At 45.0% G+C, this 144,179-nt stretch overlaps 1 protein-coding gene across 1 annotated transcript; it reads left to right on the top strand.

The window, feature by feature from the left end:
* The first annotated feature begins 23,492 nt into the window (after positions 1-23,492).
* Positions 23,493-113,280, top strand: PTGDR (prostaglandin D2 receptor). The gene is made up of 2 exons (XM_077466800.1): positions 23,493-24,438; positions 112,685-113,280. Exons 1-2 carry the CDS (start codon positions 23,515-23,517, stop codon positions 112,904-112,906), a joined length of 1,146 nt encoding a protein of 381 aa, XP_077322926.1. The 5' UTR covers positions 23,493-23,514; the 3' UTR covers positions 112,907-113,280.
* The last annotated feature ends 30,899 nt before the right edge of the window (positions 113,281-144,179 follow it).

The raw sequence follows: 144,179 nt of genomic DNA on the forward strand, positions 1-144,179 counted from the left end.
TCCTTTAAATTTTGACGTTAGGGTTATCACGCCACCTTCAGGAGACAACTAGGCAGAACATGTAAAAACAGCAAGACTGCACAGCACTGTCCTATTGGCTATAACCCCTCACCCTGCTTCTTGCAGCTCAGTTTATAACAACTAGGAAGGGTGGGTAATGTATCCGTCAATGAACTTCAGAGAAAAGGATTTTATGGTGAGTACAAAAATCCCATTTTCCCTTTCGTTCATTGACGGACACAGCTCCTTTAAATCTTGACCGTAGGAACGTCCCCAAGCAGTGTCAAAAAAACAAGGGGTGGAAACAGCAAGATATAACTTCCCCCCACAACAAGAGGAACTCCTCAAACAGAGAAGTTGCCACCTTAACCACTTAAGCCCCGGACCATTTGGCTAGTGAAAGACCAGAGGACTTTTTACAATTTGGCACTGCGCTGCTTTAACTGGTAATTGCGCGGTCATGCAATGTTGTACCCAAACTAAATTTGCGTCCTTTTCTTCCCACAAATAGAGCTCTCTTTTAAAGCTATTTGATTGCCTCTGCGTTTTTTATTTTTTACGATATAAACGGGAAAAAAATGAAAATTTTGAATTTTTTTTTCTACTTTTTGTTATAAGAAAAATTGAATAAACTCAATTTTAGTCATACATTTAGGCCAAAATGTATTCAGCCACATGTCTTTAGTAAAAAAAAAAAAAAAGTCAATAAGTGTATATTTATTGGTTTGAGAAAAAGTTATAGTGTCTACAAACTAGAGTACATTTTCTGGAATTTACACAGCTTTTAGTTTATGATTGCGCCTCCCACTCACTATTTTAACTACCCCCTTCTCAATAGAATATGCTTAATAATACATATATTCACTAAATAATCACTGTGCCCCCATATTATCCAAAATATATACACAAGACATTAATTTATAATTGCAAAAAATATAGCGTCCTTATTGTGCCATATTTTAATTTGATTGCTCCAATTGTGCCGTCTTAATCACCGATTATCTTCTAATCAAAAGTCCACATGTGTCAACTAAAATAACCAAAACTGTGCCACCGTCACCAAGCCGAATGGCCACTCACCAGATGTGCCCAATCAGTAAGCCTTCGGTTCATTCAACGGATACCCAATCCACAACGCATTCCTCCCGTTAGCAATTCTTCAACGTCCATATATTCATACAAAATTAAATGGAACCAATATAGTGTAAAACCGTTTTAACTTTAATGGAAAAATCAATAAAAAAAACGTATTGCACTCACATTTCAATGTGTCTATCGGCCGACACCAAACCTTTCCAGCAATGAGAAAACCGTTCTAAAATCGGGCAAGCCACTGATGTTCCACAGGTGGTGATAGTCTCCCTCCACTGGGCCGACCTGTTCCTGGCTTGTATTCAAGGACCGTATGTCTCCCACAACTCCTACGCGTTTCGCATTTGAGCGTCGTCAGGAAGCTGTGGGAGCCCTCCCCAAACCCCCCTTTTTATAATGCCCCCAATTACCTGTTACTGTGCCACTGGAAGTGACGCTGCCGCCAACTTGATCCCAGAAGTGCATACCCGACCTTTCCCTATTTACAAACTGGCCCCTTCCTTATAATCAATAATACCTCTACCTTTAAGTCATTGTTTTTACTTAGGCCAGTAATGACATAACAATGAATTAAAAACAATGACTTAAAGGTAGAGGTATTATTGATTATAAGGAAGGGGCCAGTTTGTAAATAGGGAAAGGTCGGGTATGCACTTCCGGGATCAAGATGGCGGCAGCGTCACTTCCGGTGGCACAGTAACAGGTAATTGGGGGCATTATAAAAACGCACCAATCACTGCCTTCAGGATTTCTAAATTTTAGATTTCACGCCTCACTACCTATCACAGTTTTGAAGGCCATAAAAGGCCAAGATGGCACAAACCCCCCAAAATTACCCCATTTTGGAAAGTAGACACCCCAAGCTATTTGCTGAGAGGCATGGTGAGTATTTTGCAGCTCTTATTTGTTTTTGAAAATGAAGAAAGAAAAGAAAAAAAATTTTTTTTCTTTTTTCAAATTTCAAAACTTTGTGACAAAAAGCAACGTCTGCACAATACTCACCATACCTATCAGCAAATAGCTTGGGGTGTCTACTTTCCAAAATTGGGTCATTTGGGGGGGGGGGGGTTTGAACTGTCCTGGCATTTTATGCACAATAGGTAGAAGCTTATGTCACACATCACCCACTCTTCTAAGCCCTCTTTGACAGTTTTTTTTTTTTGCAAGAAAATTACTTTGAACCCCCAAACATTATATATTTTTTTTTTAAAGCAAAGGGCCTACAGATTAAAATGGTGGGTGTTTCATTTTTTTTTCACACAGTATTTGCACAACGATTTTTCAAAAGCATTTTTTTGGGGGAAAAAACACACTTTTTTTTTTTTTTAATTTTAATGCACTAAAACACACTATATTGCCCAAATGTTTGATGAAAATAAATGAAATAAACAAGATGATCTTAGGCTGGAGTACATGGATACCAAACACGACATGCTTCAAAATTGCGCAGAAATGTGCGACAAACTAGATACATTTTTAAAAGTCTTTCAAAGCATTTACAGGTTACCACTTTAGATTTACGGAAAGATCTTAAGGTGCTAAAATGAATGCCCTCGATCTGACCTTCGCAGTGATACCTCACATTCACGGTGCAATTGCTGTTTACATATGATGCCGACCGACGCTTTGCCTTTGCGCGAGAGCAGGGGGGGAGGGGGTGCTTTTTATTTATATTTTCCACCTGTTTACTCGGCAGCCGCTGTAATACGCAGTCCCACCTCCTGGACCGGCTCCTATGATAGACGTCACAGCATTGGACCAGTGTTCTGTCTATCATAGGAGCTGGTCCAGGAGGTAGGACTTTGTATTATAATGGCCACAGAGTAAAGAGGAGATCCTCACTCTGTGCAATCAGGCATCTTTAATCTCTTTGCACTGATCAGGCCACATTGATGGGCAATGGTGAGGCTGCAGATGGGCACTGATCAGGCTGCATTGATGGGCAATGATGAGGCTAAAGATGGGCACTGATCAGGCTGCATTGATGGGCAATGGTGAGGCTGCAGATGGGCACTGTTCAGGCTGCATTGATGGGCAATGGTGAGGCTGCATTGATGGGCACTTGCCCTTATTTTGCTTCAAAGTTCTTTATTTACAATTTTTTCCCTGAAAATTCCCTCTTAAAATTAAGGTGTGTGCTATATGCCTGTGCGTGTTATATGCCAATAAATACGGTAATTTAACCACTTCCAAATCGGGCCTATTGGCACTCCTCTCCTACATGTAAAAATCAGAACCCCCAAACATTATATATTTTTTTAGCAGACACCCTAGGGAATAAAGTGGCAATTCTTGCAATTTTTTTGTCTCGCATGGTATCTGCACAACAATTTTTCAAACGCTTTTTTTTTTTCAAGATTTAAAAAATAAAACAGTAAAGTTAGCCCAATGTATAATGTGAAAGATGAGGTTATGCCGACTAAATAGATACCCAACATGTCACACTTTAAAATTGTGCACACTCATGCAATCACGACAAACTTTGGTACTTAAAAATCTCCATAGGCGACGCTTAAATCTTTTATTTTTTTTGCAGGTTACATGTTTAGTGTTACAGAGGAGCGCTATCGCAAGCGGCGATACCGCACATGTGTGGTTTGAACAGCGTTTACATGCATGGGTGGAACTTTTGTGTGCGTTCACTTCTGAGCGCGAGCTACCGTGGACAGGGGCGTTTTAAATTATATATATATATATATATATATATATATATATATATATATATATATATATATTTTTTTTTTTACACTTTCTTTTACATTTTTTTTTTTAATCACTTTTATTCCTATTACAAGGAATGTAAACATTGTAATAGGAATCGTTTGTGACAGGTCCTCTTTATGGAGAGATGTGGGGTCAGTAAGACCTTCCAGGCTGGAAAGTATGGGATCGGGAAAAAAATCCATGATCTCATGCTTACACGCCGCGGTCGCGGCTTTGATTTAACATCCACGGACCGGACGTGACGTCATAATGTCACGCCCGGGCCTCCAACAGTCATAGAGATGGCTGGTGACCATCTGTTCACCAGAAATCTCTATGGTCGTCATCCGGTGGCAGACGATTCTTTCTCCAGGTCCCTGATGGCACGGGAGAGCCCGGAGAAGCACCGGATGGCAGCGGGAGGGGGAATGTCCCCCTGAGTTTAAGCAGGCTTGATGCCTGCTTAAACTCAGTCCTTTAAATAAGATCTCTTCTGTGGGACGACAAGTCCCAGCGACACTGTGCTTAGAGTCTGTGAAAAAGTACTTTAATAACTATGGGCGACAGCCCTCTCACCCAATCCGGCCTGAATGAATGAATGAATGAATGAAATACTTATATAGCGCACAATGCGAACTGAATCGCCTCTAGGCCTGAAGAGTAAGCTGAAGAGCCAGCCGGCGCCGTCACACCGCTCCACTCTCCAAGATGAACTGGGACCCTCTGATGGCTCCGACCGGTGCCTCTGAATCCTTCCCGATCTGATCGCACAGTCTTTCCAGCACACAGGTGTAAAGCAGAGTCGCTGGCTGTTCCGCTCCGCAGTTGGTGTAGGCCGTACTCTCTGGAGACCTCCCCACAGGTCCTTGTAGGTAGGCCACGCATCCAGAAGAGACAGAAAATAGCCACGGGTGTCCTTTTATAGCCTACTCAGCATGCAGTGCAGTACTGAGTGTTCCTGGGTAGGTAGGTCATTGTAAAGTATAAACAAAAAGTCACTTCCTGTAATATTTCTCCATGTTCATGAAAAGAAAATAATTGAAGTCCATTTCCAATATAGGCCACTAGATGGTGCCAAATACCAACTTATAACACTATAATAGTTTAACACTGCATAACACTAGCAGGCAAAAAAAAAACAGCGCTACACACAAGTGATGTTTTTTTTCTCTCTCTAGCAATACATACCAAACTGAGCATGTGCAGCCTGTCCCCTGGCTCTGTATTATCAGGAAATATTTTGGGACAATGGAAGGAGGTGGGGATCAGAGAAGACAGGATCAAACAGTCTTTTTATAGAATGCAGAGGATCAACCCCCTTAGGTTTCACAGTGAGTATAACAAGCATGCTTTACTGCATATGCAGATTGATTTTACTGTTGTGGCTTTAGTAGCACTTTAATCAGGGCTGTCTTTAATATTGAATGGACCCTGGGCAAACATTTTCTTGGGACCCCCTGAATCCACTTATCAACTATTTGCGGGCAGCATGGGCTGAAGGAACAGCTGCTTTGAGCCCCACAACAATGTTTGGGCCTGGGGCAGCTGCCCCTTTTTCCCTGCTTTAAAGGTGGCCCTGACTTTAATGCATAGAATACATTAAGATAAGAAAAAAAACCTTCTGCCTTTACAACCACTTTAACTAATATCAGGCTTTAATTGTTGTTTTAATATTTTTCAATCTGCATTGAAAAAGCGCCTGGCGATCCTGCCATGGAGGTTCTTGTTCAGGCAGAATGACAACGTTCAAGAGGAACTGCGGCAATCTGCTCACATAATTTGTAATAAAAACATCTTTTGCTATTCTGAGGCTTCCCTCCAATCACTTTGCATATTATTTTATATATACTGTGATTCTGTACTTGCCAACTATGCTTCGAAAATCTCCCTCCACTTAGTCTGTGGGCAGCTGAAGCTGCTGCCTGTTCACTTCCTGGATTTAAAGACACACAGAGGCACACCTCCATCGATGCAGCCCTGCAGCTCTCATTGGCCCTCTTATGACTCACAACCCCTCCCTTCCTGGCAAACTCTCAGAAGAGCGAGAGAGAGAGAGGTGTATGTTGTCATAAGCCTAGGCTTTTTACCAGACAAGAAACAGGAAGTGGGCTGTATAAGGTATTTACTGGCAGAAAAAAAAAATGTTTTACCATCCAAAGTTAAAACGACAACGAGGGCAGAAGATTTAATAGAAGGAAAGTTGAAAAAAATTACTGAAGGTTCGCTACATTTGTATTGTCACCCTGCCATGAACGCCCCTAAGTTGAGACTACAAATGACTGCGCCATCACATTGCACAGGAATGGTCAACCATTGTTAATGTGAAAAGTCAGTCCAGCCAATCCTAGTGCATGTAGACATGAAGTGGTTGAAAAAGGGCTGTGCGAGATCAGCAGCACTGGGGTGGAGTGCTTAATCAAATAATCTATGTAAATGAAAGATCTGCAATCACACGTGAGTGTATTTTATTAAGGAAAATCAAGCTATTAAATGCTCTAATTCTTGGTGACCAGCTAAATATCATCTGTCAGTGTTCTGACTCATAACTTTTTTTGAGGCTGTGTTAGCCCTTTATATTCTGTATTTTTGCTTATCCCAATATTGTTTAAAATGAATTAACACTACAATTTATCGCTAGGTCCTTGTTCGCCCCCCCTGCAGCAATAGACGCGGTACTGGGCCAGGGGTGTGCATTTTGGGGTCCCCTTTCTGCATTCTTGTGCCCTTTGTGGCTTGGGGGTACGTATTTGTGGCGCATTTTCGGATATAACGGGGGGGGGGGGGGGTTATGATCATGCCGTGCATTCTGAATCAATATTAAAATTACATAAATATTATTTTATTCACTGTTAAATTGCACATAGTTACATAGTTAGTAAGGTTGAATAAAGACACCAGTCCATCCAGTTCAACCTGAGTGTCTACAATTGTCCCTATCCCTGTACATTGCACACTCACATCGGTCCCTACCCTCAAGGAACCCACAATCCAAGGTACCCATTCATATACTAGGGCCAACTTTGGACAGAAGCCAATTAACCTACCTGCATGTCTTTGGAGTGTGGGAGGAAACCGAAGTACCTGGAGGAAACCCACGCAGGCACAGGGAGAACATGCAAACTCCAGGCAGGTAGTGTCGTGGTTGGGATTCGAACCAGCGAACCTTTTTACTGCTAGGCGAGAGTGCTAACCACTACACCACTGTGCCACCCTTAAAACAATGTCTTATGTTGTTTCTGCGTTGTCTATTTCTAGTACATGCAGATATAATTTCCCCTGAAGAAGCCAATGGTTTGGCGAAACATGTAGGACCTGAATTCCTGAATCATGGGCTTGTATACAATCTGGGCTTGTGTTTTCTCCTTTGCTCGCTAATTTAAACCTATCTGAAATGTACCCGTTTGTATTAGTCTATGTCAATGTTTGAATGTTTTTTTTTTTTAGTCCTTTTGTATTATGCATTCATAATAAAGTATATTGTTCAAGTTTTTATAGAATTGTGTTGATGTACTCCTTGGCACCGTCATAATCCCCTCCCTCATTTTTATCCCTGTTTATATAAAATGCTCTAATTTGTAGTGACCACCTAAATATCATCTGTCAGTGTTCTGACTCATAACTGAGCTCGCTGTTTTAGAAAGATTAAATATTATCTTAAGGTTTGTCCACAATGTCACGTCTCTTCCTGTTAAATGTGTGTTGGTGGCAAAGTACTGTTCATATGAAATTAAGCTCACTTACCTCTCCCTTTTGCTCGGAGTTGGAAGGACTTCTGTTTTTTTATCAGAATTCCAAGAACAGCCTAACGAATTAAAGGGAAATATAGATGATTATCTAGGACCATGATACACATTTTTTAATTTCAAAGCAAAAAAAAATAAAAAGCATCGTCATGTTAGCGACCCGATCTCTTCTTTAGAGAAAATACTGGGGGGAATGCAACTTGGATAAAAAAAAAAAAAAAAAAAAAAGAAAGCTTACCCTTCTGGTAGAAGGAAAGAAAATCAGCACAATGAGCAAAAATCAGCACAATGAGCCAATCGGGTGAGTTGCAGTGCAATGAGTACAAACTCACACTACAAGCTTGAAACAGACACTGATAGAAGTCACAAGACTGCTATCTACTAGGGATGAGCTGAAAACCCCCCGTTCGGTTCGCACCAGAACCTTCGAACGGACTGAAAATTCGTACAAACTTTAGAACCCTATTAAGGTCTATGGGACTTGAACGTTCGAAATCAAAAGTGCTAATTTTAAAGGCTAATATGCAAGCTATGCAACAGACAACACCAGCAATGAGGGGTATCTTCAGGTGTATACTGTGCTGGAGGCACACAACACCCACTTTAACTTCTGCAGATGCCTGTATTAGAGAACACCAGCAATAAAGGGTAGATACAGGTGTATACTGTGCTGTGCTGGAGGCACACAACACCCACTAACTCCTGCAGATGCCTGTATTAGAGAACACCAGCAATAAAGGGTAGATACAGGTGTATACTGTGCTGTGCTGGAGGCACACATTACCCGCTAACTCCTGCAGATGCAGAACACCAGCAATAAAGGGTAGATGCAGGTGTATACTGCGCTGGAGGCACACAACACCCATTAACTCCTGCAGATGCCTGTATTAGAGAGCAACAGCAATAAAGGGTAGATACAGGTGTATACTGTGCTGGAGGCACGCAACACCCACTAACTCCTGCAGATGCCTGTATTAGAGAGCAACAGCAATAAAGGGTAGATACAGGTGTATACTGCACTGGAGGCACACAACACCCACTAACTCCTGCAGATGCCTGAGAAAAGAACACACTGTCCCTGCCTATCTTGCTCTTTCCCTGCACGCCAACACACTACACAAGGCCACCACACTGGCGGCCTTATATAGTGTGGGGTGTGTACTAAACCCCCTGAGCTATAATTGGCCACAGACATCCTGTAAAAAAAGACTCTATTCAATAAATATTGTTTGTCTGAACCTCATTCTGTTCTATATTGTAATTATCATTTGACTGTTTTAAGGAGGGAGGATTATATTGGGAGCACTGAAGTGTCAGGTGTGACTGTGTGGCAATGGCAAATGGTTTACGTAGCTCGCGGCATCACAGGTCAGGTAGAGGGCCCCTTAGCAGAATTTTGCTTAGGGCCCCAGGGAGGTCAGGATCGACACTGCCTGCGATCCCAAAGGAATTCCTTTAATTTGTAAGGATTTCCTCTCTCTACCTCTTTTGGCTATGGGACAGGAAGTGTAGCGGCCCCATTGGCTTTGAGTAAATAACGAGGAGGAGAGCTTCTGACGGGTGCAGTATTTTTATTCTTTTGTCGCAAAGATGTGCATTAAAGGTTGATCACAGAGGTTAATCTTTTGACTCCTTAAACACTATAAGCACCATTTGTACCATAAGCACCATGAAAACTTGCTCCGCTTGCCAAGGGGTGCAAACTTTAAACTTTAGAAAATTTCCATAAACTGTATCCTTCCCACAAGGTGCTGCTGCCTGCCTGGATGCTGAATTAAATGAAAGCCCCTTAAAAAACTAGAGGAAGCAGGAAGTGTCTGGTGATTAAAACATTCCCCAGGGGAACAAAAGTAAGGCAATAAAGGTTCCACCTGTCATTCAGTGCTGAACAAAGAGTGACAAGCGGACAGTTACAGGAAGCGAAAGGGAAAGCTCTGAAATGGGACATAGATGGAGAAAAAAAAAATTGGACAGGGGTTATAACACTCCCATACTCTATCCAAAATAAAAATAAAAAGCTTTGCCTATAGTTCTACTTTACGCTGGGTTCCCACCGTAAGAAAACCGGAGGAAACATTCTGTACGAGTAATAATCAGTCGATTATCTGTTTGTTAGGCTAGCGCTTTTCAACAGCCGATTCCGACTGTTTGGAGGACAAAAAAAAAAAAGGTGCAAGCTAGAAAATTTTTATCGTATATGAACACAACGTCCTATTTTGACTCAATTCGTACAGTAATCGTATGGAAATAATCAAATAGAAAAAAAAACGCACATGATCAGAAGCAAAGACCCGGAATAAGGTGTCAACGCACATAGAAATTGTACACAAGAAAAAACGTTTGCCTTTGTCGTTCGAGAATTTTCATATTCGTTAATACCATTGTTGGCTACATCACGATACACACATTCGTGGAAAAAAGAAGAAAAAACTGTAAAGTTGGTTGCTGGTATATTTTGGGAAATAAAATTACTCTGTAAAAGAATAAATAAAATAAAAATAAACAGGAAAAGATGGATGGGAAAATGATGCTAACCGCAAAATTAAATTTCATGGGCAGAAAGTTTTTATGTAAATGAATGCAGTGACGACCGAGAATGTTGTTTACATGCACGTAAGCACATAATAATGTGCTGAACAGTAGGTTGATTTCAGCTCTTTCGGGAGAATTTACCCCCTTCATGACCAGGCCATTTTTGTGCAGTTCAGCACTGCGCTAGTAATTTCACATTCATGCAACGCTGTACTCAGTGTTAATTTTGACATCAAATTTTTGATTTAGTTTTAGTTATAGTCTTTCCACTAAAGACTAAACTGCCATTTTTGTTTTAGTCGTATTTTAGTAATCGGAGTGGTTTTAGTTTTAGTCGTATCTTAGTCATCTAAAATCCCCAGTACATTTTAGTTGACTAAAATCGAATGGGTTTAGTTAAATTTGAATTGCATTATTTTTTTATAACTGAGAAACATTATATACTCCTGGAGTAAAAGTCTAATAACATGTTTACTATTTATGGTATTAAGATTTGAACCTTCTAAAACATACCAGGCTAGATGCCCTCAACATGGGGCAAGGGGACTCCCGGATCCTGCCTCCATGTGAATGAGTATTCGGTACATAGCACCCCTTCGCCTAAAAAAGTGAATAAAGACATATAACACGTTTTTGACAAGTCATGGCTCCCGCCGCACCACTAAACCCGAAAAAAGAAAAAAAAAAAACCTCCATGCCTCGTTGAACGCTCCCGCCGACTGCCTGGTCTGCCGCCTGACATTTCTTAAATAGCTAAGGAGCGGAGTCACCCGGTGACATTAGCAGGTGACCCTGCCCCTTGTGACATCACCAACTGCGGGATGCTGGGTTGGTAGCATCATAAGGGAGCAGTGCCATCAGGTGACGTTGCTAGGTTGCCCCCGCACCTTAGCTATTTAAGAAATGTCAGACGGCTGAGCAGGTAAATGGGCGGGAGCCTTCGGTGGGAGTGGAGGTTTTTTTGGGTCGGTGGTGCGGCAGGCATCTTGATTGACGATTAATCTACACCAGGGGATATTGTTTTTTTTATTTTTAATAAAGGAATCGTCAAACACTGTGTTTTTATTTCTATTTGAAACTTAATTTATGAATGAGTAGGGGTACAATGTACCCCATGCTCATTCACATGGGGGCGCCAGGATCTGAGGGCCCCCTTGTTACAGGGGGCTTCCAGATTCTGATAAGCCCCCTGCCCATGGAAACCCACAACTACCACCCAGGGTTGTGGGGTAGAGGCCTTGTCCCGATCAACACAGGAACAGGGTGCTTTGGGGTTGGGGGGCACAAAGCACACACCCCCCCATGTTGAGGGCATGTAGCCTGGTATGGCTCAGGAGGGGGTGCTCACTCACCCCCCCTTCCTTTCCTGACCTGCCAGGCTGTATGCTCGGATAAGGGTAGGGTATGGATTTTGTGAGGGGCCCTATCCTGTTTTTTTTTTTTAATCTCCCCTGCTCCAAAGCACCCACATGTTGAGGGCATGTGGCCTGTGGCCTGGTATGGTTCTTTCCTGACCTACATGTTCGGATAAGGACTCCACGCCATGTTTTTAAAATATTTTGGTGTGAGGTTCCCCTAAAAATCCATACCAGACCTTAACAGTCTGCACATCTCCTCTCACAGAAATGTTGCTAAACCTCGGACGTTCGGTCACCCAGAAAAGAACAACATAGCAAGTTAGCAACATAGCAAGTTGTTAGACTTGGAATCAAATCCGATTTCTGCACTTGCAATTTGATGCTATTTATACTCTCTGAAGACCGTTTCTTAAGTACACATCTTGACTTCCTTGTATATTTAGATCACATTGATTGTATATTGTGAATTATGTTTATGCAATAGTAATATTTCCAAATCTTACATTCTTGAGAGGGTGTGCCAATGTATACCTGATCTAAAGTAGCACTGTTCTTTTTGCGATATGAGACTGGTATTGATGTCAGCAGTTCTGTCTTTGTCAAATTAGACATTTGCTTTGTGTGCAGTTTCCATCTATAACAAATTGTATCCTCTTAACACTCAACCAATAACATGGATTACAGAACTCCAGCAACAACTTTTTTTTTGTTTTAAATACAGTAAATAAGGATTAAAAGATCTGTCAGGCTTTTACTGTTCTTTTCTTTGTCAGGGGCAGGACAGGAAGGAGGCAGAAGGGGGCATGTGCTCTGGGCGCTGTGGTGATATGTAGAGAGGGAATGCGCTGGGCGCCTCAGCCGCCCCCTTCTAATTACACCTCACTGACAGGGGTGCCTTTTTTTGGCCGAAGGCAGTGGTACTCCATACTGCCACCTCAAGCCCTGGCCCTTTGCCCATCGCTGTCACTTGTACACACATAAGCCAGCTTTCTCTGCCACTTTCTGTTTTTGCAAGCGACAGCCCGCTTCTCTAAGCAGAATGCTCCCTGTCCTACAGCATGACAGCAGAGACCCTTCTGGCCTGAGGAGTTGGTGGAAGAGCTCTGGGGGGGGGGATTTGTAGTGAGGCACTGAAGTGGTTCTGGGGTATGAGCTCTGTACTAGATTTGGGGGGGGGGGGGGGGGAATGGGGGAAGAGCCTTGTAATGCAGGGGTGGGGGGGGGGGGGGAGTGTTGTAGAGAAAGAGCTTTTAGGTTGCAGTAATCCCTGTAGGAGATCTGATGGATAGGTGGGAATCTTCGTCAAGCCATGGGTTGTGTAGGCTCTGATCAGGAGATTGAAGCACCCCACCAAAAGTTTAGAATACCAGTATTAGGTTTATTCAAAGAGGAAGTCCACTTGGAAGTCCAGGGGCCTGAGATCACCCCCTTCACCAGATTTCATTCTGATCTACAACATCGGCTTCTGTAGTCCAGGGCAGCAAACAAATTTGCAAAGGTATGAGATACTGTGCATTACTGGAGCCCTGATGGAGGGTGATGTCAGGCCCTCGAAACTTGTTGACTGCTATACCCAATTCATACTTAGCCCTTGTACACACGATCAGAGATTCCGACGGAATGTGTCCGATCGGAGCGTTTTGTCGGATATTCCGACTGTGTGTGGTCTGCATTGGACTGTTTCCTGTCGGAATATCCGTCGGACCAAATTTTCCAACTTGGCGGAAATATTTTCCGACAAAATGCTCCGATCGGACATACTCCGATCATGTGTAGAGAATTCCGATCGGACCAAGTGCCACGCATGCTCAGATCAAATTCCTACATCAAAGCTATTGGCTACTAGCCTGAACATAGTCCCATCGTAACGAAATAACGTCATCACGTTCCGAACGATCGGATTTTCCGACAACTTTGTCCGACCGTGTGTATGCAACAGTTTCGGACAAGATCCGTCGGACAAAATCCGACGGATTTGGTTGTCGGAATCTCCGACCGTGTGTACAAGGGCTTAGAATAAACTTCCTTCTGGATTCTAACCTTTTGGCGTGACGCATAGCAGAAGCTGTGTCCAAAAAAGATAATTGGAGGCAGTGGCGGCTGGAGCTCAATAATTCAGGGGGAGTGGCCAACGCCACCCCCCCCCCCCGGTGGGAGATGGATATTAACGCAGGGAACACCCCTGCCACCGCCTCCCTGTCCAGACTCCGATCTCCCCTCCTCCTCCCTCCCCTGACCAAACCGGGGGGAGTGCTGGATGGTAAACCATCCCTGGAGTGGCGGCTGGTGGGTCCGTCTGTCTTCCCCCGTTTCTCACCTGGCCGTGTGCCTCCTCCCTCTTCCTCCTCCGGCTTGACCAATAAGATCTCTTCTCCTGTTGGCCAATTGGGAAACGGGTCTCACGGCCTGCTTCCCAATCTAGATACAGGTCTGGCACCCTGTATCTAGATCAGGGAGCCAGATGCATGGATGGGGGGGGGGGGGGGGGCGTGCGAGAAAGGACTGCTCACCATTAGGCTCCCTGCAGCTGATCTTTTCCCCATTAGGGTATATGCACATTGATGTACAGTATATAGGCATAAAATATGCCTAGTGTAAAAAAAAAAAACTGTTTTCCCACTACTTGGGAGCCACAGGTGTGCTGTACCATCTGTCATAGAACAGAATGCATTTGCACACCTGTATTTAAATTCTGATGCTTCATTGTATTAGCTACACATAACCTACACATGTGTGCATGTAGTATTTTCCTGGACGTGACGCTCCTTGTACAGGTAAACCTTTGTACAATGAAACATCAGCATTTACCTGGGTACAGGTGCATATAGCCATTCACTTCTATGAAAAGTTGTATGCCCAACCTGCCGCTCTCCAGCCACTGGAAAAGATTTTTACTCTGGGCATATTTTATATCTATATACAGCTTTGTGCATGAGGTCCTATGGGCTTACAACACGCAATCTGCACAATCCCTCTGTGTGGAAGCGGCCATCTTGTTGGAGGCAGAGCTTTCGCTTCCTCTTGCTCCTCTGATGGCTGGTGGGATAATACATTATGCCACGTACACACGATCGGATTTTTTGACAGCAAAGGTTCGACGGAACGAGTCCGTCGGACAATTCGATCTTGCGTGGGCTCCATCGGACCTTTGCTTGCCAAAAATCTGGCGGACTTTAGAAATAGAACATGTTTTAAATTTTTCCACCGGAACTCCGCCGGACCCAGTTCCTACCGAGAAATACTCTCGTGTGTATGCTAGTCCGACGGACAATAACAGACGCAAGGGCAACTATTGGCTACTGGCTATGAACTTCCTTATTCTAGTCACGTTTGAATCCATCGGACTTTGGTGTGATTGTGTGTGGCCAAGTCTGTTCATTCGGAAAGTCCGTCAGAACTCCACCGAAAGTCCGTCGGACCTAGTCCCTGGAAAAGTCAGGTCGTGTGTACGCGGCATTAGAAGAGGAGAGGCATAGGAAGCACTGATTCAAGAATATGCAAGAAGATCCTTGCACTGCAGGTATTCAGGTGTACAGCTTCCTTTCCAGCAAGAAAAAAACAGTGATGAGCGCAGCAGTGACACCCCCAAACCTCGCCAAAAAGGGTGAGACTGGCACAGGAAATACTTAAGAATTCATTTTAGGCAAAAGTCAAATCTTTTCAGGGTACTGCTTAGGCACAATTTACATTTCTAGGTAATCCAACCACTATAGAAAATCTGCACTTTTTTAGGTAAGGTCCACTTTAAAATTCAAACATGGGGCTATAAGTGATAAGAATCTTTGGTCAACTTTATTAAGAATATCTTAAGCTGGCCATACACCTAAAGATTATCTGCAGATTTTCTATGGTTAGATGGAAAAAGTGCAACAGATTTCTCCATGTTCGCTAAACTGTCTGGATGGATTAATCTCCTACTTTTTCCATTTAACCATAGAAAATCTGCAGATAATCTATAGGTGTATGGTCAGCTTAAAGCGGTTCTCAACCCTAAAGTGGAAGTTCCGGTCATGTGATCCCCCCCCCCTCCGGTGCCACAATCGGCACCTTTCGTGGGGGAAGGGGGGTGCAGTTACCTGGATAATCCAGGTATCTGCACCCACTTCCGGGACAGACCCCCGCAGACCGCTGCAGATGCCCCGCCCCCCCCCCCGTTGTGTTCTGGGAAACACACAGTTCCCAGGACACAGCGGGGACCAGCAGAGACACGCAGCGCGACTCGCGCATGCGCAGTAGGGAACCGGGCAGTGAAGCCGCAATGCTTCATTTCCCTTTTCACTGACAGAGGACGGCGGCCGGGGCAACAGAGGGACGAGCGATCGCTCGTCATCTGCCGCCGACATCGCTGGACCCTGGGACAGGTAAGTGTCAATTTATTAAAAGTCAGCAGCTGCAATATTTGTAGCTACTGGCTTTTAATATTTTAAGGTGCAAAACTGCTTTAATAAAGTTGACCAAAAATTCTTATCACTTATAGCCCCATGTTTGAAGTTTAAAGTGGACCTTACCTAAAAAAAAAGTGCAGATTTTCTATTGTAGTTGGATTACCTAGAAAAGTAAATTGTGCCTAAGCAGTGTATGGCCATAGGTGTATGGCCAGCTTTATTTTAATGTAGAAATAAAAGATGGATTTATTTAATAATTATCTAGGGTTTGCCAATTCTGGCTTGATGAACACTCCTGCTGTGGAGAAGGTAGTCGAGGTAGGCCAATATTTGGATATCGGCTATAAACAAGGGAAAATTGGGGGCCGATATCTGGCCCCCAACCGAAACAAATATAAAAACTGCCTCTATTGCCTCTAACAACCACCTTTTATGGAAGATCGATTTGCTTCTTATGTACTTGAGTGTTTGCTGAAACCTTTAATCTGCCCATTTCAGATGTGGATGCCTGAAATTGAGGAGCGAAGGAGAGGAAAACAGAAGAACAAATCAGGGGCTAGACGGAACGCTGTGACTAGTTGGCATCAGTATCAAAAAATGTAAGTACATTAGCTCTTGATAAAGATATACTGTATCTCTGAGACACTGGCATTGATTTCTGGGAGGTGCTCCCTTAGCTTAACTTTCTCAAACTCTGTAGGCTGCGTACAAAGATTCATTGGCTGCAGGCACTAAATCCTCATATTGGTTTGCCACTATTAACCATATGAGGTTTAAGTTTCAACATAACACAAGTTCACTTTAAAGTGGTTGTAAACCTCAGACATGGAATATGAACAAAGTATTTCCCTCTATAGTGTGTACTTGCCTCAGTTTAGAGCATTTCTGTTTGCTGCTTCATTCCTCTGCTATCACAATGAATAACTTCTGACAAGTTTTCCTGACACCAAGAGAAAAAAAGGTGACAGGAGAGGGAGCTTCAGCTGATTGACAGCATCAGATCTGTTCCTGTGTGAAGGGGGGGGGGGGGAGGGTTTCTTCCCTCCAATCAGCCCTAATGCCACGTTCGCACGATCGTCATTTTGGTCGGAAAAAGCTCTGATGGTTTTTCAGACGGAATTCCGTTCAAGCTGTCTTGCATACACACAGTCACGCAAAAGTTCTCTGAACTTTCGACCGTCAAGAACGCGGTCGCTTACAACACTACGACGAGATGAGAAAATGAAGTTCAATGCTTCCGAGCATGCGTCGAATTGTTTCTGTGCATGCGTAGGAATTTTTACGTGTCGGAATTTGTACAGACGATCGTAATTTCCGATCGTAACTTTTTCCAATCGCAAACTTGAGAACCTGCTCTCATGCCACGTACACACGATCGGAATTTTGGTCGGTAAAAGCTCTGGTTGTTTTTCTGACGGAATTCCGCTCCAGCTGTCCTGTATACACACGGGTCACACAAAAGTTCTCTGAACTTTCGACCGTCGAGAACGCGGTGACGTACAACACTACGACGAGCCGAGAAAATTAAGTTCAAGGCTTTCGAGCATGCGTCGAATTGTTTCTGAGCATGCGTAGGAATTTTGCGCGTCGGAATTTGTACAGACGATCGGAAATTTCCGATCTGGACTTTTTCCGGCCGAAAAAACTGAGAACATCCCAATCTTTTGCTGGCCGAAATTCCGCCAGCAAAAGTCCGATGGAGCATACACATGATCGCATTTTCCAACCAAAAGCTTTCATCAGAGTTTTGCTGTCGGAATTTCCAGATCGTGTGCACGGGGCATTAATCATTTGCTGGCCGAAATTCCGCCAGCAAAAGTCTGACGGAGCATACACACGATCGCATTTTCCGACCAAAAGCTCTCATCGGAATTTTGCTGGCGGAATTTTCGATCGTGTGTATGGGGCATTAGAGCTCTCCTCACCGAGCTCTGCAGTGTGTAACTTTAGCTCTCCACCCTCTTTTTTTAGACCTCTCAGACAAGCTTTAGATTACTGTATTTTGAACAGATGTAGAGAAGAGTAAACCGCAGATAAACAAGTACAACCTATGTAGGAGGAATTGTTTAATCCCCATGTATCACCAGAGGCCGGTCACTGCACTGGGTATATGTTAGCCCTTGTACACACGGTCGGAGATTCCGATGGAATGTGTCCGATCGGACCGTTTTGTCGGATATTCCGACTGTGTGTGGTCTACATCGGATTGTTTCCGTCGGAGTATCCGACGGACCAACTTTTCCAACTTGTTGGTAAAATTTTCAGACAAAATGCTCCGATCGGACATACTCCGATCATGTGTAGAGAATTCCGATCGGACAAAGTGCCACGCATGCTCAGATCAAATTCCTAGACCAAAGCTATTGGCTACTAGCCTGAACGTAGTCCCGTTGTAACGAAATAACGTCATCACGTCAGATTTTCCGTTATCTTTGTCCGACCGTGTGTATGGAAACAGTTTCGGACAAAATCCGATGGACAAAATCCGACGGATTTGGTTGTCGGAATCTCCGAACGTGTGTTCAAGGGCTAAGGGTTTGTACAACCACTTTAAGCAAAAGATTTCCATCCCATGGGCTTACTTCCTGAAAACATATTGACCAGTTGTGGAACTAATCCTACATCATACATTAAGGATAATAAACTGGAATATAAGCAGTTCAATAGGTCAAAAAAACACCCAATATATCCAAATATTTGTCAGGGTATCGTATGCCATCTGCCGAGTACTCATGCCAAACAACAAGATAATCCCATATTAAAGATATCCAGGAAGATCTCACTTAGCAGAACCCAACAGCTTAAAAATTTACCCACAGGGAAATGTCCGTTTTGAATGAATGGCTTAATTTACTCATACGTATCGGTCACTGTATGGTCATCTTATTCCATGTGTTGAGTACTTGTTTTGAAGACCATCCTACATTAGAGGAGTACAGGAAGATCTAATGCTGCGTACACATGATCGGAATTTCGGCCAGCAAAAGACCGATAAGAGCTTTTCATCGGAAAATGTGACCGTGTGTACGCTCCATTCGAATTTAGCTGGCCGAATTCCCACTAGCAAAAATTTGAGAGCATGTTCTCAATTTTCCTGATGGAAAAACTTTCCATCGGAAATTCCGATCGCGTGTATGCAATTCTGACGCGCAAAAACTCCCGCATGCTCAGATTCAACTAAGAGATGAAAGCTATTGGCTACTGGGTATTGAACTTCCTTTTTTCTAGTCCCGTCGTACATGTTGTACGTCACCGCGTTCTTGGCGGTCGGAATTTGGTGTGGCCGTGTGTAGGCAAGACAGTTTGAGCGGAATTCCGACCGGAAAACCATCAGAGCTTTTTCCGACGAGAATTCCGATCGTGTGTACGCAACATAACAGTTTGCAAAGTCCATTCACACGCATATTTCAATTTTGGGTGGACTGACTGACCAACCCACATATCTCAGTGTGAGTGCAAAATCTGGTACAGCTCTGCAAAGAAACCAATCAGCTTCCAGTTATTTTGTCAAAGCTTAAATGAACAAGCTGAAGTTAGAAGCTGAGTGGCTACAGCTACACAAGATTTTACACTCACCAGTTTTATTAACCCAAGGTGTTACTACTATTGCCCCTAAGGCCCCTTTCACACTGGGGCGGTTTTCAGGCATTACAGCGCTAAAAATAGCGCCTGTGTAGCGCCTGAAAAAACCGGCCCCTTCCACTCCAGTGTGAAAGCCGGAGGGTTTTCACACTGGAGCGGTGCGCTGGCAGGACGGTGAAAAAAGTCCTGCTAGCCGCATCTTTGGAGCGGTGAAGGAGCGGTGTATTCACCGCTCCTACCCATTGAAATCAATGGGACAGCGCGGCAATACCGCCGGCAAAGCGCTGCTGCAGCGGCGCTTTGCGGGCGGTTTTAACCCTTTTTCGGCCGCTAGCGGGAGTTAAAACCCCCCCGCTACCGCCCGCAGACCGCCGCTAAAACGACGGTAAAGCGCCGCTATTCGCTGCACCGCCCCAGTGTGAAAGGGGCCTAAGGGATGTAAGAGTCTGGGGTTTAAAGCCTAATTGAACCTTCGGTTTAACAAAGCTAAATATATTCTGGGTGTATCAAAACAATAGGTGTGCAAAGTCTTAAAGTGATTGTGAAGTCTCATTTTTTTAAAATAAAAAATAAACATATTATACGTACTTGCTACATGCAGTGGATTTTCCCAGAGCAGCCCCCGGATCCTCCTCTTCTTGGGTCCCCTGCCATCTCTCCTGGCTCCTCCCTCCTGTTGAGTGTCCCCCACAGTCAGCAGCTTGCTATGGGGGCACCCAAGCCAAGTCATGGCTCCATGTGTCCATTCAGACACGGAGCCGCGGCCCACCCCCGCACTTTCTCTCCTGATTGGCTGACTGACTGATTGTCAGCAGCAGGAGCCAATGCCGCCACGCTGCTGTCTCAGTCAATGAGGTGGGGAATCCCGGGCAGCCAAGACAATCCTACAACATCGCTGTATCTAGATGGAGCTCAGGTAAGTATTGGGGGGGGGGGGGGGTGCTGCACAAAGAAGGCTTTTTATCTTAATGCATAGAATGTATTAAGATAAAAAAAAACGTCTGCATTTACAACCACTTTAAGTCTGGTACACGCCAGCAGTTTTTTTTCATTAAACCCAGCGAGCAGAATGAAAAAAAACCCCAAAAAACAAAGAACTTGGGAGGAGCCGCTGTAATAACTATGACATTAGTACAGCAATCTCCCCCACTGAGCTATTGTGTTCTGATAGGGGGATGGCCCCTCTGCCAGAACTCACCAGTCTGCACTCTCAGCCATTGGGCGAGAGTGCTGATTGGATACCGATCGACTGACCTTTTTCGGTCATGCCCCTTTGACAGAAGATGGACGTTCGGCTGGTCAACTGGTTTCTATTGAACCAGCCGATACCGCCCGATGTTCAGCCTGTGTGTACGGGGCTTTATAGTTTGTTTTCTTACTAAAGCAGCCACAACCTGAGTAGAAAAGTCTGTCCCCTTCCAGCAGCTGCAGGGTGAAACTCTTGCTCTCTGTATGGAGACCCTCTGCTGAGTCAGTTAGAGCTCTCCAATCAGCAGGGAGCATGACTCTTGCTGATTGAAGTACTTTAGCTCTGACTCAGTAGGGGCATGTCAGACCTCTACAGAGAGATCACTTATTCCCCAAAGAGAGAAAGGATCATTTTTTTGCAGCATGCTGGCAGGGGACTGGAATGTATTTACCTGACTTTTAACCTCTTAACGCCCATGCTATAGCCAAAAGATGGCTACAGCACGGGCCTAAATTGCCGGGTGTCCATGCACGTCCTCCTATGCATGAGCTGCCTGTGCGCCCCCTGCAAGACTCGGCTGATCACAGATCAGAGTAAGGAGCCAATCCCAACTCCTTACAGTGTGATCAGGTGTCAGCCAATGACAGCTGATCACATGATATAAACAGAGCCGGTAATCGGCTACCACCGGCTACTGTCAGAGGGAGATCCATTCCAAACAGCTGGAGCCACTGCCGCCTCATCTGTGCCCACCAGTACCACCTGCCAGTGCCCACTAGTGCCACCTACCAGGGAAAATCAGTGCCACCTACCACTTACCAGTGCCACCTATCAATGCCCACCAGTGCTGCCAATCAGTGCCCATCAGTGCTGCCTAGCACTGTCACCTACCAGTGCTTATCAGTGCCACCAATCAGTGCCCCCCTATCAGTGCTATCCATCAATGCCACCTATTAGTGCTGCCTTATCAGTGCTACCTGATCAGTTCCCATTGTCATGGCTATGCAATAGAGTTCGTCTGCTTACCTGTCTGCATGTGTTCATTTCTAGAGTCCATCCGACCCTCACCTGACTGCTTTTATAACCCATCCTCTGGCATGGCTCCACCCTAGCTCCTATCAGACAACTCTATATTAACCTGTGCACTGCTAGCCTATCCTGCTGATCAACCTTTGTGTGTTAGCTTCCTGTTTCCTGCCGTGTGCTCTGCTACTGTTTTCCGTTACTGACTTTGGCGTGTCTTGACTATCCCTGTTTGCCTGCGATCCTGACCTTTTGGCGTGTACCCGACTATTCTTGTCTGCTTGTGGCCCCGACCTTGGCTTTGTCCCTCACCATCCCTATCCTCCTGTTGCCTACTGTGGGTGTGAGCTGGGGGACCCTGGGGGTCGCGACCTGGAGCCAGTTGCAGCTAAGTCCATCCTCACCACTCGAGGCTCTGGTGAACACCTGCTGGCTCTTAGACTCTGCGCTCCAGGGAATCTTTTGCTCTAACCCCAGTGGGATCTGTCCCCCGTCTGCAGCAGTCAGCCCTAGGGTTCACAACCTTGCGGTGCACCCCTAAACCCTACGGTGTGCATCTGTCACCTGGGCTCTAGATGACCTTACACCCATCAGTACAGCCTATCAGTGCCCATCAGTGCAGCCTCATCAGCGCACATCAATGAAGGAGAAAAATTACCTGTTTGCAAAACTTTATAACAAACTATGTCTTTTTTTGTTTGATTAGCAAAAAATAAAATCCCCAGTAGTGGTTAAATGCCACCAAAAGAAAGCTAGATTTGTGTGAAAAAAATAAGAATTAAATTTGGGTATAGTGGAGCATGACCGCGCAATTGTCATTCAAAGATCGACAGCGCTGAAAGCTGAAAAATGGCCTGGGCAGGAAGGGGGGTTTAAGTAGGCAAAAGGTTAAATTGCGACTTGCATAGACTTTGGTTAAATGAAGTTGCAATCAAGTCGTCAGTGCAAGTCACACTGATGTGCGGCTTTGAAATTGTGCCGAAGTAGTGCGATTTCAAAGCCGTACCAGTGTGAACTGGGACTTAAACGAAAGGCTCAATTGGGCTATAAAGGGGTTGTAAACCTTTGTGTTTGCACTAGGATGCATTAAGGTGAAAAAAATATCTGTCAGTGACCAGCCACCCAGAACCCCCCCCCCCCCATTTTGCTTACCTGAACCCTCGAACTTGACCCGGCGGGGGGACACGCTGTCTCTCTGCCCAGTGGGTTCTTGGCTCTTGATTGGATAGATTGATAGCAGCACAGCCATTGGCTCCTGCTGCTGTCAATCAAATCCAATGACGCGAGCGCCGGGGGGGGGGGGCAGGGCCTCTATGGATGCAGAATGGTGGACGCGGGAGCGTGCCCACAAGGTAACCCCCACCCCGGGCAAGTGCTTCTCCCAGGGGGGTTATCTGATGTGAGGAGGAGCCGTGAGAGCCGCCGGGGGACCCCAGAAGGGCAGGTTTGGGGCCACTCTGTGCAAAACTAGCTGCACACTGCAAGTATAACATGTTTGTTATTTAATTTAATTTTTTTTTTAAATGTACCTTTTACAATCACTTTAAATTTAGTCCTGTCTATCACATAACATAAATACCATTTTCCGAGAGTAAATCCTAATTCATACTGTGGGAAGAATATGTTTTTAATGCCTCCCAGCTGTACTGCCTTAATAGAAAAATAACATTTTATCTCACGCATTCTCCTTCCTTGAGAACAACAATCAAATCCTCTAACTGTGGCTTCTACAATATTACAGTTTTCAGAATGACCAACAAAACTCGTCTTGTTCAATTTACAACACTTCCCCTTTGTCAACTTCACTTTTTTTTTGGCTTTGATCCAGCCTGCCAGCAGAATAGGATACGCCTCGTTTAAGCTTATTTATTTTACATGTCGATATATTTTCTCCACCTCCTTTAGACATGCTAGAGCCATTCAGTCACTTCAAGAGCAAAACGTTTCAGACAGATGAGCTGTCCACTACTCGCAGACATTTTCTGCTGCCTCCTTTTGGCTGCAGGACAGATTTAAGCACGGTGATGAATTTTCACATGGATTTCTATCCTTGTTCCAACAGCCTAGCTATCCAAGGTAGCTACTCCGTTTTACCAGGCATCCTTCTGTTTTCTGCTGGAGTCATAGGGAATGTCCTTGCCATTTTTATCCTATGGCAACACAAGCTACGGGCAAATAAGAAAACCTCTGTTTTTTACATTTTGGTCACTGGTTTGACCATAACCAACCTGATGGGAAAATGCTTGGTCAGCCCAATGGTTCTTGCCGCCTACTCCAAAAATCAGACTTTGGTGGAGATGGTTGGAAACAGAAACCTCTGTGACGTTTTCAGCTTCCTCATGATATTCTTTGGCTTGGCACCAATGCTCATTCTTTTGGCAATGGGTCTAGACTGTTGGATTGCCCTTGCTTACCCATTCTTCTACCACAGCTACATCACCAAACGTGTTGGCCTGTTGGTTCCGGTCATTGTCTACATCTTCAGTGCTGGGTTCTGCTCTTTGCCCTTTGTGGGCTTTGGCAAATTTGAGCAGTATTGTCCTGGAACTTGGTGCTTCATTCAGATGTCTGTGGAGGGGCGGAAGCCTGAGGTCCTGGCTTATTCCGTGCTCTATGGGACCATTATGGGAATTTTTGTTTTGGCCATCATCGCCTGTAATGTGGCAATAATGAGACGCCTTTATCAAATGTACCAGATTCAAAGCCAGAGGAATGTCAAATCTGGAGCGAAAGGAGAATTTGTTAAGCAAGCAGGGATGGAAGAGATGGATCATCTTATCCTCTTGGCAGTCATGACCGTTCTCTTTACCGTGTGCTCACTTCCTTTAACTGTATGTATTGCCAAAATAATTGGGTTACATAATGTGCGCTACTGTTTAATCACAAGAAGTGGCATAAATCAACTCTGTACTTTGTAACAGGGAAGATCAGCTTTTTATTTATGGCTGTTTAGAAAATGCACGCACAAATTTTCTTCTAACAATGATTCCAATTATACACTTAACACTTTTCATACAATAATAGCTATTATAATAATGCAAGGAAGGTTACAATGCTCTTTTTATGAAAGGAAACAGGTCTTGTAAGCGAAGCAAAAAAAAAAAACGACATTACCTAAAAGGTGCCCGCCAGGACCCATCATATCTCATGTATAGGTTTGTGTGCACCTGAGGAGCCCCCTAATCCTGGGAGCAATGCCCATGTAGGATTCAACTTCTTCTATGACTTGGAGCCCTGCCATGCCCCTACAACTTAACTACTGTACCTCAGTGGCCCATAACTGTGTTCTTATTAGACCTCAAGGTAGTTGGGGACATAGAAAAGCGCTAAGTCAAAGCTGAAGTCAAGGGCTGTAGACCTGGAATTTGTGTGCAATGGGAGTACGGAGAAAGCACAGCTTGATTTGAAGGTGCATGTTTATCATGCATACCCTTCTTTGCATTCATACATCATTCACAGGACAAGTTCGCTTTAAAAAATGTCAGTCCGGTTAATGTGTATGTCTAGACAGTTTTGGATACAATTTGGATAACAATTGGAAGGATTAGAGCCCCCAATTGGGTTTTTACTTTTATTCCAAGCTCTATTCAGAGATTACCCTTCATTTTTTTTTGTCACGGGATCACTTCATTAGCCATAATTTAGGAAAAATGTTCAACTGCAGTATGGTTAGTCTGTTGAAACCACTGTCATTGAGACAGTTGGGAGACAGTTAAGATGATATACAAAAGGAGTTGAGAACCTTCCACAATAAATTGAGTAAACATTCACTTCAATTACCTAATCATGTTCAGATAAAATAAGTAAACATGAATTTGTTTTTCATATTTACTAAAGGCAAATGGACTGCGCACTTTGCAGGAAGTGCAGTTGCTCCAGAGCTCAGTAAATGAAGTGAAGCTTAAAGTGTTACTAAACCCACAACAGTAAAATCAGTCCGTATATGCAGTAAAGCACGCTTGTTATACTCACTGTGGAACCTAAGGGGTTAATCCTCCGCATTGTGTAAAAAAGCTGTTTGAGCCTGTCTTCTCTGAGTCTCCCCTTCTTCGCCCTTGTACACACGGTCGGAGAATCTGTCGGAATGAGTCTTATCGGGCCGTGTCGTCAGATAATCCGACTGTGTGTGGTATGCATCGGACTGATTCCGTCCGAATCTCCGTCTGACCCAATTTTCCAACATGTTGGAAATATTTCCCGACCAACTGGGCCGGACGGACCTAATCCGATCATGTGTAGAGCATTTTCATCGGACCAAGTGCCACGCATGCTCAGATCAAATTCCTACATCAAAGCTATTGGCTACTAGCCTGAACGTAGTCCTATCGTAATGAAATTACGTCATCACGTTCTGAAAGATTGGATTTTTCGCCAACTTGGCCCGACCGTGTGTATGCAACAGTTTCGGACACAATCCGTCGGACTAAATCCGACGGGCAAAATCCGACGGATTTGGTTGGCAAAATCTCCGACCGTGTGTACGTGGGCTTCCACTGTCCCAATCCATCTCCTGATAAGACAGAGCTTTTGGAGGCATTCTGCACATGCTCAGTTTGGTGTGTATTGCTAGAGAGTTTTTCTTTGTTTTTTTTTCTTGGAAGGGTGCATGTGATCAGCACTGTCTGGACAGAGGGTCAGGGGTCTTGCAGCCTCATAGGACAGTCAAAGTAGAATGAAAACTCCTTCTATAAGCTTTAACCAGATACAGCAGGTCTAACTGCTAATGGGAAAAAGTATTTAGCAGTTTATATTTACCAAATTAATTGCATTTGCATGTTCTGTGTACAGTGGGAGACCAGATATAGCGAATGCAGGGCGCTGGGTTTAGTTACACTTTAACTGTGCAAATACAATACAATCCCATGCAATGAAAGTTTAAAAAAAAAAAAAAAACAGCATTTGCACATGATTGGACGAAGGAGTTTTCGCCTCTGGAGCAACTGAACTTGCAAAGTGCACAGTCTATTTGTCTTTAGTAAATCAACCCCAACACAACACTTCAGCTACATCATACTAATTTGTAGAGCACAATAGAAAAGATCCAAACATGTTTCCAAGTGCAGGTTTTTTTTCCCAATGTCTGGCCTCATCAGAGGTGCCTTTCTTGAATGGTATCGCACAGAAACAAACTCAAACAAATATCTGTACATGCACCGGTCAGAGAAAAAACTTGCAGACACATTAGATATTATAGTAATTTTAAAAATATGGTTAACAATTTTTCAAAATGACAGTGTGGTGGGTTTTTACTGGCTCTTTTAGAGTTAAAATTGGCCACAGCTACAGGATCATATCAACATATCCGACCAAATGTTTATCAGCATCCAGACGGCTGTTCCGTTCATTGACATCGCCTGCAGTGCACTGTGCATGATAAATAGTTAATAAGTTGTTCTCTTCTCTTCGTCGAACGAAGCTCATAATGTGAAATGGGTATTCCTGGGTAAAATTTTGTAGGTGGAATTATAGTAGCTTGAAGGCTTTAGGCTTTCACAGAACTTGTGACACACATGATTTTTATATACTGTTTAGTGAAGAGCTTCTTTAGAGAGTACATGTACCGTTTTGGAACCCAATATTCTCCAAAGGTAGACAAAAAATGTGTGTGTGTGTGTGTGTGTGTGTATATATATATATATTTACATAGTTAGTAAGGTTGAATAAAGACACCAGTCCATCCAGTTCAAACTGAGTGTCTACAATTGTCCCTATCCCTGTACATTGCACACACACATCGGTCCCTACCCTCAAGGAGACCACAATCCAAGGTCCCCATTTTTTATATACTAGGGACAATTTTTTTTTGTACAGAAGCCAATGAACCTACCTGCATGTCTTTGGAGTGTCGGAGGAAACCGGAGTACCCGGAGGAAACCCACACAGGCACAAGGAGAACATGCAAACTCCAGGCAGGTAGCGTCATGGTTGGGATTCAAACCAGTGACCCTTCTTACTGCTAGGTGAGAGTGATAGCCACTACACCACTGTGCCGCTATATATAGTCAAAGGTATTAGGACACCTGCCTTTACACACACATGAACTTTAATGGCATACAAGTCTTAATCCGTAGGGTTCAATATTGAGTTGGCCTGTCTTTTGCAGCTATAACAGCTTTAACTCTTCTGGGAAGGTCAACAAGGTTTAGGAGTGTCTGTGGGAACATTTGACCATTCTTCCAGAAGCGCATTTGTGAAGTCTGGCACCGATGTTGGACAAGGTGGTCTGGTTCCCGGTCTCGGCTTTAATTCATCCCAAAGATGTTCTATTGGGTTGAGATCAGGCCAGTCAAGTTCCACTAAGAAATTCCTTGAAAAAGTCCATCATGGTCTTCTTGAGCTGTTCACACAGTAAACTGGACTGATATGGAATAAAGTCTAAGGACCAAAGTCAATGTCAGAAGAAACAGTGATGGATGTATAACTGTAACAAGACCACATGGGATAGCGTGTCCTCCACCCAAGGGAAGGGGTAGGCACTTTAACCAGAGACTGTGGACCCACATGCCAGTGGCAGCGAGTCCACTAAGCTTAGGAAGAAGTTGGAGCTCTGGAAAAGGTCAGCATAAATCCGGAGACTGTGGACCCACGTGCAAGCGGCAACGAGTCAACCAAGCTGGGAAGGAAGCCGGATCTCTGGACCGGGTCACTGAAAATCCTGGTATAGTGTACACGGAGATCTCATCCACCAGATAATTCATAAAAAAGGATCAGACAGAGAAAAAACACCTCCACATGATGTAGATCAAAAATGGATCGATTTATTTAAAACAACAGTACTAACATCATGATGATGTGTACAACTAAAATAATGTGATCACAAAAATTGAAACCACAATGTATGGAGCTGGCTAGCAAACCGTGTGCAAGTGTAAGAATTAATGTTGGTTTGAAGCCAAGGGGTGGTCACAAAAAATATAGATTACCGTAAATAAGACATTCCCCAAAAATAAGCCCTAGTGTATTTCTTGTAGCCAAAATTAATATAACACCAGGTCTTATTTTTCGGGGAAACATGGTATGTATACAGTATAACAAATGTTGCTTGAGCTATGGTCAGTTCAATCTCTTTCCATGGGACCTTGATGTCTCTCAGGTCTGTTTTAGAAGGTGGACCGCCTGGTTGTTGGTGGTCTTCCTCGTTTCCACTGGCATCCAGCACATTGGCGTCCGAAAGGGGGGGACTCTCAGGACCGATCCTAACATACGCAAAACAGCCAGCGGTCAACCGCTGCCGAATTACTTCTTTTTTTTCTGTTGGAGGAAGGCGGCCTGCCCCCAACTAGCTGACTCACGCTGTTGCATTCTGGGAGTTGTAATCAGTAGGTGATCAGACGTCCCTAGTTGCCAAGGACACTGTCCCTGGGCCAAATCTGTAGGGGGGGGGGCCCTGGGCCGACCCTACCATGTGTCCCCCTGAGCCCATTGGGCTGCCCCGAAGAGGAAGGGAAGAGGCGAGCACCACTGGTTTACACAGAGCGGGGATCTTCCTCTTACCCGGCAGCCGCTGTCATATGGAATCCCGCTTTCTGAACCGGCAGCTCTTTTCTCTCTAATCAACATGCACTGAACAGGCTGCATTGATGAGCACTGGTGAGGCTGCATTGATGGCCACTTACCAGACTGCATTGATGGACACAGATCAGGCTGCATTGATGGGCACTAATCAGGCTGCATTGATGGGCACTGGTGAGGCTGCATTGATGGGCACTGATCAGGCTGCATTACACAGAGCGGGGATCTCCCACTTACCCGGCGGCCGATGTCATATGGAGTCCCGCCTCCTGGACCGGCGGCTCTTCTCTCTCTAATCACCATGCACTGAACAGGCTGCATTGATGGGCACTGTTGAGGATGCACTGATGGGCACTGATGAGGCTGAGCTGATGGGCACTGGTGAGGCTGCATTGATGGCCACCGATCAAGGTGCACTGATGGACACTGGTGAGGCTGCATTTTTGTTAAACCTCCTTGCTATTACCATTAAATTATTACCAAATTGTATCATATTGGTCTTCGTTCATTAGCATCAATATCCGTTAAATCCAGGTGGGCATGAATAGTGAGCTGATTTGGTGGATCAATGGGCCACTTGACTGGACTTGCACCCCAGACCTAAGACTGCCAGCCCACCGCTGCCTGGTGGGTGCACTGCGCCCAGGTACCACAAGCTGCCGCAAAGGGGGAACGCTGAAGCTGTGGCAGTCACTTACTGTTACATTCAGAAGCAGCGGTGCCGCCCTGACTCCCTAGACTTTCTTATTGCACCGTGCACCGACCTCTCTGCTGCACTGCTTGCTAGACTCGCCTGCCGCCTGGTGCCTAGCATCCAGTGACGTCACATCATGATGCCGAGGCGAGGTATTCAGAGCGGAGAAGGAACTTCTCCCTCCTTCGCGCCTGGTCAATTTTGGCTCCTTCTATGTTCTCCAGGCAGCGCGGCTCAGCGCCTGAGGGAAGGAAGGGAGCAGTGCACCCGCACCTGCCTGGAGGTGAGGCAGCCTGTGTCCATGTTCTGGAGCTCATCTAACAGCACTACTCGTATAATTGTGGTCAAGGTGTTAAATTAATTATTTCATGACATAGATATGCGGGAGATACTCCTAACCTTCTAGAAATGCTCTTTACCTGGCTGTAATACTGACCCATGGTTCTGAATGCTTTCTAAGCCAGAGCCTGTAAGCACATCAGAAAAGTTTAAGGAAAGTTAAAAATTCTTATCTGCATACCTCCTACGGGTTACTGAATATAAATATTGGAACAACAGAGCCATGGTGCTGGCACTTTCAGAAAGAAAAGTCAGTAGTGGGAACCTCTGTATTTTTACAGGGTTACCGCTGAAAATCATATACATACAGCGTCAAAACATTGTTTAAAAAAAACAATATGTTCCATTTATTTACTTTTAAAGTGATACTAAAGTATGGTTAAAATTATATATTATAATCAAGTAGGTATTCTTAGCTCAAAATAGTACCTTCTATTACTCTAAACTTATATATTTTTTTTTTTTTTTGCTGCTGTGATCAGATTTTCTGCTAGATGGTGGCTGCATTCATTCTCCATGGCACCACTGTAAGTAAGAATATAGCCACCCTCTTCCTCAAGGAGGACATTACAAAGAAGTAGAAAAACACAGCAGGAAACCATTTAATAAAAAAACTGATTGAAAGGATATTAAAGCGGTTGTATACCCACTGAATTTTTTATTTATTTTTTGCTCACCTGCAAAGCAAAAGGCATAATGAGCTAGTATGCACCGCATACTAGCTCATTATGAAATACTTACCTTAGAATGAGGCTCCCGACATTTGTCCCGATCCACGCTGAGGGAGCTGACATGTTCCCTCTGCGTTTCTTCCGGGTATCGCGGCTCCGGCGCTGTGAGTGGCCAGAGCCGCGATATCGTCACTCACACGCATGCATACGGGATATTTCTCTCCAGCAGGGTCTGGCGTCTGCCGGGCTTCCAGCCTGGAATCCCCTGTGCGCATGCGCCGCTGCAGTCAGCGGCGTATTGCGAGGGGAATATCTCCTAAACCATACAGGTTTAGGAGATATATTGTTTTACCTACAGGTAAGCCTTATTATAGGCTTTCCCAGGGCCGTTTTTAAGGCAGGGAAAAAGGGGCAGCTGCCCTGGGCCCTGTCATTGTTGTGGGGCCCAAAGCAGCTGCTTCATACTTGCCAACTATCCTGGTATAAATTCCCTCGCCCTTTGAGGTTTTAGTCCTGTGCTGTGTCCCAGATGACTCACATGGAGACCCCGTGTTTACATGTAAATTACCGGCATTCATATGTAAATAGAGGCGGCTGGCAACATGGATATGTAAATCATGCCCCCCTGAGGTCATATCCACAGTAATCTCTAGCAACCAATCAACAAGCAGAATTCATGTGCTGTAACCTCTAGCAACTAACCAGTGAGCTGTAATGTGTTCTGTAACCTCTAGCAACCAGTCAGTGAGCGGTAATGATACACTGAAACCTCTGGCAACCAATCACAATAGCTGCCTGATCTGATTCAGTAAATCAGAGTAGATTTTCGAGTCTAGATGCTATTTATTGTATGTCTCAGAGCAGGTGGAGAGCAAAACTGCATGGGGAGGGGGGCCCCCAAGAAAAGTTTTGCCCAGGGTCCAATCAATACTAAAGATGGCCCTGGGCTTTCCTGTAGGTAAAAGTCCAAAATTTGACTATACAACCACTTTAAATGGTAGATGTGTATAGATTATTTTAGAAGCATAAAGGATATTATTAAAGAGGTCATAAACCTCCGGGAAAAAAAAAAAACCCAACAACCTGCAAGACAAAGGCATAATAATAATAATGATGAGCATGCATTGCATACTAGCTCATTATGGAACACTTACCTTAGAACGACGCCCTGCAGTGCCGCCTGCACTCCGCTCTCACGGCTGACATCTTTCACCGGAGTTACTTCCGGGATTGGCACTGTGATTGGCTGGAGCTGCGATGACGTCATCTTCTGCACATGCGTGCAGTTGCTGCCAGTCACAGCACGGATACTGAAGAAACGCCACAAGCAAGCCGTTTCTTGAGTATTCATTGCATACTAGCTCATTATGGAACACTTACCTTAGAACGATGACCTGCAGTGCCGCCCGCACACCGCTCTCATGGCTGACATCTTTCACCGGAGTTACTTCCGGGTTCGCGGGCCCCGGCGCTGTGATTGGCTGGAGCTGCAATGACTTATCTCCTGCACATGCATGCAGGTGCTGCAAGTCACAGCGCGGGTACTGAAGAAACGCCACAAGCAAGCTGTTTCTTCAGTGAGCATGTGACGGTGACTTGGCAGCAGCTCATATAGTGAATATCTCTTAAAGGGTGCAAGTTTAGGAGATATTTACAGTACTTATAGATAAGCCCTATTATAGGCTTACCTGTAGGTACAAGTGGTGTAACAGAGTTTACAACCACTTTAAGTGTCACTTTAACAACTGAGAAAAAGTCAAATAACATATGTGGCAAGTTACCAGCACATTAGGCCCCCATGGGGTGTCTAGCCCTGGTGGGTGGCACTTTAGTGCACCTGTGTACTATGTAGATAGAGATGTACAGTGCCTTGAAAAATTATTCATACCCCACATTTTGTCATGTGACAACCAACAACATAAATTTATTTTATTGGGATTTTATGTGATGGATCAACACAAAGTGACACATAATTGTGAAGTGGAAGGAAAAATGATAAATGGTTTTCCATATTTTTTTTTACAAATACATATCTAAAAAGTGAATATCTACTTCCCTATTGAGTAGGTGGGAAGTTGACATTCTGGCTTAATTGATTTAGGAGTCCCAGAGCAAGAACAAGTATGCAGATTGGCTAAATTAATAGAACGCATGATGTTCTTATCTGTGTACTTGTTCCAGACAGTGTTGCCAACCTCCTGCAGAATTTTTTTTTTTTACTGACAAAACATGGAAAATTTACTGGCAGAGAACATTTTTTGCTGACAACCTGAAAAATGACAGAACTCCCATTAAAAACGAAGGCAATTGATATTTTAAACACAATATGAAAACACTGACAATACCCGTATCAAGTAATTTGCCTGGTTTACACTTAAAAAGTCAACACGGCATGACAAATTATCAGCCCCTGAGACTAATGCCGCGTACACACGAGTGGACCTTTCGACAGCAAAGGTCCGACGAAATGAATCCGAAGGACAATTCGATCTTGTGTGGGCTCCATCGGACCTTTACTGTCAAAAAATCTGACGGACTTTAGAAATAGAACATTTTCAAATTCAATTTTTTTTCGCAGGAACTCCACCGGACCCAGTTCCTATGGAGAAATCCGCTCGTGTGTATGCTAGTCCGGACAAAAACTGACGCTAGGGCAGCTACTGGCTATGAACTTCCTTATTCTAGTCCAGTCGTACGTCATCACGTTCAAGTCCGTCGGACTTTGGTGTGATTGTGTGTGGCCAAATCCGTTCATTCGGAAAGCCCGTTGGGAAGACCGTCGGACCTAGTCTCTCGAAAAGTCCACTCGTGCGTATGCGGCATTAGACATTTGGAAAAATCACAGAGTTTTACAAACTGTCTGCAAATTTTATGATGGTTGGCAACCGTGGTTCCAGATCAGTGAGCATATCCAGCGCGCACTGAGCGCGCCGCGGTCAACGGCAATATGCCATGAGTGGCGGCTCCCATGTGCATGCGCGGGAGTGACGTCATCGCGGCTTTGCCGAATGACAGCGGCGGAGCGGCAGGACCCACCGAGAAGATGGATGCGCCGGACTACAGGGGACAGCGGTGACTTCGCTGGCTCCTGTGTCATGTAAGTGACACATAATGGACTACTATGCAATGCATAGTAGTCCATTATGCTTTACCTTTGCAGGGAATGAAAGAGGAAGTAAACCCATCAGGGTTTACTTCCTCTTTAAGGCAAATATTTCTAGGTGTTTGAACCTTTATGGAAAAAAAAAGAAAAAAAAAAAACAAAAATCGCTATTGTAGGGGGTCTGAGAGATTTTTTTTTTTTCACATGACCATAGTTAAGCTTTATATGAGAAAGGAAAAAGTCATTGCACCAGAAGCTGATGAACTCTTGATATCCCGGAAAACATTTTAAATGAATCCCCCCCCCCCCCCCCCCAACGTCTTTTCTGTCAATCAACGCACTTGTGCTATTCACAAGGGAAGGTCATACATGAGCACAAAACACAAAGTAAAACAGCTCATAGTCAATGAATACAATGGATAAAAGTATTGGCTCTAAAAATCACGCATGTCTCCCACGCCATGATAAATACTCTCTAGGTTGTAGGTCTGGTTAAAATATCATTTTTTCTCAGACATCTTCTGTTCTTTCAGCGTTTCTCACATTTCTCCATCTCCATTGCAGTGCATTATCTTTTATATATTTTTATTGTATTTGTTTAGCCTAAGCTTAAAATTACATGTCAGCTCAGCAAAAAGGCCGACCAGTGCACTGAAGTGTATGTTAGCCTTCGTGTACAGGTGATTAAGATATGAATGTGATGCAGGAGTCAACGTCACCTACAATCCTTACAAAGCTTTGTCTGTTCTATTAATGTGAAATTCAATACAGGAAACTGATCTTTAAAAAGTTTACAGCCTTTCCCTTTACTATCAGGTTTTTAATATTTCCTTAGCCTTGAATCCTTTCACCTTCACACATCCCATTGTGTCTTAGTCCTTGTACACACGGTCGGAGATTCCGACAACCAAATCCGTCGGATTTAGTCCGATGGATCTTGTCCAAAACTGTTGCATACACACGGTCGGACAAAGTTGTCGGAAAATCCGATCTTTCAGAACGTGATGGCGTAATTTTGTTATGATGGGACTACGTTCAGGCTAGTATCCAATAGCTTTGATGTAGGAATTTGATCTGAGCATGTGTGGCACTTTGTCCAATCGGAATTCTCTACACATGATCGGAGTATGTCCGATCGGAGCATTTTGTCGGAAAATATTTCCGTCAAGTTGGAAAATTTGGTCCGACAGAAATAGTCCGATGCAAACCACACACAGTCGGAATATCCGTCAAAAAGCTCCGATCGGACACATTCCGTCGGAATCTCAGATCGTGTGTACAAGGGCTAAGAATTGACAACATTGGAACATAATGCATATTAAAGGTTTTGTCTATTAAAAGATAATATTTTAGTTATAAATGGAGCCTGAGGGTCTGAATCAGTATATCTTGGAACTTGCAGGGTTTTGTCCAGTTATGCCGGAAATTTTCTCCAGTTGCCTGCTGACTTACAGGAATGACAGCAGCATCACTCCCGTTAGACTCTGTGATAGATGTTGGAGGAAGGAATCGGCTCTCCTAACTCCAAAGGCAGCCTCCTGTGGGTGGACGAGAGCAGAGAGAAGGGCACTCACTGCGAACAGACTTACTTCACAATACAGGCACCTGGTAGGGTCATAGGGTGGACTGCCATGTCGTCTCCAGGGGCCGACTGACCATTGGGCCACTCGGGCACTGCCCGAGGGCCCCGAGCCGCTAGGGGGCCCCATCAGGGTTGCCACCCTCAGTAAAACCAGGGACAGTATGGAAAAATCTGTGTTTTTTTTACATCTGTCTCTGAAATGTCCCTTACCGACATCCTTTTGGTCTAAAAATCCTGAGATTATAGCTGCCCCACCTCTCCAGTACCTTCTCAGCCAATAGAAACATGACTGTGTATACTGTGTGTACATGTATGTGTATACTGTGTGATGGTATACTGTGTGACCCCATAATCTCTGATTGCCTGGGGGCCCCATAATCTCCTATTGCCCGGGGGCCCCACGAGTTGTCAGTCCGCCCCTGGATGTCTCCCTTTGTCATGTGACACATCATATAACCAGAGATGGAAAATAGTAATAGCTGCCTTCATTCCTGGGTGGGCGCCATGCTGGGAAGGAGGTCTAGACTGGGAGTGAACAGAGGGTAGGAAAGACAACCCTGTCCCAAAGCTCCCTTCTAACCCTCAAAGCCCCAAAGAGACCCATAGCCACTTTTCCTCCTCCAAAGCCCTTCAGCTCCCTTCCATCTTTTAAAGCTACCCACAGCTCGTTAGTTCCATGTATCCCACAAAGCCCTCAACTCCCCTCCTTCATCCAGGGCTGGACTGGGACAGAAATTTGGCCCTGGACTTCATCCAGACCGGCCCACTTACATCAGAGTGTCCCATCAGCACCCCCCTTACATCAGAGTGTCCCATCAGCACCCCTTTACATCAGAGTGTCCCATCAGCACCCCTTTACATCAGAGTGTCCCATCAGCACTCAATTACATCGGAGTGTCCCATCAGCACCCCATTACATCGGAGTGTCCCATCAGCACCCCTTTACATCAGTGTCCCATCAGCACCCCTTTACATCAGAGTGTCCCATCAGCACCCCTTTACATCAGAGTGTCCCATCAGCACCCCTTTACATCAGAGTGTCCCATCAGCACCCCATTACATCGGAGTGTCCCATCAGCACCCCTTTACATCAGAGTGTCCCATCAGCACCCCTTTACATCAGAGTGTCCCATCAGCACTCCATTACATCGGAGTGTCCCATCAGCACCCCATTACATCGGAGTGTCCCATCAGCACCCCTTTACATCAGAGTGGCCCATCAGCACCCCCTTACATCAGAGTGTCCCATCAGCACCCCCTTACATCAGAGTGTCCCATCAGCACCGCCCTTACATCAGAGTGTCCTATCAAAACCCCCTTACATCAGAGTGTCCCATCAGCACCCCTTTACATCAGAGTGTCCCATCAGCACCACCTTACATCAGAGTGTCCTATCAGCACCCCTTTACATCAGAGTGTCCCATCACCAGCCCCCTTACATCAGAGTGTCCCATCAGCAGCCCCCTTATATCAGAGTGGCCCACTGAGCCATCGGCCCACCGGGAAACTCCCGTTAGTCCCGATGGCCAGTACATGCCTGCCTTCATCTTATTGACACAGATTCCAAAGAATTGTTATCTCTGACACTGATGAAGCAGCATGTGTTTTCCCATCTACTGACACCACTGATGCGGGAAAATGTTGTTGCATTCGGTAACACCAAGAACACAACAGAAACACACACAGATCCGGAGCTCTGCTCAAGACTGGCTTCTCCTGCACATGGACACCTGGGAGCTGGCCATCACAGCCTGTCTCCACTATTCATTGAAAAAAGGAAAAAAAAAAATCAGCCGCACTCCAAGGAACTCTACATTTTTAATAATCAGTGCATTGACTGCATACAGTGATATCTCCAACCCCCAAACCAGCCTTCTGTGACACATTTCACCACTCCTGGCTTGCTCACGAGGACGGGGGAAGTCCCCTATCCTCGTGAGCAAGCCAAGAGTGGTGAAAGGGCGGCACAGTGGTGTAGTGGTTAGCACTCTCACCTAGCAGTAAAAAAGGGTCGCTGGTTCGAATCCCAACCATGACTCTACCTGCCTGGAGTTTGCATGTTCTCCCTGTGCCTGCGTGGGTTTCCTCCCACACTCCAAAGACATGCAGGTAGGTTAATTGGCTTCTGTCCAAAATTGTCCCTAGTATATGAATGGGGACCTTGGATTGTGGGCTCCTTGAGGGTAGGGACCGATGTGAGTGTGCAATGTACAGGGATAGGGATGGACACTCACTCAGGTTGAACTGGATGAACTGGTGTCTTTATTCAACCTTACTAACTATGTAACTATGAAATGAATCAAGGAATGCTGGTTTTGGGGGTTGGAAATATCACTGTATGCAGTCAATAAACTTATTATTTCAAATATTGCAACAACAGCTAATTGGGATGCAACAACACAGGAACATTTTTTTGACACCACCGACACAAAGGAAATTCTTACTCACACTGATACCATGGCATTTTTTCCTTAACCACCTCAAAACAAGGCACTTTCACCCCCTTCCTGCCCAGGCCATTTTTCAGCTTTCAGTGCTGTCACATTTTGAATGACAATTGCGCAGTCATGCTACACTGTAACCACGAGAACTTTTTATAATTTTCTTCACACAAATAGAGCTTACTTTTGGTGCTATTTAATCACAAAAAAAAAAAAGTTTTTCTTAGTTTCTGTCATTAATGGCATCCCAGTCTTAGTCCGTAGGGTCCAATATTGAGTTGGCTCCGCCCTTTGCAGCAATAACAACTTCAAGTCTTCTGGGAAGGCCGTCCACAAGATTTAGCAGTGTGTCTATGGGAATGTTTGACCAGTCTTCCAGAAGCGCATTTGTGAGGTCAGGCACTGATGTGGACAAGAAGGCCTGGCTCACAGTCTCTGCTCTAATTCATCCCAAAGGTGTTCTATCAGGTTGAGGTCAGGACTTTGTGCAGGCCAGTCAAGTTCTTCCATCCCAAACTTGCTCATCCATGTCTTTATGGACCTTGCTTTGTGCATGCTAATTGTGCCTGCTCGCATGCATTTGCTTATGGAGTGATTATTGTCGAGTGATCAGATCTGGGCACTGACTGCATCCAGGGCCAATAGTTTGCAGGTAATCTTTGCTTGGGCTACAAAATAGCTGTGAGAGCTGATGGGTAGTGATGGCCGAACGGTTCGCCCGGCGGTCGTTTCGCGGCGAATTTCCGACTTTCGCCGTCCGCGGGTTCGAACGCCTTTTTCCGTCGTTCGCCCCGGCGGACTTACGTGTTTAATGTATACAAGAACTTTAACCTTTCGTGACACGTTTATCATGTGTTACAGGACAACCAATTGAGACATGACAGCTCATGGACACTTGGACATTCCCCCTAACCTATAAATACACCCGATCCGGTGGCCATTTTACATTCTTTCTTCTGTCACTGTAGGGAAAGGATCCTGTGTGGAGTAGGGACAGAGAAAACGCTAGCTATTTGGTACACAAAAGTTCTTTTCAGGACTGGTATAGGTGTTAGGTCAGCAGCCTGAGTTTCTTTTGTCAGTTTAGATAAAGGGACAGAGCGCTGTATGCTGCTATTTTAGGGACAGCTCAGCCAGATTAGTCTTTCTTCATCATCATCATCATCATCATCATTAGCTGTTACTATCAGGTCCACAAAAGAGCTGTTCCAGCTAATCGTTCCAGCCTACTCTTTTTTGCCAATTTGTATAGGGACAGGCAGGAAGCAGTGTGTCAGGCAGTGAGGATAATTTTAAAGACTTGCTGTTACTATTAGTTCCACAAAGGTTCTTTTCAGGACTGGTATCAGTGGTACGGTAATAGGCTTGTACACGTATAATATTCTTTCTTCCAAATATAGAAAGAATATTATACTTGACTGCTGCCCTTCTGCTGCAGTCTGCTAATCATTCACAACTCACTTGTTCCACAAAGCTCTTTATCAGGACTGGTAACTTGGTCTGTCTAGGGTGCTACGGTACATAGGCTTGGGTGCGGTACAGTCTGCTGTTCTGTAAGGACCGCTATCGGTCCACAATACATAGGGTTGCCGTGCACTACTGCTGACCGCTGCCCTATACTGCAGCAGTCCTTCATTGGTATAGGGACTGACGTACAGTCTGCTAATCACTAACACACAACCTGCTTGGTCCACAAAAGTTCTTATAAGGACTGGTAACTTGGTATAGGGTGCTACGGTACATAGGCCTGAGTGCGTTACAGTCTGCTGTTCTGTAAGGACCGCTATCGGTCCACAATACATAGGGTTGCCGTGCACTACTGCTGACCGCTGCCCTATACTGCAGCAGTCCTTCAGCGGTATAGGGACTGACGTACAGTCTGCTAAACACTAATACACAACCTGCTTGGTCCACAAAAGTTCTTATAAGGACTGGTAACTTGGTATAGGGTGCTACGGTACATAGGCTTGAGTGCGGTACAGTCTGCTGTTCTGTAAGGACCGCTATAGGTCCACAATAGATAGGGTTGACGTGCACCACTGCTGACCGCTCACCTATACTGCAGCAGTCCTTCAGCGGTATAGGGACTGACGCACAGTCTGCTAAACACTAACACACAACCTGCTTGGTCCACAAAAGTTTTTATAAGGACTGGTAACTTGGTATAGGGTGCTACGGTACATAGGCCTGAGTGCGTTACAGTCTGCTGTTCTGTAAGGACCGCTATCGGTCCACAATACATAGGGTTGCCGTGCACTACTGCTGACCGCTGCCCTATACTGCAGCAGTCCTTCATTGGTATAGGGACTGACGTACAGTCTGCTAATCACTAACACACAACCTGCTTGGTCCACAAAAGTTCTTATAAGGACTGGTAACTTGGTATAGGGTGCTACGGTACATAGGCCTGAGTGCGTTACAGTCTGCTGTTCTGTAAGGACCGCTATCGGTCCACAATACATAGGGTTGACGTGCACCACTGCTGACCGCTGCCCTATACTGCAGCAGTCCTTCAGCGGTATAGGGACTGACGTACAGTCTGCTAAACACTAATACACAACCTGCTTGGTCCACAAAAGTTCTTATAAGGACTGGTAACTTGGTATAGGGTGCTACGGTACATAGGCTTGAGTGCGGTACAGTCTGCTGTTCTGTAAGGACCGCTATCGGTCCACAATAGATAGGGTTGACGTGCACCACTGCTGACCGCTGCCCTATACTGCAGCAGTCCTTCAGCGGTATAGGGACTGACGTACAGTCTGCTAAACACTAATACACAACCTGCTTGGTCCACAAAAGTTCTTATAAGGACTGGTAACTTGGTATAGGGTGCTACGGTACATAGGCTTGAGTGCGGTACAGTCTGCTGTTCTGTAAGGACCGCTATAGGTCCACAATAGATAGGGTTGACGTGCACCACTGCTGACCGCTCACCTATACTGCAGCAGTCCTTCAGCGGTATAGGGACTAAGAGTTTTGTCACAGGGTCATTTAAAAAATGACATGCAGAGGAAGAGGCAGGCCCTTCCGCAGGGGTGGTAGGGGTAGGGCAGGAGCAACAGGCTTGAGCCAAAGTGGGAAGTTGCAGAAGGTGCGTTCAATTACTTTAAAGGATGCACCAGACTTGGTTGAGTGGCTCGCTCAGCCTTACTCTTCTGCACCCTCCTCATCCTCTCGATCTGCACCCTCTTCTTCACTCTCTGCTATGTGCACCCCCAAAGACACTACCACCAACAACACGACCACCACCACCACCACCACATACCTTCCGCTTGAGTCACTGGAATTATTTTCCGATCCATATCAAGAGGACATTTCTGATGCGCAGCCACTCTTGGTATTGGATCAGGAAGAGGAGGTAGCAACAAGCGCTACTCAGCAGTCTGACGCCAGTACCCAGATCAGCCCAAGGAGGAGGTTGGTCCCCGGTGTTGCTGCCTACTCTACTTATAGCGGTGGGGAAGGTGACGTTGATGATGACGTGTCTAGTGATGTCACGTGGGTGCCCACAAGAGAGGAAGAGGAGGGGAGTTCAGAGGGAGATATGGACCAGCAGATAGGGAGGAGAAGCAGCAATGACTTACATTGCACAGCAGGGACAAAGCAGACTGCAAATGTATCAGGAGCGAGTCATCGACCATGTACGGTCACATCTGGCGCTCCCAGGACACCGGCACATGGCTCCGCAGTGTGGGCTTTTTTTAACGTGTCCGCTGCTGACAATAGCGTTGCCATCTGCAATCTTTGCAGTCAACGCGTTAGTCGCGGTAAGCCCAATACTCACCTAGGGACGACCGCCTTAAGAAGGCACATGAGCAGCCATCACCGAGCCCAGTGGGAGCAACGGAACACACAAAGCCACACTGCAGGCTCTCACCGTCCAGCCTCGTCTTCTACTTCTCCTTCTCCTCTCTCCTCACAATTGTCCTCCACTCCACCTTCCATCACGCCAAGCTCACATTTTTCTGCAAAAAGGCAGGCTTCCGTGGGCCTAATGTTTGAGCGTAAAAAAATGATGACGCCGGATAACCCTCTTGCCCAACGGTTGGCGGCTGGCTTGTCAGAACTCATAGCCCGCCAACTACTGCCATATAAACTGGTGGACTCGGAGGCCTTTCGCAAATTTGTGGCCATTGGAACACCACAATGGAAGGTCCCAGGAAGGAAGTATTTCTCAGAGAAGGGCATCCCAGAGCTATATGGCCATGTTCAGCGGCAAGTGAATGTATCTCTGGCACACAGTGTCGGTGCCAAGATACATCTGACCACAGACACGTGGTCTAGCAAACACGGGCAGGGAAGGTATATCAGTTTTACTGCCCACTGGGTGAACCTTCTGACGGCCGTCAAGCATGTAACCCGTGGCACCCGTGTAGATTTGGTTTTACCGCCACGGATTGCATGCAGGCCTGACTCTTCTTCTCCTCCTCCTACTCCATCCTCCTCCCTCTCCTCCTCAGCTGCCTCCTCCTTTTCCGCTGCTAGCGTCTCTTCCACTGCACCGCCCAAGCTCCCCAGAACCTATTCCACATGCCAGGTGAGACGTTGCCATGCCGTGCTGCGTCTGTTGTGCCTGGAAGCAAAGAGCCACACTGGCCCGGCACTCCTTTCAGCTTTGCGTTCACAGGCAGATGAGTGGCTAACACCGCTCAATTTGACAGTTGGTAAAGTGGTGTGTGACAACGGTGCCAATCTGCTTAGCGCATTGAAACAGGGCAAAATCACGCACGTGCCGTGCATGGCACACGTCTTAAACTTGGTCGTGCAGCGATTCCTTGTCAAATACCCTGGGGTCCAGGACATCTTGCGGCAGGCAAGGAAAATCTCGGCCCATTTCAGAAGATCTTACACGGCCATGGCTCGCCTTGCTGACATTCAGCGGCGACACCATCTGCCGGTCAGACGTCTTATTTGCGATTGCCCGACGCGATGGAACTCAACCTTCTATATGCTTGATAGGCTGCTCCAGCAGAAACGTGCAGTTAACGTCTACCTGTATGAACTCTGCGAAAGAAACGGTTCTGGGGAGCTGGGTTTTTTTTCACCGCGCCAGTGGCTGCTCATGCGCGACACATGCAGACTTCTGCGGCCATTTGAGGAGATCACCAAACTGGTCAGTCGCAGCCATGGCGCCATCAGTGACATGGTACCTTATGCCTTCTTTCTGGAGCGTGCATTGCGTCGTGTCATTGATCAGGCTGTGGAGGAGCAGGAGCGGGAAGATGAGGAAGTCGCAATGCTGGATGAATTCCCAGGGGGGGCTACTCTATCTGAGACAAGTCAACAACAGGAGTCTGATGAGGAGTCAGAGGAGGATGGTGCCGGGGCGGATGAGCAGGAGCAAGAAGAGCATGCTTTAAACCTTTCTGGGATCCCTGTTGTGCGAGGATGGGGAGAGGAGAATGAAGAGGACGACATTATCCTGGATGATGAGCAGGAGCCAGGCCACCACACCGCTTCCACTTTAGTGCAAATGGGGGCCTTCATGCTCCAGTGTTTTAATAGGGACCCCCGTATAAAAAGCATGAGGGTCAAGGACCAGTACTGGGTGGCAACGTACTTAGACCCCCGGTACAAACACAAAATGGCGGAAATGTTACCGCCGTCGCAGAGGGCTGTCAGAATGCAGCACTTCCAGGCCTTGCTTCGAGAAATGCTGCATTCTGCTTTTGCGTGCGCTGGCAGAGGAGCAATTCCCACTCCCAGAGAAGGATTTGCGGGTACCAATCCAACAGCGCCTGCAAGAAGAGGCCGGTTTGAAGATGTGTTGGTGACTTCGGATATGAGGTCATTCTTTCAGCCGACCCATCGACAGGTGTCATCCGGATCCAGCATCAGGGAACGCCTAGACCGTCAGGTGTCCGACTACATTGGGTTAACGGCCGATGTGGACGCTCTGAGGAGTGATGAACCCCTAGACTACTGGGTGGGCAGGCTTGACCTCTGGCCAGAGCTTGCCCAATTTGCAATCGAACTGTTGGCTTGCCCCTCATCCAGTGTCCTGTCCGAAAGGACGTTCAGCGCAGCAGGGGGGATTGTGACCGATAAGCGTACTCGCCTAGCTCACCACAGTGTTAACTACCTCACATTTCTAAAAATGAATGAGGCATGGATCTCGGAGGAATTCAACACATGTGATCAGTAGACCATGTATATGTCTATAAACAATTTTTGGAATCAAGCACACAGACCTTCTTAATTCATTTGGCTCACTTCCCTGACCCAAAAAAGCACACCGTACTATATGCCCCTACCCTCCTCTTTGAAGAGGTTGAGCGGTGTCATATTTCTACTGGGGCTGCTTATTATGAGGGGTTCCCACCATCCCTGTGCTGTGCTGACTTCCTCCTGGGTGTTCTTATTATGAGGGGCTCCCACCATCCCTGTGCTGTGCTGACTTCCTCCTGGGGGTTCTTATTATGAGGGGATCACACCATCCCTGTGCTGTGCTGACTTCCTCCTGGGGCTGCTTACGGTGCTGCTGTCAGCGCTGTATGTCACGGAGCTGCTGTCAGCGCTGTATGTCACGGAGCTGCTGTCAGCGCTGTATGTCACGGAGCTGCTGTCAGCGCTGTATGTCACGGAGCTGCTGTCAGCGCTGTATGTCACGGAGCTGCTGTCAGCGCTGTATGTCACGGAGCTGCTGTCAGCGCTGTATGTCACGGAGCTGCTGTCAGCGCTGTATGTCACGGAGCTGCTGTCAGCGCTGTATGTCACGGAGCTGCTGTCAGCGCTGTATGTCACGGAGCTGCTGTCAGCGCTGTATGTCACGGAGCTGCTGTCAGCGCTGTATGTCACGGAGCTGCTGTCAGCGCTGTATGTCACGGAGCTGCTGTCAGCGCTGTATGTCACGGAGCTGCTGTCAGCGCTGTATGTCACGGTGCTGCTGTCAGCGCTGTATGTCACGGAGCTGCTGTCAGCGCTGTATGTCACGGAGCTGCTGTCAGCGCTGTATGTCACGGTGCTGCTGTCAGCGCTGTATGTCACGGAGCTGCTGTCAGCGCTGTATGTCACGGAGCTGCTGTCAGCGCTGTATGTCACGGAGCTGCTGTCAGCGCTGTATGTCACGGAGCTGCTGTCAGCGCTGTATGTCACGGAGCTGCTGTCAGCGCTGTATGTCACGGAGCTGCTGTCAGCGCTGTATGTCACGGAGCTGCTGTCAGCGCTGTATGTCACGGTGCTGCTGTCAGCGCTGTATGTCACGGAGCTGCTGTCAGCGCTGTATGTCACGGAGCTGCTGTCAGTGCTGTATGTCACGGAGCTGCTGTCAGCGCTGTATGTCACGGAGCTGCTGTCAGCGCTGTATGTCACGGTGCTGCTGTCAGCGCTGTATGTCACGGAGCTGCTGTCAGCGCTGTATGTCACGGAGCTGCTGTCAGTGCTGTATGTCACGGAGCTGCTGTCAGCGCTGTATGTCACGGAGCTGCTGTCAGCGCTGTATGTCACGGAGCTGCTGTCAGCGCTGTATGTCACGGTGCTGCTGTCAGCGCTGTATGTCACGGAGCTGCTGTCAGCGCTGTATGTCACGGAGCTGCTGTCAGCGCTGTATGTCACGGAGCTGCTGTCAGCGCTGTATGTCACGGAGCTGCTGTCAGCGCTGTATGTCACGGAGCTGCTGTCAGCGCTGTATGTCACGGTGCTGATGTCAGTGCTCTGTATTACGGTGCTGCTGTCAGTGCTCTGTATCTCCTGCACCCTCTTGTTTGCCTACCCTGGTCCCTGACCTTCCCTCTCCTCCATTGCCTTCATTAGCTCCATAGTCCTGAATTGTCAGAACAATTTCCCAAATAAAAAAAAAATGCTTGTAGTTATCGATCCCAAATTCACCTCATACATGTATTATGCTATTGTCCAGGTGGTGGGACTACGTGCTACCCCCTAATAATTACCCCGTGGCCGCAAATTCGACCTAAAGGTTTGCGAAATTCGCCTCCCATTGAAGTCAATGGAGCCCGCGGCGAACGGTCGTTTTCGCGAACGTTTGTGTCCGTTCGCGTTTCGCGTTCGCGAAACGTCCCGTCGGAAGTTCGTCCATCACTACTGATGGGCTCCCATTACTTTCAATGGGGCTTCCACCCGCAGCTAATTGCTAGGAACTTTAGCACCTCTTGGTCTCTGGCATCTAGTCACTAATGGCTCCATTTGCAAGTGTAAAGGGGGCCATACAAAAATGTTTCTAATTATAGTTATACGTTAGAAACATGAGCATCGATGTGGTATGATCTTGTAGTGATCAGCTGCACGTGATTTGAACAGTTTACAATCACAGGAAACTGATCATTAATATGTGCTACTATGTAGCTCACTCCGTATGGAACCATTTCTTTCTTCAGCAATCATTTTCTACTACCAATGAATGTATTTTTAGTAGCAGGATGGAGATAACGAATACTCGCCTACTCATTTGACTGCTAGTAAGTGCTATCTTATAATAGCAAGAGATAAAAGTGACACTAAACTTTAGTTCAAAAAAATCTATTCAAACGTGAAAAGGTCTATTTTATTGCTCCCAGCCTACTCCAAATTCATTTTTTTTGCTGCTGTGATCTTTCTCTTAAGTCCGATACACACTAAGCCCTTGTACACACGGTCGGAGATTCCGACAACCAAATCCGTCGGATTTTGTCCGAAACTGTTGCATACACACGGTCGGACAAAGTTGTCGAAAAATCCGATCTTTCAGAATGTGATGACGTTATTTTGTTACGATGGGACTACGTTCAGGCTAGTAGCCAATAGCTTTGATGTAGGAATTTGATCTGAGCATGTGTGGCACTTTGTCTGATCGGAATTCTCTACACACAATCGGAGTATGTCCGATCGGACCAGTTTGTCGGAAAATATTTCCAGCAAGTTGAAAAATTTGGTCCGACGGATATTCCGACGGAAACAGTCCGATGCATACCACACACAGTCGGATTATCCGACAACACGGTCCGATAGGACACATTCTGACGGATTCTCCGACCGTGTGTACAAGGGCTAACAGTGTAGTGTAGTGCGCACTGCTCTATGCGCACTGCACATCCCATAGTCCATTGTCTATCTCAGGGGCAAGCACGAGAGGGTGGTTACGTTCCTGCATACAGTGGGACCATGAAGAATGAACAAAGCCACCCTCTAAAGCCCCATACACACTATCAGTTTTTTCTGCTGAGTTTTTCCTTCAGATTTACCAAAACCATATACTATGAGGTCAAATCTTAGGACTTTCAATTTGTATGCAATCAGGCAGGTCCCTTGAACTACATGGTTTTGGTAAACCTGAAGAAAAAACTCGGCAGAAAAACTGATAGTGTGTATGGTGCTTTTAGAGGGTGGCTTTGTTCATTCTTCATGGTCCCACTGTATGCAGGAACGTAACCACCCTCTCGTGCTTGCCCCCGAGATAGACAATGGACTATGGGATGTGTAGTGTGCATAGAGCAGTGTACATGACTGCAGCTAATGCGCACTGCTCATTCCAAGTAAAAGGAGAGGTTCGGGAGCTCTAGGAGGATGTTAGAACAGCTGATCACAGAACACGGTAAAGGGCCAATCACAGCAGCCCTTTACCATGTGATCAGCTGTGTCCTATCACAGCTGATCACAATGTAAACAGACCTGCCAGTTATTGGCAGTACTTTCCTCATGCACTGTCGCAGCATAAAGAAAGCAGAGCCGGTAACCGGTGTTCTGCCTAATACAGTCCGCCCATCAAATGCTGTCCGCTCCGTACTGCGCATGCGCAGTACGGAGCAGCCGAAGCTTCGGAAAAACTCCGAAGTTGAACGGCGCCTGCGCCGTGAGTGGAGGAGGTAGCCCCACTATCCAAGCGGACATAGGGTTAAGAATTTTAGAGGGCCCCTCGCGGGCGAGCTTCGCTCGCCACGCTTCGGGCTCGGCCTCGCTCCGCTCGGCTCTTTTTTATTCTAACTCTATGTCCACTTGGATAGTGGGGATAGAACCTGGACTCACGGCGCAGGCGCCGTTCGTCCTCGGCAATTTTCGGAATCTATGTTCCTGTGTACTGCGCATGCGCAGTACGCAGGGGACAGCATCTGATGGGGGACACTATTTTACAAGACACCGGCAAGTATGACAGGGGACATGTTCACAGATAATCAGGGCACTGATCATCCGTGCAGCCCCATCAGTGCTGCCTATGAGTGGCCATTAGTGCTGCCTGCCTCATGAGTGCCCATCAGGGCTGCATATCAGTGCAGCCTTATCAGTGCCTCCTCATCAGTGCTCATCCATATCGCCTCATCAGTGCACATCAGTAAAGGAGAAACATTTTATAACAAAAAGAAATAAAATTTTAAAAAAATCTATCTTTTTAGGTTTGTTTAGCAAAAAATAAAACACCCAGTGGTGATTAAAAACCCCCAAAATAAAGCTTTATATGTGTGAAAAAAATGCTAAAAATTTCATATGGGTACAGTGTTGCATGATGATTGTCATTCAAAGACCGAAAACGCTGAAAGCTTAACCATTTCTTGACCGGCGCACGGCGATGTACGTCGGCAGAATGGCACGGACAGGCAAATTGGCGACAGGTACGTCCATTTGAAATTGCCACCGTGCCACTGCGTGTGCACCGCCAGCAGCGCTCGCACATGCCGGTCGGGACCCCCGTGAGTCTGACTTCGGGTTCTGCAGACTCGATCGCCGTGGGGATACCCGCGATCATCTCACGGGGGAAGCTGAAAGGGGAGATGCGGAAGTAAACAGCATCTACCCGTTCTGCCTAGCAATAAGTGACGCTGATCTCTGCTCCCTGTGATTGGAGCAGAGATCAGTGTTCACTAACACACAGCCACGCCCCCCACAGTTAGTAACAAGCCCCTAGGACACACATAACACCTACACTGCCACCCCCTGGTTAACCCCGTCACTGCCAGTGTCATTTACACAGGAATCAGTGCATTTATATAGCAGTGATTGCTGTATAAATGACAATGGTCCCAAAAATGTGTCAAAATGTCTGATGTGTCCGCCAAAATGTCGCAGTCACAATAAAAATCGCTGATCGCCGCCATTACTAGTAAAAAAAAAATATTAATAAAAATGCCATAAAACTATCCCCTATTTTGTAAACGCTATAACTTTTGCGCAAACCAACCAAAAATATGTAGAAGAATACGTATCGGCCTAAACTGAGGGAAAAAAATGTTTTTTTATATATTTTTGGAGGATATTTATTATAGCAAAAAGTAAAAAATAATGCGTTTTTTTCAAAATTGTCGCTCTATTTTTGTTTATCACGCAAAAAATAAGAACCACAGGGGTGATCAAATACCACCAAAAGAAAGCTCTATTTGTGGGGAAAAAAAAAGGAAGTCAGTTTTGTTTGGGAGCCACGTCGCACGACCGCGCAATTGTCAGTTAAATCAACGCAGTGCCGAATCGCAAAAAGTGGTCCGGTCATTGGCCTGCAAAATGGTCTGGGGCTGAAAGTGGTTAAAGTTGGCCTGAGCGGAAAGGGGGTAAAAGTGCCCTGGTATTGAAGTGGTTAATAATGGAGAGTAAGGCTATCATTTAGTGTCACTTTACAACTGCTTTTGTAGCCTAGCCATAAGTATACACTCAGCAGCCACTTTATCTGATACTCCTACTCATTAGCTAAAAATAGGCAAACAGTGAATCAGATTGCGCTCAATACATACATCATGCGGATATGCCAACTGTTTCAGCTGAGTGACCAAACACCAGAACAGGGAAAATGAGTAATTTAACCAACTCTGATAAAGAAGGGGTTGTCTGGGGCTACTCCAATGATTACCCCAAGGCAGGAATGGGAATATTGCCCGGGCTAAAAACGTCACTTCCCTCGGCAGCCCGGCTCGCTAAGGCTCCTGGGAGAAGTGTGTCACCATTTCCCAGGATGCCTTGAGCATCACCGAGGGCTACAATCGCATTATTTCCAAACCGGAAGTGACGCGATTGCATGTGTAATTTGGCGCCATATTTGATTTGGGAATCCCTTTGTTTGTCATTGTTTATCTCCATTGCCATCACAACGGGGCGGGACTTCCGACGACAACACCCGTTGTCATGGCAACCGGGGCTGTTGACAGCGCTCGAAATTGCGCTTACTGCGCATGCGCGAGATCTTTAATCGAACGGGCGGTGCATGCTGGTCTTTTAGCAGCACACTCTCCCGGAAGAGGATGCCTGTGGGCTTCACATGCCCACAGGCAAAATGAAAACCGTCAGGAGACGGTTTTATAAAAATCTTTTTGGAGGAGAAAACAGCATGCTGCTGTATTGAAAAAAAGAAAAAGTAAGTCTTAGGCCCCTTTCACACTGATGTCCCGTTCAGATCCGCCTGTCAGTTTTTTAGGCGGACCTGAACGGGTGCTCCATAGAGCTCTATGGAGCGTCGGATGTCAGCGGTGACATGTCCGCTGACATCCGACCCGCTCCGATCCGAAAAAGTGTGACGGAGGAAAAAGCTATTTTTCCTTCCGTCTGCGGATCGGATCGGGTGACGACGGGCACTGCGGTCCGTCGTCATCCGATCTCCCATAGGGGAGAGCGGCGCTGTGACAGGTCCGTCCCTGCGCAGTGTGCAGAGACAGACCTGTCATCTTCCTGCTCAGCGGGGATCGGCGGAGTGATCCCCGCTGAGCAAACGGATATCCACGGGGCGGATCAGAACTGATCCGCCCCGTGTGAAAGGACCCATATATTTAATACTAATAATGATTGTCAGTATGCCCAAAAAAAAAAAAGGATAAAGACAGTGGAATCCCGCTTTAAATCACACTTGTTTATTAATACAAAATAAAAAGGTAAATAGAGTAAGCGTAGTCAAAGCATAGCCAGAGTCCAGTAACCGGATCGAGTAGTCAGCCAGGCCAGAGTTCAGCAACCAAATCCGGTAATCAGCCAGGCCAGAAGTCCGGGATCCAAGTAGAGGAACAGCAAGCATGATAATGAGCCAGAAGGGATGTCAGCAAGCCAGTCTTAAAACAGGAATGCAGGAGGTGGATTCTTGTGATGTGATCAAGGTGAAGGCAGAGATGAAGTGAGCTGGATAGCTTTAAATAGGAAGGTCAGATGAGCAGGATCAGGAACAGATGGGTAAGCGTGGAGAGAGATGGAAGCTGGCAATTAGCTGACAGCTGAGCAGCCAGCCCAGAGAAGAAAGGGCTAAGCCAGCCCTGACAGTACCCCCTTCTCAATGATCCCTCTCCCTCGGAGGGCCACCAGGCTTGAGGGGAAAACGTCTCTGGAAACTGCGGAGGAGGGCAGGAGCATGTACGTCTGAGGATGAAATCCAGGAGCGTTCCTCCAGACCATACCCCTTCCAATGCACCAGGTACTCTATGTGCCCACGGAACCTACAGGAGTCAACAATGGATTTTACCTCATACTCCTCATGGTTCCCAACCTGTATAGGGTGAGGACGTGGCACTGAAGTGGTAAATTGGTTGCAGACCAATGGTTTAAATAAGGAGATATGGACACTGGTGGCAAGAAAAGCGCCCTGAGGCGATTCAGTTCGTATAGGTAGCGCTATACAAGTCATTCATTCATTCAAACACATTTGAGATGCGCATACCAGGAAGAAGGTCCAACACGTAAGCCACTGGGTTAATTCTGCGAAGGATACGGAAAGGCCCAATAAACCGAGGTGCAAACTTCAGTGAGGGAACACGAAGTTGGAGGTTGCCCGATGACAGCTAGACCCTGTCCCCAACCTGGTAGGAAGGCACAGGCAGGCGTCTGCAGTCAGCATGGAGTCTTTACCTATCATTAGCATGACGCAAAGCCTTCTGGACTTGTACCCAAGTAGAACGAAGACAACAGAGATGCTCCTCGAACGCAGGAATACTCTGCGGAACAAACGAGTCAGGCAACATGGAAACCATAATTCGCCATAAATGGAGACAATTGGGAGGTGGAATTCAAGGCCCTGTTGTGAGCAAACTCTGCCCATGGTAATAGGCCTGACCAGTTGTTACGGTGGTCAGAAATATAGCAACGTAGGAATTGCTCCAAGGACTGATTGGCTCACTCTGCGGCCCCATTAGACTGCGGGTGATGCGCAGAAGCGAAAGCAAGCTGAATTCCCAACTGTGCACAAAAGGCTCGCCAGAACCGGGAGACAAACTGAATGTTCCTGTCCGAGACAATCACCTTGGGTAGCCCATGTAAGCGAAAGATCTCAAGAGCATAAATGGAAGCCAGTTCCTTAGAAGTAGGCAACTTCTTAAGTGGAATACAATGACACATCTTTGAGAACCAGTCAACCACCATAAGGATAACAGTGTTGCCTTGGGAGTTGGGCAACTCCACAATGAAAACCATAGGGTCCAGGGCCTCTCTCCATTGGGTATGGGTTGTAGGAGGCCCACTGGAAGGTGTCGTGGAGTCTTACTCTGAACACGGAACAGGCAGCTACGAAGGCAGTTACATCAGACTGTAGACTAGGCCACCAGAAGTGTTGGGAAATGGGCCAAATGAGTTAATTCTTCCCAGGATGGCCAGCTGCCTTGGGAGAATGGTAAGTCTGGAGCACGGCAGTACGGAGAATCTCTGGGACAAAGCAGCAGTCACAAGATTTCTCAGAAGCAGCATGGACCTGAGCAGCAAGAATTTTGTCACCCAAAGGAGAAGTAAGACTGGTGCGAACCGTAGCCAGGATACGATCAGGAGGAATCACAGGAACTGTAACCGACTCCAACTTGGAAGTGGAGGAAAATTGTCGTGACAAGGCATCAGCCCTTACATTCTTAGTACCGGGTAAGATGTAATTAAGTAAGGGTAAGGGTAATTAAAACTCGACCCCATCGTGCCCTTCTGGGAGAGAGGCGCTTAGCCTCAGACAAGAATGTGAGATTCTTATGGTCAGTAAGAATGAGAACCGGTACAGTGGTACCTTCAAGGAGATGTCTCCATTCTTTCAGGGCTAAAATGATTGCCAACAGCTCTCTGTCACCAATATCGTAATTGCACTCTGCAGGTGACAATTTCTTGGAAAAGTAGCCACACGGATGCATAGTGCTCTCAGAGTTAGGACGTTGAGACAGAAGGGCCCCACTCCAGGCTCAGAAGCATCAACTTCTAGGATAAAAGGCAACGTAGGATCAGGATGTTCCAACGCAGGAGCAGAAACAAAGGCAGCCTTGAGAGTCTCAAAGGCCTTAATGGACTCCGGAGACCAACTCTGTGGGTTACTGTCCTTTCTGGTCATATCAGTCAGGGGCTTGACCAGAGACAAGAAGTTACGAATAAACTTCCGATAATAGTTGGCAAAACCCAGGAAACGCTGTAGAGGACGTAAACCCATGGGCCGAGGCCACTATAGAACTGCTGAAAGTTTCTCTGGGTCTATTGAAAAACCAGCAGTGGAAATGACATAGCCCAGGAATGAAACCTGTTCATGATGGAACTTGCACTTCTCCAGTTTACAATAGAGATTGTTCTCTCTTAGTTTCTGAAGCACACGACAGACATCTGTGTGGTGGCTCTCCAGAGACTTGGAAAATATGAGGATATCATCGAGATAAACCACCACACATAACTGTAACAAATCTCGGAGGACATTGTTAATAAATTCCTGGAACGCTGTCGGGGCGTTACAAAGGCCAAAAGGCATTACCAGGTACTCATAATGGCCTGTTCTGGTATTAAACGCAGTTTTCCACTCGTCGTCCTCCTTAATCCGCACAAGATTGTATGCCCCTCTCAAATCAAGCTTTGTGAAAACCGTTGCTCCCTTGAGGCGGTCAAATAACTCTGTAGTCAATGGAATCGGGTAGGCATTCTTAATCGTGACGCGATTGAGACCCCTATAATCAATACAAGGTCTCAGTTCACTGCTCCTCTTCTTCACAAAGAAGAAACCAGCATCAGTAGGAGATGAGGATATGCAGATGATACCTCGAGAAAGTGCGTCTGCAACATACTCCTCCATGGCCTTATCCTCCAAGACCAACAAAGGGTAAATCCAGCCACGAGGGGGTATGGCACCAGGTTGAAGATCAATTGCACAATCATGACAAAGAAAGGGAAATTGGGACTTTGAATGAGGTGGTTGACTCGTGTAGATCAATGCAGGTGAATTTTATTGTCGGAGTAAGGATTTGCCAATACATAATGATAGTAAATTTCATATAAGAAAATACATGAGTAACGGTTATCATATCTGTACATATACATTATATAGTATCATCAATAGTAATACATTTCATATAAAAAGATTCACAAATGTTAACATATCTATACATGGGTATAAAACTAGTGTCATCATGTTCACAAATATATGCATGGTAAGCACATGGCAATTGTATGATATAATCAATTCACATGAGCGCTGGCAGCCTAATTGATAATTCAAAGGATTAAAAATATGACATATCCAGATATTCCTAGTAGGGCACATATCTACATACATTATAGCCCGAAGCGTTTCTGTGTAGGAACACTTCTTCATGGGCAGATGTGTAGAGAGCATCTATAGAAAACATATAGCATAAGAATAAATTCTACTATTGGGGTAGGTACAACAGGACAGGACATGACATGTCCACCCTGAGTACTTATGTGCCAGTAAATAGCAACAGTATGCAGTATGAGCAGGACCGGAGCCATAGGAGTTGTTCTGTCCCGGGAGCTGAGGTGATCATATGCCCCATAGCCAAAAGAAACGCACAAGCGGAAACCCCCAGAGGGAGACGCAGACCCCTTATGTCCAAAGTGTAATCAAATGGTGAGGAAAGCCCAACATTTTTGATGTGACCTGTAATGATGAATACAATAACCACAGGCAAGTGAGGGTATGAACATGGGATGAAAAATTGAGGTGAAGTATGTACAGTGTAAAAACAGTGGTAATATGAACCACGTGAAGTGTACTGTAAAAAGTGTAGAAGTCAGTCAAATTGACTGACTGACTAGCCGACTAACTGTGGAGAGAGACGAGAGACAGCATTTAGCCAATAGCTGAGCAGCCAGCCCAGAGAAGGAAGGGCTAAGCCAGCCCTGACAATGCTCGTTGAACAGGGGCAGAAAAATTGGGCCTTAGGCACAGGTGCTGGTGCCACAACACTGAAACCCCTCACAGAAACTCTAGTTGGAGCGCAAAAATGAGCCCTGCTGCAAATTATTGCGACAAAAAAAACAGGGGCAGAAAAATTGGGCTTTAGCCACTGGTGCTACAACACTGCAACCTCTCACAGATACTATAGTTGGAGTGCCAGAATGAGCCCTGCTGCAAAGTATTGCATCAAAACTTGGAATTACACGCCCCTGTTAAACAGGGGCAGAAAAATTGGGCCTTAGCCGTGGGTGGCGGTGCCCAGAACCAAAAATGTTCTTACAAGCTATCAGCGTTAAAATTGAGGAGGAAGAGGATAGTCATCCCGCATAACATGACAGTCACTCAGCATCAGCATAGGAAGTCTTGAAGGATTCTCACATTAAAAAAAAGAAAATCGGTTACATCAGCATCAGGTGCTTGGTAGCTGGTGATGCAAGACTGATTCATTTTTATGAAGGTCAGCCGATCGACCGATTCGGTGACAGGCGCACCCTGTGATCGGTTACAAAGCCTCCAGCAGCACTGAATGTGCGTTCCGAAAGAACGCTGGATGCAGGACAGGCCAGTAGCTCAATTGCATACAGTGCAAGCTCTGGCCAGTGATCCATCCTCAAGACCCAGTAACCCAGAGGATTTTCGGTGGGAAAGGTGTCCAAGTCTGGAATCAAACCTTGAGGCTGCGAACTAAAAAATTGTCTGAACGCATTGGTCAGATGGCCACCTTCTCCACCGCTCATTCTGTGACTGACTGAAGCCTCAGCAACATGTTGTCCAGGACCAGGAATTTGTAACCTCCCAGGCTCTGGAAATGCGTTGCACAAACCTTTCTGCAAGGCCTCCCGAAGAGGTTTCATCCTCTGCTCCCTCTGCGACGGCAAGATAAGGTCCGCAACCTTACCCTTCTAACGTGAAGGGTTGCCAGCCAGTAATAATTCCACAAATACAAGGATCCTTTCAAAGGCTTTGCAGGATCAGGGAGGCCATGAAGCGTAGGTTTACTGAGGCATTTGGTCCGGAGTCCTCTGGGTCACTAAGGACGACATGATCCGCAGCCACCTCCTCGAAGCCATGTACAAGTCCATGGGTTTTTTGGGACTGTAAATGATCCCTTGAAGACTGCTGCTGATTCTGAGTGCTAGGCTCCACCTCTATGCTGACAATTATCCTTCTCATCCTCTTCCTGTGTGATCGGCGGGTGAGCAGGAACACTGTCTGGATAAAGGGGGCCTTGAGAGGTAAGGAAGTCCTCCTCTAATATGCACCTTACCGCTGACCGCCCTGTCCGGCGAGGCCAAGACATTGCCTTCCACATGCCGGTAGACAGCTGGAATCGCCTTCCATGAAAAAAAGTGGCGTTTGGGAACCTGCCACTGAGGAACCGCACATTCCACAAACTCACAGAAGGTGGCAGCGTCTACCAACTAAAAAGGTAGCAGTTGAAGTGCTAGCAATTTAGCCAAGCTAGCATTCAACCGCTGGGCATGTGGATGACTGGGAGTGAACTTCTTTTGGCAGTGCAGCAGCTGGTGCAGGGAAATTTGCCTGGTACAATCGGACGTGGGTGTACCGATAGCATATTGCCCACAAGTACTTGGCAGTGACACACCTAATTCTACACCTTCATTCCTCTCAGTGCAGGTTTTTGAGAGGACTGAAGGTCTAGTGGGGTTGGAGATCCCAGCTGATGAGGAGCAAGGAGAGGTCCGCTTTGTTCTTTGGCGTGGGTCTTTTATTTGTACTCGGAGTCAATCTGTGGATAGTATGGCAAGGAACAAAGAGCAACAAAGAACATAGACCTGAAGTGTGCCGGGGTCACGTGGTCAGTATGCCTAAAAGGGGGCATACCCAAGAATGAAATATAATGAATGAAAAGAAATGAAAAAGGGAATGGGTGGGTGGGACACGAGAGCCGGCGCCAACGAGAGGAGGAGGCAGAGGAGGGCAGGCTTTATGCAGACTGACTCCTCCTACAAATACAGGCTGCCCTGCGGTCAGCCTTACCTTTGTACTCGGAGTCAAACTGCGGATAGTATGGCAACGAACAAAGAGCAACAAAGAACATAGACCTGAAGTGTGCCGGGGTCACGTGGTCAGTATGCCTAAAAGGGGGCAAAAAAATACAGTAGGATGAAAGCTTTAACAACCAGATTACACTGTGAATTGACATTTAACCTGGGGTGGCGGCAACGAAAGTATGAACCTAGCTGCAGAAAGGGGGATCGCTAGGAAAGACAGCAGAGGACCATCCTAGGGTTTGGCAAATGTAACACAAGCTGGTATAAACCAACCCAAGCACCACACCTTACTAGGCTCCAAGAACCTGAACCAGAGCCACCCCCGAAAGCTGAATCTCGAACATACAGATGTAACCGAAAACTGGGGTGCAAATCAGTTGATTGACTAAAGTAAGCGAGACCTTGGGCCAGAAGCACCACTCCCCCCTGGCCCTAGGAACAACAAAACAGCTATAGCCCTGCCTTGAGCACCAGGCCGGTAACCAACGCACAAGGAGACCTGAGAGTATGACAGATGTGTCACGAAAATAAGACCCACAATGGGAAGTCGGCTGAGCACAGATGGGGGACTACTCTGCTGGATCCCCTGAGGATGGCTTCAACCGGAAGTGCCAAAAAAACAAACCTGATTGGTTACCCAACCTGAAATGGTGAGACTCAACTCGATCCAAACCTGAAAGTACTGTGGCCTGATACGAGCTGGAAGGGGCCAAAAAGAAACAGAAAAGGAAGTAGGAACTGGATGTTAACCACCAGGACTGGAAACCTAGACCGGAAAACATGTCAAGCAGTGACATGAGACATACCTAACCTGTGACAAAAATATAACCTGCGTGAAGGAAACATGACTGAACAGGAAACATGAGTAGCGTGAGCTGATACAACCGAGAGCAGCAAAAGAACTGAGGCTGCAAGAAAACACCATCTGCATAAGAAACGCAGTTTGCATGAAAACGTGAATTGATGAAACAACAAGAAAAACCTAGGAAAAATGAGAGAAACCTAGGGACACTGGGGACACGAGAGGGAAACCTGGGGACATGAGAGGGAAACGTAACATAGCAAGAGAAACGTAACATAGCATGAGAAACAATTTGCATGAAACTTACCTGCATTAGAACAAACCGCATGAGAAATGTGAGTTAAAAAGAAATGTGAGTGGTGAAAGAACAGATGAGGAGACTTGCCACCGAACAAGCCAATTAAAACTATCACCTCAATCTGTTAAACCCATAAGCGTGATGGATAACCCGCGGTGGAAGAACATGGACAGCCCAGCTGTGTGAACCAAAGAACATGATAGACCACCGCCTCATAACATAACCAGCCCCCTGGTATCTGCTAAATATAAGGACGTGGGTGTTGAAATGACAGGACCAACAGCGCATGAATGTGACCCTAATGACACCACCCTAGTGTATACAGAAGTGAGCCTGAGCAACCTGCAGCGCAAAAAACAGGAAATTTAAAACAAACACTCAGGGCTAAAGTACCCACAGGCCGTGGTGGGTAGTAGAAGAGGTATAAAGGAGAACGTAAAGTATGACGTATGGACTACAGGCGACAAGATTGTGGGACGACAATCAATCAATCAATAACGAAACCTCAGCCCGAAAGGACCTGTAAACGTGACAGACCCTGGAGGCAAGCACCAGCTAACAGAAAAGCAGCGAACGAAGGGCAACGACAAGAAAAGCATAAGACATGAAACGTGCGGCATATGGGAATACGTAAGAAACACGAGAAAAGGCAAGAAAAACACGAGAAACAAAAGTAACATGGGAAACGCGAGAAGATGCATGAGCCACGCAAATAGCATCAGACACGTACAATACATCCGACGCGTAAAACCATGAGGAACGTAAAATGCCTGAGAACCATGAAATTACACAAGTGCAATGACATGAAAGGCATAAGACATAAAACGTGCGGCACATGGGAAACACGTAAGGAAACACAGGAAAAAACGTGAATACGTCAGAACCATGGGAATACGTCCGAAAATGCTAGAAAAACATGGTGAAACATCAGAAACATGGGAAATGCAAGAAGTTGCATGAGACACGTAAATTACAACAGACACGTACATTACATCTGATACGCAAATTGCATGAGAAACGTAAAATTCCTGAGAACCATAACTGCATAAGAACTGTAAATCGATTAAAAACCGTCAACTGCCTGCGAAACGCAAAACGCACGAGAAACGCAATTTGTATGAGAAACCGTAAAATTGCATAGAAAACCGTGAATTGTATGAGAAACACCAACTTCATAAAAAAAGTAAATCACATGAGAGACCCAAATCGTATGAAAAACAAAATTGCGTACTTTCATGAAAAACATCAACTGCATGAAAAACCGTGAATTGCATAAACTGTAAATTGCATGAGAAACGGCAATTGCATGTGAAACCGTTAAAAAGACGAGTAAGAAACGTGCGTGAAAACAAAGCATGAGAACGTAAAACGAAATGAGAACATAACTGCATGAGAACGTAAAACTAACCGAGAACATAACTACATGAGAACGTAAAACTAACCGAGAACATAACTACATGAGAACGTAAAACTAACCGAGAACATAACTGCATGAAAATGCAACGAGAACATAACTGCATGAAAACGCAACTGCTTGAAACGCAACTGCTTGAAATGCAAATGCATGAAGACGCAAATGCATGAAGACGCAATCGCTTTGAGAACGTAATCGCTTTGAGAACGTAAATGGGCTGAGACCGAAATCGCATGAGACCTAAATCGCATGAGAAAACCATAAAATGCACAAGATTGTAAAATTGCACAAGAAAACCACGAATAGCACGAGAACCTGAATGACACGAGAATATTAATAGCCCAAGAATGCAAATTGCACAAGAATGCAAATTGCACATAGTACGTGGAGCTCAGGCGGGGGGAGGCCCGCTACGTGGAGCTCAGGCGGAGGGGGGAGGCACGCCACGTGGAGCTCAGGCGGGGGGAGGCACGCCACGTGGAGCTCAGGCAGGGGGAGGCATGCTACGTGGAGCTCAGGCGGGGAGGCACGCCACGTGGAGCTCAGGCGGGGGAGGCACGCCACGTGTAGCTCAGGTGGGGGAGGCACGCCACATGGAGCTCAGGTGGGGGGAGGCATGCCACGTGGATCTCAGGCGGGGGAGGCCCGCCACGTGGAGCTCAGGCGGGGGGGGAGGCCCACCACGTGGAGCAAGACCCACCACGTGGAGCTCAAGAGGGGGGGGCTCAGGAGGGGGGGGGAGACTCACCAGAGGAGCTGGGGGGGACCGTAGACAATTGTTTCATCTCCATAGCCTATTATCTTTCCAGAAAAGGACAAAAAATTATAGCAGAACAAAAAAGACATTTAAAGAAGGACCAACCTTCCTTCTGACGGTCTAAATTTTCATATGATATCCCTCTTAGGATTTCAATTTAATTCTAGGAACTGTACAATCGCCAGGCATTGATGTGTCACATCTGTATAGAATTGCAAACCCTTCTTTAAGCAAAGGACATATATTAGCTGTCCATCATAGAGACTAACAAGGTTGACTGCAGCTCTGCCATTCGAAGGAATGTGGAACATGGCAACTTTGTATTTACTCGAATAATAAAAGATGGAAAAAAATGTATCAAAAAGTTTCACTGTCATTGAAAAAGCAAATCATTCTTAACCCCTTCAGACGGCTCCCCCCGCATCCAACCGCAGACAACCCCCCCCCCCCCTCGGCAGGCGAAGCATACTCCCCCCCCCCCCCCGGTGGAACACCGGGAGAAGGGGGCAGGCGGGAGAAGCGGCGCCCCCGCAGATAAACCCCCCCTCGGCAGACGAAGCATACTCCCCCCTCCCCGCGGCGGAACACCAGGAGAAGGGGGCAGGCGGGAGAAGCGGCGCCCCCGCAGACAAACCCCCCTCGGCAGGCGAAGCATACTCCCCCCTTCCCCCGGCGGAACACCGGAAGAAGGGGGCAGGTGGGAGAAGCGGCGCCCCTGCAGACAAACCCCCCCTCGGCAGGCGAAGCATACTCCCCCCTCCCCCCAGCGGAACACTGGGAGAAGGGGGCAGGCGGGAGAAGCGGCGCCCCCGCAGACAAACCCCCCCCCCCTCGGCAGGTGAAGAATACTCCCCCCTCCCCCCGACTGCACTGACTGCAGCTACCTGATCTAACTGAAATGAAATAACACTGACTCTCTCTCTATCTCTTTCACACACCGCAACACACTACACAAGGCCGGCACGCAGGCGGCCTTATATAGTGTAGGGTGTGTACCTACTCCCCTGAGCCATGATTGGCCAAAGGCACCCTTCCTTTGGCCAATCATGGCTCTCTGTGCTGACGGTGCTGTGAGTGGCCAAAGCATGCGGGTCATAGTGCATGCTTGGCCAATCATCAGCCAGCAATGCATGGCGATGCCGCAGTGAATTATGGGCCGTGACGCGCCACTCAAATTTGGCGCGAATGGCCCGTAATGTTCGAAATTCCGCAAACGGCCAAACAGCCAATGTTCAAGTCGAACATGAGTTTGACTCGAATGCGAAGCTCATCCCTAATTCTCCCTAGTGTTGTGGATGAAAACATTGCTTAGATTGAGAATAGCAAGACCTAAAGTCTACACTTGTTCAAATCTGTTGTAGATATTAGTATCAAGCAGAGAGTATGGGTGAAGACTGTTGTATATCAGTTCAAAGTGCGTCAGAATTTACTGCACTGTGGAAGGACATGTTGGGAGAAGCAGGGAAGCATTTGCCCCTCTGAACCAGTCCAAAAAAAAAATGTTGGGCTGGTGGCCCTGAGTGAATATTTTTCACATTGATTAGAGCAGGATCTGCGATTAGTAACATATAGTGGGTGTTATCCCCTTGCCCCTGAGCGAACACAGATATGCATACTCGGCTTTCGGGGGTTATACCGGGATGATGCCCGCAGCTGCAGCATCATCCTGGTTCTGTTTTTTAGAGCCGGCTTTTTAGATCGGCTCTCCAGCGATAACAACTGATGCGGCTAAAATCTGCTCGGCTGTTATGCCGGAGGAGCGGGAGGGGACGTCCCCCCTCCCGCCGATCCCGTTCCATCGGGAGCCCCGATGAACAAACGGTCGCTTCTGGCGGCTAGGGACAGACTGGAATGAAGCCGTAAGCGGCTTCATTCCAGCCTCCTGGTCGTAAACACGGAAGAGATGTCTTTTAGACCCCTGATCCCTCCATAAAGAGTACCTGTCACCACCTATTACTGTCATAAGGGATGTTTACAGGGGTCAAGTCCTGGGGAAAAACTCCCACCCAAGATCCACTCGCCCACCAAAAAAAAAAAAAAAATTATACGCTCATATGCACGAACGCTTCAAAAGTGGTATTTTTCATCCAATTTTCATATTGTGTGTATGAAGCTTAACTGTTAGTACATAAAAAAATACAATCCTCAATAGACATAAATGCGGTAATTGTCTGAATAATCAGCATTCATTCAATTATGTTTCCATGCAAATGTGACCATCATGTTCTGATCTTTATTGGGGATGTTATTTTGTATATAGAGTGTTTATGTGGTGAGTTTACACTTTTCATTGAACAGAGTTTGGATATCACAGGCTTAAACGGAAAGGTCATAAATGAACTGCGCATTATCTGGACAGAATGCTTGGGGAGATAGTGATGTGTTCCTGCTTAGGAGATGGATGTTAGCTTGGGGGGGGGGGGCGCTGCAAACTCTGCAGGGGCTCCAACACACACTCGCTGCTATTCCAACCCTTCACATATTTCCACATCAACTTCCCTCCTGGCATTAAACTTTGCCAGGTATTGTGCTCAGCTTACCACCCCAAACTGATGTTCCTCCCTCAGCTCACCTCTCACCCTGCATGTCCTGTGAGCATAATAGCCGATTTACATGTTAGCTAGACCTAGACCTGATCTACCCATCAGCTAGCTGTGATTGACAGGTAGATCCAAGCGGAAGCTGTCATGGGGCCCCCTATTGGCAATGCCTGAATGGTCAGGTGTGCGGCACTTATTATTGCGAGCTGTGTCGGCGGCTCCTGGTGTAGCACCTGCCACACAGCTCACATACTTCAAAGTCTTGCAGGACGCGGCTGCTAATGGGAACTGAGTTCCTGTTGTGGAAAAAGTACAGGAACTCCGTTCCAATGTGTTCCCGCAGGACTTGAGCCCTGGATGTTTACATTCCTTGTGACAGCAATAAAAGTGATCAAAATTTTTTGTGTGACATAAAATATTGCAACAATCGCCATTTTATTCACCAGATTCTCTGCTAAATATATATATATATATATATATATATATATATATATATATATATTGTAATGTTCGGGGGACCAGGTAGATCGCAGGACACAGGCTTTGCTCACAACAAAGGGTTTATTAAACTTAAATCGCTTTACAGCAGCCAAAAACACAAAGGAAAAAGTTTTTAGTCTCACCGACTTGCACAGTTCAGAATAGCTGTCTCTATCCAAACAGAGCTTGATCTTGCTGGCAGGTAGCTTCCCCTGCCAGGAGCCTTCCAAACAGGACACTGCTGTCTACTTCAGTTGCTGTAACCCAGAACAAACACCATCCACCATGTGTTCTCCACTCCTCCACACCCATCTACAACTTCCTGTCTTGCTTTTTAAAGACACTGCCTTAACAGGTGGGTTAATCAATTGTATTCCCTTAAAGAGAGCACAACCCAAACAGAGGGGAAATATAGCGTCCTTCCAGGACCCAGCCACGGCGTCCATTACATATCCCCCCCTGTGTTTCGATCCGGAGGGAGGAACACCAGCACCCATCATGATGGTTGGGACACCTCTGTGCTGGCTGTCAGCCACGTAGGCCCAACCTTTTTTCCGGGTGCGCTTCCAGGAACATTCCCCCCTGGATCTTAACAGGTTCCTATATTGTCCTATACTCAGCCTTCCTCTTCTTTTGGGGTCCCTGGGCTTATTCACTTTTCTTGGGGGAACTCTGCCTTCCTTGAGCCCTCCTTTCAACTTACAAATACCCATTTTACCCTTCACCATCTGTATTTCAGGTTCAAAACAGTTTCTCTTGTTACCCATGGCAACCAAATCATTGTTTGCAGAACGAACTCTTAACAGATCACAGCTTTCCGTATCATCAGTGCTTTCCAAATCAGTGTTTGTTAGAAGAAGACCCGAGGAGGGACTACATCCGACGGAACCATAGCACAGCTCCACCTCACCCGTTGTCCAACACTCCATGGGTACCTGTTCTAACAAACTACCCTGACCTAAGCATAAACCATTTTTTCCAGGTGTACACATTACATTGTTATGGCAACCAACATTAACACTTTCTCCCATAGTGTCTCCGGGCACCTTAACTTGTACCCATGGGCCAGTGACAGAAAGCATCTCTGCTACTGCTGAGTCCATTCTGGGCCCTTCCTTCTCATGAGGCCTAGCGGGTAAGGCAGTATCTGCGCCCTCTACTGACCACTGCTCCGCCGCACCTCGGACCACACCAGCAGAGATTTTTCTAGTCACCGCCCCAGACGGAGAGACCTCTGATATCTCAAGCAGTTCTCTCGCGTGCCTTCCATACCAATCAATAACTAGAAGTACGCTCACAGAGAATCTGGAGATCCTGTGCCAAATGGTTAACCATTGGTCCCACCAATTCCACTGTTGGTCATGGTTTCCCAGCACTGCCTGTACCACCTGGCTCCACCCATTGGTGCTACGCAGCACCACCTGGTCCAACTGCGGTGGAGATACCCAAGTATACAGCAAGTTCATTTTTACCAACTCTAGCATTTCCAGTAGGGTTTCGGTCATCTCTAAACATCCCATGTCTAAACACCAGAACTTTCTAGGGTCTTTTACCCTGTCCAAGACATGGAGGGGCTCAGCGACTGCAGGTTGAGAGGGTGAGACATTTGAAGAGACCTCATCCTCCTTGGAGGTACTCATCATCACAGACTGTTTCTCCCCTGGGGAGCTGTCAGACACATGTCTCACACTTATCCCTTCTGCACCAGTGTTGGTGAGCCTCTGCAGGTCATTACAAGTCACACTATCACTTTGATACTCAATATCATTTAGCTGTGGAGCTGTGGACAACACATCTGCGATGCCAGTGCCCTGAACTGTTTCTTCAGAGGGGAGGGCAGCAACCTTTGCAGGGACCAGGACGCCCTCAACCACCAGCGGCTCTGCGATCCCCCTGTCTGGCATAGCAGTTGTGTCCACACCCTTGTTACTTAAGTTAGCCTTACCCAGCATGGCTAGCAATTGTTTGGCCCAGCTGTCCCAGTCCATTGTGGTTCCACCATGGGCGTTCCACAGCGTTGCATCACCTGCTGTAGAAAGCCGCACAGAAACCTGGGATTCATTAGCTTTAACTGCACATTCCTCACTTCTATATACATCATTTTGTGACACCATACTTTTATCAATGTTGCATTGGGGTGATGCTTCACCTAAAGCTTGGTGCAGCACACCATTTTGAACACCTTTTTCTGGTGGTACTACAGACACATTCAGCTTTGTACCCTCAACTTTTGCAGGCTGAATTAACCCCTTGCCCACTGGGCTACACATAGGGTTGTGGGGCTGCGCCCACACTCTCTCACTATGTGGCTCAGTCGTAACATTACAGGAAACACATTTTTCAGCATTATAATCACCAATCACATCACATTGGTCAACACTATTGTCAGCATGACCATCAATATTCTCATTATGTGTTGACATAGCTACTGCTTTTGTGGGTTGTCTATGAGCCACCATAACCTCTGAGCAACTCTTCACAGCACCCGCTCTCGGTAAAGGGGCACTTTTGCCTATTTGGGCAGCTCCATAGCTGACCTGGGAAACTCTCTGCTCCAACACTGCAAGCTCCTTGGAAGTTTCCCTGGGCAACCCTGCAGCAGCTGTCACTAGGGAACATGGTACCAGCACTGTTTTGGTCACCCCTAGCTCAATTTTCCCAGCCATCTGCTGGATCATAGCAGGTATATGCAGAGTCCCCATGTCCTTTTCAGTCTTTAGCCCTGCGTCTAGTTGGGCTTTACGCTGCGCCTCCCCACTGCTCTGGGTAGCACAATGCAGAAAGTCTATGTCCATTTGTACTGCGGATCTCCCCACTGGACATACTCCCACTTCACTGGGTTCAGCATCACAAACTGAAACAGTCTTACCAGTTCCTGCAGCTGGTGTCATAGCCTTCATTTGAGTGCGTTGTCTCACTGGTGTGGTGTCTCCACAGGCTGACTCCCCCATGTGGCCATGGAGCAACACTGAAGCCTTTTTGGACCCACTGACGCCCCCTGTAGGTAACACAAGATCCTGGTTGCTAGGGGTAACTGCAGACTTGCACTCCACATCTGGTCGGCTATACCTCATGCTGGATTCAGGCTGATGTGCTCTGCTTTCTGGTCTGACGACTTTCCCTAAGCGGTCATGACAGAAAACCTTACGTTTCTCTGGATTTTCAAAACCTAGGTCTTCAGGTGACACTTCTCCCATCCCGGAGCATTGCTGGCGGCCCGTGATGCGATGGAACTCTCCTCTACGAAGAATTTCCTCTTTAAACTTGCGGTAGTCATCTTGGTCCCCATCCATCAAATGGTAAACCGACCGGAACTCCATCCGCAATAAGGTTTGCAGCAGTTTTGGCCACCGGTTCCTAGGCCATTTTCTCTTTACAGCAACTTTTTCAAATTTTACAAGGAAGTCTCCCACCTCCTCTGTAGGCAGCATGGGTTGCACATAGTCAGAGGTCAAGATCTCAGCCCCTTGCAGTGCACCCCACTCTTTGCGATTCCGCTTGAACCATTCATTGACTGTCTCACAAATCACTGGCCCCTTTTGACTGGCCCTACAAGGTGGAGACATCTTCTCAGGCCATGCTGAGCTCACATCCTCTTTAACTTGATTAAACATGAACTTCTTGCTTTTTGACTGCCTCATCCTTGCAATCACATGCACACAGCAGCTTGTAACAGTTCTCAGCAGAAAAAGAAAAAAAAAATCTGATGTTTGATTCTTCCTTCACAGGTACACAACCTGCATGCAACATAGTCCATCCAATAAATGTATACGCAATGCTGTTCGCCTGGCTGCCACACACAGCTAGCAGTAGTTCCTGATGCGACTCACCATGGAGCAAGGACCCGGATTCCACCGTCTACATGCCCGCATTCTCCACCACTTGTAATGTTCGGGGGACCAGGTAGATCGCAGGACACAGGCTTTGCTCACAACAAAGGGTTTATTAAACTTAAATCGCTTTACAGCAGCCAAAAACACAAAGGAAAAAGTTTTTAGTCTCACCGACTTGCACAGTTCAGAATAGCTGTCTCTATCCAAACAGAGCTTGATCTTGCTGGCAGGTAGCTTCCCCTGCCAGGAGCCTTCCAAACAGGACACTGCTGTCCACTTCAGTTGCTGTAACCCAGAACAAACACCATCCACCATGTGTTCTCCACTCCTCCACACCCATCTACAACTTCCTGTCTTGCTTTTTAAAGACACTGCCTTAACAGGTGGGTTAATCAATTGTATTCCCTTAAAGAGAGCACAACCCAAACAGAGGGGAAATATAGCGTCCTTCCAGGACCCAGCCACGGCGTCCATTACAATATATATATATAAATAATGTTTGGGGGTTCCAAGTAATTTTCTAACAAAAAAATGCGGATTTTAACTTGTAAACACAGATGTCAAAAATAGGCTTAGTCTTTAGACTTAGGGTTATAGAACTACCTACTCTCTGTTAGGACAAGGGATCACAACTAGAATGAGGTCAATTTAATTTCCCTATGCTGGGAGAAAGTGGCAGTCTTTTTCTGAGCGTCTGAGTGATGGACACCAGGGAACTTATGCCTGCATGTTCCACTGGAAGGAGCAGGGCCGTTTTTAAGGCAGGGCAAAAGGGGCAGCTGCCCTGGGCCCTGTCATTGTTGTGGGGCCCAAAGCAGCTGCCTCATACTTGCCAACTATCCTGGTTTAAATTCCCTCATCCCTTGAGGTTTTAGTCCTGTACTGTCCCAATATCTCAGTGTGAAGTGCTGCTACTAATGCTGCCCAGCTCTGTCCTATTGTTGTGCAAAGATGACTCACCTGCAGACCATGTGTATACATGTAAATTACAGGCATTCATATGTAAATAGGGGCGGCCGGAGACATTGATATGTATATCATGCCCCCCTGAGGTCATATCCACAGTAATCTCTAGAAACCAATCAACAAGCAGAAATCATGTGCTGTAACCTCTAGCAAATAATCAGTGAGCCGTAATGTTTGCTGTAACCTTTAGCAACCAGTCAGTGAGTGGTAATAGTACACTGTAACCTCTGGCAACCAATCGCAATAGCTGCCTGATCTGATTCAGTAAACTGATTTTAAGTCTAGCTGCTATTTATTGTATTTCTCGGAGCAGGCAGAGAACAAAACTGCATGGGGGGGGGGGGGGGCCCCAAGAAAAGTTTTGCCCAGGGTCCAATCAATATTAAAGACGGCCCTGAGAAGGAGACTAGAAGATCCTTAGAACTGCTGAGTCTGATTGTTCATTATGGATGGTGTGCTTCTTTCTGGACCCTGAGACTACTGGGGCATATAGTTCTGTATTGTTTGTTCTGTTTTCTGGACACTGGAACCCCCCTTTTTCCCACTTTGTAGATCTTTTTCTGTGGTAGTCACTTGCTGCCAGAACCTGTGGAGACCCAGGACTGTTGTGTGCCCAGAGCCCTACTTGGATTTCCCTGCCTGCTCTCTCTGCTGTGTGCCTTGCCTGGATCCCCTGATGCCAAGGCCACCACATCCACTACTAAGGACATTCAGACTTTCGCAGCATGAGCCTTTGAACCCTTCCGTCTCTTATCTCCCCTGCTGTTACCGTGAGGAGCATTTCCCTAGGCTGTGCCTATTGTTGCCCTGTGAACTGTTTCCCTTTTGCTGTGCTATATCCCCACTTCATGGACTGTTACCCCTTGCTACTGCCCTGAGGATACTCTCCCCTTTCTGTGCCATATAGCTACCCTTGAACCCAGGGCTGGATTAATAGCATCATGTGCTTGGTGCTGAGGATTTTGGTGGGCCCTTTATTGGGCACCCTTCTGCTTTCCAAGAGCCTGTGCTGGCATGCGCCCAAACTCAAAAGTGCGCAGCCACACAGGCATAACACTAGGGAAGCCTGGCATTTGACTCGCCAAGTTTCTCTAAGGAACGTGCATTGGTGTGCACTCTGAGCTGAAAGAGTGCAGCTGCGCAGGCCTAACACTATGGAAGCCCCAGACTTTTTTAAGAGCCCTGTATTGGCATGCCCCAGGCTTCTGTTAGGACTGCTCATGCAGTGCCCATTAACAATCCCACCACTCTGCCCAGGTGGTGCATGTGGAATTCAGGGCCCATCAGGGGAGATCTCTTCCCGTTGACCCATTGCTTTCCATGTCCTTTTTGGGTGGCTGGGCCTATATTGAGGTAGGGGCCTGGAGCTGCAGCTCCAATAGCCCCTACATTAATCCAGCCCTGCTTGAACCATTTATCTGCGCGGTGCCCACTGCTACCCCGTGAACTGTTGTTCCATGGTGTGCCCATTTCTACTCTAAGAACTGTTTATCTGTAATAAAAAATAGAATTAGACCATGCCAAGGTAGTATATAATTAATCCTGTCTAGCTGCTGTCTAACTGAGAAATCTCAACATGAAAGGAATAAATGAAAAAAAGACAACGCTTAGCAAAATCTGTATCAAGGTAATCTATCCAAAAAAAAAAGTTTGCATGTGATATGTATAGAGTGACCCAACACAATACTATAATCTCTAAACTTGTATTAGTGAAATAATCTCTATCAGAGTTGGTGATAATAATATAAATGAAATAATATAATATGATGTGTGACCACACCAAGATGTGATGACAAAATGGTAACCAAACCCACATAAAGCATCCACTTCAATCTATGCGTGTCTATATATAGCCAAAGAACAAAAGTCCATAAAAGTCTCAAAGTATTAGTGCCAAAAAACTGTAGCCAAAAATTATTATTATGTGCATCAAAAAATAGAGTTAAAAAAACAAAAAAAAAATGTTATAATAATAATAATAATAATAAATTGCTCAATCCCACAAGTGTAAGTAGCATATTCTTCATAAAATGTATCCTTTACCGCTTATGATCTAAATCACTCACCGTTAGTGGCTGGTAAAAACAAACCAGCAAACACGTGCATTCCCTTAGCAGGATGCAATACTCTGCAGATCTGTGGTAGATAATGATATCAGATCTCCTCAGTAGTAGTCAATCCAGACCTCCAGCGGGACAATTTATTTTCTTTTTCACGGTGAAACGGTCTGCAAGAGCCCAAAAAGATATCCACTCCCGACTCTCGTCCACAGCGTATGATCAATCTCAAGAGAGGTGTGATCAGAAATGAAAGAAAAGCATGGCATAAAATCCTTTTTAAAAGTTTTCTTTTTTATTTAAACCACATAGCACTCACATTTAAAAGAGTCTCCCCAACCCTGGTAAAACATTCATAGATAATATGTGTCTATTCAGATCTCACGATCCCACGAGTAGACATCAAATGTAACGTGGTAACAATGCCTCCAGCAGCTCACCCTACGTACGTTTCGTCTATAGACTTCCCTGTGAGAGATTGGAGAGATTGGAGAGATTGATCATACACTGTGCAGGAGAGTTGGGAGAGGATATCTTTTGGGCTGTTGAAGACCATAACACTGTGAAAATGTAAAGAAATTGCCCGCTGTAGGACTGGATTCACTGCTACTGAGGAGATCTGATACTATCTACCATAGATCTGCAGAGTATTGCATCCTGCTAAGGGTATAAGCGTGTTTGCTGGTTTGTCTTTACCAGCCACTAATATTGGTGAGTGATTTAGATCATAAGCAGTGGAAGAATCTGCTACTTACACTTGTGGAATTTAACATTTCTTTTTAACTCTTTTTTGTTACAGTTTTTTTTTAAACTCTTCTTTTGATTTACATGTTCCCTTATAATATTTTTTGGCACTAATACTTTGAGACTTTAAGGCTACTTTCACACTGGGGCCGCAATTTAACATTTTAGCGGCCCTTTATCGTCGTTTTAGAGGCGCTATTCGGCCGATAGCGGGACGGTTATAACCAATTATTATTATTTCCAATGGAAAGGGGCGCTGTAAGAGCGGTGAATACACCACTCCTACAGCGCTCCAAAGATGCGGCTTGCAGGACTTTATGTACCGTCTTGCAAGAGTAACGCTCCAGTGTGCAAGTCCTCGGGCTTGCACACTGGAGACACAGGAGAGGAGCTATTGCGCCTGTAAAGCACCTCAGTGTGAAAGTAGCCTTATGAACTTTTGTTTTTTGTTCTTTGGCTATATATAGACACAAATAGATTGAAGTGGATGTTTTGTGTGGGTTTGGTTACGTTTTCCATCACATGCTGGTGTGGTAATACATCATATTATATTAATTAGATTAATTATCTAGTTTATATTATTATCACTAACTCTGATAGAGATGATTTCACTATTACTAGTTTAGATAGAGGTTATAGTATTGTGTTGGGTCACTCTATACATATCACATACACGCTTATTTAGGAAAGTGTGGAGATGTGACCCCATGTCACAGGTGCATATGAGCAGTGTATGCCTGATTTTGGTAGGCTTGCTAATTGCACACCTGTGGGCTGGCTTCATAATCATCCCAGGAATAGAGGTCAGGGCTCATCCTTGGAGACAGCTCCGCCCGGCAGACAGGAGGTCTGGCCTAGGAGTCAGGAGGGAGCCAGTGCAGCACGAAGCTACAAGCACAGAGGTGTTGAGTGTCAGGTCTGGGGAAGGCAGACCAAGGCCTAAGGTGTACGACCTGAGCAGGAGTGCTGCATTTTTAGCCAGGAGGGCTGAATGCTAGTTGTTCTGAAGCAGGACTGCAAATGCTGAATACCCCTGCGAGGGAATCTGCTGTTTATTTTTGAACTTTCTATTTCTTTTGAATAAATAAAAGAAAATGGACTGCAATGCTCTTGAAAATGCAGTCGGGACTGACACGATTTCTTCAATTCGCATGCACCACTAGAGCTTAATCGCCCCGGATCGTCACAATAGATTATCTTGATACACATTTGGCTAAGAGCTTGTCTTTCTTAATTTACAACTGTGCTGTGCCATACTACCGCTCTGAGGATTTTGCTTTCCCCTTGCCCTTCCTAATTGTTGCCCTGTGGATTGTTTTCTGTTGTGCTGTGCCATATTTCCTCTCCATGGATGCCTAACTCTTGCAGTGCCATACTACCACTCTGAGGACCCGTTTCCCTCTTCCCGGGACTGCCTGTGGGCCATTTCCCAAACTGTGTTGTTTTACTGCTCGAAGGATCACCTCCCCTTGTTGTGCCTAATTGTTAACCGTTCACCCATTGTGCCCCACTGTTACTCCATGAACTGCTTATCTGAATTGTGCCCACTGCTACCCCGTGAGCTGATTAACTGTGCGGTGGCTCAACACCACTCCTCCTGTACCCCAAGTCTCCTGATAGATGCCCACATGCTCTGTGTGATCTGCCTCTGTGTGCTCTTTCTCCGCGTTCCTAGTTCATCACAGTGCCACCTATCAGTGCCACCCCATCAGTGCCACCCCATCAGTGCCACCCCATCAGTGCTCTCTCATCAGCGCACATCAATGAAGGAAAAAAATTCCTTGATAAACATTTTTCATTGTTCATTTTTCATTATTATTTTCATTTTAGATTTACTCCATGATTTTGCTCCTGATGAGCGGTTGTCGTGCCGCGAAACGCGTCGAGCCTATATCATTTTTTTATTTCTACTTCAATCATGGAACAATGAGATATCACTTGATTTTATTTGTATTCAATATAATTTATTATGACCCTGTGCACTATATGCATTCATTGTCATTGCTGCTTTTTTCAAATGTTAAGGTCTATCGGATTGTGATACATTTTTATATATTGTAGGTTTATCCAAGATCCACCTTATAGAGGTTTGATGCTCAAAATGTTTTTTAGAGGCTTGATGCCCAAAATGTTTTATGGTGGATTATGAAATATGAATAAATATAACTTTCTAGTCGCTTGACCAACTTTTTTACTTGCTGTGTGCTTCATCTAAAGTCCCACTTTCTTCCCATCTCCCCCCTCCCCCCATTTTTAATATTTTGATAGGGGTGGAGGGGGGCACCTCCTTGATGCTCGCTTCATTTAAAGTCCCAAAATTGCATTCTGCTTACTTGATAAACAAAATTTTCTGACAGAAACTAAGAAAAACTTAAGCTTAAATACCACCAAAGGCGATCTCTATTTGCGTGAAGAAAACACTAAATAATAGTTTCATAGTTAGCAAGGTTGAATAAAGACACCAGTCCATCCAGTTCAACCTGAGTGTCTACATTTGTCCCTGTACATTGCACACTCACATTGGTCCCTACCCTCAAGGACGCACAGACCCCCAAGGCATCTTCCCAATATACTATGGACAATTTTGGACAGAGGCCAATGAACCTACCTGCATGTCTTTGGATTGTGGGAGGAAACCGGAGTACCCGGAGGAAACCCACGCAGGCACAGGGAGAACATGCAAACTCCAGGCAGGTGGTGTCATGGTTGGGATTTGAACCAGCGACCCTTCTTACTGCTAGGTGAGAGTGCTAACCACTACACCACTGTGCCACCCAATAATGTATTTGGTTACAGTGTTGCATGACCGTGCAATTGTCATCCAAAGTATGACAGCACTGAAAGCTGAAAATTAGCCTGGGCAAGAAGGGGGTGAAAGTGCCCAGTATTGAAGTTGTTTAGAGCACCTGGTACATTCCCAGCAGTAACCAATCAAACATCAGACAATGCCGGGATATATAAGATGCATGAACTCTGTAGCCCCTTCAGAGCTCTGTCCTTAGTAGGCCCTGGAATTAATGAAATTATCAGTTTAAATCCTTTTACAGTAAAGAGCTTGAGTAACACAAGAGCACATTACCAACCACAGGAACGCCTCGGGAAAGTACTCAGTGGCTTCATCTTGGCTGTGGTTAACAGCACGAAAATTAGGAATTCATATTCATAAATTGCTGTAGAAAGAGCTTTCAAGGTTTCTGAAAAGTGGCCACACTTAACCTTGGAAGTACTACAGAGAGCAGCTATGCATTGGACACAACTGAAATCCAAGCAGATACAGAAACATTGCCAATTAATCTAGTTTTGTATTCATAAAAAAATGCATGAACTTATACAGTCAACTACTATAAGCAGACTAATCTGTCTTTTTATGGGCTTACTGAAACCTCAGGAGCCTGGGGGAAGATAGAAGAGAGCTACAGACTCAGGTCTGGCCACTGACCGGTACTATACAATAGAAATGAAGATATATCTCTGCTCAAATCCAAATAACTTAAAGCGAAATGTCAGTAATATTTTAATTTTTCCATCTATAAAATTTTCTGCCCTTGTTTTTTTTTACTATGGATAGTAAAACATTTTTTTTTTCTGCCAGTAAATACCTAAGCCCTTGTACACACGGTCGGACATTCTGACAACCAAATCCGTTGGATTTTGTCCGACGGATTTTGTCCGAAACTGTTGCATACACACGGTTGGACAAAGTTGTCGGAAAATCCGATTGTACATAACGTGATGACGTTATTTCGTTAGGATGGGACTACGTTCAGGCTAGTAGCCAATAGCTTTGGTCTAGGAATTTGATCTGAGCATGCGTGGCACTTTGTCCGTCGGAATAGGCTACACATGATCGGAGTATGTCCAATCGGAGCATTTTGTCGGAAAATTTTACGGACAAGTTTGAAAACTTGGTCCGTCGGATATTCCGATGGAAACAGTCCGATGGAGACCACACACAGTCGGATTATCCGACAAAATGGTCCGATAGGAAACATTCCGTCGGAATCTCCGACCGTGTGTACAAGGGCTTAGACAGCCCACTTCCAGTTTCTTGTCTGGTAGAAAGCCTAGGCTTACGCCGCGTACACACGACCGGACTTTTCTCGAGGGACTAGGTCCGACGGTCTTTCCGACTGACTTTCCGAATGAACGGACTTGGCCACACACAATCACATCAAAGTCCGACACATTCGAACGTGATGACGTACGACCGGACTAGAATAAGGAAGTTCATAGCCAGTAGCCAATAGCTGCCCTAGCGTCGGTTTTTGTCAGCCGGACTAGCATACACACGAACGTATTTCTCGGCCCGGCAGAGTTCCTGTGGGAAAATGTAAAATATGTTCTATTCCTAAAGTCCGCCGGATTTTTGGCAATCAAAGATCCGATGGGCCCACACACGATCGAATTGTCCGAGTGACTCGTTCCATCTGACCTTTGTTGTCAAAAAGTCCAGTCTTGTGTACGTGGCATTATGACAACATACATAGCTCTCTCTCTCTCACTCTTGTGAGAGTTTGCCAGTAAGGGAGGGGGGATGAGTCATAAGAGGGCCAATGAGAGGTGCAGAGCTGGGGGTGTGTCTGTGTAAATCCATGAAGTGAACAGGCAGCAGCTTCAGCTGCCCACAGTTAAAATGGCTGCAGCCAGACTCAGTGGAGGGAGATTTCTGCAGCATATTTGGCAAGTACAGAATCACAGTACATATAGAATAATATGCAAAGTGGTTGGAGGGAAGCTTGAGAATGGCAAAGATGTTTTTATTACAAATTGTGTGAGCAGACTGCAGTTCCTCTTTAACCAACTCAATACTTTCACACCTTCCTGCCCAGGCCAATTTTCAGCTTTCAGCACTGTCACACTTTGGATGGCAATTACTGAGTCATACAACATTGTATCCAAATGTTTTTGTTTTTTTTTTAACAGGCAGAGCTTCTTTTTTTTGGTGATATTTAAAGTGATTGTAAGGGTTCATTTTTATTTTATTGAAATAGCAAACATGTCATATTTACCTGTTCTGTGAAATGGCTTTGCTCCTTCTCTTCTTGGGTCACCTACCGGCACTCCTGGCTGCACCCCCCGCCAACTGCCCCCATAGCAAGCCGATTGCTATGGGGGCACTAGTGTGTGCTCACTCCTGAGCTCTGCTCTGTGTGTCCATGAGAATTTTGAAATAAACACGTTTTTCTTAGTTTCTGTTGCACATAAATAATCTTTTTTCATAAATTTAGCCCAAAATGTATTCTGCTACATTTCTTTGGCATAAAATAACCCACATCCGTGTATATGATTTATTCTGTGAGAAAGTTATAGAGTATATAAATAATGGCATACACAGTATACTTGAAAATAAGTCAATCCTGATGCACTGACGGCATCTTATTTCTTGAGGCCATAAAATGCTCAGAAAGTACAAATACTCCTAAAATGAACCCTTTTTGGAAAGTAGACACCCCAAGGTATTTAGTAAGAGGCATGGTGGGTTTTTTTAACTTAAATTTTTTTGTCACAATTTTTTGGAAAAGGAAGAAATGTAATAAATGTAATTGTCACAGTTCCCCCCCCCCCCCGCTTCCTTCACCCCACTGCTGTCAGAGTGTTACCCTCTGCTGAGGCCATGTCCTATCTCATCTGAGCACCAGCGGCTGACAAAGAAATCCAAATGCAGGCCGCTTTCCTGTCGCTGCGTGCTCCCTCCGGTCTCCGTGGGCACATCGCGGCCCCTCTTTCCCATGCTCTGTGTCTGCCAGAGACAAAGGCTGTGCTCCCTGTGCGGAGCCACTCTGGAGGGGGCAGGGCATGTTGCCAGGGTAACCCAAGGCCAAGTCTCGGGTTACCTGGATAACGAGAACACTCGGGACATAAAAGCACCAGGAGCAGAGCACAAAAGAGTTGCTGCTCTCCTGACTCTGCTGTTATATCCTGGGTGGTTCCTGAGCTGCGGCTGGACCCTCCAGACTCCCCTACTTAGACACTGTCATTCCCCTGGGACATCTGTCTGTCCTTTTGCTACTGGTACCAGAGCCACCCCCTCCTTGCGCCTGGCTGGTGAGTCTGCACTCACTGCGTTGCCATCCTCTGTGCTGTATGCCTGTGTACCAAGGACTGTTAACTCCTGCTGTGACAACCTCTGCCCAGGTGCCAAGGACTGTTAACTCCTGCCATGCCAACTTCTGCCTGTGTGACCATAACTGTTAACCTCTGCTGTGCCAACCTCTGCCCAGGTGCCAGAGACTGTTAACCCCTGCCATGCCAAACCCTGCCTGCGTGCCCAGGATGTTACTCCATTGTTGTGTTAAAATTTCTCTCCTTTGCAGTTTCTTCGGTTTGTACTGTTGACTGTTTTATCCTATTGTCTGTACCCCAAGGCCCCCCCAATAATTTTTCTTTACATACTGTCACCACAGCAGCTCTACATTATCACGACTGGTGATTTATTTAAACATTGATCACTATTATAAGTAATCACTTTTATGAATGACATTCATTAATGTACCATTGTGTACTATTGTGATAGCTGTGATTGGCCGCAGCTATCACATGGTACAGGTAGCTGTGATTGGCCCTGTTCCAAGTGATCACAGTGACCAATTACAGAGATCACAATAGTACACAATAAATGAATTTGAATGAAATTCTACTAGTGTATGGCCAGCTTTACATTTCTTTTGTTCAGCCCTCAGACTGAACAAAAGAAATCTGTCAGTGTACAGCCAGTTTTACATCAAGAGATTTTTACTGCTATTAGTGTCCTCTTGTCTCAGGAGACTAGGAGAGGAAGTGAGGGAAATTTTCTCAAGTAGGGAAATATTTAGCAAACCTAAAAGGTATAAACAAATATTCTATAAATACAAGAGTCATGTGTATAATTCCTGGAATTTTGGTGTGCTTTGTGTATTTCTTCCAGATCTGTGCAGTAATCCAGTGAGAAACTTTCCCTCTGTGCCGGAGCTTCCTGTAATAAAGACCCCTCACTGCAGCTCTCTCTCCTTGCGTGGGGTGACTGGTCTTGTCCCCGCCCCCCTCCTGTAGTTTTCTACAGGCAGTCTATAGTAGGTGGGGCCTACTCTCTACACAGGCTATGTACAGCACAGTGATGATGTTACTACTTCTTTAAAGAGTAAGTAAACCTTGATGGGTTTCCTTCCTTTTTGTCTCCCTGCAAAGGTAACGCATAATGGACTACTATGCATCGCATCGCATAGTAGCCCATTATGTGTCATTTACCTGACACAGGAGCCAGGGATGTCACCGCTGTCCCCTGTAGTCCGGCGCATCCATCTTCTTCCGGGTGTCGCTGCTTCGGCCACTCACAGCGCCGGAGCAGCGATGACGTCACTCCCGCTCATGCGCACGGGAGCCGCCACTAACGGCATATCGCCATTAGCAGCGTCATGCTTCTAACGGCGATGATGAATTCAGTGATGAATGTCCTTAATATGATAGTGCAGTTAAAGAAGTTCCTGTGCCATAATAAAACCATATGTCTCAAGGATGGACACCAATTGTTCCACGCACAGATAAGCAGACGATGACCGTGAATGCAAAACAAATATAAATAAAGATAAATAAAATTCCTTCAGTGAAAATTGTTCTTAATGTGATCTATATGGCTGTACGTGATGAATCCCTTCACCATTGATTGTGAATGTTCATAATATAAGGTGACTTGATCCCTTTTCCTCGTGTCACCTCTGTGCTCTCTGGCCTCTCACCTTAGATATGCGTTAATAAATCATATGATGATACCTTCCAAGGAAATGTAATAGTGTTAGTTCGCCTCTGGGGGACCTCTGTGGATTTTCCTTCTGCTCTTTAGTATGGTAATGTAGGATCTGTGATAATCCTAAAAGATCAGCTTCTATATCCTACCGGTGGGAATGTGCGAAGAAAGGAGAATGCTCTCGTAGTGTGATACCATTCCAGTGGGTTTAATAAAAGATAAAACAGCATGACTTCTAGTGTCCTAAAAAGGGTTTGGGGACCTGCCTCCTGCCTCAGGGGACATGGGTCACTGCAAAAAAAAGTTTTAAAAACTGCCGTTTTGGCGGGAGCACTGATTTTAATGACGATTAAAGTGAAAAAAAAAGTGAAATATTCCTTTAAATATGGTGCCTGGGGGGTGTCTGTAGTATGCCTGTGAAGTGCCACGTGTTTCCCGTGTTTAGAACAGTCCCTGCACAAAATGACATTAAACGGAAATAACACCATTTAAAACTGCTTGCGGTTTTAATGTTATATCTGGTTCCTGCAATATGGTTGAAAATCATTGAGAAACATGGCATGGGTAGCCCTCCCTGCCCATTACCAGCCTATTTGGGTCTTGTACGCATATTAAGGGGAACCCCGTACCCATATTAAAAAAAGGAAATGCGTGTGGCCCCCAGGCCCTATATACTCAGAACAGCAGTATACAGGCGGTGCAAACAAGACAGGGACTGTGTAGGTTTGCTGTGTTAAGTTGAATCTGTTTGTCATTTTCAACCGGTACATTTTTAAAGTGTAGCTCCAGTCAAAAAAACTATCTTTAAGCGTTTTGGAAAACATAGGGAAGGGTTATCACCCCTGTATAATTTGTTTTGTCGTCCATCTTTTTTCATCTCACTTGCTGCTGTCTCCTTGCGTTTGCAAGTAGGAGATGTTTGTAAGTTGGATGTTTGAAAGTAGGGGCCTGCCCTATATTATAGCGGTATGTACTGGGTACAGAGCACGCAGACAGCACGCACTATCTCCTAACACTACTGACTGCAAGCTCTATTATTAACCACTTGTTAGCCCAATGTTTGCATAAAGTGAAAGATGAAGTTATGCTGAGTAAATAGATATCAAACATGTCACTCTTCAAAATTGCACATGCCCGTGGAATGGCGCCAAACGTCGCTACTTAAAAAATCCCCATAGGCGACGCTTTAATTTTTTATTTTACTGGTTACATGTTTTGGGTTGCAGAGGAGGTCTAGGACTAGAATTATTGCTCTCGCTCTAACATTCTCGGCGATACCTCACATGTGTGGCACATGCGAGCACATGGGGACATGGGCGCTTTAATTTTTATTTTATTTTTTTATTGTTCATTTTACTTTATTTATTTTAGTTTGACATTTTTTTCCCCAAAAATATATTTTTGATCACTTTTATTCCTATTACAAGAAATGTAAACATCCCTTGTAATAGGAATATGGGGTGACAGGTCCTCTTTACAGTGAAATCTGGGGGGTCAATATGACCCCACATCTCACCTCTAGGCTGGGAAGCCTGAAATAAAAAATAAAAAAAAGATTCTGGCTTTGATCGTACTGGCGAGTTGGTAGAAGCACCGGAGGGCGGTGAGGGGTGGGGGGCGTCTATGGCTGGGTATCTCTGAGTATGGCTGGGTATGGCAATTTATGGCAGGGTATTACAGAGTATTGGCGGGGTACTACAGAGTAATAGCAGGGTACTGCAGAGTATTGGGGGGTACTACAGAGTAATGGCAGGGTACTGCAGAGTATTGGGGGTACTGCAGAGTAATGGCGGGTACTGCAGAGTAATGGCGGGTACTGCAGAGTATTGGGGGGTACTGCAGAGTAATGGGGGTTACTGCAGAGTAATGGGGGGTACTGCAGAGTAATGGCAGGGTACTGCACTGCAGAGTAATGGCAGGGTACTGCACTGCAGAGTAATGGCGGGGTACTGCAGAGTAATGGCAGGGTACTGCAGAGTATGCACTGGTATTGCAGAGTATTGGCAGGGAATTGAGGGGTTAAATTCGGTGAGCAGCGATGTGGGCACTGCAGATGCAGCCCACATCGCTGCTGACACCGATCTCTTTCCCCTCCGCTGTACCGATCGGTACAGAGAGGGGAGGGAGGAACAGGCGTCATAACATGACGCCAGTTTGTTTCCAAGTGATCACTCCGTCATTTGACGGAGCAATCACGTGGTAAACGGCCGCTATGAGCGGCCGTTTACAGTGATCCGCGATGCGACCCGGCGGTCACGGATGCTCTCGAGTGCGCACACCTCGGGGCACGCGAGAGCAGAATTCTGGGAGGCCGTTAATTAACGGCCTCTCAGAGTTAAACAACCCCCCTGAAGCCGTTAATCGGCAATGGGCAGTTGTTAAGTGGTTAAAGCTAGATCACTAGCTATATAGGTGAGGTGAATATAGTGGTGTATACTGCAGTCAGGGCACAGACAACAACCACTACACAGCAGCAAGATAGGAAATCAGCCAAAAACGATTGGTGTGTACTGTGTTGAAGGTACACAGAACACCCACTGCTTCAGATGCTAAGTAACACACTACACGAGGCCGCCTCAAAGGCAGCCTTATATAGTGTGGGGCATGCACTACACAGCCTGAGCTATGATTGGCCACAGGCAGGATGCCTGTGGCCAATCATGGCTCTCCTCGCTGCCGGCGCTGCGATTGGCCAAGCATGCGGGGTCACAGTGCATGCTTGGCCAATCATGGGGCAGCAATGCACTGCGCCACCGCAGTGCATTGTGGTCCGCGCGCGCGTCACTCGAATTTTGACGCGAACGGCCCAAACGTTCGGAATTCGCCGAACGCCCGAACAGCCAATGTTCGAGTCGAACGTACGTTCGACTCGAACACGAAGCTCATCCCTATATGCCGGATACAAACACATGTATTGGAATATTTCACAGAAGTGCTAAATCACAAAGTAACATCTTTTTACTGTTAAGCCATCTTCCTCTTTTTGTTGTTACTTTATGACTAAGCTCTTCTTGTGTGAAATGTATCCGAGTACATGTGACATTGAGTATACATATCTGGGGTTCAATTCTTACACGTATAATAGAAGGTTCATCTGAATTCGTTCTATAGAGAGATTGGCGATTGGAGAGGCAATTTGGACTTTCATGGTACTGTATAGACTTACACAATTTAAATATAAAAATATAAATGTATTATACAAAAGCAAATCATCATAAAAAACAATTAGGCAGACATAGAATAGACAAAGTTTTGCTGCTCAAAAGAGAAGCACCCTAATCTCTGACACAATCTGGAAAAGAAATATGGAAAATTTCCACAATGGGTATACGGAAAGAATTTCTTGTCCACTGGCAAACTCTACATGTTTCGCAGTGACCCGCTTCTTCAGGAGTATCATTTCAGAGTTTTGGATCTAAAACCAGAGGAAATGGGAGATTGCTCTTACAGGCCTTGTGACACCTAATAGTCTTGGTGCTATATATTTTCCACTTTTGATGTACATTTTCTAGTTCACTGTATATGTTTCCTCTGCTTTTATATCCAATAACCTCTGAAATTATACTCCTGAAAAAGCAGGTCACCGCGAAACATGTAGAGTTTGCCACTGGACAAGAAATTCTTTCCGTATACTCATTGCAGAAATTTTCCATATTTCTTTTCCAGATTGTGTCAGATTACGGTGCTTCACTTTTGAGCAACATCCTTTGTCTATTATATGTCTGCCTAATTGTTTTTTATGATTTTCTTTTGTATAATACCGTATTTATCGGCGTATAACACACGCCCCAAGTTTAGGAGAACATTTTAAGGAAAAAAACTTTTAGGAGGGAAGTTTAATGAAAAAAAAACCTTACATTTAAAAGCTCATCAATGCAGCCTTATCCATCATTGCAGAATGATCAGTGTCCATTTGCAGCCTTGCCCAGTGTCATTTGCGGCATGTAAATAGCCTTGACCAGCGCCGTTTGCAGCCTTGCCCAGTGTCATTTGCGGCACGTTTAAATTTCCCGCCGCTGAGATAGACAGAGCCTGTGTACTCGGCTGTAACCTGAGCCTTTCAGAGATCTGCAGTCTTCTCTCCCTTCTCTTCCTCTTCTTACAGGGTCTCAGGTAGCACTAAAGGCCATTGGCCACTGCCAATCAAATGGTGTGAGGAGGGAGTGGGGGGTCTAGCTGCTCTGTCTGTGTCAATGAACACAAGCAGTGCGGTTCAGAAGTGACCCCCCCCCCCACTTGTGTGCCCCCAATAGCAAGCGGTTGAAGGCGGGGAGTATTGTCAGGTGCTAGGTAATTGTGAATTATATGAATTATGATGGATCTACATTAGACAACTTAATTGATGAGTTTACTTTAGGGGACGTTATTTTTTTGCAATAAAATACTTTATTCACAGTATCGATTTTTATTTACATTTCCCTTTTTTAGGGGATGCAGGATATCAAAAAGGCCCCATTATTCAAATGGGGGCTTCCAGATTACTATAAGTCCCACTTGACAAACCCCCACATCTGGTCCCAAAAAGGCCCTTGTCTCTCAAAACTAGGACAATGTGCCTTGCAGGGACTGGGAAAGCTTTGCTACCCCCCCCCCCCCTGAACAGTACCCTCCTAATGTTTAAAGGCCTGGTATTTATTCACTCTTGAGAAGAGGAGAGTAAGCCCTTGTACACACGGTCTGAGATTCCGTCGGAATGTGTCCGATCGGAGCGTTTTGTCGGATATTCCGACTGTGTGGTATGCATCGGACTGTTTCTGTCAGAATATCCGTCGGACCAACTTTTCCAACTTGCCGGAAATATTTTCAGACAAAATGCTCCTATCGGACATACTCCGATCATGTGTAGAGAATTCTAATCGGACCAAGTGCCACGCATGCTCAGATCAAATTCCTACATCAAAGCTATTGGCTACTAGCCTGAACATAGTCCCGTCGTAACGAAATAACGTGATCACGTCGGATTTTCCGACAACTTTGTCCGAACGTGTGTATACAACTGTTTCGGACAAAATCCGACGGATTTGGTTGTCGGAATCTCCGACCATGTGTACAAGGGCTTAGGGGGGGATATGATCACCATTTATAAATACATATATGGCCCATATAGTGAACTTGGTGTTGAGTTATTCACTTTATGGTCAACACAGAGGACAAGGGGGCACTCTTTACATCTAGAGGAAAAGAGATTTCATCTCCAAATACGGAAAGGTTTCTTCACAGTAAGAGCTGTGAAAATGTGGAATAGACTCCCTGCAGAGGTCGTTCTGGCCAGCTCAGTAGATTGCATTAAGAAAGGCCTGGATTATTTCCTAAATGTACATAATATAACTGGGTACTAACATTTATAGGTAAAGTTGATCCAGAGAAAATCAGATTGCCTCTGAGGGGATCAGGAAGGATTTTTTTCCCCTGCTGTAGCAAATTGGATCATGCTTTTCTGGGGGAGGGGGGGGGGGGGGGGTTTCGCCTTCCTCTGGATCAACTGTGGGTATAGGATTGGGTATATGAGATTGTACAATATTTTATTTTTTTTTTTTTATGGTTGAACTAGATGGACTTGTGTCTTTTTTCAACCTGACTAACTATGTAACTATGGTAATGTTCAGGGTGAAGGGGGCCATATTGATTGCCGCCCTCCCTCTCTTTCCTGGCCACCTAGGCTGCATGCCTGGATAAGGGTGTGGTTGAAATTTAAACATTTTAGGAGGAATTCTACCCATTTTCATCCCAATTTTTAAAATCTGTACTGCCCCTTAAAAAAAATAAAAGAAAACATTGGTATGGGGTTCCCATTAAAATTTGAACTAGGGCCTTATCCTTATCCAGACATTCAGCCTGGGTGGTCATAAAAGGGAGGGCAGCAAAAGTTCCACCCCCCCCCCCCCCCAAACTAAACCAGGCCACATGCCTTTCACAACTTTGGGAAAGTGACATGCGGGGGATGTTGAGGGACAAGGGCCTCTTGGTTTATGGGGAGGGGGGGTCAGATATCTATGGGGCCCCTGGGGCTTCATAGATATCTGACCCCCCCCCCCAGTGCCTAGTACCCCCTTATTAAAAATCGGGCAAAAAAAAATTCAAAACACAAATAAAGACACCCACACAAGACACCCACAATTTATTTTCATAAAAAGAAAAAAAAGAAATAAAATGTAAATCACAGTGTCCACCAATGTAAATCCAGCATCAATCATATTCCAGCTATGTAGATCCATCATAAATTACAACAAAAAACTGCACAAAGCTGCTGACTTGTTGCTAAATTACAAACCTCCCACTGTTGTGATAATGCAACCAAAGTGGCCAGGGACACGGGGCGACACCATTGACCAAATATGCTCATGAGCATTTTTGGCCAATGACGTTGCCTGTGATCCCAGGCTGCTTAGTTTATAGTCTAGTAGTTTTGGTTTTGTGCTGGTGAACTGGCCACGCAGGGTCATTCTGTTGAGCCGTTTGCCTAATGCCACGTACATACGGCCGGACTTTTTCACAGCAAAGGTCCGACGGAACGAATCCGTCAGACAATTCGATTGTGTGTGGGCTCCATCAGACCTTTGCTTGCCAAAAATCCGACGGACTTTAGAAATAGAACATGTTTTAAATTTTCCCCGCCGGACCCAGTTCCTAGCGTTCGTTTGTATGCTGGTCCGACGAACCAAATGCAACGCAAGGGCAGCTACAGCACCTGCCCGCGAGAATGTTTCCAGCAAGATCCTATCGCGCTGGTTCCTGGCGACAGGGTACTGTACATCTCGCGCTGGCTGCAATAGGAAAAACACATTTTTCTATCGCAGAGAGAGGGAATTCCCCTTAAAATCCATACCAGGTGACTGGGCTCACAAGGTGTCAATCTCGCCGATAAAAGCAGCGAGATTGACTTCACTTTCTAGTCCCGTCGTAACTCATCAAAATGAATGGACTTTAGTCCGTGTGTGGGCAAGTCCGTTCATTTGGAAGTCTGCCGGAACTCCTGTCAGGAAGACCGGCGGACCTAGTCTGCCAGAAAGTCCGGTCATGTGTGGGCAAGTCCGTTCATTTCGAAGTCTGCCGGAACTTCGTCGGGAATCCCGGCGGACCTAGTCTGCCCGGAAAATCCGGTCATGTGTGGGCAAGTCCGTTCGTTCAGAAAGCCCGTCGGAACTCTGTCGGGAATCCCGGCGGACCTAGTCTGCCCGGAAAATCCGGTCATGTGTGGGCAAGTCCGTTCGTTCGGAAAGCCCGCCGGAACTCCGCCGGAAAGCCAGGCGGCAAGTCCGTCGGACCTAGTCTGCTGGAAAGTCCGGTCGTGTGCACAGGGCATAACAGCAGACAGGTTGGGTTTGGGTTGAACCGACGCTTGACCCAAACCTGAAGCTCATCCCTATTCTAATCCACAGCTTATGTATTCATGTAAACCATAGCTGCTAATCGGTGTTCCTGTCTGTTTGGCAGGGGGTGAATGCTCTCTCTGTGATGGGCACAGTACATAATTCATAGACATTGGCTTGTAAAGCGAACGAGCACACACTGGCTTTTGTTGATACTGATGTTTTGTTACAGAAACTGCTGTTGAATGTTGGTGGCTTGTTTATGTAAAATATACCCAATAAATGCAGATAGTCTCCTTGCGAAACTGGCCACAGAAGGGACAACCTTTTGGGCGACTATTTCTGTGTATGCTATGTAATATTTCCAAACAATAAAGCCAACTTCTCTGTTCTGTTACACCATAAGCCTCGTGATGTAGCATGGCCAATTCTAAACTCGTAAATAAAGAAGCGCTTATAGCAAAAATCACTGTACAGCATTCTTGTAACTGTACAGAGTTATTACGGTCGGAGAATCTGTCGGAATGTGTCCTATCGGACCGTGTCCTCGGATAATCCGACTGTGTGTGGTATGCATCGGATTGATTCCATCGGAATATCTGTCGGACCCAATTTTCCAACATGTTGGAAATATTTCCCGACCAACTGGGCCGGTCGGACATACTCTGATCATGTGTAGAGAATTTTGATCGGACCAAGTGCCACGCATGCTCAGATCAAATTCCTACATCAAAGCTATTGGCTACTAGTCTGAATGTAGTCCCATCGTAACGAAATTACGTCATCACGTTCTGAAAGATCGGATTTTTCGCCAACTTTGTCCGACCGTGTGTATGCAACAGTTTCGGACAAGATCCGACGGACTAAATCCAATGGGCAAAATCCGACGGATTTGGTTGTGGAAATCTCCGACCGTGTGTACAGGGGCTTAGTCCGTAGGGTTCAATATTGAGTTGGCTCCGCCCTTTGCCGCTATGACAGCTTCAACTCTTCTGGGAAGGCCGTCCACCAGGTTTAGGAGTGTGTCTATGGGTGTTATGACTTTATAAGGCAAACATTCCCAATGTACAGTGCCTTGAAAAAGTATTCATACCCCTTGACATTTTCTACATTTTGTCATTTTACAACCAAAAATTTAAATGTTTTTTATTGGGATTTTATGTGATAGACCAACACAAAGTGGCACATAATTGTGAAGTGGAAGGAAAATGATAAATGGTTTTCATTTTTTATTTATTTTTTTACAAATACATATGTGAAAAGTGTGGGCTTCATTTATATTCAGCCCCCTTTACTCTGATCCTCTAACTAAAATCTAGTGGAACCAATTGCCTTCAAAAGTCACCTTCATATTTAGTAAATAGAGTCCACCTGTGTGTAATTTAATCTCAGTATAAATACGGCTGTTCTGTGAAGCCCTCAGAGGTTTGTTAGAGAACCTTAGTGAACAAACAGCATCATGAAGGCCAAGGAACACACTAGACAGGTCAGGGATAAAGTTGTGGAGAAGTATAAAGCAGGGGTAGGTTATAAAAAAATAAAAATATCCCAAGCTCCCAAACATCTCACGGAGCTCTGTTCAATCAGTCATCTGAAAATGGAAAGAGTATGGCACAACTGCAAACCTACCAAGACATGGCTGTCCACCTAAACTGACAGACCGGTCAAGGAGAGCATTCATCAGAGAAGCAGCCAAGAGGTCCATGGTAACTCTGGAGGAGCTTCAGCGATCCACAGCTCAGGTGGAAGAATCTGTCCACAGGACAACTATTAGGCTACTTTCACACTGGGGCGGGCAGGCGCCGGGGGTAAAGTTTTAGTGGCGCTTTTCGGCCGCTAGCGTGGCGGTTTCTAAATACTGCTAGCGGGCAAAAAAGAGATAAAACCGCCAGCAAAGCGCCGCCGCAGCAGCACTGCCCTATTGTTTTCAATGGGCAGGGGTGCTTTAGGAGCTGTGTAATCACCACTCCTACAGTGCTGCAAAGATGCTGCTTTCAGATTCTTTTGACTGTCCTGCAAGCGCACCACTCCAGTGTGAAAGCCCTCGGGTTTTCACACTGGAGAGACAGGTGAGGCTCTTTACAGACGCTATTTTTAGCGCTGTGGTGCCTGTAAAGCAACTCAGTGTGAAAGTTGTTTTAGTCGTGTACTCCACATATCTGGCCTTTATGGAAGTGTGGCAAGAAGAAAGCCATTGTTGAAAGAAAGCCATAAGAAGTCCTGTTTGCAAGAAGCCACGTGGGAAATACAGCAAACATTGAAAGAAGTTGCTCTTGTCAGATGAGACCAAAACTGAACTTTTTGACTTTGGGGTCTTCTTCCGACTTCTGGGGTCTTGTCCCGCTCTTCGTTTCTTCTGCCGGGCCTCTGCTATCTTCTTCCAGCTCTTTAACTAGTGTTGGTCCAGTCTTGTCGCTGCCGTCTTCTTTTTCTCTTCTTCTTCCTTCCGATGTTGGCACGACGCTCTCTCCACCCGCAATGGCAGGGACGCATTGCGCAGCAATTTATATAGGCATACGGGACGGAGTCACCAGGTGATGTCACAAGGTGACCCCGCCCCTTATGATGTCACAGTCCCAGGGGATGCAAGGACTGTGACATCATAATGGGCGGGTCACCATGTGACATCAACCCGTCTACCTGGAGTCACGTTAAAAATGAACGGACTTTACTCAAGTCCATTCATTTGAAAAGTCCGGCATCTAGGGGTTTCCCATGTTAGATGGCCCAAGAACTATAGAGACTGAGGACAGATCCGCTTAAAGGGATTTTTATTTGCAAAAAACTTAGTTAACAAACAGTCTCTCATTAACAGATCAGAGGGATTAGGTGAAAAGTCCAGGTACTTTTAGTGTCAAAGTCAGTAATAAAGAACTTTCTTACTTTGAGTAAAATCCAGAGAATAGCCATTTACAGCTGGATCCTCATCCTAGTTGGACAGTTCTTCTCTCACCAGGCCCAGCAGCCAACGGGGTGCCTAAATCAGGAACAAGTCTCTGCCACAGACTTTGCTATAGAACACGTGTAAGGAAACTTGAAAAACTTGTAGAACGCTCGTGTGGTACCAGTATCTTACAGCAGGTTCAGCGATACCGCACGAGATTGGATTCACTTAGGTCCTTCAGCTTTTCCAGGCTCTTGTTGAGAAGCCAATTCTTGCATGGCCTTCTCCCGTAGAGTCCTCCCCTCAGTAACTACGAAGTTGCTGGGCCTCTCCACAACCTGAGATGGCACCGGACCACCTCCAAATTCTTTCTTTGGTTTCCTCGCCTCGGGCTAGCCAGTTCCGAGATGTAAAGTCGGGTGGATCCGCACCCCAGGCCATAGGCACCCCGGGGGCTGGTCAAGAGGACCAGGACCATGCAGTCAGAACATACTTCTGGACCAGAACCCCTGAAACACGTGAAATCCGCATCTTAAGTACCCTCTCCCAGAAAGCACAGCAAGAGTGACATTCCCACTGGGCTGGTTCAGAGAGAAAGTAACCTTAAAGCACCCAACTAGACTGTGTCTCCATACCTGCCAGAAGTGACAGCGCCCCCTGTGGCTAGGCAGAACATCCTGTAGTCTAGTCAGACTGATGCTGAGGTCAAAATTTGGAGTAATTAAACCCAAAACCAAACTGCATTTTAGGTGTAACATTAAGTTTCAAAAACACATGCTCTTCAGGAGCCGGCGCTACATATGAAAATCTGAATTAAGGTTGAATCTGTCAATTGAAGGCTAATGGTGACTGTCGGATGTTCTAAGAAGATTCGAGGAATCAGCTAAACTGTACGACGCCGCGATCATACATTTCTGGTAGAATGCTCTGCCCACAAGCTATAGTAGAATTCTAATGTTGTATGACTAGTAATATTTATAATTATTATTACTACTACTAGTGTGGCGAGTCAACCTGGGGCAGGATTAAGAAGGGGTTAATTGAAGAGGGCAGGTACTTCCCCTTCAGACCTACTTATTGCCAGCTGAGTTGAAAAATGAGGAGAAAAGAGAAGTGTGTTTGGAGAGAGATGGCTGTTGAGCAATCAAAGCTGAGAGGAGCTTGAAGCTGGGAGGACCCCTGTTACCTATGACTTGATCCTGCTGGGTGAGCTTGCCTGTACCGGGACTTTGCTATGTTATATGCTGTGGCTGGGATGCCGAGCATCATTTTAAAGGTCTTAAACCGCGTACACACGGGCGGACTGTCTGGCCAACTAAGTCCGTCAGACAATCCGACGGACAGTCCGTCCTACTTTCGAATGAACGGACTTGACCACACACGATGAACAGACAGTCCGTCGAAAGCTTGCTTGATGACGTGTACAGCACGTACGACGGGACTAGAAATAGGACGTCCAATACACAGCAATGCAACCTTTCGCCGTGTAAATCCTTTCTGAGCATGCGCCATACTTAGTCCGTCCAACTAGCCTACTCACGAGCGGACTGTCCGCTGAAACCAAAGTTGGACGGACAATATTACGGAAATTCCGAAATACTTAGTCCGCCAGACTGCACGCTGAAAAAGTCCGCTGAAGCCCACACACGAGCGGACTGTCCGCTAAAATGTGTTTCGGCGGACTAAGTTGGACAGACAGTCCGCCCGTGTGTACGCAGCTTTATACTGCTAAGAAGAGTTTTTTGTGTTGTTGAACTGCCTATAAAGTCAAAGCTTGTCAATTTTCTGTTGCTTTTTGCTGAATAAAGCCTTTTAAGTTGACTGAACTGTCTGAGCCAGCTTGTCACCCCCTGATCCATTACAAATGTCCAACAACATTAGAATTCTTCTATAGCCTATGGGCGGAGAATTTGACCGTAAATGTCTGCTCACGACAATCGTATGTTTCGAGTTGCTTCATCCGAATTTTCATGTCTCTATGGATGTTGTATCTTTTCTCACTATGTCGAATAATCTTGGACTATTAGAGTTAGGTTAGGCACATTCGACCGCAGGTTCAATAGACACAGATCGATATTGTCACCATCATGTTGAATCTTCTATCTATATTGAACTGTTGTCGCAATCATATGAAAATATAATGGACACGAAAATAAAGCATTTTTTTATTTTATTTCGGATCTCTCAGATTCTGGATTCTGCGTGTTTGTTGTTGTTTTGTTAAAATCCCAAAATTTGGCCAAAAATGCATTCAGACGATAAGGAATGCGCATGTCAATAGCGTATTAACTTAGGGCATTTCCAGAGCATAGGAAGAAGGCAAACCTCCACATCTAGGGCAGTCTGGGCTGTCTCTACGATTCCATTGATGTAGTTTAACCACTGGAGATCCGCGCTATAGCCGAATGATGGCTACAGCGCGGACCTGCTTTGCCAGGACTGTGATCAGCGAGTCTATGATCGGAGCAAGGGGTTGATCCTGACCCCTTACCACGTGATCAGCTGTCAGCCAATGACAGCTGATCATGTGACACAACAGAGCCGGTAATCGGTAAAAAAAAGCCGATCACCGGCGGCCGTGAGAGGGACTTCAGTCCCGATCACGGCCAGCTCATCAGTGCCCACCTGCCCCCTGCCAGTGCCACCTAAATATTAAAAAAGTGCCACCCATCAGTGCCCACAGTGCCACCCATCAGTACCCACAGTGCCCACAATCTGCCTCAACAGTGCTGCACCTCAGTGCCACATATCAGTGCCCATCAGTATAATCTACCAGTGCCCATCAGTGCCTATCAGTGCCGCCCATCAGTGCCACCTATCAGAGCCACCTATCAGTGCCACCTATCAGTGCCCATCAGTCCCATCTATCAGTGCCACCCATCAGTGCCACCCATCAGTGCCCATCAGTGCCACCTTATCTGTGCCCATCAGTACTGCCTTATCGGTGCCACCTTATCTGTGCCTATTAGTGCCCACCAGTGCAGCCTATCAATGCCCACCAGTGCAGCCTATCAGTGCCCACCAGTGCGGCCTCATCAGCACATTTCAATGAAGGAGAAAAATTACCTGTTTGCAAAATTTTATAACAAACTATTAAACATGATTTTCAATTTTTTTTTTATTTTGCATCTTTTTTTTGTTTGTTTAGCAAAAAATAAAACTCCCAGCTGTAATTAAATACCACCAAAAGAAAGCTCTATTTGTGGGAAAAAAATGATAAAAATGTAATTTGGGTACAGTGTTGTATGACCGCGCAATTGTCATTCAAAGTGCATCAGCGCTGAAAGCTGAAAATTGGTCTGGGCAGGAGGGGGGTTTAAGTGCCCAGTAAGCAAGTGGTTAAGCAGTGTTCTATATGCCTTATGGATAACAAAAAGTTGAGATAAACTTTGGGTCAGTGACATAGAAACCAGAAGGACCCATTCCAAAATACCCTGCCAAGTTTCCCCATATCAATATCATATCGTAATCAATATCCTTAGCCCACCTTGTTCTACCAGATCGGAGCTGTAGGTTACCAAAGGAAATAATCAAAAATTATCAATAAAGGGAAGAAATTAGACCTCTCCTGTCTATATTAGACGCTAGCTGGTTTATAATTGGAGCGGTAACCTGTCTAACAATTTGTCTGCTTAGCCTGTGCTGAGTGGGCATGACAGAGCTGAAGGAATTGAAAGAATCCACGAGAAGGTAATCCAAATTCCTGTTTTAAATCTTGGAATGATTTCAGTTGGTCATTAGTATAAAATTGATATAGGAATTGGACCCCCTGGAATACCAACCCTCAAATCCCTGTAGCTTCTACAGTTCGCCCCAAATGCCCTCTCTCCCAGATGGGTAAGATCAGCAACCTATGTTAACCTTTTTAACCTGGAAGAACCCTAGAACAACTAGGCTTGTGCAATTCGTTTCGTAACGCATCGAAATTTGGCCGAATTTTGCATCATTCGGATGCATCCGAATGTCCGAATAAAAAAATAACGAATACGAAAGAAATATAACGAATTAATTTGAATGAATTCGACATGATTCGGTAATTCTTTAAAGATCTAATGAAACAAAAGGTCAGCTCAAAGTAAATCTTAGAGTCCAATCAGCTAATTAATTTTGTGCCGGAGGTTGGATTACTGGCAAAGTGCATTCCTGAGAACTGAGTTAGAAGGGTGTTGTATTGTATTTGAGCCGAGGAGAAGAGACGTTGTCATTGTGTGTTAAAAGATTCAATAAACAAACGACTTTCCAAACTACGAATCATCATCATGAATGTCTATACATACATAAATAGCGAATTTCAACAAATACGAACGAATGAATTCGACACTCTACGAATAATAACGAATTATTAACGTAACATAACGAATATAACAGAACGAAATGATGTATTTTACGAATGACAATGAACCGAAACTAAACAAAATTTTCCATTGTGCACAAGTCTACTGGCAACCCTTGCTAATAAGTATAAACCCTTGTACACACTGTCGGACATTCAGACGGGAAAATGTCCGAATGGACCGCATTGTCGGATAATCCGACCGTGTGTGGGCTCCATCGGACTGTTTCCGTCGGAATATTCGACCGACAACGTTTTAGAGCTGGGCTATAAAATTTTCCGACAACATGATCCGATCGGACTTTGTCCGATCGTTTGTAGAGAATTCCAATTGGACAAAGTGCCACGCATGCTCAGATCAAATTCCTAGACCAAAGCTATTGGCTACTAGCCTGAACGTAGTCCCGTCGTAACGAAATAACGTCATCACGTTACGTACGTACGATCGGATTTTCCGGCAACTTTGTCCGACCGTGTGTATGCAACACAAGTTTCGGATAAAATCCGTCGGATTTGGTTGTCGGAAAGTCCGACCGTGTGTACAAGGGCTTAGACTTTTTTTATTTTTTTTTAACAGGTATAAGCAAAATTATTATACTTACAGCTCACAGTGACTTAGTGTAATGATCAGTGTGAAGAATGCTCCTTACCTTTGTGGTCATTGGGAGAATCCCTCCTTTATAGATGGCTAAAAACATCATTGGTGTCAGTAGTTACTCAGCTGAGAGGCAGAAATTGAGTATAGTTTGAGGAACCCCTAGCAGCCTCTGGAGGAACCCTAGTTGAGAAACCCTGTTCTAGCGAGATCCCACAGATAAGGTATATGCATAGTTACACTGGACAAGCTGGACCAATGTAAAAAAAAAAAAAAAAATGCTATACCTGGAATAATTCTTCTTGCCAACCATCCACCACAGTTATACTCCACAAGGTTGGCTCGGCTGCACGAATTGCCGTACCGGTGTGACGGCCCCTTTAAAGGCTATAGTCGGCGCGCCTGCAGCAGATCGCCCCGAGCCGATGCACGTGACCTGTGGACACGATGTCCTCCGGCCATCCACGGTCGCTCCGCAGATTACCAGAATGGGGATCTGTCAATATAAACAAACAGATCCCAGTTCTCTCAGGGGAGTAGAGAGAGAGAGAGAGAGAGAGAGAGAGATCGTCTGTTCTTAGTGATCAGGAACAGCGATCTCTCTGTACTCCCAGTCAGTCCCCTCCCCACACAGTTAAAAACACCTCCTCAGGCAACACACCCCCCCTAGTGTAAACCCCTTCTCTGCCAATGTCATTTATACAGTGATCAGTGGCTATTTTTAGATCTGATCAATGCAATAATGTCAGTGGTCCCAAAAAAAGTGTCAAAAGTGTGTCGCGGCCCCACTAAAATAAAAAAATAAAATCGCTCAATCACCGCTATTACTAGTAAAAAACAAATGAATAATAGAAATGCCATAAATATATCCCCTATTTTGTAGATGCTATAACTTTTGCGCAAACCATTCAATATACGCTTATTGCGATTTTTTTTTTTTTATACCAAAAATAGGTAGAAGAATACATATTGGCTTAAAGAGGAAGTAAACCCTGATGAGTTTACTTCCTCTTTCATTCCCTGCAAAGGTAAAGCATAATGGACTACTATGCATCGCATCGCATCACATAGTAGTCCATTATGTGTCACTTACCTGACACAGGAGCCAGCAAAGTCACCGCTGTCCCCTGTAGTCCGGAGCATCCATCTTCTTGGTGGGTCTCGCCGCTCCGCCGCTGTCATTCGGTGAGGTCGTCACTCGCGGCATATCACCGTTGACCACGGTGCACTCAGTGCGCCTGCGCGCCGCTGTCTACGGCGCATGCCTGTCTTTCGGCAAATATCTCCTAAACTGTGTAGGTTTAGGAGCTATTTCTTGGACCTATAGGTAAGCCTTAATCTAGGCTTACCTGTAGGTTAAAGTTGGTTGTAAGGGTTTACAATCACTTTAAACTGAATATTTTTTTTTTTTAAATTGTCTGTCTTTTTTTGTTTTTTTTGTCCGCAGAGTGACCAAATACCACCAAAAGAGAGCTCTATTTGTGGGGGGGGGGGGGAAACAGACAAAAACAATTTTGTTTGGGTACAGCGTTGCACAACTGCACAATTAGTTAAAGCGACGCAGTGCCGTATCGCAAAAAATGGCCTGGTCATTAAGGGGGTAAATCCTTCCAGGACTGAAGTGTTTAAACATTTTTTACAAAGTAAGGAAAAAAAAAATGTTGCGATTATTTAAAAGGTGTTAGATGAGATAGGCTTTAAACTGTTTGCCATTTAAAGTCTTTTTACACTACATGTTCATCAAGACTTTCATGTCCAGATAGAACGCTGCGGTGATTTCATGTCAGAACGAACAGCGTTGTCACCCCAATAATTGAAACCAATAATTGAAACTGAAAAAAAAATAACATATCTACTAGCAGGATTAACAGGTAATAAAACTATGTTACAGAGGAGACCTAGAAAATCAAAAGCTGTGGCGGCAATGCTAGTCACAAATTTAATACAGCTGGTTTATAAAAGAATCCTCCCTTTAAAATAATCATATTTTGTTGCTTTGCAGTCTGAAATGAAGACAGACACAGTTTTTGTTTTATCCAGCTGTATTTACTCAGTGCAACTTATAACATCCAAGTGAAAGATATAACACCAACATGCCAGAACATTTTAAAGGGTGTTTGTGTTCTATATCTGTATGCCTTTTTTTTTTTTTATTAGGTCTATCATTCTACTAGAAAGAAGATTTTCCTGCATGCTATGGAATTTTACGACAGAAATTTAACTGTTGCTTTTTTCACAGGAAGACCAAGAATGATATTTCAAACGTGACTAAAGAACACCACCGCATGTCATATTTAGAAATAGGAACAGATACATTTCCTCAAATGCACGAGCCACACTTCACAAACTTCATTTTGGGTCATTTATTTTTACGGTGCAGATGTTCAAATATTGTTTTTTGCCCGGAGTTCGGCTTTAATGGTGGTAGAGTATTTCCATATAAAATAAACTCTGTTGGAAACCACAGGAAGTAGGCTGAAAACAGGAAAATCTTGAACATAATCCAATAAAACATGTAGGAATAAATGTAGCTTTAATCAAAATACAGACCGACATTACATGCAGGTAAACCATTTGGCCTGCCAAAAGGATTGGAAATCTGTTTATCCAGTCTTCTGATCCTGTCACACCGGCCAGACAGCACAGTCAGGTGTTGGGACTCTATTGCGGCAAAAGTACAGTCTGGTCAACACTACAATCCCAGTTTACTGATTGGGCAAGAATAGGGATCCCAACTACAGTGATCTCAGTGACTCTTGCTGTCACGTGTTGCTGTGCAGAGAAATGCAGGACGCTGACAGCGAGTTACATTACAGACAATCGTAAGTGCTTAAAGCGGTAGTAAACCGCTGAGTGATTTTATTTATTTTTTACCTGAAAGGTAAAGGCGTAATGTGCTAGTATGCGATGTATACTAGCACATTATGTGAAACTTACCTGAAAACGAAGCATTCCAGCGATGTGCTGTCACTGCTGGAGGCCACTTCAATCTTCACCCATCTTCCTACCGGGTCCACAGACTCCAGCTGTGTGACTGGTCAGAGCCGCGATGACATCACTCCCGCACATGCGTCGAGGAGCCGCTGTTTACAGGAACAGGACTCTGAATGAATGGCCTGGGCGGACCTTCCTTCAGAGGGCATGTGCCGATGATGCCATTGGCTGAATATACAGTAAATATCTCCTAAACGGTGCACTTTTAGAAGATATATACAGTGCCTATAGGTAAGCCTTCTTTAAAGGATATGTTGTCCACCCCCTTATCCCCTTTCCAGAGCATGTCCCAGCACTATTTGTTTCTTTTACTGTGTCCCTGTAGCCAGAAACAGCTTTTATTACTCCCCATGACATCATCAGGCACGTGTATTTGTTTTAGAGGTAGCTACTAGGAGACGGGAACAGCAGAATCTCCTAGATCAATTGCTATTGATGTAGGCAAGACCCCAGAACTACATCTCCTAAGATGTACCTAACCTACACACAATTTGTGGATAGGTACTTGGGAATCAATGCAGCTTTGCTGGGAAAAGATCTTTGTTGTTTTATTGAGGGGATAACAACTTGGAGGGGGTTAGGGATTATGGGATGCCCAACGTGGCAGTGACAAACGATCCAGGGACATTTCCTCCACTTGTTCTTCCTTCTCTGCTTGACTTAGAGGCTAGAAATTCTCAGTCCCTTAGAAAAGCAGCACATGTGGAGTCAACTGCATCCTGAAACACCTTCAGCTTCCCTATAGACACTGGTCCAAACTCTAATTCTTGCAGGAAATGCTAGCCCGATTGGCTGCTTCTTCTTCCCAGTCTACCCAACTGACACATTGGAGTTTTCCCAGGGCAAGGTTCGATGAAAACTTAGCACACCGCCATCTTCAAGAGAGACCTGCTGCAAGTGGAAGTCTCTCCCATCGTCTGTCCCTGTACCGTAAGGATACTTACTCTATCTCTCCTTGCTCCTGCTGCCTCTCAAGAAAGCCTCCTTCCAATTTGTTCTGTGTTAAGATCCTTCCAGGCCAGCCACCTGAGCCCCAGCCTAAGGTAGAAACCCTCCCAGGCAGGGGTCCCTCGAGGCCCATCGACAGACTCCCTCAGCACTGCTTCTCCATCTTCAACCCGACTCCCCTGCTGGCATGACACATGTCTAATTAAGGGCTTACTTAGTCCCCTGGCAGGCCCACTTCCTGGGGATTGGCCAAAGGCCCCTAAAAATGCAAGACAACCCTCCTAGCTTCCGCCCACTATTTCTAAAATATTCTCCAACATTCTAGAACCGGGGGGGGCACCGGAGAGCTGCCTGAATGAGTCAACTAGCCCTGAACTCTAATGAACCCTGAACCAGATTCTATGGCTCAGGCTTAGCCCTGAGCCAAAATACAATTTAACGGCACTACCACTAGTAGCACACTAGAGGGTACTATGCATGTGGAAAGGGACACAGAAAGATAAGGATAGGTGGAGCTCTGTAGTCCAGCAGGCAGGGCTGGCAACATTGCTTGGGATTTCAGGGCACTGTGTAATCAGCCCAAACAGAAAGTTAGGAACACACTGGATTTCTGACAGATCACCAGGTATTTCTATGTACATGCAATGTTATTAAGGCATAAAACATGGGCAAATGTACACATGAAGTACTTGGAAAATATGTTGAATGGCTCAAAACAAATTCCAGGTATTGAGCTATGTAGCTATACATATGCCAATCGGCCATAACATTAATGTCACTGACAGTTTAAGTGAATGACATTGATTATTTTGTTACAATGGTAGCTGAAAGTTGTGGGATATACATTATCAGGCAGCAAGTAAACATGTTGTCCCTCAAGTTGATTTGTTAAAAGCAGCAAAAAAGGACATTGCAGTTTGTTGTGTATGGGGCTGCATAACCGCAGGCCAGTTAGGGTGCCCATGCTGACCCATGTCCACAGCCAAAAGTGCCAACAATGGGCATGTGAGCATCAGAACTGGATTGTGGAAGAGTTGGTCTAATGAATGCTATTCTCTTTTACATCATGTGGGTGGCTGGATGCATGTGCATCGCTTACTTGGGGAAGAGATGGCACAAGGATGCACTATGGGAAGAAGGCAAGCCAACAGAGGCTTTTTGATGCTTTGGGGAATGTTCTGCGGGGAAACCTTGGGCCCTGCCATTCAAGTGGATGCTACTTGACACATACCACCTACCTAAACATTGTTGCTGGTCAAGTACACCCCCCTCATAGAAACGGTATTCCTTCATGCCAGTGGCCTCTTTCAACAGGATAATGCATTCCTGCCACACTGCAAAAACGGTTCAAGAATAGTTTTTTTTTTTTTTACAAATATAACTTTATTAAACTCCAAACAAGGGAAGACAGTCCCCAGGGTACGATACAAGCAGGTAGGTACAGAGCATAAGACAGATACAAATCTTATTAGAATATACAGAAAATACCAATCAGGCTTTCCACCTTTAAGAAATATCAAGAAAAGGAAAAAAGGAAGAACAAAGCCAAGATCCGGGGTCTCCCTAGTACCAAACCCCCCTAGCCCAGCCCCTCTCCAGGGGTGGAAGGGGAACCGTCTTTCCCATTTTCACTCTTCTCTACAGGGATAATAATAATAAAAAAATAAATAAAAAAAAAAGAATAGTTTAACCACTTAAGCCCCGGACCAATTTGCAGCCAAAGGACCAGGCCCCTTTTTGCGATTCAGGTACTGCGTCGCTTTAACTGACAATTGCGCGGTCATGCGACGTGGCTCCCAAACAAAATTGCCGTCCTTTTTTTTCCCACAAATAGAGCTTTCTTTTGGTGGTATTTGATCACCTCTGCGGTTTTTATTTCTTGCGCTATAAACAAAAATAGAGCGGCAATTTTGAAAAAAATTCTATATTTTTTACATTTGCTATAATAAATATCCCCCAAAAATATATAAAAGAAACATTTTTTTTCCTCAGTTTAGGCCGATATGTATTCTTCTACATATTTTTGGTAAAAAAAAAATCGCAATTAGCGATTATTGATTGGTTTACGCAAAAGTTATAGCATTTACAAAATAGGGAATAGTTTTATAGCATATTTTTTTTTTTTTTACTAGTATTTTTTTTTTTTACTAGTAATGGCGGCGATCAGCAATTTTTTTATTGTGACTGCGACATTACGGCGGACACATCGGACATTTTTGACACATTTTTGGGACCATCGTCAGATATACAGAAATCAATGCTATTTAAATGCACTGATTCCTGTATAAATTACACTGGCAGTGAAGGAGTTAACCACTAGGGGGCAGTGTAGTGTTATGTATGAGGTTATGTGTTTTTTTTTTATCGTAGGGGGGGGCGTGACCTGGCATGTGACGTCACTGATCGTCCTTCCCTATAAAAGGGAAGAGATGATCGTGACAGCCACACAGCTCTGTGACCTGATCGCGGGACACCAGCGGCGATCAGGTCCGCTGGTCCCGCGGCCACGGAGCACAGGACCGGGTTGGAAGCGCGCCGCGACCCACAGCTGGGCACTTAAAGAATCACGTACCGTGCCCAGCCATGCCATTCTGCCGACGCATATATCGGCGTGAGGTGGTCTTTAAGTGGTTAAGGAACAAAATGAGTTTGCTATGTTGACATGGTCTCCAAATTTACCAGATCTTGTTCCATTGAGCATCTGTGGGACTTGTTCCAGGCAGTTGCAATGGTATCACACTCCACCTTGTCTGATCTTGCATTCATTGAGAAAAGTGCAAAAAGAATCCTCTGAATGGAGCTCATGCTGAGGGGGGCGACCTCCTGCGTTCGCAATGAAGCAAGGCAGGTATGGTCTATGCAAAGTTACATTGATCCAAGCTGAACCAATGTAACTGTGATAAATAGTCATACCTGAAATTCTTCTTTAATGATTGTTTAATGAGTACATAACCAAACTAATTAGTGTGTTTTTCCTTCCTTTTTTTTTTTTTTTTTTTATATCTGCAAGTCGTTTATCTTTTAAGAACCAGTAATATATTCCAACAAGCCTACATATCCTACAAACAATTCCCCACTCTGTTGGCAGGCATAGAGCTGGCTTGGAACACTTTGCCCTACAGCACAAAGTACCTGCTTACAGTATAACAATTCATAGAGGAAACCTTCAATATCACAGTTCTTTGAGTTCCTTGGATCTGTTTATGCTAGCTCTTGCGACACAGATGCCCGGACTGCGTAATCCAACACAACACTTTCCTAACCACAATTTTTTTGCAGCTGCCAAAGCTCTCACATTCAGCCACTAAAAATCACCGACCAAGCATTCAAATGACATTTTATATGCACTATGGAATGAATGGCAGCTCAACTTAGACAAACTCTGCCATTGTTTGATAAAAACATGGCAAAATTCTGCCAGTGCAGAACAACTCAATTTTATTTCCAGTTAGAAAATAGAACTCTTAGCCCTTGTACACACGGTCGGAGATTCCGACAACTGTTGCATACACACGGTCGGACAAAGTTGTTGGAAAATCCGACGTGATGACGTTATTTCGTTACGACGGGACTACGTTCAGGCTAGTAGCCAATAGCTTTGGTGTAGGAATTTGATCTGAGCATGCGTGCCACTTTGTCCGATCGGAATTCTCTACACATGATCGGAGTATGTCCGATCGGAGCATTTTGGCGGAAAATTTTACCAACAAGTTGAAAAACTTGGTCTCTTGGATACTACGACGGAAACAGTCCAATGGAGACCACACACAGTCCGAATATCCGACAAAACGGTCTGATCGGACACATTCCCTTGTACACACGGTCGGACATTCCGACGGAAAATGTCCGATCGGACAGTGTTGTCGGAAAATCTGACTGCGTGTGGGCTCCATCGGACTGGTTCCGTCAAAATATCCGACCGACAAAGTTTTAGAGCCGGGCTATAAAATTTTCCAACAACATGTTCCAATCGGACTTTGTCCGATAGTTACTAGAGAATTCCGATCGAACAAAGTGTCACGCATGCTCAGATCAAATTCCTAGACCAAAACTATTGGCTACTAGCCTGAACGTAGTCCCGTCGTAACTAAATAACATCATCACGTTCTGAATGATCGGATTTTCCGACAACTTTGTCCGACCGTGTGTATGCAACACCAGTTTCGGACAAAATCCGACAGATTTTGTTGTCGGAATGTCCGACCGTGTGTACAAGGGCTTACTCAGTCACCCTCCCTTAATGCGTCTTGCCTTCTTCGCTTGTCCTTAACCACTTGCCGCCCGCCCTATAACAAAATGGTGGCAAATTGGTTTCAAAATCCTGACCGGACGTCATATGACGTGATCAGGATTTTGAGCTGCTGGGCGCCCCCGGGGGCGCACATCGCGGTGATCGTTGTTGCAGTGTGTCAGTCTGACACCCGGCAACTACGATCTCGGTAAAGAGTCTCCGACGGAGACTCTTTACCACGTGATCAGCCGTGTCCAATCACGGCTGATCACAGTGTAAACAGGAAGAGCCGGTGATCGGCTTTTCCTCACTCGCGTCTGTCAGACGTGAGTAGAGGAGAGCCGATCGGCTGCTCCTCTGACAGGGGGGGGGTCTGTGCTGATCGATTATCAGCACAGCCTCCCCGAGGATGCCCACACTGGACCGCCAGGGACACCACCAGACCACCAGGGATACCCAGCACAAGGTATGCCAGGGATTCCAGTCAGTGCCCAGAATGGATGCCAATCAGTGCCCACAATGGATGCCAATCAGTGCCCACAATGGGCATCACTGATTGGCATGCATTATTGTTTGGCACTGATTGGCATCCATTAATACAGTATAAAACAATACAATGTTGCCTATCAGTGCCCATCCGTGTTGCCTATCAGTGCCCATCCATGCCACCTATCAATGCCCATCCGTGCCCATCTGTGCCGCCTATCCATGCCAATTTGTCCTACCTATCAGTGCCCATCCGTGTCGCCCATCAGTGCCGCCTATCAGTGACCATCAGTGCCGCCTATAAGTGTCACATATCAGTGTCCATCAATGCCACCTCATCAGTGCCACTTTATTGGTGCCACCTCATCGGTGCCCATCAGTGTAGCCCCATCAGTGAAGGAGAAAACGTACTTATTTTTGAAACTGAAACAAAAAAATAATTTTTTTCAAAATTTTCGGTATTTTTTTATTTGTTTAACAAAAAATTAAAACCGTAGAGGTGATCAAATACCACCAAAAGAAAGCTCTATTTGTGGGAAAAAAATGATAAAAATTTCATTTGGGTACAGTGTAGCATGACCGCTCAATTGTCATTCAAATTGTGACAGCGCTGATAGCTTAAAATTGGTCTGGGCAGGAAGGTGTTTAAGTGCCCCCCCCCGGTATTAAAGTAGTTAAAGTGGATGTAAACCCAATTCATGAAATTTGAGCTGGGTACATATATCTGCAGTGTTTTGTTATCTTGTTTGGACTGAGATAATGGGGGTATATGTATGGTGGTTGTGAGTTAACTGTACTATCTGAGGATGATGAACTTGATACAATGTAATATAACTTGATATAATAGCGGTTTTGTAACATAAAAGTAATTTAGTGCAATAGATCAAATGTAAATATTTTTGTTCTCATATAAGGATGGGTCAAATGGTATGTAATGAGAAAAAAGTAGGAGCAGAAAAGACATTCTCTCACATATATGCGGAGATCCACATGCCGACGGAAAGAGAATCGCCATGTGTATGCTGGCTATGACATAGATCCTACATTGGATAGATAGATTTGATATAATTAGGGTGGTTGTGATCCAAGTATACCCTTTCATGACCAAGCCTATTTTTGAAATTTAGGGTCCTTTCACACGGGGTGGATCAGTGCTGATCCGCCCCGTGGATATCCGCTTGCACAGCGGGGATCGCCGGGAGGATCTCCACTGAGCAGGAAGATGACAGGTCTGACTCTGCACACTGCGCAGGGACGGACCTGTCACAGTGTCGCTCTCCCCTATGGGAGATCGGGTGACGACTGACCGCAATGTCCATCGTCACCCGATCCGATGATGGATGGAAAAATAGCTTTTTCTTCTGTCACTCTTTTTCGGATCGGAGCGGGTCGGACGTCAGCGGACATGTCACCGCTGACATCCGATGCTCCATAGACCTCTATGGAGCATCCGTTCAGGTCCGCCTGAAAGACTGACAGGCGGACCTGAACAGACCGGTAGTGTAAAGGGGCCTTAGTGTTTACAAGTTAAAATCCGTATTTTTTGCTAGAAAATTACTTAGAACCCCCTGAAACATTATATATATATATTTTTTAGTAGAGAATAAAATGGCAATTGTTGCAATATTTTATGTCACACGGTATTTGTGCAGCGGTGTTTTAAACGCAACTTTTTGGGAAAAAGGGACACTTTCATGAATTGAAAAAAAAACGTTAGGCCAATTTTTTTTTATAATGTGAAAGATGATGTTACGCCGAGTAAATAAATACCAAACATGTCTCACTTTATAATTGCACGCACTCGTGGAATGACGACAAACTACGGTACCTAAAAGTTATCCATAGTCGACGCTTTAAATTTTTTTATGGTTATCAGGTTAGAGTTCCAGAGGAGGTCTAGTGCTAGAGTTATTGCTCTTGCTCTGTCGATCGCGGCGATATCTCACATGTGTGATCTGAATACCATTTACATATGTGGGCGCGACTTCCGTATGCGTTTTCTTTGCTGTGCGAGCTCGCGGCAACGGGGGCGCCTTAAAAAAAAATTCTTATTTATTTTAAAATTATGAAAATTTTTTTTAACCACTTCCCGACCGGTGCACGCCAATGTACGTCGGCAGAATGGCAAGGGCAGGCATATTGGCGTACAGGTACGTTCATTTCTATATGCCGCCCTGCCATTGCGTGCGCGCCACCGGTGACGCACTCGCATGCCGGTCGGGACCCCCGTGAGTCCGGTCACGGGTCCCGCGGACTCGATCGCTGCGGGGATACCCGCGATCGTCTCACGGGGAGATGCCCTTATAAACAGCATCTCCCCGTTCTGCCTAGCAACAAGTGACACTGATCTCTGCTCCATGTGATTGGAGCACAGATCAGTGTTCACTAACACCAAGCCCAGCCCCCCACAGTTAGTAACACGCCCCTAGGAACACTTAACCCCTACACTGCCACCCCCTGGTTAACCCCTTCACTGCCAGTGTCATTTACACAGGAATCAGTGCATTTGTATAGCACGATTGCTGTATAAATGACAATGGTCCCAAAAATGTGTCAAAATGCCTGTTGTTTCCGCCATAATGTCGCAGTCACAATAAATAAAAAAAACGCTGATCGCCGCCATTACTAGTAAAAAAAATAAAAATTAATAAAAATGCTATAAAACTATCCCCTATTTTGTAAACACTATAACTTTTGCGCAAACCAATCAATAAATCGATAATTGCGATTTTTTTTTTAACTAAAAATTTTTAGAAGAATACGTATCGGCCTAAACTGAGGGAAAAAAATGTGTTTTTTATATATTTTTGGGGGGTATTTATTATAACAAAAAGTTAAAAATAATGCGTTTTTTTCAAAATTGTCGCTCTATTTTTGTTTGTAGCGCAAAAAAATAAAAACCGTAGGGGTGATCAAATACCACCAAAAGAAAGCTCTATTTGTGGGGAAAAAAAGGACATCAATTATGTTTGGGAGCCACGTCGCACGACCACGCAATTGTCAGTTAAATCGACGCAGTGCCGAATCGCAAAAAGTGGTCTGGTCTTAAGCCAGCAAAATGGTCCGGTCTGAAAGTGGTTAAAATTTTATTTTTATTTTTGATCACTTTTATTGCTGTCACAAGGAATGTAAACATCCCTTCTGACAGTAATAGGTGGTGACAGGTACTCTTTATGGAGGGATCCGGGGTCTAAAAGACCCCAAATCCTTCCTTTGCACTTCAAAGTATTCAGATCGCCGTTTTCGGCAATTCTAAATACTGTATATTTTTTTAAAACCGGCGCCATTAGCAGCCGAGTAAATAGGAAGTGACGTCATGACGTCGCTTCTGTGTTTACGATCAGGAGACTGGAACAAAGCTGCTTACGGCTTCATTCCAGTCTGTACCTAGCCGCTAGAAGCGGTGGTTTGTTGATCGGGGTGCCCGATGGAACAGGAACCCCGGTAAGAGCGGCGGGGGAGCATCCCCTACCGCTCCTCTGGTATAACAGCCGAGCGGCTTTTAGCCACATCGATTGTTATATCTGGAAAGCCGATCACAAAAAACAAAAACAGTACCGGAAGGATGCCTGCAGCTGCGGTATCACCCGGGTAAAACTCCCAAAAGCCGAGTACGCACATCTGCGTACACTCGGCGGCAAAGGGATAATGGATAGATGAATAATGTGGCATGTATGTCTTATGTCTTATGCAGTAAATACTCTATCCCTCATATCATATGCGAGAGGCACTAATCAGAAAAAATTGGTAGTATATTTGTTTGGGTTTAGATCTCTCGGACTAATGCAGTAAAAATGTTATCTACATATAATAACTGATAATCAAATTTCCTGGATGTGGGATATTTTTTTATCTGAGATATTATGTATTGTGTTTTTTGTATCGGGATGTGGGGCAGCACACCACCACAGGGGATTTTTAAGGTTCGGGCACTTTTTTTTAAATCACATTCATTTCTGTTTGATGGGTAGGTAGCACCTGTTTTTAATGTTATATGATTAAGGGTGGTATGGAATTCTACCATACTCTGAAGAGGATTTAAAAAAAAAAAAGCTATCAGTGAGTAGCCAAAAGAGCTTTCTATATGGCTTTCATTGTCTAGAGCAGGGTTTCTCAACCAGGGTTCGGTGGAACCCTTGGGTTCCTCTAGAGGTTGCTAGGGGTTCCCTGAGCAATGGTCAATTTCTGCCTCCAAGGCAAGTTCTCAAGGACGTCATTGACCTTTTTAGTTATCTGTAAGGGGGTAATTTTTCCCCAATAACCACAAGTGTAAGACGCATCCTTTGCATTGACCATCACACTAATGTATGATGAGTTGTGGATTTTCCATTTTTAGCCGGGGGTTACCCAGGATCGGAGAATTATTTCCAGGCAGTGGCGGCCCGCCCATAGGGGGCGCCCGGGCGCCGCCCCCCCTCTCCCTAGGTGTAAAAAAAAAAAAAAAGTAAAAAAAAAAAAAAAAAAAAAATAGTTAAAAAATAAGTAAAAAAAAAAAACGGGCCCTTTAAGACATTTAAAAAAAAAAAAAAAAATGTCATTTAACAATTTAACATAGTGTACTGTGGCGCCGGTCACAGTGCACTATGAGAAGCGCCACGTCCATGCAATCACAAGATTGCATTCATGGCGCTTCATTTGCGGGTTAAAAACCCGCCTTGCGGCGCACAGCAGAACGCCGACTAGCTTCCGCCCGTAAAATCACTGTGATTCTACGGGCGGGAGCATTGTCACTCTTAGACAGGCAGTCACTTCCGGCTTTCGGCTGCTTCACGAAACCCGGAAGTGACGTAGGCAGCTCCGTTCCTTAGCCCGAGCGGAGCTGCCAGACAGTAATCCAGTAATCCAGCCAGACTCCTGAAAAAAATTATTGTTTTAAATGTTTTTATTGATACAGGTCTCCCAGGGCAGTACCCGGACCCCCATACCCCTTTTATGGCTAATTACTAATGGAGGGGTGAGTACACCCCTCACATTTTTGTAAATATTTTCTTCTATCTTTTCATGTGACACTGAAGAAATGACACTTTGTCACAATGTAAAGTAGTGAGTGTACAGCTTGTATAACTGTAAATTTGCTGTCCCCTCAAAATGACTTAACACACAGCCAATACAAAAGTGAGTACACCTCTAAGTGAAAATGTCCAAATTGGGCCCAATAAGCTATTTTCCATCTGTCAGGGCTGGCTGCTCAGCTGTCGGCTAATTGCCAGCTCTCATCTCTCTCCACACTTATCAGCTGTTCCTGATGATGCTCGTCTGACTTGCCTACTTAAAGCTGTCCAGCTCACTTCACCTCTGCCTTCGCCTTGGTCACATCACATGAAACTATCTCCTGCGGTTCTGTTTAAAGACTGGCTTGCTGACATCCCTTCTGGCTCCTTATTCTGCTTGCTGTTGCTCTACTTGGATCCCTGACTTCTGGCCTGGCTGATTACCCGATCTGGTTATTGAACTCTGGCCTGGCTGACTACTCGATCCGGTTACTGGACTCTGGTTATGCTTTGACTACACTTTCTCTATTTCCCTTTTTATTTTTATTCAATAAACAAGTGTGATTTAATTGTACTTCTGTCTTGGTCTGATTCACGGTTTCTGACACCATCTTGGTGTCATGTGACCCATTAGTGATACAAGGTCTCAGGTGTGAATGGGGAGCAGATTTGTTAAATTTGGTGTTATCGCTCTAACTCTCTCATACTGGTCACTGGAAGTTCAACATGGCACCTTATGGCAAAGAACTTTCTGAGGATCTGAAAAAAAGAATTGTTGCTCCACATAAAGATGGCCTTGGCTATAAGGAGATTGCCAAGACCCTGAAACTGATCTGCAGCACAGTGGCCAAGACCATACAGCAGTTTAACAGGACAGGTTCCACTCAGAACAGGCCTCGCCATGGTTGACCAAAGAAGTTGAGTGCATATGCTCAGTGTCATATCCACAGGTTGTCTTTGGGAAATAGACATATGAGTGCTGCCAGCATTGCTGCAGAGGTTGAAGGGGTGGGGGGTCAGCCTGTCAGTGCTCAGACCATATGCCACACACTGCATCAAATTGGTCTGCATGGCTGTCGTCCCAGAAGGAAGCCTCTTCTAAAGATGATGCACAAGAAAGCTGAAAAAAAACAGTTTGCTGAAGACAAGAAGAGTAAGGACATGGATTACTGGAACCATGTCCTGTGGTCTGATGAGACTAAGATAAACTTATATGGTTCAGATGGTATCAAGCGTGTGTTGCGGCAACCAGGTGAGGAGTACAAAGACAAGTGTGTTTTGCCTACAGTCAAGCATGGTGGTGAGAGTGTCATAGTCTGGGGCTGCATGAGTGCTGCCGGCACTGGGGAGCTACAGATCATTGAGGGAACCATGAATGCCAACATGTACTGTGACGTACTGAAGCAGAGCATGATCCCCTCTCTTCAGAGACTGGGCTGCAGGGCAGTATTCCAACATAACGACCCCAAACACACCTCAAAGATGACCACTGCCTTGCTATAGAAGCTGAGGGTAAAGGTGATGGACTGGCCAAGCATGTCTCCAGACCTAAATCCTATTGAGCATCTGTGGGACATCCTTCAACGGAAGGTGGAGTTGCGCAAGGTCTCTAACATCCACCAGCTCCGTGATGTCATCATGGAGGAGGGGAAGAGAACTCCAGTGACAACCTGTGAAGCTCTGGTGACCTCCATGCCCAAGAGGGTTAAGGCAGTGCTGGAAAATAATGGTGACCACACAAAATACTGGCACTTTGGGGCCAATTTGGACATTTTCAATTAAGGGTTTACTCAATTTTGTTGCCAGCGGTTTAGACATTAATGGCTGTGTGTTGAGTTATTTTGAGGGGACGGCAAATTTTCACTGTTATACAAGCTGTACACTCACTACTTTACATTGTAGCAAAGTGTCATTTCTTTTGTGTTGTGACATAAAAGGATATAATAAAATATTTACAAAAATGTGAGGGGTGTACTCACTTTTTTGAGATACTGTATGCAGATTGGACATTTTGACATCAAATTGACTTTCTAACCTGCGTGCCTGTTCCAGGTCAGCATCTTAAAGTAGTCAATATCAGCATCCTCCGTATATCACTTAGAAGAGATTTCCTTTAGAGTAAGCACACCAAAGTGTCCCCAACATATGAGAATTTCCTTTTAGACTTTACCCATGACCCTTTTGTCATAGTTATTATGACTACGGACCACGGCCAGTCAATCAATTGCACCCTTCCTTCTGTGGATGGCCGTTTTTATCCCACTCATCACCGTACATCTGTGTAACTAAAGTTTTCCTGTAAAAAATTTTTTTCCACTATGCAAAAGTAGGACGAAAAGTTAATCCCAGCAATGCTAATTAAGACATGTATCCATTCATGCTTTCTTGGAAGAAAATGTCATCACTTTTTTGGCAAGCTGACCCTCCCTATTATAAATGTTCACAGGCTATGCCCATGAATGGTATTAGAAACATTTACAGCTTACATTTGATAGACATTTTGTAACAGTGCCATGTTTTCAGCAATCAGAGCACAGAGCTTGTGGTTCGTACCGTAGGGATTTCAGAACAAAAAAATAAAAAATTACAAAGGTCTCTAACATATCTTCAACCTTACCTTAACCTTAGCCTTAGGCTGACCTTGACAAGTGAAGTGCTCCAAAGAAAAACCAAACTCAAACTACAGGTTGATAGCAGGCACCAGCACATACCTCTTCTGCCCTCTTCTGACACTTTAGCACAATGAAAAAGTATATAATTATGTTGGAAGACATGATTCATCTGCTTTCCTCTCTCAATTCAGAGCTGGATGGTCAGGCAGCCAGTCATTGGCCCCTAGATCCCTCAGGTGGTTCATAAAAGGGAGAGGTGGGCAAGTTTAGCCCTGTGTTGGTTTGGACTTTCAGAACATCAAAGCTTGTGCCAAACCAACTACTGGTACGGTGGACTAGAGGTGAGCAAGCACCAATAAGGTAGAAGACGGCATCTAAAGAAAACCATTACTACCACATCCAGGTGTGCTATTATAGCACATCCCAAAAACTTCAGAAAATATTCAATTCATACAAAATTTCATGTATTCAAATTTTAAAATGTCCAAAGGGTTTCTGGGAGAATAGCACCAGGTCTCACCCTTCTATCTAAAGATCCCTGGAAGAAATTGTAATGGAATTAGTTCAAGTATGTTTTTTTTTTTTTTGGCCTCATCTTGTCAGGAGCTTCCCAAAAAATTCCTCACAAATTCCCATTATTTGCTGCTCTGTACTATGCACTTTTTGGAGCCTAGTTTTGATGTTCTTAAATTTAATGGGACCTCCAGTTTACAAATTCCAAATTTCAGAGGTTTCTGAATTTTTTTTTAATAAAAAGTGGTTATACTTAAATGCTCTGTACAATGAAATTGCACGGAGCTGTCCCTTACCTCTTCTTCTGGAGTCCCCGACACGGTCTGCTTCTTCTTCCTGCGGGTGACCCCAAAACAAGCCATGTGCTATTGAGGGCACTCATGCAGCTGTGCACATAAGGGTTATGTGCATCCATAGACACAAACACACACAGCACAGCTTGGCAATGTCGCCCACTCCCTTCTCATTACGGCTCCAACTGCTGCCTGAGTCAGTGAGACCAGGAAGCGAAGGGAGAAAAGCTGCACCCTGAAAGTGCTGGATTACTGACAGGCCTTAGGTAAATGTTTGGGGGGGGGGGGGGTAGGGTGGGACAGTTTGTGGGGAGGGAATGCATTAATGTTATACTAAAGTCTTGTTCTTTTTTGTTTAAAAATAAACATTTTATACTTACTTGCTCTGTGCAGTTGGTTGTGCAAACAGCAGCCTCGATTCTCCTCTTCACTGGTCCCTCGCCAGTGCTCCTGGCCCCTCCCTCCTGCCCCCAAAGCAAGCATCTTACTATGGGGGGCACCTGAGCCAAGCCGCTGCTCTGCGTGTCCATTCAGACAGGAAGCCGAGACTCGGCACCGCCCTCTCTCTCCTCGTTGGCTCCGTGGCTTTGATTGATAGCAGCGGAAGCCAATGGCGCCTGCTGTGTGTCTCAGCCAATCAGGAGAGAGAGTCCCAGAGAGCTGAGTCCCAAGATGGGACTCAGGTAAGTATTAGGGGGGCTGCTGCACACAGAAGGTTTTTTTTTTTTATCTTAATGCACTAAGATTTAAAAAAAAAAAAAAACTTTGCCTTTAGAACCACTTTAAAAGGTAAAAAACTGTTAACTTTAGAACCACTTTAAAATCTGTAAAATACAAGTGTTGGTAGTAAGGGCGCTCTGCTCTATTAATATATGTCTATTACTAAAAAATAATTAAATAAATAAATGGGTGGGTGCATAAAATACTAATTAGAAAAAAAAGGTATATATATATATATATATATATATATATATATATATATATACTTTGCAATATATAGTAAACCAAATCCTCAATAATGGTGCTTTTCATTAACTCATGTGCTAAAATATACCTCGTGGAGTGCTATAATAATAATAATAATAATAATAATAAACACTGAACTTATAAAACTAAAACATAAACATATAAAACAAATATAAAAAATTGAGTTTCAAATATAGTGCTACAAAAGCTGGTCTCCTAATCAGTGTCCATAATTAACAGTGCTATGACATAAAAACAGTCCAAAGGTGCAAAGTGCTTAGTGCAAAATGGTCCTTGGGGGGTAAAAAATCCGGTGCAATTTTTTTTGTGCAATAGACAGAATTCGCACTCACCGACTTTCGTGCCCCTGCAGGGGTAGAAGCGCCTTCACAGTATTAGCCACTGTGTAGCTGTTTGATGATCCTGGTATCTTGCTTTCAGCAAGTCTCAAATGGTCTGCTTATCACCTCAGGGATGTGTTGTTCTCATTAGATATGGAAAGAAAAGCCGCCCATAGCGTGATAATGTAACAAACAACCAAATTTTATTTGTAAAAAGTGAAGAAACTACTCACAAATATACAATTTAAAACTGCAATTAATACAGGTACTGTCGCTTGAAGTTAGAGTCTATGTACATCCTAGGCCACGTCCTACGCGTTTCGTCATACGACGTCCTCTGGAGCACTTTAAAATCTGTGCCTAACCTCCTGAAAGTGCAGCTTTGGGTTACTTTAAAGTCTACAACAAAACCGCTTAAAGCTTGTTAGCAGCTTTGCAAATGCATTGCAGAAAGGTCTAAACCAGTGATATATACACATTTTTTTTATTATGACTAAGAATTTGACCTGTTAGCCTACTGTTAATTACCATTATATATGTTAGATTTTAATCTAATTCTGTTCTGTCTTTCCCCTTGCAGGTTCGAGTTTACGTTGCGGCATTTACAACTGAAAAAAATGAATACGCCGATCTAATAGTCTTACGGTTCCTGTCTATGAATTCTATAGTAGATCCATGGATGTTTATCATTTGTAGGACATCAAAGTTCCACACTCACGTTCACAATCTATGTAGCAAAATTCACCAAACAAGCAACACAAATTCTCAGCTACTTGAAGAATGCTCAAAAGATTACTTGTAACAGAAATATTGATTTACAACACAGGAGCGGGTCTGATGAAGGTTCCCTACGTGGATTGCGGGAAGATTAGTAATGCATAAAGCTCAATGACATGGTTAACTCATAGACTATTATGAAGCTACCTAAACATGCCATTTCTCCCACTAAATTAATACCTGGACAAACATTTCCTTCATGAGAAAAAAACAAACAAACTATACAGACTTCTTTGTAGGATGCCCAAACTGGACAATTCATGGATCCACAGTAAACTATGTTAACAAGATGTAGCTGTTTAAATGTAAAACGATGGATGTTGATGAATACTGTGACTATATAAAATACACATGATAAAAATGTTTACATATTTGCTATTAATAAATGTGAATATTCAATGACAGAATAAGATGCCGAAAGACATAAACCAGAAAAAGATGGTCCTATTAAAGAATTGCTTTATTACAGGGGGGGGGGGGGGGGTCTCAAACTGGTGGCCCTTAAGATGTTGCAAAACTACAAGTCCCATGAGGCATTGCAAAGCTAACAATTACAAGAATGACTCTCACAGGCAGAGGCATGATGGGTAGTTTCTTAACAGCTGGTGGGCCGCCAGTTTGAGACCCCTGCTTTATTAGAATAGTCAGGGGTTGAAAAGAGTTAGGAAGAAATGTAGATGGATTATACAATGAGGTGGCAAGATGATACCAAAATACGTAGTTGGATTACTATGAGATTGGAGGGGTTAGAAACAAATGTTGTAGATGGATTATTTTACAGGATGGAATGGGGCTAGGAAGAGATATAGTAGTAAATGGATTATATAATAGAATGGAATGGTGTTTAGAAGAGATGTAGTAGATGGACTCAACTAGGAGATGGAATGGGGATAGGAAGAGATGTAGTAGTAAATGGATTATATAATGGAATGGAATGGTGTTTAGAAGAAATAAAATGGTGTTAGAAAGAGATGTAGTAGATGGACTCAACTAGGAGATGAAATGGGGATAGTAAGAGATGCTAGATGGATTATACCGGGTAATGGAATGGAGTTCAGAAAATATGTCATAAATGGATCATACTATGGGATGCAAAGGGGTTAGGAACAGGTGTAGCAGATGCATTATACTGTGAGATAGAATGTGTTAAGATATACAGTAGATGGATTATAATATGGGATGGAATGGGGTTCGGAAAAGATGCAGTAGATGGATTGTACTATGGGATGGAATTGGATTAAGAAGAGATGCAGTAGATGGATTGTACTATGGGATGGAATGGGGTTCGGAAAAGATGCAGTAGATGGATTGTACTATGGGATGGAATGGGATTAAGAAGAGATGCAGTAGATGGATTGTACTATGGGATGGAATGGGATTAAGAAGAAATGCAGTAGATGGATTGTACTATGGGATGGAATGGGGTTCGGAAAAGATGCAGTAGATGGATTGTACTATGGGATGGAGCAGGTCTGGGAAAAAAAAGATATAGTAGAGATTGATTATATGTTGTTTGTTAGGAAGAGGTGTAATGGATATACAGTCATGGCCGAAATTGTTGGCACCCCAGAAATTTTTCTAGAAAATCAAGTATTTCTCACAGAAAAGTATTGCACTAACACATGTTTTGCTATACACATGTTTATTCCCTTTGTGTGTATTGGAACAAAACAAAAAAAAAAAAAAAGGGAGGAAAAAAAGCAAATTGTACATAATGTCACACAAAATTCCAAAAATAGGCTGGTCAAAATTCTTGGCAACCTTTCAAAATTGTGGATAAATATGATTGTTTCAAGCATGTGATGCTCCTTTAAACTAATTTGGGGCAAGTAACAGGTATGGGCAATATAAAAAAATCACACCTAAAAGGCAGATAAAAAGGAGAGAAGTTCACTTAGTCTTTTCATTGTGTGTCTGTGTGTGACACACTAAGCATGGACAACAGAAAGACAGAAGGACTTAAGAACCAAAATTGTGGAAAAATATCAACAATCTCAAGGTTACAAGTCCATCTCCAGAGATCTAGATTTGCCTTTGTCCACAGTGCGAAACATCATCAAGAAGTTTGCAACCCATGGTACTGTAACTAATCTCTCTGGGCATGGACGGAAGAGAAAAATTGATGAAACGCAACGCAGGATAGTCCGGATGGTGGACAAGCAACCCCAAATAAGTTCCAAAGAAATTCAAGCTGTACTACAGGCTCAGGGAGCATCAGTGTCAGCGCAAACTATGCGTCGACATTTAAATGAAATGAAACGCTATGGCAGGAGACCCAGGAGGACCCCACTGCTGACACAGAGACATAAAAAAGCAAGACTACAGTTTGCCAATATGTACTAGAGTAAGCCAAAATCCTTCTGGGAAAATGTCTTGTGGACAGATGAGACAAAGATAGAGCTTTTTGGTAAAGCACATCATTCTACTGTTTACTGAAAATGTAATAAGGCCTACAAAAGAAAAAAACACAGTACCTACAGTGAAATATGGTGGAGGTTCAATGATGTTTTGGGGTTGTTTTGCTGCCTCTGGCACTGGGTGCCTTGAATGTGTGCAAGGCATCATGAAATCTGAGGATTACCAAAGGATTTTGGGTCGCACTGTAGAGCCCAGTGTCAGAAAGCTGGGTTTGCGTCCGAGATCTTGGGTCTTCCAGCAGGACAATGACCCAAAACATACATCGAAAAGCACCCAGATATGGATGGAAACAAAGCGCTGGAGAGTTCTAAAGTGGCCAGCAATGAGTCCAAGATCTAAATCCCATTGAACACCTGTGGAGAGATCTTAAAATTGCTGTTGAGAAAATGTGCCCTTCTAATAAGAGAGACCTAGAGCAGTTTGCAAAGGAGTGGTCCAAAATTCCGGGCGAGAGGTGTAATAAGCTTATTGATGGTTATAGGAAGCGACTGATTTCAGTGATTTTTTCCAAAGGGTGTGCAACCAAATATTAAGTTTAAGTGTGCCAAGAATTTTGACCAGCCCATTTTTGGAGTTTTGTGTGACATTATGCCCAATTTTCTTTTTTTTACTCCCTTTTTTGTTTTGTTCCAATACACACAGGGAATAAACGTGTATAGCAAAACATGTTACTGCAATACTTTTCTGTGAGAAATGCATGATTTTCTGGAAAAATGTCTAGGGTGCCAACAATTTCGGCCATGACTGTATTATACCATGGGATGAAATGGGGTTAAGAAGAGATGTAGTATATGGATTATACTAGGTGATGTAATGGGGTTTGGAAAAGGTGTACTAGATGGATCATACTAGGCGATGGAATGGGGTTAGGAATAGATGTGGTAGATGGATTATACTAGGTGTTGGAATGTGGTTAGGAAGAGGAGTAGTAGATTTATTTATTCTAGGTGATGGAATGGGGTTAGGAAGAGGTGTAGTAGATGGATTATACTAGGTGTTGGAATGGGGTTTGGAAGAGGTGTACTAAATGGATCGTACTAGGTGATGGAATGGGGTTAGGAATAGATTGTGGTAGATGGATTATACTAGGTGTTGGAATGTGGTTAGGAAGAGGAGTAGTAGATTTATTTATTCTAGGTGATGGAATGGGGTTAGGAAGAGGTGTAGTAGATGGATTATACTAGGTGTTGGAATGCGGTTAGGAAGAGGTGTATTAGATAGATTATTATAGGTGATGGAATGTGGTTAGGAAGAGATGTAGTAGAGGGATTATACAGTAATACCTTGGATTGCAAGTAACACGGTAAACAAGCGTTTTGCAATACAAGTCATTATTTTTTAAATATCCTGACTTGGTTTGCGAGAGTTGTCTCAAAAAACGAGCAAGATTAGAGCCTCTGTGGTGTTCAGTACTGCATTTGGCCAGAGGTGCAGAAACACAGATGACACTCGAAGCCACTTAGATGCAATCAGAGCCACTTGGAAACACTTCCCTTCCGAGTGTTTCTAAGCCTTTCCAAGTGTATCTGATGACCCTCCCACCTCTGGCCACATGCAGTACTACATATAATAGAAGTCCCCAAGGAACAAATGATCTGAGTTTCTATTTAATCCTATGGGGAAACTCGCTTTGAAATACAAGTGCTTTGGATTACAAGCATTCTTCTGGAACAAATTCTGCTCATAATTCAAGGTACCACTGTACTAGGTGATGGAATGGGGTTAGGAAGAGATGTAGCAGATGGATTATTCTAGGTGATGGAATGGGGTTAGAAAGAGATGTAGTAGATGGATTATACTAGGTGTTGGAATGTGGTTAGGAAGAGGTGTAGAAGATGAATTATTCTAGGTGATGGAATGAGGTTAGGAAGAAATAAAGTAGATGGATTATTCTAGGTGAAGGAATTGGGTTAGGAAGAGATGTAGCAGATGGATTATACTAGACGATGGAATGGGGTTAGGAAGAGATGTAGCAGATGGATTATTCTAGGTTATGGAATAGGGTTAGAAAGAGATGTAGTAGATGGATTATACTAGGTGTTGGAATGTGGTTAGGAAGAGGTGTAGTAGATGGATTATACTAGGTTACGGAATGGGGTTAGTAAGAAATAAAGTAGATGGATTATTCTAGGTGAAGGAATTGGGTTAAGAAGAGATGTAGCAGATGGATTATACTAGGCGATGGTATGCGGTTAGGAAGAGGTGTAGTAGATGGATTATTCTAGGTGATGGAATGGAGTTAGGGAGAGCTGTAGTAGATGGATCATTCTAGTGATGGAATGGGGTTAAGAAGAGATGAAGTAGATGGGTTAAACTAGGTGATGGAATGGGGTTAGGAAGGGATATAGTAGATTGATTAGTCTAAGTGATGGAATGGAGTTAGGAAGAGGTGTAGTCGATAGTTTATACTAGGTGATGGAATGGGGTTAGGAAGAGATGAAGTAGATGGATTATCCTAGGTGAAGGAATTGGGTTAGGAAGCAATGTAGTAGATGGATTATACTAGGTGATGGAATTGGGTTAGAAAGAGGTGTAGTAGATTAATTATTCTAGGTGATGGAATGCGGTTAGAGGGAGGTGTAGTAGATGGATGATTCTAGGTGATGGAATGGGGTTAGGAAGAGATGTAGTAGATGGATTATACTAGGCGATGGAATGTGGTTAGGAAGAGATGTAGTAAATAGATTATTATAGGTGATGGAATGAGGTTAGGAAGAGGTGTAGTAGATGGATTATACTAGGATATGGAATGGGGATAGGAAGGGATATAGTAAATTAATTATACTAGGTGATGGGATGGGGTAAGGAAGAGATGTAGTAATTTAATCATACTAGGTGATGGGATGGGGTAAGGAAGAGATGAAGTACATGGATTATTCTAGGTTATGGAATGGAGTTAGGAAAATATGTAGCAGATGGATTATACTAGGCGATGGTATGCGGTTAGGAAGAGGTGTAGTAGATGGATTATTCTAGGTGATGGAATTGGGTTTGAAAGAGGCAAAGTAGATGAATTATACTAGGTAATGGAATGGGGTTAGGAAGAGATATAGTAGATTGATTATTCTAAGTGATGGAATGGGGTTAAGAAGAGATGTAGTAGATGGATTATCCTAGGTGAAGGAATTGGGTTAGGAAGCAATGTAGTAGATGGATTATACTAGGTGATGGAATTGGGTTAGGAAGAGGTGTAGTAGAGGGATTATACTAGGCGATGGAATGTGGTTAGGAAGAGGTGTAATAGATGGATTATACTAGGTGATGGAGTGGGGTTAGGAAGGGATACAGTAGATTGATTATTCTAAGTGATGGAATGGGGTCAAGAAGAGATGTAGTAGATGGATTGTCCTAGGTGATGGAATAGGGTTAGGAAGCGATGTAGTAGACAGATTATACTAGGTGATGGAATTGGGTTAGGAAGAGGTGTAGTAGATTAATTATTCTAGGTGATGTAATGTGGTTAGGGGGAGGTGTAATAGATGGATGATTCTAGGTTATGGAATGGGTTTAGGAAAATATGTAGTAGATGGATTATTCTAGGTGATGGAGTGGGGTTAGGAAGAGGTGTAGTAGATGGATCATTCTACGTAATGGAATTGGGTTAGGAAGCGATGTAGTAGATGGATTATGTTGGGTCATTGAATGGGGTTAGGAAGAGATGTATTAGATGAAGAAGAGCTATAGTAGATGGATTATTCTAGGTGATGGAATGCGGTTAGGAAGAGGTTTAGTAGATGGATTATACTAGGCGATGGAAAGGAGTTAGGAAGACATGAAGTAGAGGGATTATACTAGGCGATGGAAGGGGGTTAGGAAGACATGAAGTAGATGGATTATTCTAGGTGAAGGAATTGGTTTAGGAAGAGATATAGTAGATGGATTATACTAGGTGATGGAATGGGGGTTGGAAGAGATATAGTAGATGGATTATACTAGGTGATGGAATGGGGTTAGGAAGAGATGTAGTACACAGATTATGTTAGGTGACGGAATGGGGTTTGGAAAATATGTCATAGATAGTGAAATACTAGCGCAATGGTAGATGATTTTTTTTTTTTTTATGAAGTGAGTCCATCTCACACATTATCGTTCTCAGTTTGCAATAGCAGGAGATTTTGACCTGCTCTCTATGGAGCGGGTCTCCACATCTCCACAGCAGGTCCGGTGCATTTTGCAGAAAAACGCTGTGCGTCTTTTGGTTTGTTTCAGGTCAGAATTCAGCCCAAAATTAGGGCTGAAATCGGACCTGGAATGGTGAACCAGGGTGCGCCGGACACCTACTGTGAGCCGCATGCAGCTCATATGTGAACCCAGACTCAAGACCTGGTAGCCCACTTTTATTAAAAGGGAAAATCAAAACAAAAGTCCATCTAGGATTCCCAAGCAGGGGTTTCAGCTTTATTCAGCAAACATAAATGAAAACATGTCAAGCCACCTGGCTCTCTGGTCAGCAGTACCTCTTCCTGCTCCAAACATACTTCTGGATTCCCTCCAGCCACCTGGACTCACTGGCTTCCTCAGTCTCCCAGACTCTCATAGCTTGCCAGCCTTTCCCAGTCCTTGGGTGTAGAATCCCCCTTACACAGGTTGCAGTCTCCAACAGGGGCGGAAAGCTTTCCTGACAGGGATCTGTCTTCAAACAGCAGCCACTGGTCCAATTCCCAACACCTACTGCTCTCACTAGCCCATCGTTCTCAAGTCACTAGTCAGACCCCATCTGGTATATGTAGCTCAGTTTTGATCACCAGTTGACAAAAAAGGATATTGGGAAACTGGAGAAAGTGCAGAAAAGAGCAACCAAACTGATAAGAGGCATGGAGGAGCTCATCTATGAGGAGAAATTAGAGGTACTGAATTTGGTCTCTCTTGAGAAAAGGAGATTAAGGGGGGATATAATCAACATGTATAAATACAGCATCTCACAAAAGTCAGTACACCCCTCACATTTTTGTAAATATTTTATTATATCTTTTCATGTGACAATACTGAAAAAAATGACACTTGGCTACAATTTAAAGTAGCGAGTTTACAGATGATATAACAGTGTCCCCCAAAAATAACGCAACACACAGCCATTAATGTGTAAATTGCTGGCAACAAAAGTGAGTACAACCCTAAGTGAAAATGTCCAAATTGGGCCCAAATTGTGAATATTTTGTGTAGCCACAATTATTTTCCAGCACTGGGCATAACGTTCAGAAGAGCTTTACAAGATGCCACTGGAGTCCTCTTCCACTAAAGAGGCAGATCCAGAGTCTAGTCGCAGGTGGGGCTCTGCCAGAAAATACGTTTTTTTTGCAGGCAATTTATTGGGGAAATGGCTAGTGTTGGTGCTTTGGCGCTTCAATCATCCTGGCGCCGGCAGCAGCTCCAGACCATGACACTCCCACCACCATGCTTGACTGTATGCAAGACACCTTGTCTTTGTACTCCTCACCTGGTTGCTACCACACAAGCTTGATACCATCTGAACCAAATACGTTTATCTTGGTCTCATCAGACCACAGGAAATGGTTCCAGTAATCCATGTCCTTAGTCTGCTTGTCTTCAGCAAACTGTTTGCAGGCTTTCTTGTGCATCATCTTTAGAAGAGGCTTCCTTCTGGGACAACAGCCATGCAGACTAAATTTGATGCAGTGTATGGCGTATGGTCTGAGCACTGAAAGGCTAACCCCCCACCCCTTCAACCTCTGCAGCACTCATACGTCTATTTCCTAAAGACAACCTCTGGATATGATGCTGAGCACAGACACTGAACTTCTTTGGTCAACCATGGCGAGGCCTGTCCTGAATGGAACCTGTCCTATTAAACAGCTGTACGGTCTTGGCCACCGTGCTGCAGCTCAGTTTCAGGGTCTTGGCAATCTTCTTATAGCCTAGGCCAGCCCTCAAAAATTCCACTCGCTTGCTCGCAAATGTTGTGAGTGGATTTTGAAGACAGACGAGAAAGGTCTGCCTGGGAGCGGGGTTGTATGGGAGTCCTTCTCCCAGCGCTTGCGGAGGGGGAAGAGAGAGGAGAGTAGGTGGCCAGATCAGAGCATGAGGAACATCACTAGCGGCTTTTATTTCAATAGCAGAGTGTTCCCCACACTCGCTGTCACACACAACCCCGCCCCCTGGTCCCAGGACTTTGACAGATCACCCGTCCAATCCCGGCACGAGTGAAGTGTATTAAAGTTCCCTGGCCAGGGGGTGGGGCTGTATGTAATGCAGAGTAGCAGGAACACACTGCCATTGAAATGAAAGCTGTTCCAATGATGTTCCTAAGCACTCTGATCATCTGGCCGGCAATCCCCTTCCTCTCCTCTGTTCCCCTGCATGATGGACACAGGTAGGCTGCATGGCGGACACAGGTAGGCTGCATGGTGCATACAGGTAAGCAGCATGATGGACACGGGCAGGCTGCATTGGTGGACACGGGCAGGCTGCTATGGTGGACACGGGCAGGCTGCATTGGTGGACACAGGGCAGGCTGCATTGGTGGACACAGGGCAGGCTGCATTGGTGGACACAGGGCAGGCTGCATTGGTGGACACAGGGCAGGCTGCATTGGTGGACACAGGGCAGGCTGCATTGGTGGACACAGGGCAGGCTGCATTGGTGGACACAGGGCAGGCTGCATTGGTGGACACAGGGCAGGCTGCATTGGTGGACACAGGGCAGTCTGCATTGGTGGACACGGGCAGGCTGCATTGGTGGACACGGGCAGGCTGCATTGGTGGACACAGGTAAGGCTGCATTGAGCACAGGTGTGGCTGGACTGATAGGCATGGATAAAGTTGTTTTTAATATTTATTTTTAGAACTTAATTCTGCATAAAACATTTAAGCGTAATTTCATGTGATAATTTATGAGGGCGTCTTTAGGGGCGAAATTAGGGGCAGGGTAGGGGTTGGGTAGGGCAACTGGTGGTGAGTAACCCTTGAGGCATGGCTAGTAGCTGAGGACTTGAAATTTTGAGCCCTGGCCTAGGCCATCTTTACATACAGTAACAATTATTTTTTTTCAGATCCTCAGAGAGTTCTTTGCCATGAGGTGCCATGTTGAACTTCCAGTGACCAGTATGAAAGAGTGAGAGCGATAACACCAAATTTAACACACCTGCTCTACATTGAATCCTGAGACCTTGTAACACTAACAAGTCACATGACACCAGGGAGGGAAAATTGCTAATTGGGCCCAATTTGGAAATTGTCACTTAGGGGTGTACTCACTTTTGTTGCCAGTGGTTTAGACATTAATGGCTGTGTGTTGAGTTATTTTCAGGAGACAGCAAATTTACACTATTATACAAGCTGTACACTCACTACTTTACATTGTAGCCAAGTGTCATTTCTTCAGTGTTGTCACATGAAAAGATATAATAAAATCTTTACAGAGGGGTGTACTCAATTTTGTGAGATACTGTACATAAGTGGTCCATATAGTGAACTCGGTGTTGAGTTATTCGCTTTAAGGTCATCACAGAGGACAAGGGGGCACCTAATATAATTGTATAATAGCTTTTAGGCCCCTTTCACACTGCCGTGACTTGAAAGTTGCATGATTTTGCCGGTGCAATTTTGACGTGATTTTGCCACGATTTCAGGGAATGCCTGTGTAAACTAGAGCACTATGGATCTCAACTTGCATCAAAGTCGGACCAAAGTAGTACAGGGACTAGTTTGAAGTTGCACAGATATGAATGGTTATCATTGGGAATCATGGGGTTCGACTTGTCTTGCGACTCTGATGTCCAAAGTTGCAGGAAAAGTCGCACACGTATGAAAGGGGCCTTATGTGTCAAGTTGATCCAAGGAATATCTGATTGCCTCTCGGGGGGGGATCAGGAATCAGGAAGTCATTTTTACACCTGCTGGAGCAAATTGGGTCAAGATTTTCTAGTTTTTTTTTCCCTTTCTCTGGATCAACTGTGGGCATAGGATTGCATGACCCCTTCCCCCCCCCCCCCCTTTATTGGTTCAAAAAGGTGTACCTTTTTTCAACCAGACTAACCCTGCAACTATGTTATATGGGCTGTGTGCATAATCAGACAATTTGATCTCCTGCCTGTGCTGTGTAGTGGGCCTCCATACGATCATGAACTCTTTAAATTGGATAATGCACTCCTCGCTGCCCTCCACAGACTGGGGGAATCTGAAGCGCTAGAACATGAAAGACAGAAGTTGCATGGGCATAGTGCATTATCCCCAAACAAAGGCTTTTTTTAATATACAAAGGTAGGTTATATACTCACAAAAATGGGCTTAAATAAAAGCATATCACAATCCAGTACACCACATATAAGTGTCAGAAACCATGAAACCGAGACAGAAGTACAGTTAAATCACACTTGTTTAATAATAAAAGTAAAAAGAACAAACATAGTCAAAACATAGCCAAAGTTCAGTAACCGGAACAGATAGTCAGCCAAGCCAGAAGACAGGTATCAATGTAGCAAGCAGGATCTGGAGCCAGAAGGGATGTCAGCAAAGCAAGTCTATAAACAGGAGAATATGTCTGTGATGTTGACTAAGGCAAAGGCAACATTCCACTGGGCTGAATGGCTTAAGTAGGTAGGACCGACGAGCAGGATATCATAAACAGCTGAGTAACCGTGGAGAGATAGGAGCTGGCAATTAGCCAACAGCTGAGCGGCCAGCTCTGAGAAGGAAGGGCTGAGCCCAGCCCTGACAATAAGCAAGCAAGCTACCTCTAAGGAAGAGGAACTCCTTGAAACGCGTTAGCCTTTGCCTCTACGGTACAGTCCCATGACATGTGGATGGTTTTATGGACCCATGTGGAAGAATATTGTGATATGCTTTTATTCAAGCCTATTTTTGTGAGTATATTACCTACCTTTGTACAGTATATTAATAAAGCCTTTCTTTGCGGATAATGCATTAGGCCCACGTGCCTTCTGTCTCTTTCATGTTCACATGGGCTGTGTGCACCTGGGCAGACACCCTGCTGGCTATCCATAACACCCAGGCCCAGGCTTGGAGATTCCGCCCCATCCAAGACACTTAGAAATCTACAAACTACAGAGCCCCATCCGGAAATGGCAAAACCTGGAGAAAGCTACCAAAACAGTTTGTTTTCTCCTCTCAAAATGCTCTGTAGCCCTGCCCATGCAAACTCTGTACCCTATCACAATGGATTACACAATAGGATGGAATGGGGATAGGAAGGGATGCAGTAGATGGATTGTACTATGGGATGGAATGGGGTTAAGAAGAGATGTAGTAGATAAGGTTGAACTGGATGGACTTGTGTCTTTTTTCAACCTAACTAACTATGTAACTATATATTATGCTATGGGATGGAATTGTGTTAGGAAGAGATGTAGTAAATATATGTAGTACTGACCCCCGAAGGAGCTGCTGGTTTGAATTGGGCCTGCACTCTACCGAGAAACCCCACTAGCTTGACTCAATCCCCTTGTCACAGCTGTGGTGTAATGTAATAGAGTACAATATAAGACAATGCGAAGTACCTGTATTATACCCTCAGGATCCACTGGCTCCATCTGGTGGGGAAAAACAGTACGCCACACAACTGGATACTTAACCAGAAATATTGTTTACTGCAAAATATTTGGACAGGTGATTACAGAAATTGTGCTGTCATCCCAACTCAGGATGACAGCACAATATATTTCAATATAAAACAATATGAAATGTATTTTTTTTATAAATTATATATATATATATATATATATATATATATATATATATATATATAGACCTGAGAGCTCCCCTTACTTTAAAGGCTAACTGTGAGATCTCACTTAAAGTACTTTATCCGGAGTCTTCTTTCGCTAGCTAAAGCCACTCCTTTATTATTTGTAATCCAAAGTCCATGGAAGGTTAAGCTGAAATGCTCCTGGTGTAACTCCAATAACTTATTTACAACGCTTGAGGCGCCAAGGTAGATAGGCCTCAAGCCTGCTCAGTGTCAGTTGCTCTGCTACTCCTCCGTGGAACCACGCATTCCAGTGAGGCCTGTATGTGAGTCTAACTGCATGTAAAAGTTAACAAACGGTGGGCCGTAACCCGCTCACCAACTGGATCAGAGTTCCGCATGATCCCTTGGGTCCGGTGACTGTGGCTTGCCTCTCAGTCAGATGGGCCAGACGCTCTGTATCGCTCCGCTGAGTGAATCCGGTTCTCCGATTCTCCGCTGAGTGTCTTTGGAACTTCTCAATCCGGCTACCGTCTTTCAGGCTCCGTCAGGTCACCTCACAAACAAACAGGCTGGCGTTCTGCGATGGCTGTTGGCCGCTGTCTCCTGGAAACCTCTCCACAGATCCGCACAGGCCGGCAACGTGATCCCAAGAGACCTAAAATGGCCGCGCAGGTCCCTTTTATCCCCTACCCAGCATGCACTGCGTAAGAGTGTTCATGGGTAGGTCACACAGATTCCTGGGTAACAAGGTCAACCTTCTCAATCCAAACAGTCACTTCCTGTACAAGTCTTTAGTTTGTTCGGAGGTAATAATATACAGGTGCATTACCCATTTTTGGTCACTAGATGGCTCTGGTACGGAAACCACAGTAATGTCCATATACCTAACATTAAAGTATACATAACCACATTAATAGGCAAGGATGTCACTGCTACATATATTATGCTATGGGATGGAATGTGGTTGGGAACAGATGTAGATGGATTACACTATAGGATGGAATGGGGTTAGGAAGAAATGTAGTAGATCTTGTATTATATTATGAGATGTAATAGGTAGAGATGTAGTTAATGCAATAAACTAGAACATGGGATATGGCTACTAATTGATGTGTTGGAGGAATGAAGCTATGGGAATGAAAGGGTTCAGGAATAAGTTAAATACTTTAAATAAATAAAGAAAATGAATGAGAGGCAGGGAAGTTGTTGAGACTTTCCCATCATAAAAGTGACGGTACACTTTTTTGAAACTCCTGGAAAGGACAGCAAGTGTCTTTTCACACAAAGGTATATGAGAAGCCATTTAATCCAATTATAAATTTATTAAAACATAATTCAATATTTTTTTCATACAATTGGCTTAAAGTAGTATTAAACTCGAATGCCCCATACACACGATCGGAGTTTCCGACAACAAATATTGGATGTGAGCTTGTCAGACCGTGTGTATGCTCCATTGAACATTTGTCGCCAGACTTTTTGCCAACAAATGTTGGCTAGCAGGTTCTGTCAACAAATTTTTGTTGTCGGACTTTCCGATCGTGTGTACAAAAGTCAGTCGGACAAAAGTCCACGCATGCTCGGAATCAAGTACGAGCCAGAAGCGCTCGGTCTTGTAAAACTAGCGTTCGTAAAGGAGACATCTCGTATGTCTTGTACGTCATTACATTCGTACCCTGTTTCCGCCAAAATAAGACCTAGCGTGATTGTCGGTGATGGCTGCAATATAAGCCCTACCCCCAAATAAGCCCTACCCTGTTTCCCCCGAAAATAAGCCCCACCCCGAAAATAAGACCTACAAGGACTTTAACTAGGGCTTATTTGGGGAGTAGGGCATATATTGCAGCCATCATCAACAATCATGCTAGGTCTTATTTTTGGGGAAAACAGGGTAATTGTTGGCCAACATTTGTGTGACTGTGTGTATGCAAGACAAGTTGGAGCCAACATCCTCCGAACAAAAATCCACGGTTTTGTTGTTGGAAAGTCCGATCGTGTGTACAGGGCATTAGTATTTGTTAGCCTTTTGAGCCATTTGTTAACAAATTAAGCACAGTGAAATAAAAATTCCTCTGTAAAGTATTTCTTTATTCCTACCCCAGCAATTGAAGTTCACTACTTTAGGTGCTGCTGGCTCCTGCTCTTTCAGTGCTGCTTTCCTGAACCTCTGGGTTTTACAGGAAATCGCAGTAGACAGTGAAGCCTCCTACCAGTCTGTTAACTTGGAGAAGGATGGGAAAGAGTTTGGGCCATCTTAGGCTTGATGCACACAATGCAGGGAGACAAAACTCTAGTCTCTTCAATCAAGGGTGAGCCCATAGGATCCTGCAAAAAAAAAAAAAAAGAAGAGGAGTCACTCAGAAACCAGAAACCTGGGGCAGCTTAAACTGGAACATATACAAGGATTAAAAGATAAAAAAGCTGAATACTCTGTACGTGATTAAAGTGGTTGTAAATTATAACTTTTTTTTTTTTATTAAAATAATAAACATGTTATACTTATGGTGGCGCTCCTGTGGGCTCGCTCCCAGACTGGGCTGTGTGCAGTGGCGTATCTAGGATACGGCAAGTGCCATGGACGCCATGTGAAGGGGCACACGTGAGTGGCTGGGCAGCAAGGCACTGACTTACCAGGGTCTCTTTTTCCCAGGGCCGAATTAACGTAGGGGCTATTGAAGCTCCAGGCCCCTACCATAATATCGGCCCAATAGAGATTCTAAACACAATTACTGGCCAGCCGCTACACTGTCTTGCTGTCTCACCAGGCAACTGAATTATAGGCCCTAGACAGTGAGTCGGCCCACGGCAGCGGCCACTACATATATTTCCTTGCAGAGAATGCTGCGCTGCATAGCCTCCGCACCAGTGCACTGAGGCTGAGCGTGTTCCTCCCCTTGACATCCTGGGTGGCATGACGTCATCCAGAGGCCGGCCCGAGAGGCTGGTGGGAAAGGAGTGTGGGCGGCACCTCTGCAAGCAAGGAGGAGGAAGCGCCGTACAAGTATAGGAACAAGTAAGCTCTGCCACTGCATGGGGCTGGGGAAGTCAGGCAGATAAGTGCAGCTCAGTGTACTGGTTCTGGCTGAAGTAGGTTAATTGTTTTAGAGGGAGGGTGGGGGGTGTCGGTACCTCCTAGGCCTATTACTACCAGTGTTCATTAGTGCAGCTCATCAGTGCCAGTGTCCCCTATCAGAACCAGTGTCACCTATTAGTGCAGCTCATCAGTGCCCCCTTTCAGTGCCAGTGTCACCTATAAATGCCACCATTAGTGCTGCCTATCAGTGTCCATCAGTGATGCCTATCAGTACAGCTCATCAGTGCTGCCTATTAGTGCCCATTAGTGCAGCTCATCAGTGCCAATCTATAATTTGTTAATTGAAAGGTTAAAGAGCTTGACTTGTAGTTTTGTTAAGGTTATCTGAAAGATGGGTTTCAAATGTTTTGATAGGGGAGCGGTTTCAGTGCTTGCCATAGGCGCCATTTTCACTAGATACGCCTCTGGCTGTGTGCATCCAAGGCAAACACAGAGTGGCTCAGCCCCACCCTCTTACAGGATTTAATTGACAGCAGCAGTAGCCAATGGCTATCACTGCTGTCTCTGTGCCTCTGAGGGCAGGGAGAGAGAACCAGTGCTGCCCCCAGATGAGCACATCGCTGGATAGAAACAGGACTCAGGTAAGTATTTAAGAAGTTGAAGAGGCGATGTAACTATGGGAAGACATTAAGGTAATAAACGTCATGCCTTTACAGCCACTTTAAATTAGCTGCTGAAAGTGCTTAGTGAAACTGAAGGTTTAATATTACTTTGAGGACTCCAAAAGCAAGGGGCAGTACCAAGAGATAATCGGACTGTACTGTATTGTGCAGTGCTGGGAGCTTCCCGACAAGAAGAGGGAGCAGCGTGATGAATTCTTCAGTGTGTTTCTGTGCCTACATTCTCCAATAACAGAACGGGACTGGTCCTGGCCCAGTGATGGCGAACCTTGGCACCCCATTTGTTTTGGAACTAAATTTCCCATGAAACGCATGGACTTTGCAGTGTAGTTGACCATCATGGGAAATGTAGTTTCAAAACATCTGGGGTGCCAAGGTTTGCCATCATTGTACCTAGGCTAACTTGTAATGCTCAGCTGCAGTGTAGTTTGTAGACAGATCACAGGGAAAGCAGGAACTAGATATGCTGTCTGTCAGGGGACACCTGATTTGCAGGACTGGCCGAGCAGATCAATGAATATCTACAGTAAGCAGGTAAGACACCTCACATATGTAGATGGAACCTTTATTTAGCACAGGGGTCTCAAACTGGCGGCCCTCCAGCTGTTGTGAAACTACAATTCCCATCATGCTTCTGCCTATGGGAGTCATGTTTGTAACTGCCAGCCTTGCAATGCCTCATGGGACTTGTAGTTTAACAACAGCTGGAGGGCCGCCTGTTTGAGACCCCTGATTTAGCAGGTTGCCAATTTAGCTTTATAGGAACTGTATTTTATATCAAATTAAAACTATTTACACTTACACACCAGTCACCTGTAACAAAACTTAGAAGGAAAAAAAAAATTGACTTAATCTTGCTGTGATTGCAGTGATAAAAATGTGGTTTTCCTGTGTAATTCCCATATAATAGATTGTGTTTATTGCAAAACGCCCTTCTGTTAGAGATAGAAATGTATGATATTGTTCACATACATAGAAGCTCAATGATGCAAACTGCAAAATAGTCTTTAGTGGCGGCTTAGATCAGTTCCTGATAAGAGTTGCCAAGAAGGTAATGACGGAAAACAAAACTTAACGATCCGGGAACTTTCAGGGGCTGACCCCAAGGCTCAGAGTTCTCAGGTATGCCTTATGATCTAATCTCTTTTTTTTTATAAAGGGGAAAATACGGAATTCAGAATTGCTACTGTAACAGGAACAGAAAGGAAATCTTCCAATAAGAAGCATTTTCTTTAATTTGTCTCTACAGAACAGGAAATTAAGGAAATCTAGAACACATATGGCAGATGAAAACTTGATAAAAAAAAAAAAAAAGTCAAAAATAGGATTTTTGTACTCACCGTAAAATCCTTTTCTCTGTAGTTCATTGACGGACACAACTCCTTTAAATCCTGACCGTAGGGTTATCACGCCACCTTTCTGAGAGGACTAGGCAGAACATGTAACATGTAAAAACAGCAAGACTGCACAGCACTGCCCAGGGGGCAGTCCCTCTGGCTATAACCCCTCAGCCTGCTTCCTGCAGCTCAGTATGTCAACAAGCAGTACAACGTAAAATAGGAGGGGTGGGTAATGTGTCCGTCAATTAACTTCAGAGAAAAGGATTTTACGGTGAGTAATAAAATCCTATTTTCTCTTTTGTTCATTGACGGACACAGCTCCTTTAAATCTTGACCGTAGGGATGTCCCCAAGCAGTGTCAAAACTAGGGGTGGAAACAGCAAAACATTACTTCACCCACAACCAGAGGAACGCCTCAACAGAGGAGCTGCCATTTGAAATGGCCGCACCATAACTCGTGGCCAACGTATGCGTCAAAAATGCATTTACAACAATATAGTAACTTTTTTAAAAAGTGTAAATTGCAACTTTACACAGCCACCTGCAAAAGTTTGCGGCCGAAGCAAGCATCCAAAGATACGCTTATATCAACTTTGTAGAATTTTGTGAAAGTGTGAACGGACGACCAAGTCGCCGCCTTACACCCCTGGGAGACAGATGTTTGATGCCCAGGAGATCCCAATTGCCCTGGTGGAATGGACTGTGACAGGAAAAGGGAGCACCTGCCCCTTCAAGGCATAAGCTTGGACCACGATCTGTCTGATCCACCTGGAAATGGTGGTCGACAAGATCGCCATACCTTTTTCGGACCAGTCAATGAAACAGAGTCTGACTTCTGGAAGGGAGCCGTAGCAGACAGATATACCCTCAGAGCCCGGACCACGTCCAGGGAATGTAGGGCAGCTTAGGACAAAAGGATGGTAATGCAATGTCCTCATTGAGATGGAATGCCGAAACCACCTTTGGAAGAAAAGAGGGTTGCGGACGTAGCACCATCTTATCCTTGTGGGCAACCAGATAGGGCAAGACAAGGCCGCCAACTCAGAAACCCTCCTGGCAGATGTAATAGCCACTAGAAAAACAACTTTCTGGGAAAGAGTCAACAAGTGAATCTCCCTGATGTTCTCAAATGGCGGTTTCTGAAGCGCTGATAGCACCAGGTTCAGATCCCACGGAGGTAGTGGTGGTCGAACCAGAGGGACTACATGCCAAACCCCTTGTACAAAGGTGCTTACCAATGAGTGAGACGCCAAGGGGCATTGGAAAATGACAGCCTCTGACACGTTAGAACAGGGGCCGCCAGTCACCATGGGGCCAGAGTCTGAATCAGAGCTTTCCCCAGAGAATGGGGAGCAGGGGGCGTTTTTTACCCCCTTTGCGGCCACATGCCGCATCCACCCTGGCAACGAACGTTTCCGGGACCGCCGACAAAGCGTCCATAGGCACTGCATTGTTTGTAGGTGAGCCGGTTGCAATTACATGGATGTCTGGGGAAGAAGCTCCAGCTTTTGATGCCATGCTGACCTAGCTTGCCTGCCACACTTGGGGACTTAGGGCAAGTTACACAATCCCACCCTCCTAGCTGCTCACAGACTGAAGGCACAAGGCACAAAAAAAGCTGAATGGAATGACCCTGTACCCTATCACTGGGATGACCAATCACAGCAATCACAAATATTAACACTGTAGTGTTTTATATTTAAGAGGTCTCCCCCTTATCTCATAATGGAGGGGAAGGAGTATTTATCAATTATGGGGCATGAATGAAGGCATTGTAGTGGCAGATTCATGGTGAGCTGTGTATGACCTGTACAACCTGTATGACCTGTATCTAGTCATGTACCATTTCCGTGTGCCAAGTTTCTTAATTTCCATAAACTTAGGGTAATTAGGTCAATTTGAGGTGCCCACTTTCCAAAAAAAAAGTGTAATTTTGGGGGTGTTAGTAATGTCCTGGCATTTTTATTTTGATATGTTCTATAGCAAAAAAAACGTTTTTTTCAAAAAATTTTGATTTTTATATAGTAAAAAACAAAAACTTTATTAAATGCCTCCAAAATAAATTTCTATCGGTCTCAAAAAATGTCACAGCACTGAAAAAACGGCCTGGTAATGAAGGGATATTACATACTTGGTACTGAAGTGGTTAAAAAAAGCGAACTTTTTTTTATTATAACAGGACAGGAAGAACTAGCAGGCCTGATGCTTGCAAATGATCTTTTTCACTTTTGTGTATCCAGTGCTGAAACGCCTACACTTTGACACTTTCCATCCAGCAGGTACAATGCAGTATTTTCCACATTTACACATCGATCTACAGAAACTATACCCTGAGAACATTTTATTTTGTCCCATTCTAACATAACTAATTACATGCATGAACAGCTTTACTATTTTTATTTATAAATACATCCTGTGTGTGTGCGCTTAGGACAGTAAAGCCTTCCTATGCTGGCTCTACTTTAACCACTTCAGCCCCGGCAGATTTTTTCTTAATGACCGACGACGTTGTACCCAAACAAAATTGACATCTTTTTTTTTCCCCCACAAATAGAGCTTTCTTTTGGTGTTATTTAATCACCTCTGCGGTTTTTATTTTTTGCGCTATAAACAAAAAAAAGTGTAAATTTTGAAAAAAAAACAAACATACTTTTTGCTATAATAAATATCCCCCAAAAATATATAAAAAAACAAATTTCTTTCACAATTTAGGTTGATATGTATTCTACATATTTTTGGTAAAAAAAAAAAAAAAAAATCACAATAAGTGTTTGGTTGGTTTAGGCCAAAATTTATAGCATCTACAAAATAGGAGATAGATTTATGGCATTTTTATTATAAATTTTATTAGTAATGGCAGTGATCAGCGATTTTTATCGGGACTGTGACATTGCAGCGGACAGATCGAACACTTTTGTTACTATTTTGGGACCACTGACATTTATAAAACGATAGAACTAAAAATAGCCACTGATTACTGTATAAATGTCACTGGCAGGGAAGGGGTTAAACACTAGGGGGCGATTACGAGGTTAAATGTCTTACCTCAGCAAGTTCTAACTGTAAAGCCTTGTACACGCGGTCGGAGAATCCGTCTGAATGTGTCCTATCGGACCGTGTTGTCGGATAATCAGACTGTGTGTGGTCTCCATCGGACTGTTTCCGTCGGAATATCCGTCGGACCCAATTTTCCAACTTGCTGGAAATATTTCCTGACCAACTGGGCCGGTCGGACATACTCCGATCATGTGTAGTGAATTTTGATCGGACCAAGTGCCACGCATGCTCAGATCAAATTCCTACATCAAAGCTACTGGCTACTAGCCTGAATGCAGTCCCATCGTAAGGAAATGATGTCATCACGTTCTGAAAGATTGGATTTTTCGACAACTTAGTCCGACCGTGTGTATGCAACGGTTTCGGACGAGATCCGACGGACAAAATCCGACGGATTTGGTTGTCGAAATCTCTGACTGTGTGTACAGGGGCTAAGGGGGGGCTACCTAGGACATGATTGAGATCAATGCTCCCGAAGACAGGGAGCAGTATATCACTTTCAGGTCACTAGGCAGAACAGGGAAATGCCTTGTTTACATTTCCCCCGTTCTGCCTCTGCTCGTTGCAATCGCGGGGCACAGGCGGACATCGAGTCCACGGACGTCTATTGACGTCCCTCCTGGCACTGGAAGCTTGCCCTGTAGCCATCATACAGCTATAGCATGGGCGGAAAGTGGTTAACCTTAAGGGAAAGGGGGCGCAATTTGGCATCCTTGCCTGAGCGCTAGATGACCTTGTCCCGACACTGGAAGCCAAGCTTCAGCTCACACCTTATAATCAGTAACGGCAAACATTTGTTTTTTTTCCTTTTGGGATAAAGGTTTTACATAAATAAGTAAGAGCTGATCATTGAAAAATATTCCTTTCAGTGTTAAATGGTCTGTCCAATCACTAACTGCATGAGAGCTTTTCTGTTAAAAAAAAAAAAACAGACGTACTGCCTGGATAATGAAAATAGAAGAAAGAAAGCCTAAAAAAAGGAAGCAAATGTAGCCATCGCATCTAAAAAATTGGTAAGCTGCGATATGATAAATGCTTTTGGGTATAATACTGCTTTAAGCAGCGACATGGAACTGCTGCTGGCTGCAAAGAGGCTGCAGGAGATCAGCAGCACTCAGATGCAACAAACTGATAAAAAAAAGGTAAAAATTATATTCTCTACTACAAAACAAGAATGAATGGCAGCCCCACATGTTTTTAAACAGCAGCGTGTTTTGACCGCGGGTGGTTGCAAGTACGGGAATCGTTGCGATTCCCACAGCTGCAACCACCCACAACAGTGTGAACCATGCCTAAATATCATCCACTTAGGATTACATTTACCGTAAGGGCTTGTGTCACCCCAACTGATAAGTGGGTCAGAATCCCTAATGAGCATACCTGTTCCAGGTAAGATTCAGAATAATCCCAAAGGGAAAGTATTAAAATACAGTCGCCTTTAATGAAGACAACACAAAGTCACAACAACGACTGGAAACAAGATACAACAATTACCAATAAAAGCAAATTAATACTAAATAAAACTAAATTAATGCTGTGACGGGAGTCACTTTGGGAGGGGGCATTGGGAGCCCAGGTTACCTCGGAGAGCACTGCAAGCTCCTTGTTCAGCTGCCCCAGACCCCGCTATGTGTAAGTCCTCTTGTGTCTATTAGGGGCACAGGGAGACCAAAAGCCCCAGTCTGACCTCAAGAATATATGAAGAAAAAGTCCACCTTTCAAAGGGCATATGGAAAACTGCTAAATCGGCAGTGGAAACGAAGATTGCTGTCCCCAAAGCTGAAGTGCTGAAAACAAGGCAGAGCTCCGCTAACCTCTGCACAGCACTAATAATATCTGGGTTCTATGGACAGGGGATGGTGAACCTCTATCCCCAGACACCAGTTCCAGAGACTGGGGATTTAATGGACTTTGCTGAGAAAGGACAACCTGGTGATCCTCCAGCAGAAGAGCTGGCATCAGGGCCAAACATCACTGAACTCTGCCCAGCACCAAAAGCCCAAAAGCTTCAGACCCCCTGAGGGAAGAGGCAATCGGTCTTTCACCCACAACACTGACAGAGACATGGGATTTTCTGCCAGCAGCATCTGAGGAGTTACCATAAACTTCTCCAGCTGAAGCGCTGACAACTAGACAGAGGGTCCAAGACCTGTGCCCTACACGTGTGGCAATTCCAGAGGCCCAGGGTGAGAAAGTGGCCGTCTTTCCTCCCTAGGAAGGATCCGTGCACCTGGGAGATGGTACCAGAGACATGTCATCCCAGCAGTCAGATGAGGGTAAGGGAGGGGAAGCAGCCGGTTTCCCTTCCCAGCAGCAGATGGCACCCCAGAATGATGCCAGCAACCCAGCAGAAAGGCTGGCAACAGGGCAGAGTGCTGCTGGCCTCTGCCCTCAACTAACAAAAGATGCGGTATCCACCTGTATACTCCAGGGATGCTGGGCAGTCGGCCCAGATCCCCAACAGCACGATGAAGCGAGCCCAGTCACCCTGCCTTCTTTCCAGCAGCTGAAAGGACCTCTGGGAGAAGGGCCAGTCCGCTCCTCTCCCCCCCCTAGCAGCAGGTATGTTCTCTGAGAGAGGCAGAGGCTGGGTGAGTAATGCTATGTTTGGGACAATTTATTTGGGTTACTGTGTGGTTATCAGCATTGGGGGACTGGAACTACTGATTAACTTTGAAGTTAACCCGTTTGGGATCTCCTTCTGTGTTAGTCTTTTGCTGAAAGGGGAGATCTGTGACGGGAGTGACTTTGGGCGGGGGGCAGCTCCTTGTTCAGCTCTCCCAGCCTCTCCTATGTGTAAGTCACCCTGTGTCTATTAGGGGCACATGGTGACTGAGAACCCCAGTCTGATCTCAAAAATATATTAAGATAAGAAGATAAAGTTCACCATTCATCAGAGACCATTTCTAGATGGTTTGAGGTGGGGTGAGGGTTGTTATGTGTTTGTTAGGTGTGGCTGTATCCCATTGTTCTATTGTGTCTATCTGCCTTGGGAGCAACCTATTTTGGGATGTATGTGTATTTACTGTGAGGATGGAGGGGGGAATTCCTCCAACAACTCTCCCTGCTGATTGGACAGTCTACTGATGAGAACTTTGAATACCTTCCGTGTGTCTGTGTTCAAATAAAGAGTTAATGTTAAGCAGCCAAAATTAGTACTGTCTAGTTCTTGTTTTCAGCAGTTGAAATATCTGATATCTATATTCAGACTGGGAGTAAGCGGTATATGACAAAAGCACTCAAGCGGAGCGTGGGGCGTTCTGTTACAAATACATACTGTAATAAACCACACCATCCTATTAGAGCACTACATAGAATAAATATCACTGACTGAAAAATAACAGAAAATCAAACTACGGTACCAAAATGCAAATATTACACTTTTTCTAACATTACCCAAAAATCCTTACACATAGTTAACCTAACCAACATAATCAGGGCCGTCTTTAAGGCAGGGCAAAAGGGGGCAGCTGCCCTAGGTCCTGTCATTGTTGTGGGGTCCAAAGCCTAATACTTGCCATCTATCCCAGTTTAAATTCCCTTGTACCTTGAAGTATTAGTCCTGTGCTGTGTCCCAATATCTCAGTGTGAAGTGCTGTTACTAATGCTGCCCAGCTCTGCCCTATTGTTGTGTACAGATGACTCACCTAAAGACCCTGTGTTTACAGGTAAATAACCGGCATTTATATGTAAATAGTGGGGGCATTACTAAATAAATAAGGGTGGCATTACTAAGTAAATAGCTGAAGCCGGCAGCATTGATATATAAATAAAGGTGGCATTCATATGTATATCATGCTCCCCTGCAGTGAGGTGATGTGCTGTAACCTCTAGCAACCAATCAGTGAACAGTATTACTGTACAGTAATCTCTAGCAACCAACAAGCAGAAATCATTTACTGTAACCTCTAGCAACTAATCAGTGAGCCGTAATGTGTGCTGTAACCTCTAGCAACCAGTCACTAAGCAGTAATGATATGCTGTAACCGCTGGCAACCAATCGCAATTGCTGCCTGATCTGATACAGTAAACTGATTTTAAGTCTAGCTGATGTTTATTTTATGTCTCAGAGCAGGTGGAGAGTGACATTTCTAGGGGGGGGCCCCAAGAAAATTTTTGCCCAGGGTCCAATCAATATTAAGGACGGCTCTAAACATAATACAAAGGAGAGGAGAAATAAAGATACAATTGAACATTGAGAAAATGTTATGGAGGGATGGATGAGCGGATGGCAGGATGGAGACAGACAGAGAGACTCGTGTCATTTACAGCCATCTGGAAATTACAAATTTAGCATTTAGAATGATTGCATTCCAAAGTGCTATAGCACTTAAAATAATTACAGAAACATTTCCTAACATAGTCACCATGAAGGGTTGGCTGTGACAGGCGGCAGTCTTGTTTTGGTGGTCATTATGGCCAGGCAATTAAAATGCATCTTTTATTGGAAATGCGTGACTACACAGTAATGGGTTTCTTGGATTAGAGAAATATTCGTTATGATACCGGAACATTCATTCACAAACTGGGGTTAATTTACTAAAACTGGAGAGTGCAAAATGTGGTGCAGCTGTGCATGGTAGCCTAGCAGCTTCTAACTTCAACTTGTTAAATTAAAGTGGTTGTAAACCCTTACAACACACTTTGACCTACAGGTAAGCCTAGATTAAGGCTTACCTGTAGGTCCAAGAAATATCTCCTAAACCTACACGGTTGAGGAGATATTTGCAGAAAGACAGGCACCGCTGTCTAGGGCGCATGCGCCGTAGACAGCGGCGTGCAAGCGCACTGAGCGCACCACAGTCAACGGCGATATGCCGCGAGTGGCGGCTCCCGCGCGCATGCGTGGGAGTGATGTCATCGCGACTTTGCCGAATGACAGCGGCAGAGCGGCGAGACCCACCGAGAAGGTGGATGCGCCGGACTACAGGGGACAGCGGTGAGTTCGCTGGCTACTGTGTCAGGTAAGTGACACATAATGGACTACTATGCGATGTGATGCGATGCATAGTAGTCCATTATGCTTTACCTTTGCAGGGAATTAAAGAGGAAGTAAACCCATCAGGGTTTACTTCCTCTTTAAGCTTTGACAATAAAACCTGAAAGCTGATTGGTTTCTATGCAGAGCTGCACCAGATTTTTGAACACCCCAGTTGTAGTAAATCAACCCCAGTATCTGTTTCACAATGAACAACAAACCATGAAGTGTAAGTGCAGTGGACTTTAATTTGGGGAATTAGGGCCGGTTCACACCAGAACACAGAACAGGAAAAAAGCACGTTCTTTGCATGTTTCCTGCACAAAACGCACTGCCTGTATGATCTGATGCAGGCGTCAATAAATTTTTAAGGACATCCCAAATGCAGATTGCAAACGCAATGCGTTTGCCTGCACCAGCAGTACCATATGATTTGGTGCGGCACGCTTTTGTAAAGTAGTGCATGCAGTACTCTGGGTGCGGTACATTTGAACAAGCTGAAAATTGCAATGTAATGAATTGCAAAGGAATCACATAGAATTGTGTGAACAGGCCCTAAACTGCTGACAGGTAAGATTTTTATGACAGAAGGGACCCTATGTGGTCTCTTCTTTCAGAACTGCTTCTCCATGCTTGTCAGCATTAATGTACACTGAACCGTCCATGTGCAGCTTAGTGTACATTTAAGACAACGCTCTGTGCCCTGATGTGACTCCTGTGTGCGTGAGTGGGAGTGACATCATTGTGACCTGGCCAATCATGCAGCCAAAGAGCCCAAACCCAAAGATCAGGAGAAGATGGAGCACCCCTGACAGCAGAGAGTGCTGACACCACAGCGCTGGAGGGGTCTGCTTGCAAAACTTTGCGGCTGAAACACGCATCCGAAGATGCGCCAACATCCACCTTATACAACTTGGTGAAAGTGTGTACCCATGACCAGGTAGCCGCCTTACACACTTGAGAAACAGACGCTTGATGCCGAAAGGCCCAGGAAGCACTAACCGACCTGGTATAATGTGCCGTGACAGGAAAGGGAGGCACCCTCCCCCTTATGGCATAAACCTGGACAACAATCTGTCTGATCCAACAAGAAATAGTGGCCGACAAAGCCACCAGGCCCTTCCTTGGACCAGCCACAGAGACAAACAGTGAATCCAACCCATGAAAAGGAGCCTTGGCAGACAGATACACCCAGAGAGCCCGAACCACATCCAAAGAATGTAAGGCGATCTCCTTGGGGTGAGACGGTCGAGGACACAAGGAAGGAAGCACAATGTCCTCATTTAGATGAAAGGCAGACTCCACCTTAGGAAGAAAGGAGAGCTGCGGACTCAGCCTTGCTTTATCCTTGTGGAGAATGAAATAGGGAGACTTGCACGACAAGGCCGCCAGCTCAGAAACCCGCCTCGTGGACGTAATAGCCATTAGAAAGACAACCTTCTGAAAGAGTGTAAGGGAATCTCCCTAATGTTCTCGAACGGTGGTCTCTGGAGTACTGAGAGCACCAGATTCAGATCCCATGGGGGCAGCAGCGGGCGTACCGGGGGAGCCGCATGGCAAACCCCCTGAATGAGTGAGCCACTAATGGCCACTGAAAAAGATAGCCAGAGCCAATATCTGCCTCCTGATGGTGCTCAAAGCAAGCTTCTGATCGACTCCATGCTGCAGGAACACCAGGATCCTAGATACCGAATAGGAACGCGGACGCCACCGCACAGCCTCACACAAAGATGTAAACCTTCCAGGTGCGATGATAAATGACTTACGCACCCTCAACATAGTGTAAATCACAGAAGCCGGCAGTCCTCGGTCCCTAAGCACCTGACTTTCAACAGTCATGCCGTTAAAACCAGAGACGGTAAAGCGGGGTGGAATATTGGACCCTGGTCCTCCCGCACCAGAAGCTGCCAGGGAACGCCCACCACCATCCGTACTACGTTGGCGTACCAAGGCCGCCAAGGCCAGTCTGGGGCGACTAGAATTATCAAAATACCCTCTGCTTCTACCCTGCGCAGCAGACGAGGAAGGAGTTTTAGAGGAGGGAAGGCATAAATGAGTCGATAATGCCCCTATGGAGCCACCAGCGTGTCTGGCGCCTCCACCAAGGGATCACTTGTTCTGGCCACAAATTTCTGTACCTTCCAATTGAGACGAGAGGCCAGAAGATCCACGTCCCGCGTGCGCAGGCAAATGAGACAAAACACTTCCGGATGCAGTGACCACTTCCCTTGATCCAGCAACTGAGGTAATCTGCCTGCCAGTTTTCAATGTCTGGAATGTAAACGGCTGACAGAGCTGGCACATGACGCTCTGACCACTGCAGAATGTGAGAGACCTCCAGCGCCGCTGCTGAGCTCTTCGTATTTGTGCCCACACCCCTGAGTCCAGGTTCAAGCCCCACCAACCAAGTGGACAGAGAGATAGATTATAATTATGGCGAGTGAAGCGAGGCTGTGCCGAAAGTGTGGCGAGCGAAGCAAGCCCGCGAGGGGCCCTGTGTTGGAACACATATGGCGGCGTCCAGCAGGTAGCAAAATGTGATGGGTAGCCGAATGTGACGTGACAGGTGCACGGGTACCCTATAACTATAAAACTGTTTAACTTGAGGACTGATTAACTTCTGGCTGCTATGCACAACCTCTGGCTGCATTGCACTTGCAAAAGAAATGTCCCACTGGATCTCTAGGCTGACTGTGACCTTTGCAGAACTGGGGTCTTGTACTCAGCCACAGGACCATTGGTTGCGTCCAGCCAATATTTACAAGGCTCTTCCTAGTGAGGGAGATGTAGACACACACCTCCTCTGGTCTCTCTCCCACAGTTTCATCCTGGCTCTCTCCCGTAAGCTTTCTCCTTACCCAACTGCTCCTCTTCCAGGACTGGACCTAGGAGCACCGCCTCTGCTGCTCAAGCCTCTTACTACTTATGATCTCCCGCTCTCCATCCTCTGGGTACATCTCCCCAGGGATTGGCTAGCATTAAATAAATATTCAGGCTGCAGACTCTGTCCCGACCATGAGCAGATCTAAGTGATTAACCTGGCTCAACTGTTTACAGAGGAGCTGAACTAAATTTACCTAGCATATATATACACATCACAACAGCGCTCAAACAGGACCAGGCAAAAGATCAGTTACTAATAAAAATTAATTTAATAAATGCACAGAACAAGTTCATCACAGTCTGATGAAAATAATATAAAAAAAATGATAATGAATACTCAGATGTCAGCTGTAGTAGATCTCATCATAGTAATAACGCAAAATTAATAATGACAATACCGCTATTTCTTATGAGAACGAGGGGTTAACCTTGATAGATGAAAGTGACGGGTCCAGGTCTGGGGGTGAGAAGCCCAATGCTGCCAAATGCTGGGGCAGATAACGGCACAGAGGTGCCAGTATTACTTCTGCAACCACTGATACCGCTGGTAAAAGTGGGCAGGCCAGAATAGCAAACTGTCCCAGAGGACGGAGGTACAGTCCGTACAGCACTGCTCACTGCCACCCCTCCTCAGATGAAGGCCTTGGATGACTCTCAGTACGACGGAAGGGGAACAACGGGACCTGGAAGTCAGAATCAACTCTCAATGGAAACAAGATGAAACGGTACGCAAGCTCAGTATACTGCCATGGCAACCGTTACTGACATGTTTTGCATGCCTGTGGTTTGTCAAAGTCACGGGAGCCATTGGCAAGGAAGATTATAAGGGCAATCTGAACCTCGGGGAAGGGATAAGCAGTGATTACCTATAAAGTTAACCCCTTGCTTACAAATAAAGTGCAAATAAGTATTAAAACTCATGTGGTAAATGCTGGCACACAATAGGTTAAATGAAATAAGATGAAAATAAACAAAATTAAATTAAAAATAAAATTAATAATATATATATATATATATATATATACCGTATATATATATATATATATATATATAAATTACCCTGACAATTAACTGAGAAAAAAAAAGATAAATTCCACTATAACAGGATTGAAAAATATATACTCATAAAATGCAATACTATGAAATAAGACCCGTAATTTACTAAAACAGTTACCATAGCAAATACTAAAAAACTTATGGGAACTACCAACAACTCAGCCTACTAATAAATAAATAAATACACAATTATGTATACATGTTTGTTATGTGTATATATATTATAAATGATTGCACTGCATTATACTAAATTATACTGGAGGACATTTCCTCGTTCATACCATCAGGTGAGAGAGAACCCAAACGATAAATCCGAAAAGTCTCCCTCCGGCAAAGAAGGGAGAACCTTTCATTATCAGTGAGGGTATCTCTGGGTATGGCTTCTATTGCACGTACCTCTATATGGACAATGTCTTTATTATGTACTTGGCAGCAATTGCACAGGACGCTGTGTTTCACGCAACCCTTTTTGTCAACCTACGATGTTCACCCACCCTAATTCGCAGGGTGCGTTTTGTGCATCCCGCGTAAAGCATACCACATGAACAATGTAAAACGTAAACTACAAATTCCGAACAGGTGATATACTGTTTGATTTTATAAGACTCGCCTTTCTTAGTGTTAATTTCAGAGCAACCATGTGGAATAGATTGGAAAGTGAGACAACCCCTCTTGTGACATTGAAAAATTCCTGTCCTTTTATCAAAATAAGTTCTGATGTCAAAAAGGGGGCCTCTCTTAGACTCAGTCAACTTGCTAGGAGCAATAATATTTTTAACTGTACGGGAACGTCTAAATGTCACCTGTGGCTTAGGAGGAAGTATCGGGGCGAGAACATTGTCAAGTTTAAGGATGGCATAATGTTTATTTATAATTTTTGAAATCACTCTGTATTTAGTATTAAAGGTTGACACAAATATTGCCGAATGAGCCATCTCCAAGGGGTCATTATCCTTCCTCTTGGACGAATGTATTTCATTCGAACAAAAAGCGTTTACTATTAATTCATTAGGATAACCCTTCTCCTCAAACTTCTTTTTCATCATCTGTCCTTGTGTCCTACATTCATCTATTTTGGTGCAATTCCTACGTAACCTGTGGAATTGTCCATTAGGAATATTATTTTTCCATGTAGGATGATGGCAACTATCATAATGAAGACATGCCCGATGTGGGTTTATTATGATTACTGGTGATGATGGTTCATTCTCATGGGACAGGACCAAATCTAAGATTACCAGTTCCTTATGGCTTATCTCATGAGTGATAAGATAATCCAAAAGAGTTGGCATTACAGTATATAACAAAAGAGGAGAAAAGATACTTCCTCTCTAAATTATTATGACATCATCAATATATCGTTCATAAAGACGAAAAAGGGAAAAAGGGTTGTTGACCCATATCTTTAGAGCTTCCCAATAGCCCATAGTTAAATTTGCGTACCCAGGAGCAAAACTAGCCCCCATCGCGGTTCCTTTATGCTGAAGATAAAAACAATTCAAAAATGTAAAATAGTTTTGACGTAGACAAAAATCTATGCCTGAAAGCAAAAATGCTGACTGCCTAGAATTAATCTTGGCATTATGACTCAAAAAGAACTGTAACGCTTTTTTACGTTTATTTTTAATATATATATATATATATATATATTTTTTTTTTTTTTTTTATTTCATTTCGCCTGTTGTGTACCAGCATTTACCACATGAGTTTTAATACTTATTTGCACTTTATTTGTAAGCAAGGGGTTAACTTTATAGGTAATCACTGCTTATCCCTTCCCCGAGGTTCAGATTGCCTTTATAATCTTCCATGCCGATGGCTCCCGTGACTTTGACAAAGCACAGGTGCACGAAACATGTCAGTCACGGTCGCCATGGCAGTATACTGAGCTTGTGTACCGCTTCATCTTGTTTTCATTGAGAGTTGATCCTGACTTCCGGGTCCCGCTATTCCCCTTCCGTCGTACGGAGAGTCATCCATGGCGGACATCCGAGGAGGCGTGGCAGTGAGCAGTGCTGTACGGGCTGTACCTCCATCCTCTGGGACAGTTTGCTATTTTGACCTGGCCACTTTTACCATTGGCATCAGCGGTTGCAGAAGTAATACTGGCATCTCTGTGCCATTATCTGCCCCAGCATTTGGCAGCATTGGTCGCCTCCCCCCCAGACCTGGACCTGTCACTTTCA

This window comes from Lithobates pipiens, unplaced genomic scaffold, assembly GCF_037356315.1.
Source record: "Lithobates pipiens isolate NorthernLeopardFrog02 unplaced genomic scaffold, aLitPip1_a1.2 Scaffold_37, whole genome shotgun sequence".
NCBI lineage: Eukaryota > Metazoa > Chordata > Amphibia > Anura > Ranidae > Lithobates > Lithobates pipiens.

What these genes read in the sequence shown, in the direction of transcription:
- PTGDR (XM_077466800.1), top strand. Translation starts at nt 23,515, where the DNA reads ATGCTAGAGCCATTCAGTCACTTCAAGAGCAAAACGTTTCAGACAGAT. An exon ending in TGTGCTCACTTCCTTTAACT is followed by an intron (nt 24,439 to 112,684) that starts GTATGTATTGCC and finishes TTCCCCTTGCAG; the next exon opens with GTTCGAGTTTACGTTGCGGC.